This window comes from Amphiura filiformis, chromosome 4 (genome assembly GCF_039555335.1).
Source record: "Amphiura filiformis chromosome 4, Afil_fr2py, whole genome shotgun sequence".
Lineage (NCBI taxonomy): Eukaryota > Metazoa > Echinodermata > Ophiuroidea > Amphilepidida > Amphiuridae > Amphiura > Amphiura filiformis.
The window spans coordinates 4,374,684-4,503,644 of NC_092631.1; the positions used below are offsets into that span (position 1 = coordinate 4,374,684).

At 37.3% G+C, this 128,961-nt stretch overlaps 1 protein-coding gene and 1 pseudogene across 1 annotated transcript; one reads left to right on the forward strand and one right to left on the reverse strand.

Moving 5' to 3' along the window:
• Positions 1 to 4,087: 4,087 nt before the first annotated feature.
• Positions 4,088 to 4,732, reverse strand: LOC140149639 (uncharacterized). Its single transcript, XM_072171719.1, has one exon. The coding sequence runs from the start codon at positions 4,730 to 4,732 to the stop codon at positions 4,088 to 4,090; it is 645 nt and encodes a 214-aa protein (XP_072027820.1).
• Positions 4,733 to 14,659: 9,927 nt separating this feature from the next.
• On the forward strand, positions 14,660 to 103,000 carry LOC140150483 (dynein beta chain, ciliary-like; annotated as a pseudogene).
• Positions 103,001 to 128,961: the final 25,961 nt, after the last annotated feature.

The following is a 128,961-nucleotide window of genomic DNA, read 5'->3' on the forward strand; positions in this document are numbered from 1 at the left end:
AGACGCGTTGCTTTTAGCATGGGAATTATAACTAAATTAAAATTATTAGAAATATTTACAAATGTCGAATGAATCTTACTTTATATTTCAATTATTAAAAATCAGGCCGCATGATTTTGTAATTTTTAAATTAAAATTCCGTATGGATAGAACTCCCCAGGGGAGGGAGGGGGTCGGATCATCGGCGATATCGCCATTTTGACGTCGCCATTGGATCTGAGACGAAACGTAGGCTAATCATGAAATCTTTACAAACAATTCTAAATGTGTTATTCTAAAACCCTCCATGCATGGTTCGACTAAGCACTGAGTACCCCACTGTAAACTTGTATTATAGTTGTTTTTCAATTATGGATAACTGCTAACCGTCAGCTTTGGGCGGGCCTTGAATGTATCATGTAGTTTCGTCAGTCTAGTTTGTTCACCTGCCCGCGCGCGCCCGCTCTTTGGCCTGCCCCCGGGTGAGATAATTGATTACAAAAAAGGTTGCGAGAGAGATCGATACTTTTATTTGATCAAATTACCGGCGCACCATGTTAGGGAACAAACCAAAAGTCCGATGAAGTTCTCAAAAGTCCTTTCGGGGGTGTGCGGGTAAAATACATTAAGAATACCAGAAAGTTGATTTTTTTTTCGGCTTTCAATTTCAACATTGGACTATTCCAGAAAATAGGTGCACACCCCCTATAGAGGAGTAACTTTTCAGTAAAAGAAATGTCTGGATTTCCAAGTTTGCTCTCTCAAAATGACTGGAATTCCAGTTACCAATGTTACTTCAATCTTGGAAATGCAATTAAATGCATGAAAAAAAATCACGGAAATGTCCAAAATGAGCTATCAAATTGAGGATTTCTGATGTTGAACAATTATGCTGGATTTTTTTGACTTTGGACACTTTAAAAGTCTGGGTTTCCAACAATCACGACTGGACAAAAAGTCCGGAAATCTGAACTCCTCTATAGGGGTGTGCATCTATTTTCTGGAATAGCCCAATTTTCACACTTACGTTTCAGGTAGAGTGTCCTCCTCCAACAAAAAATTAAAGAGAAAAGTGCCATGTCCCTCAAGCCGGCGAAAAGTGAAAGAGAAAATCGGAAAAGAAACATATCAATTTGTAAGCGCTCTTTACCAAAATCATATACCGGTAGCTCATTAAATTTACAACCGTATGTCACAAGATTTGCAATTTAAAGAGAATTAGCTCAGTCTAATGAGACCGATGTACAATAAGTGTGCTCTTTCATTTAATGACATACAATTTGAAAAATATTGTAAGGAACACTTGAGGTTTTGACTTTTAAAACCTACATTTTGGTCAAATATTCAGTTGTGCTGTGATAGGTCGCGTTTTCAACAGATTTACCACATTCGCCTTGCTATAAACATTGAATTACGTTATCTGCATGTTGACCTAATGAGAAAAAGTGTTTTTAGGGGGGGGGGGGGTGTTAGCTTTCGTTCGATAACAAAAAAAATTCTTATTGGATGACGGGGAACACTTGAGGTTTTTCGTCTTTCATTGCCCCCGAATTTTTTATTTTGCCCCACCTGACCAAGAAAGCTGGCTATACGCCTCTCAGCCTGCTAACAAAAGCACTTAATTCATTGAACTTTTGGTTTATTTCCCATATTACTACAGCGCAATATAGGCCTACATAACCGACTTAGGCGCCTGTTCCCCCCCCCCCTCGGCCCGCCAAAATCGCCCCCCCCCCCCTCTCTCTCTCTCGGCCTGCCCAAAAATCTTTTCCCCCTCCCCTTGCACATTTTTGGATTCCCGATATGCAATGGTCTAGATATATTGACGAACGCAGCGAGCAGGAAAATTGCACATTAGCGTTTTCGTACTGTTTTCCTAAGCCCTTACAACGTTTTAAAGGCGCCCCGTGAATGTGTGCCAAAAATCGCTTGCCCCCACCCTCTCGGCTTGCCAAATATTTCTTGCCCTCCCCCTTTTTTGGATAGACTGGCCCCCAGTCTCGGTTCGGTTACATCTCTGGATAATGTAACAATAAATAATTTCATAATGCCCTATGAAAAAAATGCCAAAGTTCTGTAACCCCCCCTTATTTTCTTCAATGCCAAAAACCCATTCCTCTTCATCCACAAATTGACGCCACTAATTACACCCACCACAGTCAACCATGCAGCAATATAGAAATATACTCGTATTATAAGTGAACGCGAAAGTCCATTGAACGCTGATTCCGAGACTGGTCCAATCTGTTAGAGATCTCCCTTCCAAATATTCGTTCAAAGAAGCACGTTGTTTCCGATGTCAATTACGAAAGCCCCGCCCCAGTTTCAATTCAAATATGGTAGCACAAAGCTATGCCGCGGGATGTGACGCAAGATCGGATGGGACACTTGTCAACAACTGAGAGGTATTGAGCTCAAGTGGCACGCGTCTGATAGACCCATGGTACGCGCAATAATAAAAGGCAACCACTCGACTCGGACTTAGGCCTATTGTCCATATTGTGTATATTATCGCGTGCGGTTTGCAAATGTTTGCACATTATTTAGCTAGGGAAGCCTTTTCAAATATCCCCGCGCTGCCAAGCTGCGTTGATTGGTCGGATACAATATCGTTGTTTAGTCGCTTACACAAACGTTAATGTAGTGAAAACATGGACGTGGTATATAGAAAGATTGCGTGACTCCAAATCCGTAAAAGTGAACTCCCAGCATTTTGTGGGAGCTGGAAGGCAAATTGCTTACAGACTGGGAGGGTCCATGTATTGGGTTGATTTTTAATGCTATGTAATTACCAGTCGTTCTCCATGGACCCGAGGGAGGGTCTATTTTTTGGATTGCTTAAAATTTCCTGCCCTCCTCTCCATTTTATACTCCCACAAGGCTCATAATAATGCACAGCCCCTAATTTTATCAAACTCAGTCTGACTTTCTGTAATCTCAAAATAGTGCCCTCTATTGAGGTATGTGGGATTGCTTTTATGGCTAATAGCTGCTAATTGGACTAGCCTTGGTCCAAGGCCTGGGAGCTGAGTCACAAAAAACACACTAGGCATTCAACCATTGCGTATCACACAACCCTTTCATTGATCAAATCACCAATAAATGTCATGTCAAACTCGGGTGGTTTCTTGGATGGCCAGTCTATATAAGCTTATATAAATGGATCCCATGTTGCACTTAGCACCAGTTTGCTTTCCAAATTTGCCCACCATAGACGAGTTAATTTACGTACTATGAGACAAAAATGGAACACCCTCCTGAACAACATAATTTTTAATCCAAAAAAAAAAAAAAAAGGGCACAGGGGAGAAATGTTAATTAGCAATAGCATAATATCCAAAATTACCACTAATATGCAGGCCTCAAATGTCAAAATTGGGGGAATGGATAAAAAATTATCTTATCATGCTTATTACTCTCATTATTAAGATTCAGAAAAAGTATAGTTTGACATACTAAGTATCTCCGATGTAGGCTTAATAGCTCTTGAGTTATAACTTATAGACATAAAGATCAAATGTCAAATTTTGGTCTCCATCAATATGTACGGTGATAAAAAAAAATCAAAAATGCTCCGATTTTGCTCAAAGTGGTCTCAAATTGTTCCGCTTGGAACGACATTTTAAACAAAGAATATATATCTCAGGTATTTTGTTTACCTCTCCTAAATTTGCCAATTTCTCCTGTCTCTTGCAATTCATGTCCAAGCTCCTGTTCCCAGGTAGCTTTACCAGCTCATCTCTCCATCTAACTCAAGTTCTTCCCATTTTTCTTGCTCCATATAACGGTTGCCACTCTGTTGTGAGCTGACTCCATGCATCTTCAATCTGTTATCTCCCACCTCCATTTAATCATTTTACTGTTGTTAACACCCCAGCAAACACAAAACGTTTTTAAAAAGTTTTAAACAGGTTATATTTTGGGCTTTTGGTTATGTGGGGTTATACAATATGTATAAAGGTCATGAAAACGTTCTGTATGAAAACACACTACAAAAATATTTTTTAAATATTCTGTATGAAAACACACTACAAAAATATTTTTTAAATGTTTTCAAAATGGTGTTGTAAAACACACTACAAAAATATTTTTTGCCAAATATTTTGTATTAACGATAAAAGAATGTTTGCAGTGGATCCACTGGAAGATTATTCCAGTCCCGGATGGTACGTGGGAAGTAGGAGTTTGCAAACACTGAAGAGTTGGTGTGAGGCTGCATGAATCTAGATGAATGGCCTCTGGTGGATGAAGAGTGAAGGGTGAGGTAGTGATTCCATGGGATGTCAACCAGGTCGAAACGGATCTTGAACATCATGAGAAGGCGACTAACGAGGCGTCGATCCTGGAGAGAAGTCCAATTGAGATGACGGAGCACTGAGGTTACGCTGCTTCCCATAACGAAGCGGGCAGAGTTTTGATGCACCTGTTCAAGTTTCTTGTTGTTACGCTGTGTATCCCATGCCGATGCTGCGTACTCCACAGTTGGTCTTATGAAGGTACTGTAGGCTGCTTCCTTGACTTTCTGGCTGCAGTGGCTGATGTTACGAGACAGGAAGGCCTTGGTTGAGTTCGCCTTTTTGGTGATGGTGTCTATGTGACTGTTGAAGCTCAGTTTGGAATCAAGATGGACGCCGAGATACTTAGCCGTGTTTACGATCTCCAGAGTGTGGCCATGGATGGAGTAGCATGCAAGAGTGGGCTTACGTTTGTTGGTCACACGTAGCACTTGGCACTTCGAGGCGTTGAAACTCATCAGCCAGTCAGATTCCCACTTCTGGAGAGCGTCGAGGTTGTCGAGGCAGACACACAATCTGGAAGGTCGTTGATGTAAATGACGAAGAGTAGAAGGCACAAAACACTTCCTTGTGGAACCCCGGATGTCCCCTGCGCTTCAGAACTCTTGTTACCATCAACAGCGACTACTTGGGATCGGTTGGTAAAAAAGTCCCTGATCCAGTTAAGGGTACTGCCATGGACTCCGTAGTGTTCGACTTTCTTCAAGAGGTGACGATGAGAGACCTTGTCAAACGCTTTCTCGTAATCAAGCAGAATCACATCAGTCTGGGATTTGGTGTCTAATCCTTTGGCCAGGTCATTCAATGTGATGATCAGTTGAGTCTCACAGGATCTACGCTGTCGAAATCCATGTTGTGCATCGGACAAGACTTCACAGGCACTGAGATGGCGAATTACAGCGCAGTGTACGATGTGTTCACAAAGCTTGCACAAGACTGATGTGAGGGAGATCGGCCTATAGTTGGCTGCATCGGAACGACTACCCTTCTTGAAGATTGGGACGATCTGAGCTTTCTTCCACTGGGATGGAACCTTGCATTGATTGATGGATGCTTGAAAGAGAAGAGTCACAACGGGAGATATTTCTTCTGCTGTTTCTTTTAGAAGCTTTGTTGGAATGCCATCAGGTCCAGATTTGTTGGAATGCTATCAGGTCATATACCCTTATTAATTTGCGATGTTTACTTTTTAAGGGGGCACGTAAGATCACTCAAAGTGGGAAATTTTAGACATTGTTTTGTATTGTGTCTTTAAAAGTAATGATGATAAGTATATAAAAGTATACATTTTCAGAATGGAAATGATGCAAGGAATCCAACTAGCACGGCGGCAGTTTGTGAGAAAAGCGCCAAATTTGATTTTCAATGCCAATTTTTTTCGGTCCACCATAACAACTCAAGTTACCCTAAATTTCCAAATTGACGAAAATTGCATATTAGGCCCTAATGTGTTCTAAAGACACAAAACTAGATTCAATTTTCTCAAATTTTTGAATTAATTTTCTTCATTTAAAAAAATGTTGGTCAAAAAAGATCAAAATTTGACTTTTTTGACCAAAATGTCAAGGTATATTTTTTAAAACGAAGAATCTAGTTGTGTGTCTTTAGAACACAAATATGCAATTATCCAATATTTAGGGTAAGTTGTAATATGGTGGACCGAAAAAAAATTTGCGACGGGAAAATCAAATTTGGCGCTTTTCTCAAAAATTGCTCATTTTTGCATGAATCCGCCGTGCTAGTTGGATTCCTTGCATCATCCCAGCAAACACAAAACGTTTTAGACATCATTCGCAAAAGGTTATAAAAGGTTGTCAGAAAACGTTTAAATGTCGGGTTATATAAAGGGTATATTAAGAGTATAAAACGTTTTCATAACCTTAAAAACATTTTTGATAATCTACTGCTCAGCAAACAAAAATGTTTTACAGAAAACGTTTAAATGTCGGGTTATATAAAGGGTATAAAAACGTTTTAATAACATTCCAATAACATTCTTGAAAACTTGATATAAAACATTCTAAACAGAATGTTATTTTGGGGTTGAAAAAATATTTTGCGAAAAATGTTTGCCCAAAATATTTTCAATAACGCTTTAAAAACGTTTTCATAACCTTTATATAACCCGACATTTAAATGTTATTAAAAGGTTTTGAAAAAAACGTTTTAAGAAGATTTCTGTGTTTGCTGGGTTCAAATATTTTAACATAATGTTATTTAAGTATTGACACAATATTTGGCAAAAAAAAAAAAAAAAATAGTTTACAATAACATTTTTTGAAAACATTGTTGTAGTGTGTTTTCATACAAAACGTTTTAAAACGTTATCATGACCTTTATATAACCCGACATTTTAATGTTATTAAAACGTTTTTACCTAAACCAAAAGCAAAAATATAATTTATTTAAAACGTTTTTAAAACATTTTTGTGTTTGCTGGGATTTCCTTTCTGAAAAATAGTGAAAATGTATACTTTTATACACTTATCATCATTATTTTTGTCGAAAATTTCCCACTTTTAGTGAACCGGCATGTCACCTTAAGAAATAAATTATCTTTTCGGAAAACTTGGAGGGGAACTCCCACTTTAAAGTGCCAGATCCCTGAAAAGCAGTGTATAGTGAATATGTGTGTTTTTCAACCAGACAAGTAGAATTTACACCACACGTTTAGGGTTGAGAATTTTCAATAAAAACATTTTGTTTTTCTGATCATGCTAAACTTCTATTCTTCAAAGTATTGGTAAATTTAGTCAAAAATGTGATCAATTCTAGATAACTTGCTTTGGGTGTAATCTTTTTTCTTCATGTTCTTGCTGGTAGCCAAATAATAGCTCAGAAGTGATTTTATAACAATTTAGGACTGTACATGGAAAAATTGGTCACACTGACCTTGTGTGTATACCATCAGAATTACCAGAGGTGTATAGAACGGAAAGGGGTAGAGGTACCAGTAGGTTCTATAAAATAAATAAAACAAGATATTCCTGAAAAAAATTGGTGTCAGTTCAATTTACAATGTAATTATTATTTGAATGTAATGTTAAAGATGGAATTGCATGAGAAGTTTTGCACTGCAGCACTGACAGGAACATTTAGTGGTAGTTCATTTATCATTAAATAATTATACACTTACATACGTGTTTTGGCGCAGCGTCAGCCTTCTATTCTAGCTAAAAACGTTTTAATAAAAAAAAAATATGCAAATGAGGTAGCTAATTTGCAAATTTTGCGACAAAAATCACATGGGATCTTAAGACTGCCCTTACCACCATCCCACCAAGTTAAATCTCGATACGCCTCACCAGTTCCAAAAAATGGCAAAAAGCCTTTTAAAAATAAACAAAATATGCAAATGAGGTGGCTAATTTGAATATTTTGCGACAAAAATCACGTCCCCTTTACCACCACCATACCAAGTTACATCTATATACCCCCTACCAGTTCCGAAAAATGGCAAAAAGCGTTTTTAAAAATAGAAAAAAAGGGAAATGAGGTGGCTGATGTGCATATTTTGTGACAAAAATAGCATCTGATCTTAAGACTGCTCTTAACCATTACCCCACCAAATTACATTTCTATATGCCTCACCAGTTCTGAAAAATGGCCAAAAGCAATTTGACAAATAAAAAAATAGGCAAATGTGGTGACTAATTTGCATATCTTGCGACAAAAATTGTATCGGATCTTACGACTGCCGCTTACCACAACCTCACCAAGTTACATCCCTATACGCCTCACCAGTTCTTCGAAATGGCAAAAAAAACCACCCCAAAACAATTTTGAAGTTAAATATGTAAATTAGCTACCTAATTTGCGCCAAAAATTGCATCAAGTCTTAGGGCAGCCACTTACCACCACCCTACCAAGTTATACCCCAATACACCTCACCAGCTCCGAGAAACTGCCGCTTACCACCATGGAGCTATTATAAAGATGGAGATGAAATAGATTACGTAACGCATTGAAACCTTGTGCCGATTTGAAATCTGACAAGCTATTCATCGAAAGGTACCTTTTGTTTGGGACAAAGGGCTTCCGCCATTAAATCGGTAAGCTGACCCGACAGTGTATTAACACTCTACCTTGCAGGCTACTGTCAATAAGTGATCAAATGAAAGTCGCGTGAAAGCGCTTACTTTAACGAAAAGTACCTTTTGTTAGCATAACACACAAGGGTGTGATTGAGTAGCCGTAATCACAAAAGGCACACATTAGCCGCTGATGTATAGTTCGTTGTCACCCCACTGACATTAGGTGCTTCATTTAAATAAATTGAATGCGCTTGCTGATGATTACACATCAAGGCTGCCATGTCTGCATGTCTGTATATTGTATAATGGTAATAGCTACGTATATAGGCCTATACATGTAACATATAATAAGTATACCGGTATAGGCCTATATAAAAGTTGTTTTACAAATTGACATTTTTATTTTATTTTAAGAAGGACTGAGAATGTCATAAACAGTGGCGTACTGAAGGGGGCAGTTCCTCTGTGAGAGGTCTTGGTAGGGGATGAGGGTGGAGGAGGGGATATGAAGAATGAGAGGGGACTGGAGGAAGAGAGAAAGAGGAAGAAATAAAAGAGAAATAAATAAATAGACGTAAATAAATAGAAAGGTAAGGAAAATGATAGGAATGAGAGGGGACAAAACGTAAGAGGGGATGGAGAAGGGAAAGGAGATAAGAAGAGGGAGTGATACTTTATCAAGGAAAGAATAAGTACAGAGAAAGGAAAAGAAAGGAATGACAAATAAATGTAGGCCTTATAATAATTATTATAGAAACTAAACACAGCCCCCCCACACACACACATAGGCCTAACACTAACAGCACTATAGGCAGCCATTCGATGATGTCAATGCCTTTATGCGTTACGTATTTAAAACGCCCAGTCAGATGTATTTTACACCTGCCAAGCACAAGTCACCCAATTTCGAAAATTGGACATTGAATGTACACTCTCATGAATATTGATTGGCAACATTTTCCAATATGTCAGCGCTCAAATCGGACACAATAGAACAATAGACCATTCAGTGCGTTGCTTACCACAACCTCATCAAGTTGCCAAACCCGCGATTTGGTCGCCCAATTGGGCGATTTCCGACTTCCGTCCCGCGACAAAGAAAGTGCTCCCGCGATTTCGCGACATTTGGGCTACTTTGAAAATCTCACCCGCGAAATATATTAAATGTTGGGCGATTTGTGACAATGCCGACTTCAAAACTTATTTTTGACCATGATTGCCAATTCTTTCAATGGTCATTCAACAAAAGCACCAAACAACTAGTTCAATAAACAAAAGTTACAAAACACTTTGTGGTATTGTGTGCTTCCCATGACAATGGCACGCACAGGGAGGGGGGCTGGTTAATCGCATCACATGTTGTTGCTCAAGACCACTTGAGCTGGAGGATTATCCTTAAAATATTCCCATCTAAATACTCACAAGTGGTTTAAGATGACTTAAGTAGCTTCTTAGATCTTAGTGTCAGCGGGTGCCAAGTTTCTTCTTCAACATAAGTTTTTTTTTTTTCCGTTGGCGGTTCTTTTGAAATAAAATGTGCAAACACCTACCGCATATTTTCTTTTGAAATAGCATGATGATCAAAAGTACCACTGAGTCATTATCCACGGACCTGGCCATTATACATGCACATGTTGTTATCACTCAGCTGAAGGCAAATTTGTGTAGGCCTATTGTAATGAATGGCATGTCTATATAAATAAATGTGTTTGTTTTCCTGGCATTTTTTTAAAATAATTTTTGTTCGTTTGTTTATAATTGTTTCAGCATTTCCCAAAAATTAAAAAGGTAGTGCAGAACCCCGTCAAAAGTCAACATTTTATTTTCCTTGCAGTTTATTTTTTCTTAAATTTTTGAAAATGTTTGTTAGTTTTTCATTATTTCAGCATTTCCCCAAAATGTCACTTGTGTTTTCTTGCAGTTTAAACATTTTTTTTTCAGTTTTATTAGTTTATAATTTATTTCAATATTTCCACAAAAATTCACAAATAAATTTTTCTTACAGTAGGCCTAAGCCTATAACAAAAAATCAGTTTTTGTTAGTTTTTTATAATTTATTTCAGCATTTAAAAAAAAATAGAAAGAAAGGGGTGTAGAACCTCCTGAGCCGTCTTTTAATTTATTTTTTTAACTTTTTTTTTTCATTTTTTGTTAGTTTTTTATTTCAGCTGTTCCCAAAAATTCCAAAATAAAGCGGGATATGATGTACCCCCCCCCCTTCAAATCGACTTTTTCTTCCACTTTTTTGATTTTTTATTATTTTTTTTCATTTTTTTGAGTTTTTGCTGTTTTTTAGAATTTATTTCAGCATTTTCCAAAAATTTCAAAATAAAAGGGGGGTGTAGAACCCCCCTAAATCGACTTAAAAATTTTGGGCGATTTTTTGGCTATTTGGGCGACATTTCAAGGCTAATACCCGCGACTTGGGCTAAAAAGTTTTATGGCAAAAAAAAAAAAAAAAAACAATTTTTAAGTTAAATATGCAAATTAGCTACCTAATTTGCATATTTTGCGCCAAAAATGCATCAAGTCTTAGGGCAGCCACTTACCACCACCCTACCAAGTTACACCCAGATACACCTCACCAGCTCCGAGAAACTAACCTGGAAGCCAAAGGCATTTAAAAACAAAGTTCACACAATACAAATGTATAAGACCCCATTATAGCATTTATAAGTCATTTTAAATGATTTTAAATGTGACGTATAAAAGTTGTCTATAACATAGGGAGATATAAAATGTAGGGATTTGGGTACTTTTTGTTCAATTTTCACAGAAATTGAAGGATTTTGACCTATGTTTTTATTTGTTTGTTTACCCCTGGGTCGCCGAAACAAAGAATTATATTAAGGGATCCAAAATGAGCGTTTATTGCGTTTCGACAGTATTTTTGTGGGACATGAGAGCACCTCAGACCTATCGAATTGCATTCTGAATACGAAGCATGTCTTTCTGATATCAAATAATTTTCATTTTTCAAAAATCACAATATAATACAAATTTTATGACAAATTATAAAAATTTGATATTTTCAAATTTTGGTATATAACAGTCCTCGAAGTAAATTATATAAATCTAATGATATATTCTTAAAGTGTATGTAGCAGGGAGGAAAAGCCGACGATCAATTGAAAATTTTGACCTTTCATATTGAAGATATGGATTTTTTCCCAAAAAGACCTAATTTTTTTTGGTGTTTTGGGAAAAAAATCCATATCTTCAATACGAAAGGTCAAAATTTTCAATTGATCGTCGGCTTTTCATCCCACCTACATACACTTTAAGTATAAATCATCAGATTTATAAAGTTTACTTCAAGTACTGTTAAAAATCAAAAATATCGATTTTTAATGATTTGCCATAAAATGTGTTTTAAATTGCAAAAATCAAAATTATTTGATATCAGAATGACATTCTTCGTATTCAGAATGCAATTCGATATGTCTGATGTGCTCTAATGTCCCAAAATAAATACTGTCCAAACGTTCATACCCCAGCCCTTAATTAAATCACCTAATTTATAATTAATAAAGGACAAAGAAAGATAAAAGCAAAAGTATGCTTCATTTAGTTAAAACAATAGTAACATCAGAAAGATTCGAGCCAGGTATACCAACTTGGAGTGGGGAACAAAGACAAAGACAAGATAAAAACTAATGCAGTATGTAAACCAGAATGGTGTACATGCACTGTTACGTCTGCATTAGAAAAAATCCAAACTCACAGGGATGGTAGACAACAAAGTTAACAAAAATACAACCGACGTTTCGAGCAGATAAACTGCTCTTCTTCAGGGACAGACAACAAAATATAAAAGCAAACAACGAAAACTACATACTGTAAATGTAGTTAAAAAAATTTTTTATAAAAATAAAATTCAAGTCGAAAACTGAAGGCAAGTTCAAATAGAACTCAGTAGCAAACAAAGCTCAGAGCAAAATAAGCACGTCTTACCTCTATGAAAGACGGTTCACTACAATGAGAAACTGGAAAGCATTCAAAGCAATATAATTATGTAAATGAGCAACACCACAGGACAATAGGGTATTGTCCTAATTGACAGGATGTAAATGTCAAGAGGGGTCGCAGTCAATAGAAGAGGAAGAGAATGAATAGAGAGAGATAAGTGGACTAATGTCACTCAAACTAAAAGAGAGAAGAGTAATATGCAAATGACAACCCAAGTATTGTAAGCCTACAAAATACATGTGTTAAAAATAAAAATTAAAAATTAAAAAAAACAATTTTTAATTTTTTGTTTAAGTTAAAAAATGCTGAAAAAACCCCAATAAAGTAGAGGAAGTACTCAAATACTAAAATGTAGCATGCATACAGAAAAAAAGTGTGGGTAGAGAAACAGAGGGAAAGTAAAATATGCAAATGGTCCATACATGATTAAAATTCACTTCAGAGCATGTGGATAGGCCTACGGATTAAAGTGGTAAAGCCAAAAATCACTAAAACCAAAGCACAGTGAAATACCGTTACTAATTTTTTTTTTTTAACTACAGTTACAGTATGTAGTTTTCGTTGTTTGCTTTTATATTTTGTTGTCTGTCCCTGAAGAAGAGCAGTTTATCTGCTCGAAACGTCGGTTGTATTTTTGTTAACTTTGTTGTCTACCATCCCTGTGGGTTTGGATTTTTTCTAATGCAGACGTAACAGTGCATGTACACCATTCTGGTTTACATACTGCATTAGTTTTTATCTTGTCTTTGTCTTTGTTCCCCACTCCAAGTTGGTATACCTGGCTCGAATCTTTCTGTTTTTATATATTCTAGGTATCCTCTTGTATCATCCTTTGATCCTTGGTGTGTTTTGTACCTTGTCCGTTGGAGGCACCATTACCTACTTTGTAATAGTAACATCCCTGTTGTGTACAAAAATATAACTCTATACGACAATGCAAATCAGGATCAATTCATGGACTAAGTGCACAGGGAAATGTTGAGTATGTAAATTAAATGGAACAGCCAAAATGCCAATGAGTATGTAATTTAAGTAGAACAGCCTTAAATTGATATTAAATATTGACGTCACAGATTCGATTTGTCACGTGATCGTCAAACCTGTACTAGAAGGTGTCAGTTCTGTACTAGAAGGTGTCAGTTCTGCAGGAACTGACACAAAAAGTCCTATAGAAATTAAGGTTCTTCTCTGTTGTCTATTCAACCGCCAAAGCTGTTTATATAGATTCAATGTCAACACATCAAAATATAAAGCGAATCTTAACATTGCATGGTATGATGTACTTATGGGGACTTGTGTACTATGGTCTGGTTAATCGATCCACTCCAGTTTAATCGATTCCAATAATCGATTGATTAAGTTGTAGTATTATTATCTCAAACTACAAAAACCATTGATGGGGTCCAATAATAAACATTACGGTACTGCTAATCGATATAAGTTCTCATAACATTGCGAACTGTCAACATGACGTTTGGCCTTCATTTGGATATTACCTTTTATTTATAGTGCAGCCCACCGCCGCCCATATTATTGGAACATAATAGAAAATAGCGAGAAGAAAAGAAACAACTAATTAAAATATTAAAAGCAATTTAGTTTTACTTTTAAAAATGCATTCAACTATTTTCAATAAGCGAAAAACGGGAGAGATAAAAAGGCCCTATGTCACATGGTCGATAACACAAAATAACTAAACATCCTTAAAAAACCTAAGAAAACACAAGAATATTGTAACAAAACCCCCGGACAAAACCACAAAAATTCACAACATTCTCTAAAATAACGGAAAATATCAGTAGATATTCTAAGATAACACTGAATTTCAGGAGATATTCTAAAATAACTTTAAGGATACTTTGCGTTATCGATCAAGTGACATAGGGCCTGATGATAAAGATTCGCGGGCAAAATATTTTGTTTTGTTATATTTAATGAGATTTTGTATCGATGAATTAATTAAGATATAAAGGACAAAGAAATGGAAATAGGCTTGGAGCAAAAAAATTTACAAAATAATTAACTTTAACTTAAGTTTAATTTGAACATCAAAACTGGAATACGTTTCCATGATTTGTACGTGGATTTACAGATGCCTCATCTTCTTTGACGGTACGTCACAGCAAATTATTTTTTGATCATTAATACATTTAAAAGTGAAGAATTTTGTTTTATATTATCAGAGAAGATGTACATTATCCACAATGATCTGCAGTTGTTATCAAATTTTACGCCAATTATTTTTTATTTGCACGCTTGAAATCACCACCAGCAGCGCATCTTAAGGGTTGAAAGGTCCAGGTCGATAAGTCAACACTCTAAAGTTAATAAATGCCTGGAGCCATGGCAACGATACACAGAACACCGCACTCCACTCGGAACCATTAGCAGTAGGCCGATACCAGCTATCGATTGGACTTCTTTTGATCGAAAATTTCACCCGAAATAACGCTTCAAACATTGATTTATTGGAATCAAAGCCTACTAGGAATATCAATCGTAATTTAGTAAACATTACCAAAACGTCATGATCAAAGTTAAGGAGTGTTAAGGGCTGGGAGAGGAGTATCTGGATGAAACTTGGAACATATTTTTTTCAATTCACTCTAGTTGCTGGTTGTTTTAAGTTACGCTGCTAAGACGAAAATCTGTTCAACAAACACAAGCTACCCGATACCAATGCTGTGAATAGGTCTTGTTGTTTTACATAGCAAAGGAGTGTGAAACGGCCGCGTTTTATAAACAAATATGGGAGACGAAGACGGACCGCCGGCAACTCTCAACGAAAAAGATGAACGAATTCGTTTCATATCTGAATATATCTTGCAAACCTACAAATTAAAACAAGAAAAATGGAACAAGTGTGTTGGATTGGCAGAAAACAAGATCATTGTATTGGAATTTCTTGAAAAACCCGACATACCGCAGTTGATTTTTACTGTTTCGTCGGCAGGAGCGATAACACCATCTTACCAATTTCCAACTTCGTTGAAAAACGCAAAAGCGGTGTATTTTATAAAGAGGAAAGGGGAGGCCGTGAGCAAAGAAAATCTCAAGACTAATTTGGTTTATGGCGATTTGTCATATTTACCTCTGGAACAACTATCTGCTCTGGTTGATGAGGTAGGTCAACACACACTCTTACTTAGACGGTTCTAAGTATACTCACTCCCCAAACCTCACTCCCCAAAAGAGTGATCCACTTTAAAAACCACTAAAAAAAAGAGTGAAATGTGTTTTTTAATTACTCAAAAAAGAGTCCTAAAAGAGTGAATTTCAACTCGTTCAAGGACAACACTGCATTTTTAGAATTGTCCTTCATTTTAACTCCTTGAAAGAGTTAAAATGCACTATTTTAGAGTGGTTTTCACTCTTTTTTGAGTGGTTTTAAAGTTTAAAACACACATTTCACGCTTTATTGAGTGGTCTTATAAGTGAATCACTCTTTTTGAGAGTGAGTTTTTCACTCTTTTACATTTAGAGAGTAGGCCGACACGTAGAACCTAAAATGGTTCTTGAGTTGTCTGTTCTGTAAATGGACCCCCAAATGGGTCTGTAAAGAAAAAGATGGTTATGGCTTTAAAACTAACGATTTTAGATCTGCTGGCCTGGGGTGGCGGGAAAGGCCAGAAGGCAGAAAGAACCATTTTTGGGGGTTCTTTGAATTTTTCAAGAACCCTTTCCTCGGCTCCTCTTGAGGGTTAAGTTCTACATGTACAGGACAGCCAAGAACCAAATTTTATAAGAGCGTGTACATAATCACCTTATTTATTGAAATACAAGACTTAGAAATGTACAAAGACATAAATAAAGTATTTTTGTCTCGTTTTTCTTCATTTTACAAGAACATGGAAGTAGTAACTACTCCATGATCAGAAAAAATGTTGTTTTATAACTTATATTCGCTATAAATGCTTTAGGCTTTTAAAAGTATGTGTGAATAATGTGGATAACCCATGCCATGATGTCCTTCACGAACATTAATATTATTTTAGTAATTTTACCTTTAAGAATTCCTTTTATTTTGAGACTAGTGTTGGTTTACCATGTTTACTAGCCTCAGCTTTTATAGTTGTCCAGCTCCATATGAGCTCAGCTCTGGGTTATCATTACTTACTGGTATGGTATATCGGCACTTTGTTTGAAACCGGGGTTTGAAACGACCTAAGGATAATAATATGATCTAAAAAAAAACATGCACGATTTGAGTTTGTGATCCTAGCATCTTTTTATAACATTTTTTCAAAAGATATCCACGTAAAAACTTAGGCCTATAAATATACCCACAATTTCAGTTGATTCCGATTTTGCGTTTAACGTTTTGTGAATTAGGCATGATTATCATGATTATGATTTGTGTAGGCCCATTACACTGCTCGGTTTGCTCTTTTTATTCAATCTACCAAATAACTTTATAGGCCTACCAATATTATAATTTCATCATTTTTGGTAAAGTTAGAATAAATGTAGTAAAATAAAAATTTGACGGATATTATACAAAATATGGCAATCAAACAAACATCCCAGGGAATTTCAGTTGTTTCTCGGTCTTCTATAGGGCCTACTCGGCCTCCGTTACTTATTTGCTTTTCAAAAAATACAGTTGCTAAATAACGACAACTGCCCTGAAAACCCCCCTTTTTTAAAGGCGATTCGGAGCCTGCAGGCCATATTTTTCCAGTTTGTTTAATTTTCCTTAGTAGGTCTGACCTAGGGTGAAAATAAGAGGGCTTGAACTAGGGACCACTTGGCAAAAAAGTGGCTCCTGGTTTACCAAGATTTGGAGTGAACCCGTGACTTTAGATGAACCAGGGACCACTTATCAGGGATAATTCCGGTAAATATAAGGAGTGATGGACCAGGGGCTACTTTTACATAAATATGGTACCTGGTTCAACAAATTTAATTTGGAACCCATGAGGGTTCATTTCCAATCACCAAGGGGCCAATAAAAATAAAGATGTGCTGGAAGAGTTAAATAAGCACTATACTGAATTTGAAAACTTTTGGTTCACTACTCAGAGGCCAGTTTTGTGAGAAAAGTGTCTCCTGGTCAACAATTGAGTTGGAACCAGGGGCCATTTTAGAGTTTCTGGGGGCTAAACGGCTCCAGTCTCCGGAGGGGTAGGGCAATTTTCACATCTAGGCTACTTCCAATACCCACTACCACACCGTTACCCAAAACCAATACGGGCGCACACGACCAAATCACTCCGCGCGCGATGTAATATGGATGAGTTCCTGAAACAAAATATTTGTTGAGGTATTTTGGGCTTTTCTATGGACTTGTAATCCAGTGGCGTAACTACGGGGGGGGCAGAGGGGGGGCAACGTGCCCTGGCGCCACTCTTAGGGGCGTGCCAAATTGGCCAATTCAGCATCGATTCTGCGCCCCTGCGGCGACGAAAGTCACCATTTTCGCGCTCTTGGCACACATTTCAGCACAAAATCAATTGAAAGAACATTTTAAGACTGATATTCACCTTCTAGTTACCAAAATTAATTAGTGGTAGGCCTTATTTGTCCAAAATTTCGCGAATTTGGCGCGCAATTGTTTCATGGGGGGGGGGATCTAAAAGATTATCGGGTGGGGGTAGAGGTTGCCAATTTTGTTTCTTGCCCCGGGCGCTACCAACCCTAGTTACGCCACTGTTGTAATAAAAAAGAAAAGCATGTTAAATTCTATTTGTTGCCGAAAAGCTCTAAATCTCCCAAAGAAAAGACGCGTTTTGGCGTTTTCACGTATGTTTCAATGGGACACTCTATTGGTGGTGTGCGCCCATAACCAAGGTTGACGGGCTGTATATAACAAAGTCCGGCAAAATTGGAAATTTGAAGTTCTGTCACTTCTGAAGGGCTATTTATTATGATTTGTAAAATTGTAAGTAATTTCTCTGTTCCTAATTAGAAGTGTAACTTATGTAAGTGTATTGTAAAATAATGCTAGCGAAAAGTGTGTATATCCATGGTAAAAAACATTGCATTGACATTACATAGCCGGCCACCAAGCCGGGTTACAAATTAAATTTGCTGGTGGTGGTCTGGGGGGGGGGGGGCACTCAACACAAATGACCATACGGGTATGCTCCCCCGGAAAGACCCACCTTTTTAGGTTTCGCAGCTCCGAAAGACACCCTATATTTGACCAAAATAAAGCTCCGAAAGACCCTTGATTTTGATAATTTCAGCTCTAAAAGACCCAAAATTGCTCATTCTTCATATTTCTTGTTTCTTCAGGCGATTTTCAACCAAAAAGCCAAGAAAGACCCTTGATTTTGACTTTTCGCAGCTCCAAAAGACCCCATTTTACTTGTTCACAGCCCGGTTCGCAGCTCCGAAAGACCCCCTTTTTAATACGGGTACGCCATCAGCTCCCAAAGACCCACCACCTCAAAATTCCGGGGGAGCATACCCCCCAAAAATTTTTGATGTGCCCCCCCCCCCCCGGGTGGTGGTGGTGGTGGTGGTGGTGGTGCAAAATTCTGAAGACTGAACCGTGTCCTGAGTAATCATGGTGATTAATGCATTGCATTGATTGACTTATAGTAAATTGCTGTAAACTAGGGCTTTTGTCAAGTAGAATTTCCATTGTCGACAATTGTCAAATTTCAAGATCCGGCAAGTTGCGACAAACATGACAAAGCAATGCATCAATAAAGTCCAAATATTGAATAAGTTCAGAAACCACGCCTGGGAAACCACGTTATGCGTCATTATTTCCATCAAAATATTAATGTGACTTTTTACATGTAAATGGCATTTCCATTACAAAATGAAATCTATGAATCCACCCTATCATGGTTTATATCTTGTGCTCAATTATTCCTTTTTTATTCCATGGGAAACAATTGTGGTCAATATTAAAGGAGGATTTCGTGATCCTAGCATCCTCTTTTTATGACATTTCTCAGTAGATATCCACGAAAAAATCTTATTTCCAAAATTTCAGTTGATTCCGATTTTGCGCTTATGCGAGTTATGCATGATTATGTGTATTACACTGCTCCATAGACAATGTGTTGTAATTTCGTTCTGGTGCACCAGAACGAAATTCAAATTTAGCGATATTTTTGCTAAACTAATTAATCTGCAAGAAATATTTGGTACATAAACATTATGTAGCCAGAGGTATCCAGTGGTGTAAAAATCTCAACTTTTTTGGGAAAAGTGGGGGATGAGGCTGTGGATCACTTAAATGCCCCTTTAAATAAGCTTTTCTCTAATATTTTTAATGACTAAATTTTGATGTTGTACTTATAAAATATTCTATTAAATTTTAAAATATTATATGTTGTGGTATTTTGTTGTCTTTGCAGATCCTGCCTGCTTGATGTGTTACAGCCCATGTGTTACTGGGGGTGTGCTAATTTTTTTATATTTTTGATGACTAATAAAGAGTGATTGAATGATTTATATTATAATTTTCATCCAATTTTCAGGTTCTTGTTCCACTGTTGTCAAACCCAAGAAATCACGAGACGTGGCCCACTGTGGTGTCCCAAGATGTCCTTCGTCATGTTAACCAACTCAAAAGCAACGTGTATGTGGTTGCAGGACAGGTGCAAGGCAAGACGCTTCTCCCGCTACCTGTTGGCTCAGAACAGGTGGAAGAGAATGGAGCTGCGGCTGAAATGGGTCATAAATCTGGGTAATTGAAATTCCAGAAGTTATTTATTTAATTTAAATTCATTTCCAAAGAATTAAGGTACCAGTTATGTTCACACCCTGTATACGTATACCTAAACAAAGACAGATGTATGTCATAATTGGAACCAGCAGCCAATAGCTGCATCTTTTAGCTCAAAGTTAAGATATCATTCATTGAAATTGTTTAAGAAATAAAGACACAATGATCCAAAAACTCAAGGAAGATGCCAATTTAAAATTTGCAGTTTTCTCCATTGCATGCCGTATTGATTTGTACACAAAGCGTTTGCAAAGAAGGGAACTAGTGCCGCGATTCCATTTATTAGCATGTTAAAACTAGCGTCATGCTTTCATTGATTAGAACATAAAAGTGCAACTTTTGATTTCATCTCTTTAGGTTTTAAATCACCATTTCTTTAATTCTCAACCAATTTCAACAAATAAGGTCTTGAATCAGTAAAGAGTACAGGTATTGGTGTTTGTTTTAATTTTGACATATTTTTCTTTATTTAGGATATACAGGGGTGAACAAAACTGGTTCCTTAATCCTTTGGCTTACTGTATTTCTGTGACAATTAAATGCCAGATTGTATGATTTAACATTTGATATTTCTCATCCAATTAAACAGAGATCACTTCTGTGATCGGAGTCTTGTTCACGCCATAGAGTCTGTCATTATTGACTGGAGCCATCAGATCCGAGATGTCCTCAAAAGAGACTCAGCCCAACCCTTGTTACAAGGCTTGAACCCAGGACCTGAAGTGGAAATCCAATTCTGGAAGAACAAATATGAAAATCTGGACTGCATTTTCCAACAGGTATTTAAACAATACAATTAATTTGTGTGACTCATATATTTTATACTTGCAGGGCTTGGGGAGGGAGGGCTGTATACTATCAAATGTTGCCATCCTTAATCAGGTCCTCAGCCGGTGTCGGCACCATTTTTTGATGTCGACATATCGACATATTTTGTATCTTGACGTCGACAGTGTGTCGACATACATTTGGGTTCCGAGAAAATACCAGGACTTTTTTTCCCATGATTTTAGGAATATTTAAAAAATTTTAGCCTAAAAATATCTAGAAACACCGTCAGCAATTTCAGCAATTTCCAAGCTGGCTGTCTTCATAGCGAGCATGTAGCGATAAAATGTACAATTTACACCAGAATACAAGGCAAAATACTGCCAAAAGTATGACCCCTGAAGGCAAATAACATGAAAAATTGGCAAAATAGTAGGTAAAAGATAAGATTTGGCGTTGCATTTGGTTGAAAATACATCAGAAATGGCCAATATTTTGAGTGAAAATGAGCTGTAAGTTTAACAAAGTGCCTTTGCACTATGTCACCATGGACGGAGTTCTGTCGATATGTTGGTATAATTCACTTTGTTGACAGGATTCCGACAGAGGACCTGTCGACACCGGCCTTACTCACATTTCCAACCTAAAATGTACTTCATGTGAAAATACTATAAACCCTATTATAATTGCTGACCTTTAAACCTTCTTGAAGACATATTAAAATTATGACATTATTGTTACAAAAAAATGTGAATCTATGCATAGATAAACTATTCAAAATGCAGTGTACCTGAAGTTAGAATCATCATAATCCTAAACTAAAGGATTAGGTTATTCCGTCATGATGGATAAAAACAATAACATTATTAAGCACACTGGGTAATGGGTAGGCATACCTACACATATAAACACAGCCAAAATAAAAAGTCTCCACTAGTTCCATCCCCATTTAATCAGAGTCTGATGAGTTTATGGCAAAATAATTTATATAATAATTTTCTATACACTTTCCTTCGAAGGTTGATACCAAATTTGATATCAAAAGTTTAATCATCGTGAGCATAGGAGCCGTTGTTTGGAAATTCGTGCAATTTTAAAAATGACAAATTACAAATTGATCACGCAAAAATCAATGGTATCAGCTTATTATGTGGCCTGAAGCAACCCGTACAGGAATCATTGTACACTTGCCTGCGCACAATTAAAAGAGCGGGGTATTTGATTTGCATTTTGACATGCATGGGTAAACCTTTAACCTGCCGGCCTATTCAGGTGACGTAATTCTTGGCACTCACGCTAGTGTCGCTACGTGATACAATTCCCTATTTCATTTTAAAAATTGCACGAATTTCCAAACAACGGTCCTTATGGTCACGATGATTAAACTTTTGATATCAAAGTTGGTATCAACCTTCGTAAGAATGTGTATAGAAAATTATAGACTCTGATTAAATGGGGTTGGAACTAGTGGAGACTTTTTATTTTGGCTGTGTTTATATAATGACTCCTGTCCTGCATTGCCTTGCTGTGGGTCCTGTTTCTTTTTGGATACCTTGAGTTCTGATCTCTTTTATTGTTTATATTTATTTAATATGTGTTATATAAAATACTTTTATCATTGTTGTTTTTTGTTTATATTTTGTGTGCAATGTAATTCGGCCTGCGGGCCGCAATTTTGTGCTAATAAAATCATATCATACATATACAATATTGATATGTTTTATGCCTCTACAGCTTCGTTGTCCCAAGGTTTGTAAGATGAAAGCGATTCTTGAGAGGACAGAGAGCAGCTATTATCCATCCTTCAAGAATATTGAGAGAGATGTGGAAGCTGGTAAGTAGACTGTGGGCTTTATTTATCTCAATATTTTAGCACAAACACTGCTAGCTCAGGCACTGCTCCGTCTCACCTTAATGTACATATCATGTGTGGTTTTTGTATTTTATGTAGCTCTGACAGAGGCCCAAGACATCAACATCTACCTGTCCCCTCTTCAAGGATTCTTAGATGAGCTGGAACAAGCTGACTTTGGAGACCTACACAAATTCTTGCGTCCCATTATGCATGTCATCTGCCTGATCTGGAGTAACTCCGAGTACTACAACACTCCGCCAAGAATCATTGTGCTGCTGCAAGAAATCTGCAATCATCTCATTGAGTTGGTAAGTTCAAGTTGAAATATTAATTCTATATTTTTTTAGTAATTCTATTAAATTTAGATTTGCACTTATCTAGAATGTCATTGTCTAACATTTGAAAAAAGCGATTCCTTGTCTTTGTGGCTTTACAAACAGATATGGTGCATTGGGCTATTCCATTTAAAAACCACACTATCCATGTTTAAGATTTTGGAAATATCTACCACAGGGGGAGTATGAATTTCAAATGAAATGAGCACAGTGGCAACTCCATTTGAATTACATACACCCTCTGAGAAAGATTCAACCTGAATCTTCCCCTGAGGGAGAGTGAATTTCAAATGGAGCTGCTAATGTGTTAATTCCATTTGAAATTCATACTCCCCCTGTGCAAGATATTTCCAAAATCTTTCACAGGGGTAGTGTGGATTATAAATGGAATAGCCCAAATCTTCAGGCTTTTGTATAGATTTGGGCTACAATTGTCAGAACACTGATTCAGTGATGGGTTGTTGTTTTTTAATTTTCTCCAAATAAAAAAAGTGCAGAATTGTCATATTTACCATGATACTGAACAGAAATAGTAGAAAGCAAATTTTTGGTCTTTTTTTTTTTTGCTTTTTGGTCAAATTTGATACATTTTTGGGGTTTGTTTTTGGAATCGCAGCTGCACATCCATACACAATTCAAAATCAAGATCATCTTGGAATTACAACTTACTTCAAAATACTTAATTTAGTACAATTTTGTTTCCAATTTCAGTGTTCCAATTACCTCGAGCCAACTGAGATATTCAAGCAAGATCCTGAGGAAGCTTTGGAGAAATGCAGCACTGCCGTCTCCATAATGGAAGGCTTCAAGAAATTGCACCTTGAGCATAGAGATAAGCTTCAGGATTATTTCAAGGAGGGTGAGCCAAAGCTGTGGGAGTTTGCTACACCGATGGTGTTTGCAAGGACTGATGCCTATGTAGAAAGACTGAAAATACTGGTGGTAAGTAGTCACACAATTAAAATAGTAGCAAAACTTTAAAAGACGAAGCAGTATGACCCAGCGGTTTGAGCTTTTCGACTCTGGTACAAGATGTCCCCGGTTCAATTCTCAGTGGAGTCAAATATCAAAAAGTATCAGCCACTATTTCCATTACTGCATTTGAATTGTGGTGTAGATGTAGTGAACAACAAAGACCTTGCAGCCAGTTCCGATCAGGGTAATACCTGGCTGTCTATATACCCTGCCCTGGGGATCACGGGACAGTATTTAACATTTAATGATTCACCCAGTTAAAATAAGAAACAAGACTAGTGTTAGTCCCTACCCAAGAATGAAAAAGATAAGGGTTGGGTTTTGGGGGCGATGGTTTGGGTTAAAATAAAAAATAAATACAGGGATTTATTACGTGTGACTTATCATCCATCAAGTGGATATCAAGACACTGTTGTTTCAGTCAGCGAATATGGGGGGAAAGTTTGATTTGCGATTGCGAACGATAAAGGAGAGGGGACACGATAAAGGAGAGGGAAGGAATGGAATGGAACAAAAGGGAGTAAGGGAAGGAACAAAGGAAGGAAGAGACAAATATAAACTGAGCTCAAAAAGAAACTTATATTTTTTACAACTTGTGAATCACAAGGTCATATCTTAAAATAGTGTCAATCAAAATGAACCAAAATTACACACAGGATAACTTTAATACTCTACTCAAAACACATGCCAGTAACCAAGCAGTTGTCCAACTGACACAGCAGCAAAATGCACTGTCATGGGACAGCTTCCTGGACTTCCTCCACTTTCACAGCCCAACATTTGGCACCCAGCACAAAAAAAATCTGTGAGAATGCACACAAGATCCTTGCACAGATGATAAAACGGTGCTGCTTTCTGCTTTTCATACACTTTTTTCATGAAACAGGGCTGGGCTGTGAATGTGACCCAGGACGCTGTTCCAGTGTCAGTGCATTTTGCTGTTGTGTCAGTTGGATAACTGCTTGGTTACTGACATGTGTTAAGAGTAGAGTATTGAAGTAAACCTGTGTGTAATTTTGGTTCAATTTGATAGACAGGATTTCAAGATATGACCTTGTGAAAAATTATAAGTTTCTTTTTGAGCTCAGTTTAGTAATATAATGATATTATGTTCAAACTCATACCAAAGCTTCATATACTCTTGGTATCCTTCTGTAGAAATTCTTTGAGACCACTGTGGAATTCAGTAAGCTGGAGAAGACAGAAATGGGTGGCATCAAGGGCAAAATGTTGAGTGCACAAGTGGAGAAGATATTTGAAGACTTCACAGAGTGCGTCAAGGTCTTTAGTGAGAGATCGTATAATCCACTGGACTCACAGTGTCGGGTAAGAAAGAATGGGTAGCTATTTGATGTTTAAATCACACTAATCTTTCACAGTGGTAGAGTGGATTTGAAAACATTCCCTGTACCACTGTGAAAGATATTCAAAATATCTTCCACAGGGGAAGTATGAATTTCAAATGGAATGAACACATTAGTCTGTTATATATGAATTTTATACACCCTCTAAGAAAGATTAAACTTGAATCTTCCACAGAGAGAGGGTGGGTTTCACATTGAGCTGGCTAATGTTCTAATTCAATTTTAAATTCACACTCCCTGTGGAAGATATATCTTCCGCAATCTTTCGCAGGGGGAGTATTGACTTTAAATGGATTTGCTCAATTTGTATTTGTGCCTATTAGGCGACGAAAAAAGAAAAGCCTGTTCTACGGGCCCGACCGACCCAGATTTTGAACAAATTGGGAAAAAAAATTTCCTGTACAAATGAATGCCGACCCAAATTTCGGAAATTTCAGGAACAAAAAGTTTTTTTTTGTATTTTCTCAAATTGCTAATTATTTTCAGATTTTAGTGATTTTTTTGGGTCATTACTGACCCTACTTGAAAGGACTGTCCGCCCATAGAACAGGGTTTCTTTTTTCGTCACCTTATAGTTCCATTTGCTAGTACGTTCATGTGTATAGCATTGTTTCCAAAAATTAGACTTTCAGTATTTTTGCTAAAATCTTTGAAATTAGGTTTTTGTAGAATAACTTTATAACGATAGATATTAGATAGTGCAAACTACACAGTTTTGAAACACTTTTGGTCAGACAAATAATTTGGTGTATCTTTCAACAAGATTAGAGCATTTGCTAATTTTTAGCCCTGTATGACCTTTCCTGACCTAGTAGTCACCAGGGGTCAAATCCAAATTGGATCCATGTGTTTGGAAACTTTATAATGAAACACAAAGATAAAAAGACTAGTTTGCGCCTGACGTCATCTGTCAATCAAAATCGAGCACGGTTTGTTTACAAGTGTCGTGATGATATGAGTTGTTGAACACGGCGGTAAACCCGGGTGCCTTATTGTTAATTTTGCACCTTCAAACATACAAACCATCTCAAAAGTTAGGTCTTTATACTAGGAAACTTTCTTTTGCGAAGGCACCATGTCAACAATGCCTAGAAAAGTTGCTTTTTGCCTTGTAAAAGTACGTAATTTTTCGCCATTCACTGCTATTCCTTTTCTCCGATCAGCACCAGATAAATTGACCTTCCTTTTACGCACTAATTAATCAATCAATGATCGTAGAGAATTTGATTGACAGTGACGTCAGACGCAAACTAGTCTTTTTATCTTTGTCTTTAATTATAAGAAGGTTTTTATCACAAAGTGCTTGAACAGGTTAGGTATGGTGGATGGAGGAAAGTGTAGTTTGGCAGTGATGGATCTATGAGTGTGGCTTTAATCACCTGTGATAACTTCGTAAATTCTAAATGTCTTTTTAAAAATGAAAGTAATCCCCAGATGATTTTAACAGGTGGTTTAAAATAATATCGATCTGCCAGACGATGCTCGACATAGTTTTGTAATAATGGTTTACTTTGATTTTTTCCCATTCTTTACTGCAGGAGTTTTTAGATGACTATGAGGTGTTTGAGGGACAAGTCCTGGATCTTGATCGCAGGTTAGGGTCTATCATATGCCAGGGATTTGATGACTGCGGGGGACTAGAAAGTATTTTCCAGGTATGATTATGTATTTGTTTGTCTGTTTGTTGCAAAACATGTTAGACCAGGTCTAACTTTAGATCTGGAGTAGCTTTGGAAGTTAGACTTAGGAGGGATCATTTCTTTTCCTCCTTTACTCCTGGCAAAGTCCAAAAATTAAACTGCAGCCATCTAATATAAAGCTACATTTGTTTGTCCTTTTACAGGATTTCCAATAACATAGGATAAGGTATGTAAATACCAAAAAGTTCCTTCTCCTTAGGACTTATCTCCATAGTTAGACCAGGTCTAAAGACAGACCTGGTCCAACTTGTTTTGTGCATACGGACCCAAAGGCTTTTTCTCCAAATGATCATTTGCCCAAAAGGCATTTAGGATCGTTGTACAAACACTGCGGCCATTGCTCCACATGGTTATTGTTTGCTCTGAAAGATTATTTTTCTAAAAGTTTGTTTCTCCAAAAGATTTTTTTGACAGAGCATAAGTCCAAAAATGTATAAGGGTCTCTACTACGAAAAGTAATTATTCCGAAGGAGCATTAGTCCATGGCATATAAAAGCGTGTTCAGACAAACAACCGTTTGTAATAAAAAACATTTGGAACATAAACTCTTCATAAAATCACCCTGTTCCCCAGCAGTAAATTTATGGTTACTGCAGTGTAGATGAATAAAAAAAGATAAATTTAGAAAGTTTCTTGTCACTATGTTTGTCTATATCATAGCTCTTGGATTGCTACAGCCCTATGTTGGATCGTGAAGTCATCAAGGCAGATTTTGAATACAACTATCCTACAGTTATAAAACTCTTCAGTGTTGATATAGATGATGCGAAGATGATCTACGACAAACAGATGGAACTACGAAAAGAAACGGAAGGCAAACCGCCACTCAACAAGAACATGCCAGAGATAGCGGGCGCCCTCAAATGGTCACAACAACTCAGGGCACGTATTGAAAGGCCTATGTCACACTTTAAGTATATTGAACATCCGTAAGTATGACAGTGCTTTAGTACTCGGTTTTAAAGTCTTATTGGTAGAATAGATTGAACACACAATATATGATCTCCTTTTATATAACCAATATTTATTACCAACATGTCGTCATTGGGCAGGGAAAACCTCCTATGTGTCATTGGCCCCTGAACATGTTTAACACAAAACCTCCTATGTAACCGGTTGGCAATTTTGTTTTAAATATGTTCAGGGCCACAAGTACATAGGAGGTTTTTTTCTGCCCAACGACGATGTGTAATTCATACCCTACCCAGCAAACACAAAAATGTTTTTAAAACGTTATAAACTTGTTATTATCAGGTTTTGGTTATGGTCAAAATTTTTTAATAATATGTTGGGTTGTCTGGTTATATTAAGGTAGACATGATCACATTTTGAACATGTGAGGGCAGGCTTCATTAAGCTTACTTGTGCACCAAGATCCTGTCTTAACTGTGTAATCCAATAGGAAAATGAAGAAAATTTGGATTTTGACCCTCAAAACTCCAATGTAGCATGATTTTTAGCAAATATGCATTGGAATAATATTTGATACTATCAAGTAATGAACGCTACATTTCATGAAACATTTGAAAGTTTTGTAAAATGGCCCTTCGTGCTCAAAAATTTAGCCATAAAGTACATACACACATGTTATGACATAGGAAGCCATTGATAATGCTGGGACACACAATTTGGCCCATTTTGGGACATTCAGGCGAGCATACTTTTCCTCATAACATTGCCAATTATAGGCCTACATACATGATTGACCCTCATTTTTACGTTAAATGATTCTCTTTTTAATGAAAGCAATTTTAGATGAATTTATTAAATTTCAAAATTTTATGAACATGCCTAATTAAGGTCCTAAAAATGTTTTATATAAAAAAACACTACAACAACATTTTATAAATATTATCAAAATGTTATTGTAAAATATTTTTTGGCAAACATTTTGCAAAAATTTTTGTCAACACTTAAATGACATTATGTTATAGTATTTTGCAGTAAGTTTTTAAAAATGTTCTTGAGGCTTATTAAAACGTTTTATACCCTTTATATAACCAGACATTTAAACATTTTCTGTAAAACATTTAGTGTTTGCTGGGTATATAATCAATGGTCTTCTTGTGTATATATATTTTTCATATATATATATTAACAAAAAATTATATTTTTCATATATATATATTAACAAAAAATTATATTTTTCATTATAACATTTCACTTATTTTATCCTTATTCCTGATCTATTTTCTCAGCTGCATAGTAGTTTATTAAACTATATCCTTATATTAAAACTGCATATGATCAACATTACACATAAAGTAGTGAACTATGTTAGTATTAGTTGTCAGTAGTTTTAGTATTAATTTGTATTCAAGCAAATGAACCCTTTATCACTAAAAAGGAAAAAAATACCAAAAAACTAAAACAAAACAAAAGTTTCAGGACAGGGCCAAAACTAGAACTAGTTCTAGTTCCTTCGCGTGCATTGGCCACGAAGCGGCCAACGAGGCGCTTGCGCTGAGGACTGGTGGATTTTGTAATATCAGAGGGCCTGTCATTGTCCCCTATGCACTGAACAAACTGCTAGGCCAAAACATGTGTGCAGTATTATACAAATGTTCACATGCACTCCAGGGATTATACTTCTAATGTTGTCAACCTCTAGGAAAGTGCAGGGGTGTGATTTGTCTGGATTTTTTGTGGCCAAAATTTATGCAATTTATTTTTCCTGGATATTTCACAAGCTTTGAATCACATCCCTGAAAGTGTTTGTTGACTGCTTGTGAATTGGCTCATATTGCTTGGTCACTTTTGTTAAAGGTGCTTGACCAGATTTAAAGGTGAAAGCTCATATTTTTCTCATTTTAGGCCTGCAATATATTTCCTTATTGGTGATATGAACAAAAACATGGTACTTTGGGGTTTTTACTTCTAGAATAGATTCAATCCTTGGAATAAGAATTTTTTTTTTGTGATGGGCCTGAATCGGACCACAATCTGGTCACACCTGAGAGCCATTGTTGAGTGTATAATGTATGCCCCCTATCTTTGATTATTTTTTAACTTTGATTTCACATATGTGGTGTGATCAAGCAAAATCAGTTTGAAGCATATTCAATTTTCGAATATTTACATGATTGTATAAAGCATTTGCAAAGCTATAGTTTGCAGAAATCCCCATTGAAATTAAACATTTAGTTCCAAAGATATGAACAGTTGAAGTGTTTTAAAAGAATATGCAACAAAAGAAATGATTGTCTTTGTTTGGCTATATCTGAAAATCAGTATATCCGACTTTCGACTGATTGTGCTTGATCACATCACATATGTTATATTTTCCGCTTATATATTCCATTAAATATCATTCTAGATTGTCACCACATTGGGCCAGATGTAGTCGCATTTCATTTTTGCCATGAAAATATTGGGGCACTTTTGATGCATTCAATTTTAGTTGGGGCATGCGTCACACACAGAAAAGGTTCAAACAAGTGTGTTGATAAGTTTTAAAAAAACTTTGGCCCATGTTGTGTGTCTGTGTTATGTTAGCTAATTGTTCCTGAAAATACTCATTTCAAGAAACAATGGGCTATTCCATTTAAAATCCACACTACCTCTGTGGAAGGTTTTGGAATATCTTCCATAGGGGGAGTATGATTTTTAAATGGAATTGACACATTAACCATTCCTATTTAAAACTCACCCTCCCTCTGTGGAAGATTCAGGTTGAATCTTTCTCAGAGGATGTATGAGATTCAAATGGAGCTGCCTAATGCATTCATTCAATTTGAAATTCATACACCCCCTGTGGAAGATATTCCCAAGTTCTTCCACAGAGGTAGTGTGGATTTTAAATGGAATAGCCCAATCAGTATACTGAACCAGAACACCCTGAAATTAATCAAAATCAGAGGCATTTTTGGAATAGTTCATGAATGTGCTAACAAAGTATTCTAACGGCGAGCAAAAAAGCAGAATCTAATATTTGCACTAAAGTATGCACATATTGATAACTCTGGCATGAGCGAGGCTGCTGAATTTGGACACCATGGTTAACATTTGAAGGTGAGCAGTCAATGCTGGAGATGAGCCATTAACTTGCAGAAAAAGTTGTTTACAATGGGACTTCAGTAGAAAAAAACATTTTGATTGTTTTTTGATTTTTTGCTTGTTTGTGATTTCAATATGGGAAATTTTTTCAAGAAACAGTTAACTTAAATGTATTACTTTTTTGTCACTTTGATACCCAGTCCAGTAGCCACCCCCCTCCCACTTATCGGCATTTTCTTACAAGGAGAATTGCAAACTATCAGAGCCTTAGCTAGCTATCTGTCTGGCAGTCATTTTGGACAGGAAGTTTGCTCCTTGTAAGGGTAACATTAATGCCTTTTATAGCTGCCAAATTGTAAATAAAGCTTTTGAAATGTCTACTGGACTTTTTGGACCAGATTAAAAAAAACCCCAAAGACAAAACAACCAAACTTTTGATTCTTTATGCCCACAATAGGTGCAAGAAGTCTGTGATTATTTGTTTTGTTTGACAGGTTAAGTTAGGACAGGCATTTTTTTTTTAAATGACAGGCAAATCTAAATTTCTAGCTAAGATCCTGCTGCCCATAATCCAAAGGTAATCCATAAAAGACCCATGTTCGAACCCATATCTTGGAAGTATTTAGTCATATAGTTTCAAAAGAATGACTAACAAAAAGAATGACTAACAAAAAGAATGGCTAACATAATACAGCAATAAAACAGTTATTATGTACAAAAGGAGCTAAAAAATGTTGTCGAATTTTTTGAGGTTAGCCTTTTTTGGACACCAAGTATTTTACTTCACATTTTTGATACCATTAATATGAGTATCATACATTTACCTTTGAAAGTGCTGTGAATGCAGAATTGTTATATTATCACTATATTCTTTGCAGTGTGTTAGTGCTTTGAAGTTCATTGTCACAATAGTGTGATTTTCAAAGGATTACATTATGCACACATCATAATGATGTTACTACAACAGCAAATTGCTATCTAAAAGAAGGGTAATGCTGTATACTTTACACCCAAATAATGTGTCGGAGGCACTAAAAACTTAAGTAACGCATCAAACCCATTATTTAAACATTTTTACTGCCAAGGACACATTATTTGGTTGTAAAGGATTAGGCAGCAACTGTTATTTTAATTCTTTAGCTGCAAAAATAGTGTGATTTAAAAAAGAAAATATTTGTTTGCCCAAATATTTTAAGTTGTTTACATCAAGGTAAAGCATGAATGTGTTATCCACAGCACAAGTGACAGCACATATCACGGGAAATTGTACACATAACCTTGCATGATGTTCTGCATAGAATGTGCACACTTTGCTATACGTTCCATATGCATGTTATTTCAAATAGGCCTATAATATAATGTACATTATTTCAAATATATGTGACATGATCAAGGGAATGAGTCGGATGTCGCTAATATTGATTTTGAGATATTGGGAAAGAAAGTGTTCAAATTCTTTTGTTTTATATTGTTTTTAGCGATTGATAAATTGATGTAACCTTGCAAAGAAAAGTCGTATCAACATGAGGTTTTTAGTTTCTAAAAGCTCTAAATGTCTTCTTTAGAAACATATGTAAAACTCATTTTCGACCAAGGTCGACATGTGACTCATTCCCCTTGATCATGTCACATATATATACTCTCACATGATGCGTTTTGACAAATCAAAGTGCATGATTTTCAATAATGGGCTGGGAGGGTAAAAGAATAAATTGGCTATTACAGTTCAAATCCATACACCCCCTATATGGACGATATAACCTTATTCTTTCACAATGTGAGTGTAGATTTCAAATGGAGTTACCATTCAGGTAACCCCATTTGAAATTCACACGCCCTGTGTGGAAGATTAATGTCATGTCTTCCATAGGGGGTGTATGGATATCAAATAGACTAGACAAGCCCAATATTACTGCAATATCTGCTCCAGCCACTTGAATCTACCATTTTGTTTCCTCTCTAGATATCAGGATATTCAATAGGCTCCTTATTGGGCTGCATGTAGGCCTCCATTGGATAATGTAATCTCAGCAAAGACACAGATTAGTGCTTCCAGACAGAGAAAAATACAATTTATAGAGCTGCTAAGCTTTTACCGTAAAGGTTCACCTAATGGCGCACATGGGCTCCTTTGCCTTGGAATTAATTTCATGTACAAATAGAAAGGTCCCTCCTCTGAAAATCCCAACAAGAATTAAGGGACATGCAATTATTTGCTGGTGGGATTTTTATGGGAGGGCACTTTTAGTTTGTGCCTAAAATTCTAGTTATGTCAAGGAGCCTATAGTGCCATTAGGCAAATCTATACGGTATAGGCCTAATGTGCCCTGATAGAAAGCAGGCTTACCTACATGATGTATCATTGAACATTTGGAGTACTTGATCTGGGTCTTAATCTCCATTGTAGAACCCTTCTTTTGTAGAAAACTCTATAGAATATTACTTTAACCATATGCATGATTCATTATATTTAATGTTTTCTTTCCTTTCATAACATTCTTTCTTGTAATTGCATGCTTTCTCCTCACCATATTACCCATGATTCCCTGTGATACAGGACAGCGATCAAAAGGTAAAGTGTCTGTGTGATTTACATCATTTTTTTAAAATGTTTAACTTCTTTTCTAAACTTTTGAATTATCCATTCTGTCCTTTTAAAAGACCATTCTTGTTACATTGCATAAAATGTACAACTACACATTACATCTTCAGTATCTATGGTTTTAGATAATTTATAAAAAATAATTTAAATTGGTTGCTCAAAGTGTTTACCAACTATATAACAAACCCAACATGACTTACAAAATGTGATTGGACACCACGAATCAGCCGTAAAGTTGGCCCCGGTCAATTTTGTTTTATTTCGTGTTTAGAAAATATATATCATAAGCTTTAAAATGGTATATCATTTGACTTCAAATGATATCCAGAAGCTGGGTTATGGTTTGTTGAACTCTGTTCCCTCAACAAAATTGTAGCTTTTTTCGGTTCTACATGTGTCTCTTTTTCCACATTTCTGGTAATTAATATCAAACAGTCATAATTGGCGGTCATTTCAAATCATCCCCAAGTCAGTGAGGTTTAGGAATGTCCTCTCATTTGTTAATTGTTGGTTATACATACAATGCTTTGTTATCCACCACTTGAACAGGATTTAGCCAAAGCAAACAAAGACCAGAACTATTCTATAGAAATAGGTAGAAGCTTATTATCCTCTTCAGCAATAGGATTATTGATTGGTTTAATGGTGTTTGATGAGATACTTGTCGCACCTTATTGACATACCTATGAATACGACCTTCACATACATTTTTACACTGTAACTCAGAATGCAAATTGCAGAGTTTACGGCTCATTCATAGTGTCCACTCACAAATATGATCACATGACAAAAAAAAGTTTAGTAAAATACACAATGCTACTTTCAAAATACTATTGTACATGTATGGTAACAGCAAGCTTAGTGTTTTTAACCAGTCATGATGGGACTAAGCAATGGCTGCTTAAGGGGAACACCTGGTTAACATAATTATATATAATTTGACATTGATAACAAAAGATTGGCTTTTTGCATAGAAAATTAAGGAAGAAAGATGTTAAAAGTATGTTTTGATCCATATAACAGAGATCTGTATAAAAAGGTCTGTATTAAAGAGAGTGCACTGTATTTGAATGAAATGTACATGTAATGACATATGTGATGCGATCAAGCAAAATCAGTCGGAACTCGGCAATAATAAGTTTTCAGTTTCTTACAGGATAGTTAAAAGCATTTACATATACAAAGCTGGATTTTGCAGAATCCCCATTGAAATTGAACAACCAGTTCTAAAGATATGAGTAATTAAAGAGTTTCCAAAACAAGAAGAAACAAAAGGAAATATTTCCTTTGTTTGGCTATATCTCAAAATCAATAATTTCGAGTTCCGACTGATTTTGCTTGATCGCATCACATATGTGTATGTTAAATACAAACCATAGTTGAATTTCTATCATAAGATCTGTATGTGTAAAGCTGGCAACTCTAATAAGGAGAGAGTTCTTGCCGTAGCCTTGTGTGCAGCTTTTAAATGACTTCAACCTTATAATTCTATTTGCAGAGTGATGCAGACAGAAGCAGCAAAGAACATATTTGCCAAGTATGAGCAGATGATGGCACTGTTATCCAAGTAAGTTCAAATGAAATATATTACATTACATGTATATGAGACTTAATGCTCTAATATCCATTGGGCTATTCCATTTAAAATCCACACTACCCCTGTGGAAGATTTTGGAAATATCTTGCACAGGGGAGTATGAATTTCAAATGAAATTTACACATTAGCAGCTCCATTTGAAACTCACCCTCTCTTTGTGGAAGATTCAGGTTGAATCTTTCTCAGAGGGTGTATGAAATTGAAATGGAGCTGCCTAATGTGCTCATTGCATTTGAAATTCATACTCCCCTGTGGCAGATATTTCCAAAATCTTCCACAGGGGTAGTGTGGATTTTAAATGGAATAGCCCATTGGCACGGTTCATTAAGCTCCAATCAATAAATTTATAGCTTAGAATTTGACCACAAGTTGTAGAGTACTATGAAGTTTTATACCTAACTCATTGAAAGGTCTTTCTATGAATGTACAAACAGAGTATGTTAAGTGTTTCAGGAAAAAGTTTCTGAATTAAAACTTGATGTTGTGTGTGTTGATAATAGGTAATAAATTTTATGTGCAATTTATCATCTAAATTTGCTCAGGTAAGCAAATTTCCTCATTGAGTAATGGTGCAAGAATTGCTTTTGTTGCAAATATCTTCTAGTACGTACATGTATATAACTACTTCATTACTTATTCTTTATCAGATATGAAGAGAATGTGTACAAGGAATGGGTTGCTTCTGTAGACGAAACTTGCTCAACAACGCTCAATTTTCCACTGATCACTAGAAATGAGGAAACCAAACTTATCTCTGTCAACTTTGACCCCAAGGTATGTTGTCATGCTAATAAAGACACTCAAATCAAATAGTCAAAGGAATGTATAATGATAGAATAAACAAAGTTTGTTTGTTAAAAACCAATGTTGATTTGATTCCTTACTGTCTTATTTGTTTGACAAGTGCCTGTCATTTTCACCAAAACTGCCTGTCCAAAATTTGACCTCGAAAATATAAACCAGACCTCTTTCCCTTTGGAGATTCAGTCATTTCAAATATCTATTAATTTATTAGGCTGGTCTTGTTTGACACAGAACTTATTCAAGCATTATTTTTAGAATTTAGCACCTGTCAAAGGTCTTAATTTTGCCTGTCCCAGCAGCAATCTGCCTGTTCAAAATGTTGGATGACTTCATCAGAATGATCCACTGATCCACTTTCCCAGTTGCAATTATTATTCCTTTTAATTCTTTAAAAGTGGATCATATAGGTGGTTTGGCAGATAAGTGTTTTCCTTAACCCTAACCGCCTAAGGGCTTTTTGGCAACGGGAAGGGAAAGAAGGAAGGAATAAAGAGATAAAAGAAGGAAAGATGTTGTTTGCTCTGGGTGGGATTCGAACCCAAGACCCCTCGCATGCCAGGCATGCCAGCGAAACCGTGCCTATATATCACTTAGGGTGATTGCGTCATCACACCATGTGAGATGCATGCACGAACAGCGCATATATAAAGTAGTATTTTGTAGTATACCATCCTGTTAGGGTTAAGTTTCTGTTGGAAGGTATTTTTCCTTCTCCTGTTTTCCATTGCTTATACAGCCTCTCGAGTATTTTTACTGTGCTCTATGTCAAGGATCTTTGCATCCTTCCCATTAATTATGTTATTGCATGGTCTGATATAGGTGACTTAGGTTCCTCTTGTTCTTTAAAGTTTTTAACTTTGGCTTTATGTTCTTAAACTCACGCCAAGTGAGCATAACTTCAGTGATCCAAATGATTTGACCATAACCATAATGCAGACTAATTTACCAAATGATGTATTTTTACTTGTTCTCATTCCATAGTTGGTAGCTGTTCTTCGTGAGGTCAAATACCTTCTTATAAGGTCAGAGGAAGATATACCTGAAAGCGCCAACACAATCTACGCAAAACATGAAACACTACGCAAATACGTTGCCAACCTAGACCTGACAGTCGCTTGGTACAACAAAATACGCACAACTGTCTTAGAAGTAGAATTTCCCCTTATAGAGGGACAGTTAGAGGACATAGATAGAAACCTGGAAAGGGCAGAAAAGATCTCAACTGGAACGGCGACGGCGTGTGGGATTACATTCAACAGATACGGGATCAGGTGCGAGATTTGGAGAAGAGGGTCCAGCAGGCTAAAGATAATGTGGATATGATTAAGAAGATCATGGAGACGTGGGCTCAGAAGTCATTGTTTGAGAGGAAGGAGATGAAGGAGAATGCCTTACTGGGATTGGACGACAGGAAAGAACGATTGAACAAACGATATGGGGAGATAACTTCTTCTGGCGTGAAGATACATGGACTTGCCGAGGTAGGTAGCCATGTGAAATCAAATTTGAGTAATTTTCAACTCATTAGGCACAGGATTGGCGTAACCCGACCGACCTTAAAAGTAGGCCCAACCCTAAAAAAAGAATTAAATTAACTTTAAAAAAAAGAAGAAAAAATTTCCAAGGCCTTTATCAAATACAATTTACAGCTTTAAAAGTAAAAAAAAAAAAAACCCTACCTACCTACCCTCATTTTTTATTATGTTGCGCCAATCAAACAATTTTCTTAGGCCTTATACATGCAGACTGTGTATAGGAATATCAGCGTATAAAAATCAAAATTGGACTTAACTGTCAGTGTTTTTATTGTGAACAACATGTCAAATTTGTCCAAGTCTTGCAGACTCTTTATTTGGGCAAATTTGTTCCTCAATTTTCTGAAATCAAGAGTATTTTGATGTATTTGTGGTTATTGCAATATCATGCATAGTGTGCAAGTAAATTTCAAATGATATATAGGGTTTTTCTGTGTATGATTTGCAAATTAAATATTTTATTTAAACCAATATCATGACCTTTGACACATGGTTTCTTTTTTCTTTTACAATCACATCAACAGGAAAACATGGGACTGTTTAAAACGGATGAATCTACTGACACATGGAAAGCCTATGTGGATTACCTGGATGATATGGTGGTCGATGGCTTCTTCAACTGTATCTATTGTAGTCTGCACTACTTGCTGGAAAACACAGATCCCAAAGTTTGTAGGATTCCATTGTTTGAAGCAAGGATGGAATTGCAGGTATGATGCAAGAATGTCAAATTAATATAAAAACAAATAATTCTGCTATGGACAACTTGTCAATTGTCAAAGGAACTTTTCAATTTGTTTTTCCCTGATCCTTTAATGTCTACCACCAGGTGCATGTGAGAAACATGAAGTTTACCAAAAGAGAATTGAGTTGATCATTTGAGAAAAATTCCCAAAATGTTTCCTATTTGTTCTGTTTGTTTTTTATGAATCTTGTATTGGATCTTGTGACCTCTCAAGATCATAGAATCCATAGACAACAGGCAAAGTCCATGTGCTTTGTATGCTGAGAATTATCGCATAGTCACAAGGGCCTATCTTTCGATCTTGTGTGTCTACAAATCATTGCCAGCATTGTGTACCTTCCCATGATGCAATAGAAATGGAAAAATATGTGGTATTTGTGTTGTCCTTCACACTGCTTTGAACAATAGAGGCTGTCAGCCTTTCGCCATCTTGTGGGTACAAATGATCTGTGTGTTCATGCGTTGGACACTACGCGCAGGGCGTAGCTTGTCACGCCGCTGTTATTGCGCATCAATGCGGTGATTTTGCTGTTCACGCATGGAGATCGAACGACCATCACAGCGTGTACCCACAAGATGGCGGCATATGATGTCACGCTGACGGCCTCTATTGGCCCTCAGTAACAGATGATGCCAGGACTTGGCCAGTTATTAGTCAACGTCTGTATATCATCAGTTATAATACACTCATATAAACTTGATCACATTCTTCACACCAATTATTATTTTATTTTATTGTCAGGTACCAGATATGACGTTTGTACCATCATTGGATTATGGAGTCTCTGATGGTTTGTATGATTTAGTTGAGATGCTTATTAGCGACATCTACAAGATGGCGTCGTTGGTGAAGAGACTGGCAGAACACAATGGCACACAACATTATCAGGTGAGAGGGAAGAGAATATATTTTTTGACAATTTGAACAATTTGAAGTGAAGTAACATATTTCTTTCAGGGTTGGGGAAACAAATCAACTCACGATTAAGCAATATTTCTTAACTTAAAGTTAGTTGTCTTTGATTGTTGGCCCTGAAAGACAGTGCGTGTAATTTAGCTCATACATACTACTGGATCCTGTTTGGAAAAATGAAGACCCTGTTTATAACTTGATGTATTGCATGACTCAATGTGACAAATTCAGCAGCTTTTTTTCAGGCGACAAAACATCAAGACAAAGAACAAAGGCACAAGAAAGAAAACCATTTGATCAGAAAATCTCGGGAGAACTGAGAATAGCAGTGGAAAATGGAAAACTTGTTGTTTGTTGTAATGAGAAAATGCACACAAAAATGGCACGCTATATACTTGCTCCTATGGCTTTTGGCCTATTGGATCATTCCCGTTGAAATCCATACAACCCCTTTGACAGAAATGACCATAATCTCCTACACAGGGGGTGTAGATTTTAAATGAAGTCACCCATTCAGATAATCCGGTTTGAAATTCACACTCCCTGTATGGGAGATTAGTAAGGGCATGTGTTCCATAGGTTTATGGATTTCAACTGCAATAGCCCATTGTATTTACTGAGTTGCATCCAGAATGGGGTAAATTCCCAGGGGAGTACTCAGTACAAAATATGTACTACATATATAGGGGACATATCAATGGCCCTTTTTCTAGGCCAATTTTGGTATAGGGATGGGTCTTTTTTTCAAGATTTTCTTTTTTTAATTTTTTGGAAAATATCCTAATTTTACCTCATTGTGCCAAAATTGTTGACATTTCTCCAAGATTTTGGGAAAATGTTGTAAAAACTAGTAAGAAAATTTGTGTTAAATCACCCATTCAGATAATCCGATTTGAAATTCACACTCCCTGTATGGGAGATTAGTAAGGGCATGTGTTCCATAGGTTTATGGATTTCAACTGTGATAGCCCATTGTACTTACTGAGTTGCATCCAGAATGGGGTAAATTCCCAGGGGGTACTCGTACAAATTACCATATATAGGGGACATGTTGCAAACATGGGTAGCACTCTCAGCCTTTTGGTATATCAATGGCCCCTTTTCTAGGCCAATTTTGGTATATGGATGGGTCTTTTTTTCCAAATTTTCTTGTGAATTTTTTTTGGAAAATATCCTAATTTTACCTCATTGTGCCAAAATTTTTGACATTTCTCGCAAGATTTTGGGAAAATGTTGTAAAAACTATAAGAAAATTTGTGTTAAATTTGGCTGAAAATTTTGACTTTTGGTATATCGATGGGTCCAAATTTTTTGAAAATTGGTATATTGATGAGTCCACTCTCAAATTCTCAGCAGCACACCCCTATCCTAACTTGAATACCCCAGGGGGTAAATTAGACCACCATGGGCAGTAAATTTATGAAACATGCTCTAAAATTTTCCCCCATTCATCACCATATTTTGACAGACTGACCTTGAGGAAATGATGGAACTCTCTGAGATGCGTCAAGAACTGATGGACCGTGTGCAGACCATCATGAGCAAAGCCCAAGAATACCGTAATTCCTTTGACAACTACGCCTATCTGTGGGTGGATGACAGGAAGGAATTTATGCGTCAATTCTTGCTCTATAATCATGTGTTGACGACAGAGGAGATTGAAGCCCACGCTGAGGAAGGAGTTCCTGAGTGTCCGCCTACACTGGATCAGTTCAAGGAACAGGTGAGTGGAAAGAATGTGTGATTTAATGCTCTGCATGCTAGGCGTAGGCTTCAACATCCAAGATTTGAGATATTTTCATTTTAATGCATTTTTTCATGCTGTGGATTCCAAATATGATCATGAAAATGTACAATTCTTAATTTAATTTTTAAAAGAAATTTTGAAACATATCGTCTGCAGTGGAATGTGACAATTTTGACCTTTCGTATTGAAAATAATAATTTGCATTTTTTTTTCCAAAGGACATACAAATTTGAGGTCTTTTGGGGGAAAACAATGTATATCTTCAATACTTCAATGATGTTAATTTTACTTTGAGGACTGTTAAATGTCCAAAAATATCAATTTTTAATAATTTGCCATAAAATTTGTATTATAGCAAAAATTTCAAAAAATCAAAATTATTTGATATCAGAAGGACAGGTATTTAGAATGCAATTTTGTGTGACTTGTGTGTGCTCTCAGATCCCACAAAAAATACTGTGCAAATGTTGCTATTTCATTTCTAAGGGCATATCATACTATCAGTCACAGCGAGCGATAATCGCCAGTAATTAAACGCTTAACATTTAGCGTTTTCACAGTAGCTACCAGTGTCCAGTTGCAGCTAGTAACATAGCCAAAAAGTTGCCATCAAATCAATCGGTTGTGATTTGATGCTAGGGCATGCTAGTGACTTATTGATCAGATATCGGCAATCACTTTTCCGATAAGCGGTAGAAGTTGTGTTATAAAACAGTGATTGCTTAGTATAATATGGCCTTTAACTTCAAGAAAACTGAAAATAATGTGGCTCATGGTATTTTATGAGTAAGCTTAAACCAAAATTATTAATTTGTTTTATTTATTCAGGTTGACTCCTATGAGACAATCTACACAGAAGTAGACGCTGTACAACCAGTTGCAACATTTGATAACTGGTTCCGAGTCGATGGTAAACCATTCAAGCAAGCCTTACTTAACATCATCAAGAAATGGAGCTTCATGTTCAAACAGCATCTCATAGACCATGTTACTAACAGGTATGATTAGTGATGTTCCACAAGGATCAATTTTAGGTCCCTTGTGTCATGAACACTATATATCTGAGTCTGACCTAATGGTTAGGATGGTCAAAATCAAAAACAAAATCAAGTGCAGCACTCAAATGGTCAATATGAGAGGCTGTTGTGGGGGTGCTTGATTTTATTTTGGGTGGGGATCTACTTCTGGGAGCGGAATTCTAAAAACTTACCCCCCAAATTATACTAAATATAATTAAAACTAGACTAAGCTGTGGTCTAACCCACGAACACAGCCGTGTTGTTACCCCTAATGACCTTTGACCCCAAAATATATGAAAACGGCCATAGACATTGGCTAAAGTCAATGCATGGGTGCATGGCACCACTTTGCTATGTTACTTGTGGCAGAAGGGCATTTTGAAGTTTTTTCGTCTCAGACCGGAAGTGACCCCTTAATGACATTTGACCCCAAATAAAAAAATACCACATATGAATTGGGTACCCACAATTCATGTGTGAACATACCGTTACTGTCCTATGTTTTTCTTAGCAAATAAAAAATTTTGACGGTTTTTCGTTTTATACCGGAAGTGACCCCTTAATGACCTTTGACCCCAAATAAAAAAATACCACGTATGAACTGGGTAACCACAATTCATGTGTGAACATACCGTTACTGTCCTATGTTTTTCTTAGCAAATAAAAAATGTTGAAGGTTTTTCGTTTTATACGGAAGTGACCCCTTAATGACCTTTGACCCCAAATCTGTGAGGACCCCATAGACACTGGGTAATAGCAATGCATGTGTGCAAGTGGTGTCACTGTCATACGTAATTTGTGGGAGAAGAAGCATTTTAAAGGTATTTCGTTTTATACCGAAGTGGCCCTTAATGACCTTTGACCCTAAATAAAAAAAAAAAATACCACATATACACAGGGTAAATACAATTTATGTGTGAACATACCGTTACTGTCCTATGTTTTTCTTAGCAAATAAAAAAAATTGAAGGTTTTTCGTTTTATACCGGAAGTGACCCCTTAATGACCTTTGACCCTAAATCTGTGAGGACCCTATAGACACTGGATAATGGCAATGCATGTGTGCAAGTGGTGTCACTGTCCTACGTAATTTGTGAGAGAAGAAGCATTTTGAGTTGAAATCACGTTTTTGACCCCTATGACCCCTCGTGACCTTTGACCCCATGAGTTTCATGTGACATGTAGGGGCATGGTCAATGATGGTTGTGACTAAGTTAGGTCAAAATCAGTGTAAGTATGTAAGTGCTAGAGCAAATGTAGTGGTCGGCAGAAAGAAGAAAGAAGAAGAATTAGCTGTGGTCTAAGACCACGAACACAGCCGTGTTGTGACCCCTTATTGACCTTTGACCCCAAAATATATGAAAGTCCCATAGACATTGGCTAGTGTCAATGTACATTTGCATGTGGCATCACTATGCCATGTTACTTGTGGCAGAAGGGGCATTTTGAAGATTTTTCGTCTCAGGCCGGAAGTGACCCCTTGATGACCTTTGACCCAAAATAAAAAAATACCACATATACACTAGGTAACCACAATTCATATATGAACATACTGTTACTGTCCTTTGTTTTTCTTAGCTAATAAAAAAATTTTGAAGGTATTTCGTTTTATACGGAAGTGACCCCTTAATGACCTTTGACCCCAAATCTGTGAGGACCCCATAGACACTGGGTAATAACTATTCATGTGTGCAAGTGGTGTCACTGTCCTCGTAATTTGTGGGAGAAGAAGCATTTTAAATTTATTTCGTTTTATACCGTAAGTGGCCACTTAATGACCTTTGACACTAAATAAAAAAATACCACATATACACAGGGTAACAACAATTTATGTGTGAACATATCTTTACTGTCCTATGTTTTTCTTAGCAAATAAAAATTTTTGAAGTTTTTTCGTTTTATACCGGAAGTGACCCCTTAATGACCTTTGACCCCAAATCTGTGAGGACCCCATAGACACTGGATAATAACAATGCATGTGTGCAAGTGGTGTAACTCTCCTACGTAATCTGTTAGAGAAGAAGCATTTTGAGTTGAAATCACGTTTTTGACCCCTATGACCCCTGCGTGACCTTTGACCCCACGAGTTTCATATGACATGTAGGGGCATGGTCAATGATGGTTGTGACCAAGTTAGGTCAAAATCGGTGTAAGCATGTAAGTGCTAGAGCAAATGTAGTGGTCGGCAGAAAGAAGAAGAAGAAAGAAAGAAGAAAGAACCTGTAAGAAAAAAGACACAGCCGTGACTAACGTCACGGCTGTGTAAAGAGGCCCAAAAATATGCTGATTATTATCTAGATTTTAAAATGATTTCTAAAATTACGCTTCTTTTGCCGAAAAATTATGAAATTTCTATGATAAATTTTGTTACACGATAATGAAAAAGCACATTTCCAAATTTAGCACAAAACTTTGAAAATGTACGCTTCTCTAAACCAATTTTTGTAATATTGCAACCAATCAAACATAAAAGCCTGGTAATTCAACCCTTTTCAGCCATACATTCCCGTACCCTCCTATTCACAAAAATCCTCCAGAGGGTGCCGGGCATCATTTTTAGCTAAATATCAACCAAACAATTACTAGTAACTATTCCTTTCTTACAGTTTGAGTGAGCTGAAGGAGTTCATCAAAGTGACTGATGAAGGTTTGAGACAGGATGTTGAGGATGGCGATTACGATGGTCTGGTGGACTGCATGGGTCATCTGCTGGCGGTCAAGGACAGACAGGATTCCACTGATGAGATGTTTGAGCCACTTAAGCAGACTATTGAATTGCTGAAGACTTATGAACAAGAAATGTCAGAGGAGGTCCACACTCAGTTACAGGTGAGTTGGCAATTATTAGGCCACAAAAATAAAGACTTTAAAAGAGTTTTTGATTTGTCAAAACCAATTGAAGAAACTTGTTTTTGCCAAATAACATTTGAAAATAAATCAAAATAAATTTGTCAACATATTACCACTTCATTTTAGGTACTTTATGTTGGAATATTCATACAACTCAATTAAAAGGGTGTCAAAACCCCATAAGTTGCTGCTTTCAAGGAGTTTTGGCATCATTTTAGGCTAATTGGAATGTGTTTAGGTCATAAGAAAATGGCAAATTTGGTTACTTTTACATTTCCCATTGAGTATGCAGGAGAGGCAGAGAGTATAATAAGCCCAATCGCCATTCTAACTTCCGATTTTTGAGAGCAGTTTTGGGACACTTTGACCTCTGACATATCGAGAAAATTGACGTAATTATTATTAATTTTCTTATTATTGACGTAATGTTGATCATTAAAAATACTAAATAATTAATGTATAAAATACTAATATTTTTTATATTTGTTTTAATTATTGTAAAACATTTTAGATTATATTTTGTACGCATACAAAAACCCAATATTTCTGAATTTTCTGAAAGGTCAAAGGACAAAGTGTCCCAAAACTGCAAAAACTGTCCTACAATGCATTGCAAACTTCCAATGCCGATTTGGCTTATTCACAGCAAATACACAAAGGGTTTGTCTCAATTGATGCCAACATTTGTGATACCCTTAACATTCTATCAACCACCTCTATGGTTTGAAATGCAAAAATAAGTGTAAATTTCGATATTTTATCGCACATCCCTATTCTTATTATAGGGATTGCAGTATTGTTTGATTTCGATCAAAAGTTGTTCCAGCCAGTATTTTAAACATTTAGACTGCTATTCAACAGTATGTCGTATAATTTGCAGGAATTACCAGAACAGTGGAACAATACCAAGAAAGCTTCAGTAACAGTCAAACAACAAGTAGCGCCCTTACAAGCCAACGAGGTCGCCATCATTCGTCGCAAGAGCACATCATTTGATGTCAAGCAGCATGAATTCAGGAGCAATTCCGCAAGAAAGCACCATTCATCTTTGATTCCACCAATCCGTATCCATGTCTCGATAAGCAGCATGCTTTTATTACAAAGATGGAAGAAGAGATGGTGTCGCTGAAGGAATCAGCTGCACTCTTTGAGGTCAGCTTGCCCGACTATAAACAACTCAAAGCTTGCAGAAAAGAGGTAAGTTTGTTTAACCCCATGAGAACTACCTGCCTATTGGTCAAAAGAAGTTTTCATTATCAATTGGACCAATCAGCAACATTGATAGAATAACTTCACCACACAAAAAAATTGGGGTGAATTATTTGCAAAGCTCCATTCTGATTGGTGATTAAAATGAAGATATCATGTAATTGACCAATCAGAGGCAATGATAGATCGGCAGGTAGTGCTCAGGGGGTTAAGGCAGATAACATTTTGAGGACTTTTCTTAAAATTAATGCTTATTGTCATTTTTGTAAATAGAAAATTTCCAAAGATGCCTCTATAGTTGGATGATGTAAATCCACTTGTGGCCACTCCCTTTATACTCTGAATGTACATGTATTGTCCTGTTTGATCTATTGTAATTTGACCTATGACCTTTGTCTATATAAACCTGTTAAAGTTGGTCACATTTAATACAAACCATCTTCAACATTCCTTAATCTTTAAGGTTCGTCAGCTGAAGATCCTGTGGGATATGATCACCATTGTCAAATCCAGTATAGAAGACTGGGAGAAGACGCTTTGGCAAGCGATCGATGTGGAACAGATGGACATGGACTGCAAGAAGTTCGCCAAGGACATCAGGAGCCTGGACAAAGAGATGAGAGCATGGGATGCGTACGGTGGGCTGGAGTCCACCGTCAAGAACATGTTGACGTCACTGAGAGCTGTGAGCGAATTGCAGAACCCTGCCATTAGGGAAAGACATTGGCAGCAGCTTATGAATGCTACAAAGGTATGATTTGCCATCATTCATTTCATTCATTTCATTCGGCTGTGGAGCAGGTGACTACAAAGTTTCTCTAAGCACCATGTTCCATCAGTTCATAAGCTAGTGAGGCAATACGGGCTGATTCATAATGAAGTATACTCTCGTTTGTGGCGCTTTTGTACGAAATCTATAAAAAATCCACTGTAAAATAATAATATCATTGAAAAGAGGAGAACCTGAACCTGTAAATTAAAAAAAGAATGGTTGTATTTACTTTTACCAAACTTGAGTTATATTCATTTGAAGATAACCACACATGGAATATCATTTGGTGCTGTGCCCTACAGGATATTCCTCGGTTCCAAAACAAAACATTTAGATTTTTCATAATAGTCCGGTATCTACCAGGTTTTAATGTGCATCCCCCCAGGACTCTACCAAACCAACTTTTTGGCTTCCTTTTATGGTCCTATAACACATTCAAGATGTTATCAAAAAATATTTCCCGGCACTCCGGCCATATTCAAGGTTAAAGGTCAACACAGTGGTCAAATTTCAAAGTTGCTCAAATCTGGTTATTCCTCTCATTGCAAGGATTCAGAAAAAGTATAGTTTGACCTACCTGCGACTTACCGTTCTTGAGTTATAAGCAAAAAGGTCAAATTTTGAGCGGTGGTCAGTTTTTTTGGCCACACAGGGGCCAAAAATTAAAAATGCTCCGATTTCACTACGTGGTCAGGGATGGAATTTGAATACGTGTACACGTTATTATGATAAGAAAAGAGGTACCGTTAGAATGTACCTCATTTTTAACATATATAATGAACCACTTGTCTTGAATCACTGAAATTTCAGTGAAGTAATTGGATTCTTTGCCCCTATAATATACATAAATTTTGGTACCAGTGTGTAGTTATTTTTTGAGAAAAATGCAAAATTAGTCACAAAATTTATCAGGGGGTATAGTACCACCTTAACCTCTAACCATTGATTCCTATTACAGGTGAGGTTTGATATGAATGAATCCACGACTCTTGCTGATTTACTCGCACTCAACCTGCACAACTTTGAGGATGAGGTGCGAGGCATCGTTGACAAGGCTGTGAAAGAGATGGGCATGGAGAAAGTCTTGAAGGAGTTAAACACTACGTGGTCAGGGATGGAATTTGAATATGAGAAACATCCAAGGACTGGGGTGCCACTCCTCAAATCAGATGAGGAGTTAATAGAGACACTCGAGGATAACCAGGTAAAGTTCTTTTGCAGGTGGAGCAATTTTAGAATATTGAATAGTGCACACTTAGTTACCAGGTCAAAGGTCTCTTTAACATCACATTACTATGCAAGCAGCCATATTGCTTTTACCATAATAAACACATGACATGAACACAATGTATGATTACGTGTCCACAGTTGTTATCGTTTCTATCGATATTTCTACAGTTACCACCTGGTAACCATATCCTAAACCTAATCCTAACACCTAATTTTTAAATGTAACCCTAACCCTAAATCCAAACTCTAATCCTAATATTTTGGGTGGCAGCAGTTATTATAAAGTCTTGCCTGAGTAAAGCAGTGAGTTTTGTAAGTTCCCTGTGGAAAATATGTTGAACTCATTTGTAGAAATATTTCAGAATTTAAGATATTGAAAAATTAAAGAAATATTGTGATTTTTTTTTCTCAACTGCAAGCAGTTAAAAATCCATACACATCCTATTGAAGACATGTTCTTAATCTCTCACACAGGGAGTGTGAATTTTAAATGGGTTACCTGTTTGTCTGACTCCATTTGAAATTCACACTCCCTGTGTGGGAGATTAAGGGTAATGTCTTCTATAGGGGGTATGTGGATTTCAACTGGAATTGCCCAATATCTCAATCTGAGTAAGATGACCAACAACACACTCATTTATTTTTTATTTTCTTTATAACAAAACGCATCCAGGTTCAACTGCAGAATTTGATGACCTCCAAATACATTGCCCATTTCCTGGAAGAAGTATCTGGTTGGCAGAAAAAGCTGTCTACAGCTGATTCTGTCATCTCCATATGGTTTGAAGTCCAAAGAACATGGTCACATCTTGAGAGCATCTTCATCGGGTCGGAGGATATTCGAAGTCAGCTGCCGGAAGATTCCAAGAGATTTGATAACATCGATACGGATTTCAAGGAGTTGTTGTATGACATTGAGAAGACACCTAATGTTGTTGAGGCAACCAACAAGAGTGGTTACATGACAAGCTAGAGGCACTACAACAAAGGTAATATTTGGCTTCTAATTTAGCTCATTTAGATCATTTTTAAAATCTTAAACCTTTTTTTTTTACAGTTATGATTCATGAATGTCTATTCTGGTCATTTTTATGGAGTTACTATGGCAACTAAATAAATATAAGTTTACCTATAGAAAGTGTCTTCAGCTCAGTCTAGTCAGTAACATCTACAGATTTGATGAATCTTTTGCAAAGATGTAAAAATAAACTGTCTTTGGATGTGGATGTGTGTTTTTGTCAACACATAGAATTTCCTGGAGGAGACATAAGCCACTGATTTCACAAAAAATTCTATATACATTTGTTGAGATGACTCTTGTAGAAATGTCTTATTTTCTTAAATTTAGTTTGTGTAATGTAACTTTATGTTCTGCACAAACTTTTAAGCTCATTTAATACTGAGATATATGCATTTTATGAAACAAAGAAGTGTTAAATGATTTTAAACCAATTTCATTATCAAAGCAAAATTTGTTGCTTAACTGCTTGGATTGGTTAATGAGATGATTTTTGTATCAGATGTCATTAGAAAATAGGTGATGTACCAGTCCACTAACTACCAACTGTTTAAAAGCATCCTGTTCATCTTAGGTTTGTTACTTTTCATCTGCAGTTTGACAATATGTGAGAAAGCTTTGGCAGAGTATCTGGAAACCAAGCGCTTGGCTTTCCCAAGATTCTATTTTGTATCTTCGTCTGATCTACTGGACATACTCTCCAATGGAACCAACCCATCAAAGGTAAGACAAATGAATATTAAAGCCAAATCGGATTGGAAGTTTACAATGCATTGTGAGACCGTTTTTGCAGTTTTGGGACACTTTGCCCTCTGACCTACTGAGAAAATTAAGAAAAATTGGTTTTTGTGCAAAATATAATCTAAAATGTTTTACAAGAATAAAAACAAACCCAAAAAAAACCCCATTATTATTCAATAAATTAATTATTTAAATATTTTTAGAGATAATATTATGACAATAATAAATAAATTAATAATAATTACAGCAATTTCCCCGATATGTCAGAGGTCAAAGTGTCCCAAAAAAGCAGGAAGTTACAATAGCGATTAGGCTTATTGCATACATATTTATTGCAAAAGATGTAATTTATATTATACAGCAAGTGTATTATTTTTAACTGGTGAGAAACTTATCACCACCATGTCAATCTTGTAGCCTGCTATCATGTATCCCATATAATAGTCAACATTTTTGTTCATAGCAGGTGTGTGCTGGAGGTAGGGGTTGAAGTTATCTTTGCATATCCCTGCATAATATACAAATTGTGTTGTTCTAGCACCTGGCCTGTCTAAGTTAACATAGGTCTCATAAATCTGTAGATTTACTATTGGTCAACCAAACTACCCTTCCCTCTCTTTTAAATGACACCCCATATTTAGTTGAGTTACTCCATCCATATATCCGCTTACTTTTTTTTTAGGTTCAACGTCACTTGGGCAAATTGTTTGATAATATGGCTAAGTTGAAGTTTGAACAAGATTCAGAAGAAAATGACACCAAGGTTGCTCTTGGCATGTATAGCAGTGAGGGCGAGTATGTTGACTTCAAGGAACCCTGCGAGTGTGTGGGCCAGGTAATATATTATGTGTATCTATGTATTTAAAAGTTTTTTATGAGGAACCAATAATATGTACAAAAGTTGATTACTGTGAAAGTGATAATGAACCAAAGTTTGCGAATGTCCTACTAAAACAAAATTCCATTTGTTAGGGTGAGGCATTAAAAAGTCTGATTACGTTTGTTAAAAAAGTAGTTAAAATATCTGCAGTGAAGAATTATCAACATAAAAAGAAAGCACTTTCGTTTATAGGACGTCATCAAAATTTTGGTTTATTCCCTAACTTTTGCTATTTGTATAACTATTTTTCGCCCAAATGAGACCTGTCAATATATATTAGAATTTGTGACAAGTTACTTATAGTCTGTATACCTTTCTCGAATCAGTAATTTAGATATTGCTTTAGAAGTATAGAAATGTATACATTTTCATAAAGGAAATGATGCAAGGAATCCAGCTAGCGTAGCAGATTCTTGCAAAAATTAACAGTATCTCACGATTTTATTTTACTTTACCAACTCGAGAAAGGTATACAGACTATACCATAATTTCTTGTAATACCTCCTGACACCTTGGCACATCCTCGTATGTCATGAAACAGGGAAAGACCAGCCATATACCTGATGTGCATCAGTTGGTGGAGAATAAAACGAGATCTGATTGCGTTCGCCTGCGACCGCGAGCATGCACAGCCAGCAGTGACAAATGAATCGGAAGTGATCCCTTAATTACCATTGACCCCTCAAAAATATTACATAGTGCTTAGGATGTCATAAGGAATATTCCTGGTGCATTTCAGCTTAATCGAACTTATACATGGATTTTGATTTTTTAAATTTATGATTGACCTTTTGACCCCTTTAATGACCTTTGACCTCAATGAAAATAAAACCTTATGTACACCGACAAAATGCATTGTTCCAATTTTAATTAAAAAATTCTACTATGTTTAGTTGTCGAGATAAAAATTCTTGAAGTTATTTAGCTAAAAACAGGAAGTGACCCCTTAATGACCTTTGACCCCCCAAATAAAAATACCATGCATACAACAGGTAACACTGATTCATGTATGATGATTATATTACTCTGGTCTGTTTACATTTTGAGATAAAAATGTTTTAAACATTTTTGATAATTTTGGTTTTTGACTGGAAGTAACCCCTTAATGACCTTTGACCCCAAAACTGTAGGCATCCTAAAGACCCTGGCTAGTAGCGATGCATGTGTGCTAATGGCTACTCTCTGCTATGTAATTTGTAAAGACAGTGATTTTTTGAATATTTTTACAAATTTTTCAGACTTTTACCGAAATGACCCCTTAATGACCTTTGATTCCAATTTTGTGGTATAACTTTTAGACAATGAATATAGATCATGCAAGTGACGTCACGATGCTATGTAATATGTGGGAGGAGTAGCATTTTTAGTGAAAATCCAAGTTTTGGCCACTGACCGGAAGTGGATGACATTTGACCGGAAGTTGATCATGTGACATCTGTGGCACCACCAAACGGTTCTACTGACCAAGTATGGTCAACATGCCTGAAAGCATGTGGCTGCGATGGCTGATTATGATGTTGACAGAAGAAGAAAGAAGAAAGAACGCGGTAAAAACAATGCACAGCGCCGATGGCGGCTGTGCAATGAAGAAGAAATATTACTTTAATAGTTTTCTAAATACTTCCTATATCCTTAATGGCCATCAGGTGGAAGCATGGCTCAACAAACTCATGGACACCATGCGAGACACAGTCCGTGCCACGTTTGCAGAATCCGTTGTAGCCTATGAAGAGAAACCAAGGGAACAGTGGCTGACTGATTACCCTGCTCAGGTTGCTTTGGCAACGACACAGATCTGGTGGACTACAGAGGTCAACATAGCATTCGCAAGGTTAGAAGAAGGTCATGAGAATGCAGTCAAGGACTACAATAAGAAACAAGTAAGTTGTGGCTACAAACCATATAGGCTATATTTAAGATTTTATTCTTATGAAGCAATGTTACCAGAATAGTTCAATATTTTCAATGCTTTTTAATGAGCTATCATATTACTGTGAGAATGTCATTTGCATGAACACAACAGTACACAAACACAGTCGTATTTCAAATGACAAAATGTGGGTTGAGCAGAAATATTGATCTAACCAAAAGTCATCGGAAATACCAACCAATCAGGTGTGAGTTGAAGTGTTCGCAGACGTTCGTCATGTTGTGTTCAATCAAGTGAAATCCTTACTGAAGTAAGACCTGTTTACATTTCACAGCATTTGCAGTATGTTGCATTAAAATTGGCTATCAAATCTTTCACATGTACTGCAATTCCAACATTTTCTACAGGTAATTCAGGCCGTAACAGATCACTGCATCATCTGCATGGAATAAGTTACATCCCAGGTGTAATTAATCTGAAATGGGATAAAGTAAACATTTCAAATGGTGCCCTGTTTAATATAAGAGCAAAATGAATAAAAAAAAATACATTTCAAATGATACCTAAGCAGCTGAGATTAGTCGAGAATGTTATTGAACAATTTTGATATGGACACTGTGCCTTCTTAGTTGATATAACAGTGGCAATGTGTTTATTAGTCAAAATCATATTCTATGTGTATTTGATACCCAAATTGACTTCTAAATCTTTGGTCAAATGCAACTTTAAACAATTCTTTCAAAAAGATAGTGACTTACTTTTATATCGGGCTATTCAAGTTGAAATCCATACACCCCCTATGGAAGACATTATTTTAATATCCACAGGGAGGGTGGATGTTAAATGAGGTTACCTGAATGGGTGATTCCATCTGAAACCTACACCCCTTGTGTGGGAGATTAAGGTCATGTCTTCCATAGGGGTGTATGGATTTCAACTGGAATAGCCCATTTACAAAATGCTTCTAAATCTTGTTTCATCCGGTCCATATAGGTTCAACAACTCAACACACTCATCAACATGTTGATTGGCAAACTCAGCAAAGGTGACCGTCAGAAGATCATGACCATCTGCACCATCGACGTACACGCCCGTGATGTCGTAGCCAGCATGGTGATAAAGAAGGTCGAGAATGCCCAAGCCTTCCATTGGCTGAGTCAGCTTAGGCATAGATGGGACGAGGAGAAGAAGGATTGCTTTGCTAATATCTGTGATGCACAGTTCAAGTACTCGTATGAGTATCTTGGGAATACGGCAAGACTTGTGATTACACCACTTACAGATAGGTAAGCTTAAAGGGACATACAACAATTTCAGTACAAAATTGTTTTTGCCAAAGAGCTCCAATTATATGTTAATAAATGCGTATCACTTGTTGAGAGAGAAATTGGATTCAATAATGTATATTTGTGTATATTTTCAGTCATCCAGGTATATAAAATATCAAGTTGATTTAATTAAAATCTAGTCAACTGGACTTACTATTTTATGACTGGCGATGTTTCACATCCTATCCTGGATGCTTCCTCAAGCCGTCTGATTTTTCGGCGGCGATTGGTCAGTGACCCGTGACGGGGTCATAGACAATGTACAGACAATGGATGTAAGGACTTGTATAAGGGAAACTAAGCAACCGCTGGCTAAGCGCATGTATCAGCATAGAAGAGCAAGCGCATCCGGTTGTGGAGACTCTGCTGTATACTCGCATCTCAACAGTACCAACCACACATTCGATAACAAGGAAGTTGTCATATTAGACAGAGAATCACAGTGGTTTGAGAGAGGTGTGAAAGAGGCTGTTTATGTGAAGCGGGAGGAGCCATCTCTGAGCAGAGGAGGAGGCCTGCGCCACAACTTGGCAGGGGCCTACAGTTCTGCTATCTAAAAGACCCCTCGACGTCTCAGTTCTGTGACCCCGTCATGGGTCACTGACCAATCGCCGCCGAAAAATTAAACGGCTTGAGGAAGCATCCAGGATAGGATGTGAAACATCGCCAGTCATAAAATAGTAAGTCCAGTTGACTAGATTTTAATTAAATCAACTTGATATAATGTAGGTGAGCTGTAATGTTGATGCAATCCAATGCACAAGTCCTGCAGATGGCAAGTGCATTAGACACTCAACATCAGCGCATGTGCATTATTGTGTCCAATCTCTCGAGCAAATGGATGGATCCACATTTATTAACCTATATCATACACATCAAAGAATTTCTGCAAATGTACAAGGATAATCAATTTAGACGGTGCTATGGTAGTGATGTCATCATCAGATGTTAATAACAAAATGTACAACCGTCTGGATTGTGAATTTATTTTTCACCAAATGGAAATGATTGATCAGTAGTCATGCAAAGTCGATTTAGGTATATTTTTATAATTCATGGTTTCTAAATCGCTTACTTCAACTTAAAGCAAAATACAATCTTCCTATTTCAGATGTTACATCACCCTGACACAGTCACTTCACTTGGTGATGAGTGGCGCCCCCGCTGGGCCAGCCGGGACAGGCAAGACAGAAACCACCAAAGATTTAGGACGTGCACTAGGAATCATGGTGTATGTCTTTAACTGCTCGGAACAGATGGACTACAAGGTAAAGCAAAGATTAGGAGTTGGCGCATATCCACTAAATATTTTGATAGCATCAACATTTGTGCAATTTTGTATCCTCTGTGGCCAGCACACAGATATGTTGAAAACAAATCAAACCCAACATGTATACTCAGTCAGAATCAAACCAGCTAACTTTGATCTTTAGACCAACCCGTTAAGCACTAAGCCAAAAATACTGAGTGAACATAGAAGCATGTGATTAAATCTAAGTCTCTGGTTTGATTGGTGCTCATCTCATTCCTAGTGGTTTACTTTAGAATGGTATTTTGATTTAATACAGGTCACCCATCCCAATTCTGTGCTCGCATGTTGACCTGATTTTGGGGATGATTTGATGAGGTCATTCAGATAAATTAAGGATACGATACATGATTTACCGACAAGTGACTCATTTCGGAATGCAATCATGAATTTTGAAGAAAAAAAAGTTTCCACAGGGTTCGTTGGGATTCGAACCAGCGATCCGGAACTTCCTTTGATTACGGGTCTAGTGCTTTACCGCTCGGCTACGGTGACAGTTGAGCGGAGGAGTGTAATGATAAAAGATAAATCTCATAATGCCATCTTTTTTTTTTTAATGACAAAAGACGCGTTTTGTAAAGATAGATTAGCCGTTTTATGCATAAATAACACAAACGTTTGGGAAAGGTTTCAAACAAATAATAAAGACACTGATGTGATGATGAAATTTGTAAGTCAGGAAATATCTGCGCCGTAATGTTTTGTTTTGGTTTTAGAAATTTGACCTTAAAATTTACGACTTCTTGACATTATCATTTGAAATCAACAAAAGATATTTCAACAGTATATGGCCTCATTCTTGCTCTAGAATGTTTTGCACATGTATATGAAATAGCTTCAACAATGGTTCGTTGCATAATGGTAAAAACAGCCTTGACCTAAAAAAGGGCGAGAGGTACCATATTTACGGATTCAGGCTAAATTAAAAATTGATATAAAACGTTTGTTCTTTGATCGATTACAAAAATTAATTTTTGTCATATAAAGAAGTTGTGTCTGGCATGAATTACACTACAGTTTTTATTCTTAGGGCTCTTTGACTTCTTCAAATAATTTTTTAAATGATAGAGTGAATCCCCTGGCCCTCTATAATTACGCACAAAAGATCGAGTCCCCTTAACTGATTGGTGTATTGTTCTTTTCCACAGTCTTGTGGTAACATCTATAAGGGTCTGTCTCAGACTGGAGCATGGGGATGTTTTGATGAGTTCAACCGTATCTCAGTAGAAGTGCTCTCAGTGGTAGCAGTCCAGGTGAGCTTCATAAAGTACAGTATTTTCTTGTCACATTTTATACATTGACATGTAAATGAAAATGCTTAGGTATTTATGAACTTGGGCAAGTTGTTTTCCTTTATAATATGAATTTAGCAGCAAATTCTCCTTTTTATGCATAAACTATTACCTTCTATTAGTCTATTCACTGAATCTTGAATACTGCAAATGTTTCAGGTGAAATGCGTGCAAGATGCCATCCGTGACAAGAAAGAGCGGTTCAACTTCCTTGGTGAGGAGATCAAGATGGTACCTACGGTGGGGATATTCATCACCATGAACCCAGGATATGCTGGTAGGACTGAACTACCAGAGAATCTTAAAGCACTCTTTAGGTAAGGAAGGACAACTACTGTAATGTTGGTATTTAAACACAGAAAGAAACATATTTTAGGCAATCTACTAGCTCCTGTGGCCACAGTGTGCAATTATTCACTAGTATATCATTTGTATTGCAGACCTTGTGCCATGGTTGTCCCTGACTTTGAGTTGATTTGTGAGATTATGTTGGTTGCTGAAGGCTTCTTGGATGCAAGACTTCTGGCTAGGAAGTTCATCACACTGTACACACTCTGCAAGGAACTGCTTTCAAAACAGGTAAAATCTTGCCGTTTGAATGATGTTTTTCACTCTCACTACTCCATGTAAACTGTTGATTTAACCAGTGCTAATATATAAGAGGTTCACTGATATAAAATTGGACGGATTGAGTGTGATACCTGAATTTATCGGTCGAGCTAGAGTTTTCAAATATCATGCGAGACTAAGTCGAGCGTGATATTTGAAAACTCTAGCGTAGACTGATAAATTCAGGTATCATGCTAAATTATCCGTCAATTTTATCATTATTATATCTTCAGAATCTTTTTGGTCAAAAACATGATTTTTGGTCCAAAAATTTGCCTATTGGTCAAAAATGATTTTTGACGTGATTTTTGGTTAAAAATGTGATTTTTTGGTCAAAATGTGATTTTTTGTCAAAAATGTGATTTTTGGTAAAAAATATGTGATTTTTGGTCAAAATGTGATTTTTGGTCAAAAATGATTTTTAGTCAAAAATGTGATTTTTGGTCAAAAATGTGATTTTTAGTCATGGCTTGTCACATAAACAACAAAAAAATCACACCAACAGAGACTTTTACATATAAAGTATATGAACTATGCACTCTATGAAGAGGCTACAGATATGAAAAAACCCTGTAGCTCCCGGTGACCGATACACAAATTTATCGGACAGCTGGGTTATGTACAAAGGTATAGGATGCAAGATTCTGAAGACGTAATAATGCATAATGCTGCCACTGACTTGGTGGTGGCTACTAGGCTTGTCCAGTAACTGACTGGTAACTGCGTTTACATTGTATTATCATGAAGGGTCTGAGCAAAAGTTAATTGCCCTTGCAGGTAGGTGCGACAAATTTATCATGTTATGTATTGGGCTATTCCAGTTGAAATCCACACTACCCCTGTGAAAGATTTTGGAAATATCTTCCACAGGGGGAGGATGTTTTTAAATGTAATTGGTCAGGGTTAATCATTTTGAAACCCATACTCCCCCTGTATTTTAATAAGTCTACCTATATCTTCCTCAACTGGAGTATGTATGTCAAATGGAAGTTACTCAATTGACTATTGCGTTCAAAACTCATACTCCCTCTGTGGAAGACTTTAGCTAAATCTTCCACAGGGGTAGTGTGGATTTTAAATGGAATTTTTTTTTAATGTTGGTAAAAATATGTTATAAAGCATTTGTTGGAAGAATTGTGTAATTAACACTATTATTAAGTTTTGAAAGTTCCGAGCATCAAATTTTCTCAAGCTTAATTTGATTTTGAGTTTGAGTCAGGTGGAGGGAAGGGGTAAAAACGGCATCCCGTATTGGATTGTAAATTCTTTGCAAGCTTTTCGATATACTATTTTTTTTTTGCTAAAGAAGTTGCACTGCAAAGTTAACGAGTGAGCTTCACTTTTTCTTTCAGGACCATTATGATTGGGGTCTACGCGCCATCAAGTCTGTACTTGTTGTAGCTGGTGCACTCAAGCGTGGTGATCCCGACCGTCCAGAAGACCAGGTGCTCATGCGTGCCCTGCGTGATTTCAACACACCCAAGATTGTCTTTGATGACATGCCAATCTTCATGGGTCTCATCGGTGATCTGTTCCCTGCGCTTGACGTACCACGTCGTCGTGATATGGATTTCGAGAAGGTTGTGAAGCAGTCAACGCTAGATCTGAAGCTTCAAGCGGAAGACAATTTCATTCTGAAAGTTGTGCAGTTGGAGGAGTTACTAGCAGTCAGACATTCTGTATTTGTTATTGGCAATGCAGGAACTGGCAAAAGCCAGGTAGGTTGGCAAGAAATAATACTGTAAAAACTTGATAGTTAGCATATGTGCTTACTATCGAGCGCTTTTAAAACATGCCAACATGAAGTGCCCCATCCACAAAAGTGTGAAGGGTTTTGAGCAAATCATTGATACACATAGTTATGTACGAACAAGTAAACCTGCAAATTTGTGTCCCAACCCCATCAGCTCACTTGGTAAAGCGCCAGACTTTGGTACAATTTCATGTTTTCAAAAGTGCTTGATAGTAACCACATATGCTAACTATGGAGTTTTTATGGTAATTTGTAAGAAAGTTGAATGGGCAATACCTGCCTTTTATCATATAAGATTTGTAGCACTTTTAAGGTGTCAAGTCTGAGAGAAGTGGGACTTGAGATGCTTCCAGGAGCAACTTGAATCACCTCATGAACAATCTCAAAACCCAGTGCCTTGTAAGTTAAGGGGAGGGGTAAACCATAAAAATTTTTTTTTTTGCATTTTGCATCCTATTTTGGTCCCCTTATGGATACTTATGTGAAGACGACACAAAATATAAAATTTCAAGGTCAAAGGTCATCTCATTTGCATAATAATGGGCGGCCATCTTGGATTTGGGGTACATGTAAATCCCAGAGTTTCTTGGGAAAACGATAAGCTATTTGAATGATTTTTTTCTTCAATACATACAATAAAGTATGTTACACTGCGTAACAGAGCCCTTTTTTGAGATTTTAACACTTCAAGTGTAATTTTGAGGTGTGAAAAACGCATTTAAAACCTAGAAACACCTAATTTGCATATTATGCAAATTATTTCATGCATCAATACAATTTTGCATACTGATTCCTAAGGTACTTGAATTTATTTAAATGTTGACACTGTTTCTAGGCCTGTAATGTGTTCCTTTGAAGAGTTTAAAGGAGAAAATGTAAAATATAGCCGGTTAAAAAACAATAAAAAACAAAAGAAATTACAAGATCTTATTTTCTTTGTTTTTTATTGTTTTTAGACTTGCATTTGCGTAAATTGGTGAACTATAATTGACGATAACTTAGGAACCCAATGTCCGATTTGAGTGGAATAAAAAGCATATGATAGAGAAACATTTGCTTGTTCACCTCAATGTAAATGCCAAAAGACACCATTTTCTGGAATATATGGTTTCCTCCCCACTTAAACAGTTGTGGTTTCATCAGCAAATCATCACCCTGCTACAACTATTGCCTAAGTCATTTTTTGGAATTTTGAGAACAAGTACGAAAAATGGTTCAATCATGCATTTTAAACATTTATTCACCAATTTTTGCATAAGAACAAATGATGAGACAAGTTAAAGGAATAATCAGAAATGAATAGGGTAATTATGTAACTGATGCATTCTTGAACCATATTTTATATGTGCTCTCAAAATTTCAAAAAATGACTGAGACAATAATATCGTAGCAGGGTGACAAAATGCACTTTCAAATTAAATATGAGGCAGCCATTGGTGCAGGCATGCCTTTTTTGTACTCGCTAAATCATAATGCTATGAGGTTCGTCTAGAGAGTCCAGGCACTGCCATGTTTGCATGTTGTGCTCCTTGATGGCTTAAGAGTTATATCAACCTTCATTCAGCAAATGCAAAATACAAAAAGCACACCAGCAAAAGCAAGAATTCAAGGGGAACAAATAAGCACAGGACAAAATGCGTTCTTGTAATGTGTTGTGTTGCTAACAACAGCTAAGCGCTACATGCGCAAACCTTTGTAACTTTGAAGCTTAAAGATGCCAAGTTTGGGCCTTTGTTGCTAGTCCTTTGTTGATTATTGCCATTGATACATAATTTCAGTCACCATGCATGACAATCCAATAATGGTGGATTTAACGTAATACTTAATAGAATTACTTATTGGGAACTAAGACTCTCCAGTCTTATCTCTTTGCTTAAAACAGTAGAAATGTACCTGGAACAAAATACAGTGAATAAGTTTAGTCTTTTGGCAAGTCTCTCTTGATTCTAAAAAATGTAATGCAAACCTTTAAAATGCTTAAAAGTTTTGATTTTGTAATTTTTCTCCCAGGTATTGAAGACATTGAACAAGACATATGCTAATCTGAAACGCAAACCTGTCCTCGTGGATCTCAATCCAAAGGCTGTTACCAACAATGAGTTGTTTGGTATCATTAACCCAGCTACCAGAGAATGGAAAGATGGTGAGTCATCCTTACTCTAAAGCTGAATTTATACTTGATCACCAAGCGATTGCGATGCACCGCTTTTGAAAAGCGATGGGCATTTGCCGAATTTTGCGATGCATCGCTCGTCGCTTTTGCATTTATACTTATCACGGCAATAGCGATTGCAGACAACAATTAGAATATGCTAAATGCCACAAAATACATTTTTAGAACATCCATTGCTGTCAATAATTATTGCTTTGAATTAATTCATCACCGAAAGTTAATAATCAAGAAAGCTAAATTAATTAGCAAAATAATAGATCCAGTTGGATGCAAATGATTGGTTGATGCATTCACGTGTCAAGCGATATCGCTTGAAAGTTGAGATTTCTTCAACTCGCAAAAGCAAGGTCATTTTTGCCCCAGCGATTGGTATCGATTGATCGGATTGACGCTCTGAAAACTGAAGTAAATAATGAGCATGTGTGAGAATCGCTTTCCTTCAAAAGCGATCAAGTATGAATTCAGCTTAACCCTAACAGAGATGTAACTTTGCAAGAAATTTCTGGAATTACGGAAATTGGGGCCATTAAAAAGAAAAATTTCGGAAATGTTAAATTTGATTTTTGATTTTGTAACATTTCTGGAATTGGATGATGATATTTCAGCATAAAAAGAGCAAAAACCTGAACTTGAAACTGAAGAAGAATATCTTTGTGGATCTAAATCCCAAAGCTGTCATTTCAATTCCAAAATACAATCAGACCTACATTTTAAACACTGTTATATAGATTTAGGGTTTCAACAGGTTTTCTGTCAGATGTGTATGACACTCTCAGGGTTTTGTCAGGATTAGGTCTGACTTCATCGGAAATAAGACTATTAACACTAATGCATGTCGACAATACCTTGCCTACAGAATATCATAGTGGGTCCAATGATACACATTTGACCCACTACATATGATACACATATCTGCTTAAGAAATGGAGGCTCAGAATAGAGTTGTTCTTAGTTTTAATTTAAAGACTCATTTCTTTGCTTCACTTGCAGGTTTGTTCTCTGTGATCATGCGAGACATGAGCAACATATCTCATGATGGACCCAAGTGGATTGTCTTGGATGGAGATATTGATCCTATGTGGATTGAATCACTCAACACTGTTATGGATGACAATAAGGTAAGGTGTTAAGGGATGTAGGGGAGAGGGATTGGAGGGAAGGGAAAGAGGACCATGGGATGGTTATGTAGATCCTATGTGGATTGAATCACTCAACACTGTCATGGATGATAACAAGGTAAGGTGTTAAGGGTTGTAGCGGAGAGGTATTGAAAAAGGGAAAAAGGAACATGGGATGGTTATGTAGATCCTATGTGGATTGCTACACTCATCGCTGTCATGGATGATAATAAGGTAAGGTGTTAAGAGATGTAGCGGAGAGGGATTGAAGGGAGGGAAAGAGGAACATGGGATGGTTATGTAGATCCTATGTGGATTGAATCAATCAATACTTATGGTTGACAAATAATGGAAGGACGTATTTCCTTGGGAGGTATAAAGGGAGGGGTAGGAAGGGGGATATGGATGTAGATGCTATGTGAATGGAATCACTTAAACGATGTTATGGATGACAACAAGGTCAGGACATATTTCCTTGGGAGGTAGGGGGAAGTGAGGGAAGAGGAAAGAAAGGGGAGGGAGAAGGGGTCAGAGTAAGAGATGAATATGAAGGAGATTAAAAAGCAAAAATGACATACGCAGTCATCAGGATGTTCGAAATTGCTACGCTCATTCTTCAGCTGTATGTCATGACATATTTTCAATTTGCAGTCATGAAATCATGTTATGCTAATACTTATGTACATTTTCATCAAGGCAAATGTTGTCAAAATCAAGTGGGGTTTTAATTGATGTGTTTCCTGATTTGCAGGTGCTGACATTGGCTAGCAACGAGCGCATTCCGCTGACACCAACTATGCGTCTCTTATTTGAGATCAGCCATCTGAAGACTGCCACTCCTGCCACCGTGTCTAGGGCTGGGATTTTGTATGTAAACCCTACTGATTTAGGATGGAATCCGTAAGTGCACATTCTTAAATCACCATCTTTTTTCTTTTTCTAATCCTGACCCTAGGATTGTAACCCTAACCTGTTCTGCATGTCAACCAAACAGATCTAATTAAGGGACCTTTCATTAATTTAGCTTTCGTGAAAAAGTGCTTGTTTTTGCCCAACGAGGTGTTAGTCCTGAAAAAAAATAAAAATATATACTTGATTTGTTTTCTGTGACATTTACTTATCAAACTGACAGCCAAAAAGGCTGTTAAAACATTTTTTTAAACTTTTTTCCTATGACTGTCATTCTGACAAGTAGGCTGTGCATTGCTATAGTCTTCCACATAGGGAGTATGAGTTTCAAATAGAATAGATAATTGAAATACTCACTCCAATTGTGGAAGATATAGGTAAAGCCATAATACAGGGGGAGCATGGGTTTCAAAATGATTAACCCTGACCAATTACATTTGACAAACATACTCCCCCTGTGGAAGGTCTTCCACAGAGGTATTGTGGCTTTCAACTGGAATAGCCCATTATCATTACTTTGGACTAGCTGGCTCTTGACCAATCACAAATGTTGAGACCAGCATGGTCCAGTGGTTAAGGTCTGTGACTCTGGTGAAGGGGTCCCCGGTTCAATTGCTGCTGGAGGCAAATAGTAAACTTTATTATCTGCTCCCTCCATTACTGCATTTGAATTGTGGGGAAGGTGCAGTGAATGACAAAGACCTTGCAGCCAGTTCCGGTCATTGTCGAGAACATTGTCTGACATTTAATGATTCACCCAGGTTAAATAAAAGATCATAATTACATATCATAGTATGTATTAAATTCATTCTAATCCAACTGTTAATATGCATCCTATAAAACCAACCCCATTAATCTGTGTGTGTAATTTTGTTTGAATCTGTAGAGTTGTGACCAGTTGGATAGACACTCGTGAGGTTCAATCTGAAAGAGCCAATCTTACCATTCTATTTGACAAGTATCTGCCTCCTGTTTTGGATACAGTCAGAATTAGATTCAAGAAGATCATTCCCATTCCAGGTGAGAAAAGCAAGGAAGATACCGTAAAGATTCACCTAATGGCGCTATGGGCTCCCTTGACATAACTGTAATTTCAGGCACAAACTAAAAGTGCCCTCTCATAAAAATCCCGCCAGCAAATACGGACATATACCCTTAAAGTCATAATGTACGATCTTATAATATGAATTTGGTTAATTTTTTTCAAACCTGATTTTTTGGCATATTTGTAATGTTTACACATGTCACAACTTGCACCTAAATGGAATCAGCCAAATTTGTTGTGTTTGTAGGTAAACAGAGCAAAGTTTGACATAAAGTCATAGTTCAAGAAATTATGACTTTATGTCCGCCCATAGAACTGCGTGTTAAACGGCCAAAATAACAAGCAGTGTTTCTTTCACGTTACCTCATTATTTCAGCTCAAAATGGACAGAAACCATTCCCGATCATTATTACTAGTATTATTTCAGCATTTTGAGTATATAATGACAAATTTAAAATTTGAAGGAAATCGTACATTAAGCCTTTAATTCTTGTTGGGATTTTCAGAGGAAGGAGCTCTCTATTTGTACCTGAAATTTACCCCCAGGCAAATGAGCCCATGTGCGCTATTAGGCGAACCTTTACAGTATTGCATTAGTTGCTTGATTCAAGTCCCAAAAGTGTGTCACATCATGCCTTAAAGTGACAATCTCTCCAATTAGGTGTAAAAATGGGTACCGGCATAATATAATGCTAGGAATGTAAAACAGACTTGTCATACAGGAGGAGTGGCAAACTCCCCAACAATAAGTTAATGCAAAGGAAAAGGAGTTGGGCACTTTGACAGGTGAGCGTTGCGCCGGCATGACTTCACCTTACCTTACCTTCTTATCTTATTTTCATCGTAAATATCAGATTTTGTCGTTATTATCTTCATCCATTGACACATTAAAGGTGTGTGACCAGATCAACAGCCGCATCCCCCCACTTTATTCTATAAAAATAGAGATTTTGACATCAGAAGAAAGTTTATCATTTTTCTCATAATCTCTGTGAACTTTTAGATTTGAAATATACACCATTTAGATATTAGATAAGTTATAGCCTCATCATTACCACCTGTACCTTTATGAAACATGTTATTGCCTCTAATATCAACACCGAGAGTGTATTTAACTTAAAACTTGGAAATCAGATTATTTTGGTACACATATGTGCCCATCCACCACAAACTGGTCAGTAAAGTCAGCATTTTCCATTTTGAGATACAATCAAAAACAGTATATGGATTTATATGCAAAATATATAAGAAATTTGACCTTTGATGAACCATAACTTCACTTCCAGATGTTCGATGAAGCTGGTTGAGGTGTCATTTTAAAGCTGAAAGTGCATTCTCTCAAAATCTGCAATAAACAGAAAATGATCTAGAGCCGACTTTACTACCACTTCATGGTGGATGGTCACATATAATATGAAACAAATCTGACCACCCACCTTTAATGCTTGTTCCCTAAATGCCAAAATCTGATGTATAATGAACCCTAGAATGTTCTTGTTTTAGCAAATGTTTGTCACTTTCATGTTGACCTTCTTAAAAAGTGACCATTCACTTTGTCTATAATATTTTGCAGAACAAAGTCAAGTTCAGATGTTGTGCTATCTACTAGAATGTCTTCTAACTCCAGAGAATACTCCACCAGACTGCTCCAAGGAGCTCTATGAGCTCTACTTTGTGTTTGCCTGTGTCTGGGCTTTTGGAGGTGCCACATTTCAAGATCAGGTATTTTGACTGTTTTCTTTTACGCCTTTATTGAAAATCCATTATGGACGACAGGGTCGTCTATGTAAACAGTTAATCCATTTGATGGAAACCATTCCAGCCATTTTGTATGTCTAATACAAAGTGATGTAGCCAGGACCAGGGGGGGGGGGGGCAAGACAAATTTCCAGGGGTGCAAACTTGGACAAAAATGGTCAAAAATAGCATAAAAATTACAAAAAAGGCTTCCCATAGGGGGGAGGGCAATGAATGGATCAGATTGTGTCACATATGTTCTTTGTCAGGAATATAGGAAATCTAGGGGACTATAAAATGAGCTCTGGTGTATGTGTGGCTGTATGTGCAGAAAATGTTAGCCTGTGCAAAAAATGTTAATCCTTGGCTTCTGTTGTTGATTTATGGATTGGGACATGGACTCAATGACATTGACATATGTGATGTCAACAGGTTTAAGGTCAAAGGTCATGTAATGGCCACATGAGGTCATTTTGCAAATATATTATTTATATATTTTTTGTACGAACCACAAAAGCCCAAGCAATAACGTGGACACATTATACGCACAGTGTAATTTACTAATCTACCTGTTTTCACACAGTGTAATTTATATTTTCATTTCAGCTGGTGGACTATCGTGTTGAGTTCAGCAAGTGGTGGGTGGCAGAGTTCAAGACGGTCAAGTTTCCAAGTCAAGGCACTATCTTTGACTACTATCTTGATCCTGAATCCAAGAAGTTCCTATCGTGGACAGAGAAAGTGCCTACATTTGAGCTGGATCCAGAAATGCCATTACAGGTGAAAAATTGGATAATATTGTTGCTGCTGTAAAAAACTTTCCAGTTAGTCCCTATTTAGTATTTAGAGAATAAAGGTATTGTTTTTGCAGCGAACAGAATCTCAATCAGCTATCCAGTTACTACCACGCAGAATAAAGCAATTCTATCATGGTTACTGTGCTACTCAGTCAGGATTCGGCTTGTGTCTGTCAGGATGTGTCTATTGTCTCATATAACACAGGCGGTACCAAGTTGTCCTACACCAAAAATAATGGTATTGTGTGTTATATGAAATGATAGGCAGCAGCCTAAAATAATACCTTTATTCTCATTCATTTACACTTCAATTCCAATAACAAGTGAACAGTATTAATGAAAGTAAAGTCTGATTTTATCCAAGTAATTACTTGAGGTTTGAATTGATCGCTCCAGTTGTTACTATGTGTCTTCCATTGGTTGTAGCAGTGTGTATACCTATCATGCCGACACGTACGCGCTGCAGCTGCCCAGGGGGGCCACTCATATATAAAAGTTGTAAGCATGCGTGTGAATGCACTTCAGAAAAGCACCCTTAACAAGGACAACCATTGTGTCTTCAAAATGACCCTTAACAAGGATAATGGTTTGTTAACCATACCCTTAACAAGGACAAAGTTACAAGTGGATTAAATCCAACCCTTAGCAAGGATGCATAATCAATTTTGAAGAAAAAAGTAAAAGACATCAACTTTCAAGGTTTCTTGTTTCCTTTATTATTATACTCTAATTGGATACTTTCTAACTGGATTTGGTAGGCTTAGGCCTACTCAGTTATCATTATTCAACATAATTATCGCCTGCATTATTATTAATAGGGCAGTATATTTTATTATGACGATTGTAGGGGTATAGGAATGTGATATAGATTTAACAACCCTTAGCATGGACACATGGTGTCAAAATGACACCCTTATTTGCTATAATCAATGATTTTGAGATTTTAACACGGCCCGTGCAAGGGCCCGTGTTGCAGTAAAAAAACCACCCATATTCCGCGCTTTTTGTTCACACGCATGCTTACAACTTTTTATACGAGTGGCCCCCTGGGTGCAGCTGTGTAGCCTGTGGTATATTGTCTCATATAACATGGCTAGAAACCAATGAAATTGCAGGGATTTTCTCAAGTATTTAAGAATGTTAAATAATTCAACAACAGCCTTTTCTTTTCCATGTGTATGACTATTGTCTAGTTCAGAGTGATCACTGCATGGTAGTGTTTTACACACAGCAACATGGAGGTCAGAAACTAAAAAAATTGCAAAAAATGGGCAGCGCATGTTTTGAGAATTGAAAAAACAACAGAAGTTAGTGAAAATGTAATTATATTAGCCAAGAATTAAGGATATTGGAAGCAAACAAACATGCAAGCAAAGAAGGACAAGACTGCACAAAACAGAAGCGAATGTGAATATTTTCGGAAAGTTCAATGACCTGAATGTGGCGTAGGAGCTGAACAAGATTGTGCTTCATTTATTTTTATAAGACATACTTGCAAAACATTTGGGAGTTATGTACTTAATGGTCTAATTTCTCGAAGCTTGGATAGTGCTCAGGCTTCCTAAGCCAGAAGGCTAGCCCTACCAGTGTGGATCCATTTTATTGATTTATCTATCTAGGTGATGTATGATGTGAAATTGTAAGCACTAGTATATTGGACTAATTGGGCTTAAGCCTAATGGCTTAGGAAGCCTGACCTCTAGCCTTGATTCAAGAAACCGGCCCATAATATCTTACCACATTTTATGAAATTAAATCCTATTTGTTTGCATTATTTTTCTCTTTTCTTAGGCTGTGCTTGTCCACACTGCCGAGACAACTCGTGTGCGATTCTTCATGGATTTGTTGATGGAAAGAGGGCGTCCCGTCATGTTAGTCGGTAACGCTGGTTTGGGCAAAAGCGTACTTGTTGGTAACAAGCTAGCGGAATTATCGGATGAGTTCATGGTGACCAATGTACCCTTCAATTACTACACCACATCTGAAATGTTACAAGGTGAGTGTGAAGCTACATGTATATATATGTCTGGAAAAAATGTCCCCCAATTATATCATAATTTTAACATTGCACTATATGGGAAAACATTTCACTACAGTAAAGACAGGTCCCAAACTTGAACATCTTGGCCCAGATTCGTGGCTGAGCAAGGACCTCATTGTACAGACTGAACCACTGACAGAATGCTCAAAAAACTAGTATTTAGATATTCCTCAAAGAATTGATGAACAATGACAAAAGATATGTAATGGTTGTAAAACTAGTAGGAATGTCCTTTTTTTCTACTTGAGTGTACGTATTTTGCATTTGGCTTAAAGTCATTGATATAGTATAAATTGGACTGTTCCATTTAAAATCCACACTACCCCTGTGGAAGATTTCACTACAGGCTTCCAGTTTTCCACAGAGGGAGTATGAGTTTCAATGTAATAGACAGTTGGGTAAATTCCATTTGAAATCCTCACTCCAGTTGTGGAAGATATAGGTAAAGGCATAATACAGGAGGAGTATGTGTTTAAAAATTATGAACATTTACCAATTACATTTGAAAAACATACTCCCCTTGTGGAAGATTTTGAAACCAGTGTAGATTTCAACTGGAATAGGCCATTGTACATATTGTCTGTTTGTATGATTTTACAGGGGTGCTAGAGAAGCCACTAGAGAAGAAAGCAGGTCGCAACTTTGGTCCACCCGGCACCAAGAGGTTGATCTACTTTGTGGATGATATGAACATGCCCATGGTGAGTATCATATTCATGGGAGTCAATTTTATTTGTTTTTATGTTCTGATGAAGTGATATGTGAAAGTCAGACAATTAACTTTTCCAGCTATGTGTAAATTCTACCACTTCTTAGTCGGAATATGAATTCCCTGTAATTCAAGTCTGATCCTAGTTTTCAGCCACCAAAAGTTACGGCCTCTAAAAGCAAGGGGTATATTTATGATGAATTTGTGTTGAAAGAATGGTATTTAGTTTGGATGTAAAAAGGAGACATTAAGTATGGCCTTTTTCAGCAACTTCTTCCTGTAACCCTAATAATAACCCTAATCCTAAAACTCAAATCTTTATCCTAATTTAAATTTCATGCAAGCTTGCAAGCTATGTAAAAGCATGGAAACCTAAAGGGCATGGACACAGACATGCTCTGACCTTTTCTTAATACCTTTCTTGTATTATTTAATGTGTACAGGTCGACACATACGGCACAGTACAGCCGCACACACTGATCAGGCAACACATGGATTACAGCCATTGGTATGACCGTCATAAACTCACCATGAAGGAGATCCACAAGTGTCAATATGTGTCCTGTATGAACCCTACATCTGGTAGTTTCACCATTACACCAAGGTTGCAGGTAAGGGGTACATGATGAATCGTCATCTGCATCACATACTGTCGTATCTCAAAAGGCTGCCTTATGTGATTTTTATTATCATTGTTGTATTATATCATTATTTTATGTTTCAGCATGCTTCTTTCTTTTATGAATGGACATGCGATTCTAATAATCTTGTGATAATTATTACCTCAAAATTAATGTATAAAGTAAATGTATCTCCACACAATTAGATGATAATAATAAAAAAAAATCACACAAGGCAGCCTTTTGAGATATGACAGTATGTGATAGAGACAAAAGAATGAATTGAATACACACACACAAGTTAACAGTGTACTTTCCCCCCATTCACAAGAAATAAATATGGTTAAGAGCTCACTCTCACATTGCTTACTTATTTGCTTATTTCGGGTGGTTTTCCCAAGCTATGATAGCTTTCCATATCGTCCTGTCCTGTGTCACAGTTCCCAGGTCAGAAGTTTGAGCACATATGTGTACATCCATATCAAAACGATGCACTTGTCAGTCAACGTTAATAGGTAAATTTTCACGGGAAAATTTTCTGGACACGTGACCAATGCGTATCAATGTGAGTGTAACCTCGAGCCTGATCTCTGACCCCGGCGGTGACCTCGCTATTCAAGTCTTAGTAATTTTGAATTGGAATAGTATTTTTGACCGCAATTTTGATAGAAATTTGTGCATTGCAAATTTATTGAATATTATGTTATCTTAATTTTTTCACAATATCATCAAAACGTAATTTCAAAAATATCTATCTACGGAAAAATATATTTATCTATGGAAACTCTTACCATAACATTATAAACTTGCGACAAGTAACTTATTTTGCCTCAAAGGAAGAATTCTTCCTATTCAAATACATTGGAAGAACACCCGCTGTGCTCGGGGTCACATTCCATAATGCTAATATGTCTGCGCCCATGGGTGTCACGTGTCCAGAAAATTTTCCCGTGAAAATTTACCTATTAATTCTGACTGCTTGTCGGCTGCTATATGTGTCTCATTTCACATAATAGCTAGGAATGAATACCAGACTCATCTCAAGTGTTGGTCACTTCAAATCATCCCAAGTCACATGGTTTAAGAATTACAGAGAACATTACTAAACCATGTTATTTTGAGATGATTTGAAGTGACCTACACTTGTGGTGAGTCTGGTATTCATTCCTAGCTATTATGTGAAATGAGATACATGTAGCAGCCGACAAGTGCATCGTTTTGATATGGATGTACACATATGCATATGTAAGGGATTGTTTACCAGGATTCATTGCACCATGCTTGGATGTCCAGTCGATCAGATTGGTGACATGTTCACTGTTATTTCTGAAGCAGTGTCCAGCTAAGTGTGTCTTTCTTTCTGTGAGAGTCTTGGAAGGTCGCCATACAGCTCTTTCGTACTTTAATGGTCATGCAGTGTATGCAGGCATTCATCGTGCTATGCTCATTCAAATAAAATTTTTAATATCATCGTTGGGCAGGAAAAACCTCCTATGTGTCATTGGCCTCTGAACAGGTTTAAAGCAAAATCTTCTATGTAACCTGTTGGAAGTTTTGTTTTAAACATGTTCAGGGGCCATAAGTTGCAGAATCTTACCAATGATAACACTGAGTTTCAATTTGCTATTTGATCTCTCCCCTACAGCGCCATTTCTGTGTGTTTGCCCTGAGTTTCCCAGGAGCCGACGCCCTGTCCACCATCTACCACAGTATCATCTCTCAGCATCTGAAGCAGATAGAAGCACCAACGTCTATAAAGAAACTCTCATCAAATCTCGTCAGCGCGGCGCTGGATCTCCACAAGAAAGTTGCACATACGTTCTTACCGACGGCTATCAAGTTTCACTATGTGTTCAACTTGAGGGATTTGTCCAACATATTCCAGGTATGTTACTCATTGCATACATGTTGGTAGGCTTTACATCAAGTCAATATGTGGTACACATCCATATAAAAATGATGCACTTGTCAGCTGCTACATGTGCTCTTTTTACATAATAGCTAGGAATAAATACCAGACTCATCTCAAGTGGAGGTCACTTCAAATCACCCTCAAGTGACATGGTTTAGGAATGTTCTCTGTATCATAACCATGTGACTATGGAAGATGATTTAGAGTGAACTCCACTTGAGATGAGTCTGGTATTTATTCCTAGCTATTATGTAAAAAGATACGCATGTAACGCCAAGTGCATCATTTTGATATGGATGTACACATATACAAGAATAGTGAGATTGAAGTTTATTTATTGGAACATAGGTTTTGAATGTGTAAAGTAGCCAGTAACTGTAAAGTGTAACAGTTTAAAAGCAAGTAAAATGACTGAACATTTTTTGCTTTCCATTTTGCTAAAAAAATGTTTTTGCTTTAAAAAGCCCCAGGTTTGATTAATTTGTAACTGTTGCTAAGTATTATTTTTATGGATGTCATTTGGCCATTATTGTTGTGACACATCCTTAATATTTATATAAATTGTTTCAAAAGAAGCAGACGACCAAAGTATTGGGCTGTTCTATTTGGGCTAGTTTTAGATTTTGTACTCCAACGTGTCTAAAGTAGCTTATCATTCCAACAGACTAAAGGGCCTTCATTTTTTTTGCTCTTTTATCAAAAATGAATTAAAATGCCAGCATGAAACTTCATAATTATGCAACCAGTCGAGCTCAAGGTCATTGAACCAAGGGGGCGGAAACAGCATGTGATAAAATTGGACCGTCCTTTAAACTGCAGCTAAATTGAATACCTTTATCTGATCACATACTTATAGATACGGATGCAATGGGAAGAATGATATTGTCATTACCCTTTTTGCCTATTTGTTTTTCAGGGATTACTATTCTCCACCCCAGAGTGCCTGAAGGCTCCAGTAGACTTGGTGCGTTTGTGGATGCATGAAGCAGAGCGTGTGTACGGAGATAAACTGATTGAAGACAAGGACATGGAGAACTTTGATAAGCATCTCGCTGACTATGCCAAGAAATACTTTGAAGTAAGTATACCAAGTGAAGGTCAGGTTGCCAAAAAATTGCACCCTGAATCGTGTGTCACATAATCAAAAAGTTGCCCAATTTGGTTTCTATGGGGCAGGAAGCTACCAAAAGTCACAGGAGCCAATGTTGAAAAGTTACCCATTTTTTTTCAACCATTAGTTTTTGTGTTACAGGAAATTATCAAAAGTCACAGGGAAAATCTTCAAAAGTTGCCCAATTGGGCTACTAAATTGTAAGTTTGGCAACAACACTGGTGAAGATCTTGCTAGACACTGCTTTCAAGCTTAGAGGCCGGTGGACTGCATATCCGTCAGTACACGCTTTTCAATATGGAATAAATGCTAACCTCATCGTGACATCATCCAAGCAGCAAAGTTCATTTCCCATTGAAAAAGCGTGTATTGACGGATATGCAGTTTACCGTTCTGTTAAGAACTTATTTTCCTTTTGTGTGTTTGTGACAGACTCCTGAACAGGTCATCAGGGTTCAAGTGATAGTAAATAGGGTGTTTCTTTTTCATTGCAAAATAGTTTAATACTTATTGGTGCAAAAATAGAAGATGGTTCTCAGGTGAAGGTTGCATTATTATTGAAATGGTCCTAGCATGGTATGAAAATGAATTGTGTTACCCTTGTTAACTACCAAAGCTGCACATTAGACACATTACAAGTCAAAGATTGTTAGAATCTTATCCCCCATTTTTCTCAAAAAAAAGTTGAGATTTATAACCACCAAAAATCTCTGGCTACATAATATTTATGTTTATTTCTTGCAGATTCATTCGCTTACCAAAAAATCATTAAATTTGTATTTATGTTCTACAGCACAGTGGCCTATGGAGCAATGAAATATACGTAATCATGCATAACCTGCAAACGCAAAATTACAATCAACTGAAAATTTGAGAATAAACTTTTATCATGGATATCTACTCAAACATACCATAAAAAGAGGATGCTAGAATCACAAAATACTCCTTTAACCCTAACCGTACTAAACAACATAAAACCACAGTTCACAAAACATAGGCACAGATAGGTATCCCACGTGATGCGGTTGCATCATCATGCGAACAGTCATATGGTCGCAGAAAGCTTGGCCAGCTACACCCCCGTGGCAAGGTAGGCCCGTGCACGTGTTTGGCACCCGACGGGTCGGTGGTTCAAAACCGGACTTCTTTCTTCCTTCATTCCTTTTTTCCTTCCCCCTCACCAAAAAGCAGCGAGGGCATTAGGGTTAATAAAAGAATTAAATATTTTTAATATTAAATATTTTGTATATATATTTATATATCAAATATATGGATTGTCTGTTTTGTGAAAATATTTTGTCTTTGTTTTCAGAAGTAATTGCATGAGGTAAGGTAAGGCTAGTATTATTGATAATAATTGTGATATTTTTTAAACTTATAGGATGTGGATGAAGAAGCTCTGTTAGCCAAACCCAACATTTACTGTCACTTTTCTAATGGCATTGGTGAGCCAAAATACATGCCTTGTAAAGGAGGATGGCCTGAGCTGACCAAGATACTCACAGAGGCCTTGGATAGCTACAATGAAATCAACGCTGTCATGAATCTGGTACTGTTTGAAGATGCCATCAAGCACATGTAAGTTTATCAGTCAGTCAGTCAATCAGTCTGTCAGTTAATCATTTGATCATTCATTCATTTGATCAGTCACTATATTAATCAATCAACCAAGTCAGCCAGTTGCCCAACCAATCAGTCACATAGTCGATTGGTCAGGTGATCAATCAATCAATCAACCAATCAATCAATCAATCAATCAATCAATCAATCAACCAACCAACCAACCAACCAATCAATCAATCAATCAATCAATCAAGTCAACCAGTTGATCAATCAAGTAAGCCAGTTATTGAACTTGTCAAATTTACTTGTCAAGTTAATGAGTCAATTTGTTAGTCAAAATCAATTGTGGCTTCATATTATGAGTAAGCTTGTTAACTTTTGGAGCAAATGTTGAAATTTTGCAGTTGGATAACTTGTTGTCTTGGAAGAGTAGTCACAATACCATTTTTCAGACCTTTCTATTATATAGATTATTTCAAATCATTATGGAGACTATTTTAGTAGCACTATGTACTCTAGAGTGCATGTAGCATATTGCAGTCAGGGGTGTTTTGCACACCCATCTGTGTGATGTCTTGAAATGCTTGCTTGAGTTAAAAGCTGATGATTTGTAGCTGCACCCAGTGAAATGCACACTTGACTTCACTAAGAGTAAAAGCACTACACCATCAGGCGGCGGATGACATGATCGAGCCGGCAACTTGTGAAACGGCCCGGCCGTATGGCATTTTCCAATATAGTCGGTTAGTTTTGTGGGGTTCATTATCGAACCCCAACGGTTTTAGCTTGTATTTATATTATTTATCAACATAGGCCTATTTGTTTGTGATATTTCAAGCGTTTTAAAATTTCAAAATAATCCCATTCAATTACACGGTTGACGATGAAAATTTACTGAATTTAGAGAATGCAATGCGCCACCACCTGGCACCATGAAAGAATTTGAGTACCAAGTTTTGATTTTCCTTTTCAGATGTCGAATCAATCGTATCCTGGAGCTTCCCCGTGGTAACGCATTGCTGGTAGGTGTTGGTGGTAGCGGTAAACAGAGTCTATCCAGATTAGCTGCCTATATCAGCAGTTTAGAAGTCTTCCAAGTCACACTCAGGAAGGGATATGGTATACCAGATCTGAAGGTATGTTAGTCTATTTTTCAGATGTATGAGACTTAATTCAACTTAAAAGGAGTTAAACTTTTGTAACATATCGCATAATAAATGAGTAGAAATAAATTTGTCAAATTATGATATATTATATATTAAAAAAAATGTTTTTATAACCTTATTAATCAGATGTGCAAAGAGTATATTTGTTTGCACGTAATGAAGCATGCATTCCGCCGTGTTATTTATTTGTAAGTTAATCAATACTACTTGGCACAAGTTCAAAGCAAACAAACAAAAATGCAGACAAATGAATCAACAAGACTCTCTCCCTCTTCTTCCTTGCAGCTGGACCTTGCATCAGTGTGCATCAAGGCTGGTCAGAAAAATATCGGCACTGTATTCTTGATGACTGACGCCCAAGTATCAGATGAAAAATTCCTTGTTCTCATCAACGATTTACTCGCATCGGGAGAGATTCCTGATCTGTACCCTGACGATGAGGTGGAGAATATCATCGGTGCTGTGCGGAATGAGGTCAAAGGTCTCGGGATACAAGATACTAGAGAGAACTGCTGGAGTTTCTTCATTGAAAGGTTGAGACGGCAACTGAAGGTGGGTGTTGAACAATGGGCTATTCCATTTAAAATCCACACTACCCCTGTGGAAGATTTTTGAGATATCTTCCACAGGGGGGATATGTTTTTCAAATGTAATTGGTCAGGGTTAATCAGTTTGAAGCTCATACTCCCCCTGTATTATGACTTCACCTATATCTTCCACAACTGGAGTGAGTATTTCAAATGGAAGCTACCCAATTGTCTCATACTCCCACTGTGGGAGACTTTAGCTAAATCTCCCACAGGGGTAGTGTGGATTTTAAATGGAATAGCCCAATTATGCAGATATGTTTTCCGTGTATCAGACAATCAGACAATGCACTATTCCAGGGGTACTCTGATAATTTCATTGTCTGCATTTCACTGTTGGGATTAGTATATCGCCTTGAAAAAAGTTCACACTCCAAATGTGGAAGATTTTGAAAATATCTTCCACAGGGGGAGTATGAATTTTAAATGAAATTCATACACTCCTAGATAGTGAGAACCAATCAGAGCCTCCGTTAGTAAATTACTAGCCGTGCATAAATGTTGTACAATTGCACGGGCGCGCACACCGCGTAGTACGTACGGTGCTTTCAGACACGTTCATTTTACTTACGGGTTGTTGCATTTATATTTTTAGTGACAATTTTATCATAAAAATGCAAAAATTACGGGATTTTTTTCTTGTGTATGAAATAGGTTAATAAATGCGTATCACTGGTTGCTCGAGAAATTGTACAAAATAATGCACTTGTACTGAGATGTTGATGCGTCTAATGCACTCCCCCTTCGGGGCTTGTGCATTAGACGCATCAACATCTCAGTATGCGTGCATTATTTTGTACAATTTCAGTCCCAACAAGTGATACGCATTTATTAACCTATAATTAGCACATTAGCCAACTCTATTTGAAACTCACCCTCCCTCTGGAATTTTTCTCAGAGGGTGTATGGAATTCAAACTATCTGCCTAATGTGTTCATTCCATTCGAAATTCATACTCCCCTGTGGCAAATATTTCCAAAATCTTCGACAGGGGTAGCGTGGATTTTAAATGGAACAGCCCATTTCATGGTCTGACGCATAAGAAGGACATGTCTGTGTTGCCTACAGCACTATAATTTGGTTCATCTCAAGTTCGGTAGTGACATAGGTGCGTATTTCGCTCGCCGCAGTATCGAATCGTTAAACGCCCTGAGTGTACACGCACGCGCACAGGGGCGGTTTGTCAGCATGCTTGCGGCGCAACCGCGAAAGAGCATTGACGTCACTACCAAACTTGAGGTGAACCAAATTATAACAGTAACATACCACTTTTCACTGTTATTACCCCATATTGAGTGATATTTTGTTGTCCCAATTATAGTACCTATTGACAGTCAATGATTACACATAATTCACTTACCCAGGTTTTTCACTCATGTGACCAATGCTTGGTGTCATTATTTATGGCCGGATAAAAGAGCTTTGACTATGCAATTCTCTGGAATAGCACATGATCGGAATTTTAGACAATTTCTAAAGTTTGCCTGTTTACCCTCAAACACAGAATTAAAACCAAAGAACCCGGACTCCCTACCACCACATACAATATAGCGCCATCATTTTTTTTTGAAATTTTTTTTTGAAATTTTTTCTTCAAAATTGTATTCATATATGCTAATTAGCCACCCCATCTCATGAATATTCATATATGCTAATTAGCCACGCCCATCTCAGCAAAGGGGGGGGGGTAAAATGGGGTATTCTGGTTCTTGCAGACAGTCTGCGGAAATTAAATAATTCTGCGTTTCATGTGAAGCAATTAGTTAAGTCGTGTGCAGTTCGCATCAAGTCTATGCGGTGTTGCGCTCACATGACAACAATTTCCTCAAATGCATTTCAAGCAAAACCGAATACCCCCAATTTTTGCTCCAGTTCATGCGTGTGTCAATATGGCAGTCGAGTTCAGGCTCTCTGGTTTTAATTCTTTGTAGACAAAGACACACAGATTAGATAGATGCCTATGAATCTGGCAACAGCTGTCAACTTTTGTATTTTCATTTCCAGGTTGTTTTGTGTTTCTCCCCGGTGGGCACGACTCTTCGTGTACGTAGCCGTAAATTCCCAGCTGTGGTCAACTGTACCAGTATTGATTGGTTCCATGAGTGGCCACAGGAAGCTCTGATGTCTGTCAGCAGGAGATTCTTGGATGATAATGAACTTTTAAAAGTGAGTAGCTATCTTTAGTTCTAACAATAAATGAAGAGCTTGTTTCCATGTCCACAACCACATGTTTCTCATTTACTTGTGTGATACAATCACAATTACTTTGACAAGTTTGACATTAGCAACAATGAGTTGTACCATCAACAAGCCATTGTTTACCACAAGAATGCTGCTTAACAATATGCAGACTATTGTTCTCATTTGGGAACCAAAGGCCTCACACAGTATTGTTACTGTGCATCCATCTACTGTTTGCTTTGTAATGGTGCATCCAATTGAAATTAATATACCTATAGCATCACAACCCATTGCAATATCGCACAGGTAAATCAGAAACATGTGTTTGTGATCTTAACATGGTTTGGAAACAAGCTCTTCAAATGTGTGACAAAGAAGTTATTTTAGTTGCTCTGTCAAATATTCTGAAGTCAGTTTGAGTAGATCAGAACTATATCCAGCTCAGCGATGGCTATTGATTTAACACTGTAGAACTGATCTATTGCCCATTTGGCTTCCCTGAGGATGTGACGTCAGTGGGTGCTCCAATGGATGCAGTATAACTTGTGTGCATCGACTCAAAGAACTGCCGTATTTACACACACAATCAAGGGCAGTGCATCTGTACACAAGTAACTGCAACAAAGTACATGCTGATTTCACTCTCTCAGGGAAGCCAAATGGTTCATATCTAAGAATGATATCTTGCTCTTTTTAATGATGTCAAGCAGAGTGATTTCATCTACCGTATTTCGTCAAATAGTCGCCCCCCCCTCAAATAAACGCCCCCACCACTTTTTCAACCAAGATGTTTCAAAAATGCCGATATTTCCATGCTATCTTGTGTAGTAAGCTTACCAAGTTGCGCACATGGTCGATAATAGCGTCAATAATTGGCAAAAATCTGGATCAGAAACCCGGAAGTGAGCCAGAAGTCAGTGTTTCTAGTTCATAGTTCGTCATTTTAGCGTGTGTTTTTAGATTACCTAATGATTTTAACGGGAATTATCGTTCTAAAATTGACCTTGAATAAACACCCCCCTTGGGAAAATGTTCGCCCCGGGCGTTTATTTGACTTAAATACGGTATATCCTTTAATTAGAATTTTTCAGACAGTTTGTAGTACCATAATATTTTGTTTCAATTTTTAAAATCCAGGCTGAACTGAAAGGCTCCATTGCGGAATTCATGTCTTACGTGCACACCAGTGTAAATGAAACCAGCAAAGTTTATCTGACCAATGAGAGGAGATATAACTACACCACACCCAAGAGTTTCCTGGAACAGATTGTTCTTTATCAGAATCTACTGAAAGTCAAGAGTGGCGAACTGACCGCTAAAATGCAACGTCTGGAGAATGGTCTGACCAAATTGCAGAGCACTGCTCAACAGGTAATACGAGTTGTACTACAGACTGTTGTAAATCAGACAACATAATCCTATTTTGTCAACCAGACAGCTATTGATTGTAGATTAAAGTATTTTCTTGCACTCTACTAATCTATCAATATTTGATATGGGCAAAACCTTAGAATTACCTGCCACCATCCTATGAGATAAGAATAGGGCAGAGAAGATATCTGACCCTTCCCAGAATCCTTTGCAACATGATGCATCACTTCATTATAGCAAAGGACATTCTTTGCAAAGGTTCCCTTTGTTTTCCTGGGTCGATAGGCATGAAATAAACATATTTGGCAAGATCTGTATGTGCTTAGTTGATTGAAGTACTTTTTGTCACTATCAAACAATGTTGCACCAGATAACAAATCAGTATAGAAAATTGGAATGGGAGAAATGCATTATGGGAAGTGTAAGATATCAGTAAGTTATATTCATTTACAATTTACTTCTCCTAGGTGGATGATTTAAAAGCCAAACTGGCTTCCCAAGAAGCTGAGCTGAAAATCAAGAATGAAGATGCAGATAAACTCATCCAGAAGGTTGGCGTGGAAACGGAGAAAGTCAGCAAGGAGAAAGAGTATGCCGATGGAGAGGAGAAGAAAGTGGAGGCCATTAATGAGGAGGTGTCCAAGAAGCAACGGGATTGTGAGAGAGATTTGGCTAAAGCTGAACCGGCTCTTATTGCTGCACAGGAAGCCTTGGATACACTGAACAAGGTAAATATGGAAGTTTATTTTTAACCCCATGGGTATTATTTTACTGTCTGTCTTACAGAGCCAGATTGGTTAATTAAATGATATAATCATCTGAGTAACCAATCAAAATAGAGGTAAATACACAGGAATAACTGCCCCCCAAATAGATTTGGGTGAAGCCGGAATGGAAAGATATTAAATTGGAAACAATTTTCTTCATTAATTTGATGCATCTGCATGGTTTTGGGGTGCGCAAGGGTTTTTGATTTAATTATAATGCGTGCATGTGTGAAAACAATTTTCAGTGTGCACCAGTGTTTTTGAGCCTTGCTAGAGTTTTCTGAATAATGTTTAATTCTCATAGATATTCATAATTTTCTAAATACAGCTGTGATATCTGGTTCCCTTATTCATGCAAAAGTATTTACAAATCATTAAATATTTGTCAAAAATATGTGTTAAAGGCTGCGTATACACCATTCTATATCAATGCATGACACATTTCGAGCTGATTATAGTTAATCACCTCAAACATGTAAAAGAAACGGCAGGATCAAAAATAAGTTTCACTTTCCCATGAAAGGCAATTTGGTAATCAATTCTTTATTTATAATTTATTGTGCTAATATGCTACATTACATGCTGATAATTTAAAAATCTATCATCATTTTTGGTATGTTTTTCATGCAATCAGTTGAATATGTGCTTCAATTACAGAACAATCTGACTGAGTTGAAAGCTTTTGGTTCACCCCCTGCTGCCGTTGTCAAGGTTACGGCTGCTGTCATGTGCCTGATGGCTCCGGGAGGCAAAGTTCCCAAAGATAAGAGTTGGAAGGCTGCCAAGGTTATGATGGCAAAGGTAGGTTCATCTTTTCACCAGGGCTCAAAATAGATGGGGGTGAGGTCAATTAACCCCAAATTTTACAAAATAGTCTGATTAGAAATGGCAAAAGGTATACACACAGGCTACTTTTGTAGAATATGCTCAAAATGACACAGTCATCAAAAAAATATCAAATTGTATTAATACAAAAAGTGAAACATTATTCTGAAATGCACATTTTGGATTTTAGTCCTACACTATTTTATCCTTCACATCGGAAGAGTTTGTCAGATATGACTGGTATGGTTTTCCTCATACCATAGACCATCGATGAATATTTTTAATGTTCTGTGCTTATACGTACCATAAGATATTGTCTTTATTTTTCAATCATTTTTATAGTCTGAATGGTGTACAATATTTTTTATCTTCTGTATACCAATGTTAATGTTAATTTGTACTCATACAAGTGTTAGGTTTAAAAACAAGGGATGCCACCCACAAGCTGCACTTTATTCCACAAGTACACACTGTTCTCAGAATAATCATCAGGTGTATGGCAAGAGTGGTATTTTAAAGTTGCACCATATTGAAGTATTCAATAAGCATAGCTATTTCCCTTATTGCAGTATTAATGTACATAATATTCAACAGGATTATTTTTAAGCATAGTCTTAGAGTAAAAAGTGATTTTTTCCCATTCCAGGTGGATTCGTTCTTGGATGCTTTGATCCATTACGACAAAGAAAACATCCCGGACAGCTGCCTGAAAGCCATCCGCCCATTCCTAGATGATCCTGAATTTGAACCGGAGAACATCCGTTCCAAGTCTTTGGCTGCTGCTGGTCTGTGTGCTTGGGCTGTCAACATTGTCAAATTTTACGAGGTCTACTGCGATGTGGAGCCAAAGCGTATTGCTTTACAAAAGGCCAATGATGAGTTGAAGGCTGCTCAAGATAAACTGGCTATCATCAAAGCTAAAATTGCTGTGAGTATGAAATTTGTTTAAATGAAATATACCCTAAACCAGTATATACCCTAAACCTTGCTTGTGACTACCAAAGTGATGATGTTAAGATAATATTTAACTGACGACTAAGAATGAGAATAAATGATATAAATTGTTATTTTACTATCCTCTACTGTGTGATGGACACATTTGACTTTGAGTATTTTTTTTTAATTTCTTTTTCAGGAATTGGATGCTAACTTAGCGGAGTTGACAGCGGAATTTGAAACAGCTACAGCAGCTAAGCTGAAATGTCAACAAGAAGCTGAATCCACTCAGAAAACCATCACCCTTGCCAATAGGCTTGTGGGTGGACTGGCTTCTGAGAATGTACGTTGGGGAGAAGCAGTGGCAGCATTCAAGGAACAAGAGAAAATGTTGCGTAAGTTTTGTCATGTTTTACTATAGAGGGTATTCAATACGACGTCACTCACGGCAGAATCATCTTTATCTAAATAAAATATTGTCTCCTCCATGAGGTAACATGGGGCAATTCACATGATAATATAATAAAATAGGTGATAGGTATGAATGGTTGTGGAATCGATCTAGAGACCTGTCCCTCTGTCATCTTTAGATATCTTAGAACTGTGCTGCAACTTGGTTGCCATTTCAATTGTTATACTGTTCCGGTTGGTTTATTGCATACACTTTATTGTGTAAAGGTCTGTTGAGTCCCAATGGGAAGGGAGACATTCAATTAACATGTTGGTAACCATGTCGACTGCTTGGAGCACAAACAGTTTCAGTTCAGTTCAGTTCAGTTCAGTTTATTTCATCCATTCAAAATACATGTTAACATAATACAGAATAATATTTTCTTGTATAAAATAGTGTGGAACATTTTAAATTATATGACAAAAGTATGAGAAACAGAGGATGAGGATGCCACCAAACGCACAGCGTGATGTTGTGGCACCCTATACATAATGTTTCAATTTTACAATAAGCAAAACAAAATTTAATACATTAGGAAAAAAAACGAACAAAGACAAACAAGCCTTGTAAGTAGAGAAGATACAAGATTTACCAATGCAAAATTCAAAGTATACAATGCATATTAAATATGAAATCATTTTATAACCAGTAGGCATATCTAGAATATTAAGTCATTTTAGGCAATTTCCAAAATATTACATGAAAAAGATGTATTGTAAATGTAACAAGTATTGGATATAGGCCTACAACCTTGAAAACAAAACATGCATGCATGAGCAAATCAGAGGCCTAAATCCAACATTTACATGTGAAATTGTAAAAGGGCTAGTACCTACTAAGTAAATGATAAATATAGCAAATGATAATGATATTCAATATTTAACTCTGATGGCTGCTTGAAACATAAAAGGTTAATGGATACAGGTACACAAAGGTGGTTGCCCTTTTTGGTCTCCAAGCAAACAAAGGCAGCTAGTCTTTTTTGTGCTCAAGGGAGCCTTAGCAGATAACCTTTATATGCTTCAAGTAGTCAATATCTGACAGCAATTTTCAAAGGTATGGTCCAAACCAAGTGGGCCACTTATGTGTAATACCTTCAGTAAATGACCCAAAAAATTTGCTAAGTGCATACTGTTTGTGTAGAAGGTTTTATGTGCACACAATTTTAGTAACTTTCTATCACTTTGCCCATAATTACTAGAGATACACTGTTTGTCATGGTTGACAAGGCCATCCTGCATAACTCTTTGCATGTATTAAAGGTGCTCTGGAGGAACTGTGCGAGATTATCTCAAAAACATGTAAAAAGTATCACAGGTAGATTTTAAAACTGGTCAACAACATTGACTTTTTGAACCGAATGCTTTTTTGTTAATTTGTAATCTTTCATGTGTTGAATCATCATAGATTTTTAAAATGCTTCTACTTTTCCCCCTCAGCTGGTGATGTGCTTTTGATCACTGCATTTGTTTCATATGTGGGCTCCTTTACCAAGGTGTATCGCCAAGACCTGATGGATAAAATGTGGCTACCATTCTTGAAACAGCAGAAGGTATGGTTAAATGTGGATGTTGGGATATTCCTGTTAAAGTCCTCAACCCCTGTAGAAGATTTTAGAAATATCTTCCACAGGGGGAAGTATGAATATCAAATGGAATTATCACTTTAACCAACTCTATTTGAATCTTACCCTCCCTCTGTGGAAGATTCAGGTTGAATCTTTCTCAGGGGGTGTATGAAATTCAAATGGTACTGCCTAATGTGTTCTTTAAATTTTAAATTCATACTCCCCTTGTAGAAGATATTTCCAAAATCTTGCACAGGGGTAGTGTGGATTTTAAATGGAATAGCTCATTTTTGCAAAAGATATGTGTAATTTTGCTACTATAAACTTTCTTCCTTATAAATCTGCAGAGATGTATATTATGAATCTATATAAACTGTTGACTTTATTAAAAGTCAAAATCACTGAAAGAAATCAGTAAAAGTGCTCCTATGTGCGAAATATTGTATTTATGAATATAGTTTTTTATTTATTTTGTGGGTCAAGTGACCAAAAGGTCACCAATTCTTAAGTTGGGTTGCCAGTCTCCTGTTGTTGTGTTGAAATAAAATGTTGACCTTATTAAAAGTCAAAATCACTAAAAGAAGTCTGTAAAAGTGCTCCTATGTGTGTAATATTTTATTATGAAAAGTCTGAATTTGTAATATATTTTTGGTTTGAAGTGTCCAAAAGCTTACAGATTCCTAACTTGGGTTGTCAGTCCACTGTTGTTATGTTGAGATCAAAGATTTTTAGACATCATAATTTAGTATTTAAAAAAAAAGTACTAAAATGTGATGTTTACCATCAAGGATGAACTTTCATTGTAGTAACTTAGAATAATGTTATTTTATTATTATTTTATCTTTTGTTTTAGAATCCGATTCCCACAACAGAGAACCTTGATCCACTGACTATGCTGACAGATGATGCCAGCATAGCAGGATGGAATAACGAAGGTTTGCCGAGTGATCGCATGTCAACGGAAAACGCCACCATCCTCAGCAACTGCGAGCGTTGGCCTCTCATGATTGATCCACAGCTCCAGGGTGTCAAGTGGATCAAGTCTAAATACGGCGACGATTTGCATGTTGTGCGTCTTGGCCAGAGAGGCTATTTGGATACCATTGAAAGAGCTATCTCCAATGGTGATACTGTGTTGATTGAGAATATGGAGGAATCTGTTGATCCTGTGCTAGACCCAGTGCTTGGAAGAAATACCATTAAAAAGGGCAGGTGAGTAATATTAGCACGAGACCCTATGGTCTGTATGCACAAAAGAGTTAGACCAGGTCTAAAGTTAGACCGGATCTAAAGTTAGACCTGGAAGTGGAATTTAGTCCCAGGAGGAGGGACATTTTCCTTCACATTTGCTTAATATATTTTGTATTCTTTTTTGAACGTTGCATTTAAATCTTTCAAATTTGTTAGCTAATCTAGGAAGGAAATAAGAGTAAAGGACCATTCCTGCATGGAGCTTAATTCCACTTAGACCAGGTCTAACTTTAGACCTGGTCTAACTCTTTTGTGCATACGGACCTTAAGAGTAAAAAAAAAAGCAAAGCAAAATGAATCTGATGCATACAAACATTATTGTATCTTGAGAGTAAAACAAATGCATAATTGCCAGTGCTATTTTTAGAAAATCATAAATAAATATACAGATATGCAGAAAATGTCTGACCACATTGGCCTATGACTTATAAACCATTAGGCATCAGACAGAGATGCAGCTCTGTACACATGCTGTACCCTAACCAGCCTATATCCAGATTAACCATCACATCCAGTCTCAGATCTGTACTAGTAAACACAGACAAAATATTAGCAATAAGTTCTTTGTCCAGTAGAATTTCAAACCTCCTCAAGTTTCAGGAGAACAGGATAAGGATACTACATGGCTCAAACTTGTACTGTCACACACCAGAGCCAGCTTTATTAATTTAACTCCAATACTTTGAATTTTATAACTTATATAAATCCAGGTGCGTATCCAGGAATTCGTAGACTGGGGGGCGGCAAGTAGATTTTTGTGAAATACAATATGGCGCCAAGCGACATCCCGGAGCGCTTTTGCGCGACGCAGGGGTGTCTGAGGGGGATGTGCCCACGTGCGAAGATGAGAAACTTTTACAAAATGAAGACCTAATTGAAGCCATTTGGTGGACCATTTCGGCACTATTATTATGTAAGATTTTAGTTTGAAAAAGTCAAAAATTTGTGAAATGAGGGCCCAATTCATGGTCAAGTTTGCACTGTTAATGTTATTGTATAAATTATTGCTTTATAAATTTTGCTCGAAATTTTGCAAAATGAAGGCCCAATTGAAGCCATTTGGTGGGCGATTTTTGACACTATTATTTTGTATAATTTTATTATTTACTCTTACTGTAGGCCTAATTATCAAGTTATTGCCTAAAACATATACACGCGTCCAATACAGTAGCGAAAACGACCACTGAGTTGTTTATCCATAGCGGGGTTACCCCCTCAGAAGTTTGGAAATTTTGCTAAATGAAGGTCGAATTGAAGCCATTTTGGTGCATAATTTTACACTATTTTTACAATATTATACAAAAGGGCCCTAACTCAATTTGCAAAGTTTTATAGGCCTATAAGACGCGAGACTCGCAATTACTAAAGCATGCATGGATAGATCATGCCCGGAGATCATGTGAGTCCGTCTTAATTACTGACTTTGGTGAAAAATGTGACGGGTGATCGGTGGGCCCGCAGTACTCATTTTCACATACTTTTGGGCCGAGGACTCGCCTTCAAGCAATGTCTAAATCATTACAGGCCATATAGGCCTATTATATACTTCCGATCGACCCGACTTTGTTTTTTTAGACATGGACCTACACATGCAATTTAACCTTTCCTCTTCTCTCCTCTTCTCAGGCTCCTCTCCTCTCCTCCTCATCTCTTCTGGGCATGCATGGATCGATGTTGAATTGAAGTCAGCATGGAGTCCGTCTTAGGCCTACTGACTTTGGTGATAAAATGTGACGGGCCCTATCTGCTTTTGGGCAGAGGACCCACCTTCAAGAAATGCCGAAAATAATCACAGACCTTATCGACTGCGGTTTAGGCATGGACCTACTTATACGTGCAATTTAACCTTTTCTCTGCTCCTTTTCTCCCTTTTCTCTTCTTTATTCTCCTTTTTCCTCTTCCTAGCTTCTCTTCTCTCCTTCCCTCCTTTTTTGGGAGGAACTTGGCTGGGCCCGCCGCCCCCTCCTGAATCCGCGCCTGAACGGTATACATGTAGTAGGCCTACTGCTCAAAAATGCTCAAAACATCATATTTGCCCACCCCCCGGCCCAGCAATTTATATGCCATAGGCCTACAAGTGTGCGGGCAAGTGTGCTCTCAAATTTCCAGCGTGCTCGGAAAGTGCGGCCCCCTATCACAGAATATAGGCTAGCATAGGGCTATCTATAGTCGCATGAGGCCTAAATTGAAGCCTGCAAATTAATGTCCCGTTCCCTAGTTCGATCTCTCTTTCTCTTTCTCCCCTCCCTCCCTCCTTCCTCTCTCTCTCTCTCTCTCTCTCTCTTTTCTTTTTTTTTTTTTTTTTTTTTGGACCCCGGGGGGCGCGCGCCCGTTCAAAAAGGGCTAAATACGCTAATCTAACACTGCAATTTCAATGTTTTCATTTTTAACAGATACATCAAGATTGGTGACAAGGAAGTGGAATACAACCCTGAATTCCGTCTCATCCTTCACACCAAGTTAGCCAATCCTCATTACAAACCTGAGATGCAGGCACAGACCACTCTCATCAATTTCACTGTCACAAGAGATGGTCTGGAAGATCAGTTGCTAGCAAGTGTGGTAGCTCAGGAAAGACCTGATCTGGAGAAACTTAAGGTATGTTGTGATCTGAAGTTAAAGGGACGATCCGATGTTTTCTTTATAATATTTACATTACTGGTACCCAACAACAGGCTTAAATAGGTTAAACTGATCATAATAACTGCTGCATATGTCATAAAACATTGAATATAACTCATTCTGTAAGTGTGAATAACTATCCTGAGCATCAACTGCTCACAGATTGTGTGTGAAATGACTGGTTTTGTGGAGAACTACCACATGCTGTTATCCAACCATCATGTTAAATGTCTGATTTTGTGTTTACGATATTGTTATTCTTTGGTTCACCTCACGTGTGGTAGTGAAGTCAGTGCTTTTATATGGTTGCACTGCAAACGTGTCAACAAACTGCCCTTGTACATGTACGCTCTGCACAATTCACTTTACGCACATGATTTGACACTGCAACCAGCGAAATAAGCATCTACGTCACTACTAAACTTAATGCAAACCAATACTGTGGGCTATTTGCCTTGTTTATCAGCACACTGTTATGCTTGTTCAAAAAATCATTTTGATAATATTTTGGGGTACTATTCTAGCAAATCACTGATTGTCCCTTGAATGGGGCCCATCAGCAGTATGCTTTGACTATATTTTTAAATATGTATTCATAAATACGCACATGACCACCTCTGCGCTGCCATAACAGCTTGTAGACAGGACATCTGGAAGTCACCTTTGACACAGTGGGTGGTCTTCCTGTACATTTGAATGCAAAGGTGGTAAACGACAGCAGATTGTGCAGCAAAATTGTCTATTTTGTTCCACTTTCTGATATTATTGTAAACGTTTATGTCAATAAATATTTTATTCCGTCGGAAAATACTTTAAAAATGTTGTTTTTGATAACATATTTTCATTCCAAATCCCCATGTGTAATAAATTTGCCATTCAGTTAATACTTAAATTTGATGATATTTATCTAAAGAGTTCCTATCCTTTTCTGTGGCATGAGGATTTGGTCACTTGCTGGTTTTGGTATGTCATGCCCATGGGTCACATGTGTATTTATAAATATGTATTTACAAATATAGTCAAAGGTAGCTGATCAGAAGCATTTCATGCTTTTGTAACAATATTTAGATATAATTTTTTTGAGTTAAAATAAAAATAAATGTTCTAATTCCTTACATTCATATGTTCATAGTCTGATTTGACTAAACAACAAAACGACTTCAAGATCATCCTCAAAGAACTGGAGGACAACCTCCTGTCCCGTCTGTCTTCAGCAGAAGGCAACTTCCTGGGAGACACTGCACTGGTTGAAAACCTGGAGACTACCAAGCGTACTGCTGCAGAGATTGAGGTCAAAGTTGAAGAGGCAAAGATCACAGAGGTCAAGATCAATGAAGCTCGTGAACTTTATAGGCCAGCTGCAGAAAGGGCTTCTTTACTATACTTCATTCTCAATGACTTGAACAAAATCAATCCGATCTACCAGTTCTCTCTCAAGGTGAATTTTTTTAACATATCTATTTAAATTACATAAAACAGATTTGCACTAGAGTAAAACATAATTCAGAACCAAGTTGAAGTTTATTTATGCCTTGAAGTTTTGCCACCGCACATTCTGAACTTAATTTACTGGAGAACTAAACCACGTGTTGGCATATTTAAGGCTTACACTCACAAATTTCCCTTTTTTTCATAGAGGTGACAGAGTTTAGGGATGAAATCAAAACTTGACTGGTGGTTCCATCCGGTTCCATCCGGCTTCTGTTGTTCTAAATAATGGACACTGGACAGAACCGGATGGAACCGGCAGTCAAGTTTTTGATTTCATCCCTTATATTCAATAATTGTTTTTTACCCAGTTTGGATTATACATAAAATTTTTCAGGCATATTAAGATCATGTCACATATTATTTACCATAATAATTTCTTATTATTTTGTACAAAACCAGGCTTTTGACATAGTGTTTGCCAAAGCCATAGAGAGAGCTGAGCCTGCAGAAGATGTCAAGGAGCGTGTAGTCAATCTAATCGACTTTATCACATACTCTGTCTTTATCTATACCACAAGGGGCCTCTTTGAGGTGGACAAACTCATCTTTACTACACAAGTGGCAATACAGGTAACTCCATTTTTCTTGCATACATCAAACATTTGAATTTCTTTTCATAGAATTTTAGGGACAATCAAAGATTTTTAGTACAAAATATTTTGCCCAACAGCTAAACTACTTGATCAACAAACGTATTACATAAACTTTGCAAATAATTTGTTCCGTAAATGTTAATGGTTATTCCCAGTGTTGACTGCTCGAATTGGTATGTTAATGTAGGTGACCTCGTTTGCATGAGAATAAGACTATGTACATATATCGTTCCAAAAATAACAAAATCTGAATTTGTTTAGTGGTGTTCTTGTTTAGCAAGTCACCGATTGTAATAATAATTTTTAATAAAATCATGAGTATATATTTTAGATCAGCTTTTCAAAATCAGTATTAGTGAGGACCATAAAAGCGAAGTACATATTTTCTGAGACAGCTTAGATGTAATCACACTTTTTGACACCTCCCTATAGTGAAACTAAATGTACAATGGTAGTCAATAGATTTCAATAGGGTAATGTAAATAAGCCCCCATTCCTCCCAAACAACGTCGAATCATGTCATGTTGCTCATGTGCATCTAGCGATACCGAACATTGACTGGTGGGGAAGGGGGAGTTTTGGGAGGTTTGGAAAGGGTTTTGGCTTGACACCAAAAAAGTGGCATTTCAGCAAAAAATGAAAATAATGGAAATTTTGCCATAACAAAATAGGATTTTTCCATAGGTGTCCCAACTCATTTTGACGATGGTTTTAGTTCCATATGTAGGATGTCATCAATATCTTAATGCGGAAATTAGCCCTGTTTCTCGCCTCATGATTGGCATCTCCAAATGATATGCATAGTACACATAGTAATCCCATGTTATTGTGATGTTCCAGGTACTGTTAATGAGGAGTGAAATCGATCCTGTAGAATTGGATTTCTTGCTGCGTTTCCCATCGCAACAGAATGTGACCAGCCCTGTGGATTTTATACCCAATCAATCATGGGGCGCTATCAAGGTTAGTATTGGAATAGGCTATTCCAGTTAAAACCCATACACCCCCTATGGAAGATATGACCTTAAACTTCCACACAGGGAGTGTGAATTTCAAATGGGGTTGCCTGAATGGGGGAGACTCCATTTGAAATCTACACTCACTGTGTGGAAGATTAGGTCATGTCTTCAATAGGGGGTGTATGGATTACAACTGGAATAGTCCAATGGGTATTGGGTAGCCGCAGTCTGTGGCCCTCACGGACTTGCGCGCGCGTGGCGCGAGACGTTCAATCGAGCGTGTGAGCAACCTCTCTGGATAGTATACTAATAGCAACAGAGCCCGAAAGTAGCCCGAAAGTAGTGCTAGGTATTGGGAAGATTTAGCCACATGTTTTGTGTGTATTTATGTAGCAGCTTCTTCATCTTTAACTTTAAACGGCCCATTTAGCAATTTTCTGCTCGCATTATTTTGTCTAACTGCACCACCAAACAACCAACAATTAATTACCTGAGTTAGATCGATGTCTTATACTGTCTTTAAACACTGCTTTTGCCTTAACCACTAGCAGACTTTTAGCACATCTGTGATACTAACAAAGGTGCGAAAATCTTGACTTTTTATGATATTTACAATCCTCCAAATGAACAAATCGCTGAATGGGCCTGTAATATGTTTTTACTTGAAAAACATAAGCTCTAGTGACATGTGTTGCATATAGGGAACTCAGAACTCGGGTGAAATTAGTTTTCCAATAGTAGTTTGTCCTGACCAAGAAAAGATGCCTTATTTTGCCTGTTGTACATATACACATCATCAGAAATGTGTAGCGTTTTCTAATCTTGCTATTATCTTGTAGGGACATATTTTTAAGTTTTGTTTACTATCATTATGGAGATATTGTTAACATCACATTATGGAGATATTCAAATGGCTTAGAAATTGGGCCAAATAGTGGACCAATATGACATAGAATTTGTTATAGTGAACTAAAATGACATAAAATTTGGCCCATATAGTGAACTAAAATGACATAGAATTTGGCCTAAATAGAAACCAAAATGACATGGAATTTGGCCCAAATAGTAAACCAAAATGACATATAATTTGGCCCAAATAGTGAACCAAAATAACATAGAATTTGGCCTAAATAGAAACCAAAATGACATAGAATTTAGCCCAAATAGTAAACCAAAAAGACATAAAATTTGGCCCAAATAGTGAACCAAAAAGACATAAAATTTGGCCCAAATAGTGAACCAAAATGACATAGAATTTAGCCCAAATAGTAAAGGTCGTGTGTCTTGAACTCGCCACCCAAAAAAGGTGGCGATGTTACATTTTGCCAAAGTCGACTCAAATGATGATATTTCTGTCAAGCAAGAAGTTATTGTCATGCTTGTGGTCTCATTTTATTGCTAAATAAAATGCAATTTCAACCCTGTAAAAAGAAATACTTTTTTTCCCCAAATAATAAACCAAAATGACATAGAATTTGGCCTAAGTAGTAAACTAAAATGACATAGAATTTGGCCCAAATAGTAAACCAAAATGACATAGAATTTGACCCAAATTGTGAACCAAAATGACATAGAATTTGGCCCAAATAGTGAACCAAAATGACATTAGAATTTGGCCCAAATAGTGAACCAAAATGACATAGAATTTGGCCCAAATAGTGAACCAAAATGACATAGAATTTAGCCCAAATAGTAAACCAAAATGACATAAAATTTGGCCTAAATAGTAAAATAAAATGACATAGAATTTGGCCCAAATAGTAAACCAAAATGACATAGAATTTGGCCTAAATAGTAAGCCAAAATGACATAGAATTTGGCCCAAATAGTAAACTAAAATGACATAGAATTTGGCCCAAATAGTAAACCAAAATGACATAGAATTTGGCCCAAATAGTAAACCAAAATGACATAGAATTTGGCCTAAATAGTAAACCAAAATGACATAGAATTTGGCCCAAATAGTAAACCAAAATGACATAGAATTTGGCCCAAATAGTAAACCAAAATGACATAGAATTTGGCCCAAATAGTAAACCAAAGTGACATAGAATTTGACCCAAATTGTGATCCAAAATGACATAGAATCTGGCCCAAATAGTGAACCAAAATGACATTAGAATTTGGCCCAAATAGTGAACCAAAATGACATAGAATTTGGCCCAAATAGTGAGTGCAAAAGCTTGACAAATGTTTATTTCATGAGGCATTGGGTTTGTGGTTGCTCCTGAAAGTATCCAAAGTCCCACTACCCACAGACTTGACACCTTAATAACAGTGCTTCAAATCACAAAAGGCAGCTATTGCACATACGGCTTTCTTGCATGCATTTAGGGCTATGTATTCTCTAAACTGATTATCACATTTACATTTCATAACAAGGGATTAGAACCAGAAAACCCTATCGTCTGCAATAGCTGCCATGAGCCATACTTTTAAGATGTGTACAATATAGAATGCAGCAATTGTCCAATTGTCCAGGGCAACTATTACAGATTTTTAAATCTGCAATAACAGTCAACATTAATAGGTAAATTTTCACGGGAAAATTTTCTGGACATGTGACCAATGCGTATCAATGTGAGTGTAACCTCGAGCCTGATCTCTGACCCCGGCGGTGACCTCGCTATTCAAGTCTTAGTAATTTTGAATTGGAATAGTATTTTTGACCGCAATTTTGATAGAAATTTGTGCATTGCAAATTTATTGAATATTACGTTATCTTAATTTTTCACAATATCATCAAAACGTAATTTCAAAAATATCTATCTACGGAAAAAAATATTTATCTACGGAAACTCTTACCATAACATTATTAACTTGCGACAAGTAACTTATTTTGCCTCAAAGGAAGAATTCTTCCTATTCAAATACATTGGAAGAACACCCGCTGTGCACGGGGTCACATTCCATAATGCTAATATGTCTGCGCCCATGGGTGTCACGTGTCCAGAAAATTTTCCCGTGAAAATTTACCTATTAATTCTGACTGAATAAGGCTTTCTGACACTAATATTTGAATCCTCTAATCAAGCCTTGACCAATTGAACTATATGTTACATTACGTTTTCAAACCATGTTTTGAATGCACACACATACAGTCCTTGGCAGCCATGGATGAGTTCCGAAACCTGGACCGTGACATAGAAGGCTCATCCAAACGTTGGAAGAAGTTTGTTGAGAGTGAATGTCCAGAAAAAGAGAAATTCCCTCAGGAATGGAAGAATAAATCATCTCTTCAAAAGCTGTGTATGATGAGAGCATTGAGACCCGACAGAATGACGTATGCTCTGACGTAAGTTTCAAGTTGGACTAGTTCACTTTATGATGTAGACTGTTCAGTCCCAGAAGTTGGTAAGTACAATAGCTGCCATGTGAACATTTGGGTAATTTACACACAGTATATTGTATCATCTACACATGGCAGCTATTGCACTTACCTACTTCTGACACTGAGCAGTCAATATATTGGGCTATACCTTTTGAAATCTATCATACCCCTGTGGAAGATTTAAGGAAATTATTTCACAGAGGGTGTATGTATTTAAAATGGAATTGGCTTGGGTTAATTATTTTGAAACCCATACTCCCTCTGTATATAGCTTAACCTTTATGGTGCACAACTGTAGTGTGTATTTCAAATCGAAGCAGGAACGATAGCACCATCCCTTCAAAAAACAGTTGTATGTAAACCATAATTTTCAAAATACTCTGTAATAAATTTTGTTTAAGCACATTTATCTGTCGAGTTCATGGAAATTAGTTGGCAGATTACCTCTTTTGTTACAACAACTGAAGAGCTCCAGCACTGAGATATTGAGATGAGTGCCTTTATAATAAACATTCAAACTCAAGCTGTTTAGAATTATCATAAAGGTTTCAAAAGTTGTAAGTTCCCTCTAAGACTTTTGAAAATAAATAAAAGTTGTGATGACAGTAAAAAGTTATAAAGGTTATGGGTAGCCTATTTTGTTTCACACACCATGCCCAATTTACAATGCCACACATTGTTGCGTTCTATCACACTGGTTCATTATGTAAAAAAAGATGTAGATTTGAAAGGTGCACTTTTGAACATTTGCCTGTAGATTACATTCTGCATGCTTTGTGAGAGTTGAATGGACCAAAGTGCAACATTCAAAACGGCATCTTTTCTTACATGAGCAGTTATGACCAAATACAATGACGTCTGACAGTGTAAACTGGACAGGTGTGCAATACAAACTAGGCTACCAATATTTTTATAGTTTTTTTAATTTCATAAAAAAAACTTTTCGATTTATTGAAAAAACAAGAATTGTGAACCCTTTTATATCATGATACTTTTCTAATGTGCAGGAATTTCATTGAAGAAAAACTGGGTGCCAAGTATGTGGAAGGCCGTACCATTGAATTTGCCAAATCATTTGAGGAAACCGGTCCTGCAACTCCTGTCTTCTTCATCCTGTCTCCTGGTGTGGATCCACTCAAGGATGTAGAGGCTCTAGGAAAGAAATTAGGCTTCACTTTTGATGACAAGAATTTCCACAATGTGTCTCTGGGACAAGGTCAAGAGATTGTGGCTGAGCAGAGTATGGATTTAGCTGCTAAGGAAGGACACTGGGTTATTCTACAGGTAATTAAATTGGTGGATAATTTTGAAATCCTGGTGATTTTATATATACATGCACATACACCAAACACACACCCTTGTATCACCAGTGGCATAGCTAGGTTTTTTTTTGTCAGTGGGTGCAAGTCCTTGGGGCATGGAGTAGGGGCACAACTTAGTTCCCAAAATTGACAGGCAAAAAAATTAAAAAAGTTTTTTCTTTTGCATGGTCCTATCATGACCCAAGTGTGTCTCTGCACAGAGTGACCATTTAAACAAGCAAACAATCTCACACCCACCACATAATACCCACGCTTGAATATATATACATAATTTTATACACACATTTATAAAATTATCGTCGGTTTTGTGATATCAATAAAGCTTTTTAACCTACTGATGGTTTCTTAAAAATTGTGTACATATAACTTACTATGATCTTTGAATTTACATTGTGCATCACTGCATAACTTTGGAAGGAAAAATAATCAAAGGTAAACTAAACAGTGTAGTCTGGATTACCATCTTGTTACAGAATATCCACTTGGTTGCCAAATGGTTGAGTACACTGGAGAAGAAGCTGGAAGCAACCAGTGAGGGTAGCCATCCTGACTACCGTGTGTACATGAGTGCTGAGCCTGCTGGTACACGGGAGTCTCACATGATTCCACAAGGAATCCTGGAATCTTCCATTAAGATAACCAATGAACCGCCAACAGGTGAGCGTTGTAAGACAGTTGCTACATGATGTCAGGATTAAAATATTTGTCAAAATTCTGTAATCGTCTGTGGTTACTACCTGTGGATAATATTTAAATATGTTTTTCGTGATTATTTGATTTAAGAATATTGTTTAAAATGTTGTACTACAATTGAAAAAAATATTGTCATGTCACAAATTAATTAAGATATTGTAATGATTACAGTAATAAATGAATGAGTAATTATCAAAGACATTTCCCCAATAGGTCAGAGTTCAGCCTGTCCTGAAACTGTCCCACAATGCTTTGCAAATTTAATGCCGAATTGGCTTATTGTGCATCCATATTTCATGAGTTTTCTACCCCTGTGTTTTTTTCCTTATGTAGGCATGTTTGCCAACCTCCACAAAGCCTTTGACAACTTCAGCCAAGACACGATGGAGATGTGCGCCCGTGAATATGAATTCAAGTCAATCCTGTTCTCTCTGTGCTACTTCCATGCCGTGGTGGCCGAGAGACGCAAGTTTGGTCCTCAAGGATGGAACCGTGTGTATCCATTCAATACCGGTGATTTGACCATTTCTTGCAATGTGTTGTATAACTATCTGGAAGCTAATACCAAGGTAAGTTTACAGGTTTATAATTAAGCATGGGGATTATGGACTTTTATTCTTACATTGTCCGAGTTGGTTGTGGGAAAAATGGAGGTATTTGACTCCTTGGAGAAAAGAATAAATATGATGATTAACTTTTGAAGACTACAGTGGAAAAAGTGCAAATTGAAAGAAATATTTCTCATGAAAAAATGTGGGTGAATTTTAAAATAAACGCTGTGGATCAGAAACTTCGCTCTTTTTTGTTTTAAAGTTGTGATGTTAACTTGTGTCATTTTCATCTATGCCTACAAGCATTTTTAAAGATTGGACCGTTTTATCTGTAGAATTATTCCTAAACACTTTTGTACTTCTTCCACAAACTGAGAAATTGAGCTTGGTTAACTGTTGAACCCTGTGTTGCTAATTCTGGCAAGCGATGCTGAAAATGCAGGTCAAAGCACATGAACCAAATAATAATATGAGCAGCTTGAATTTTATTCTGTATTTCCATACAAACTTAGTTACCTCAGTTGTATTTGAGCAGTAATCCATTACAGTAAGGTCTTCAAATTCAACTATAATTAAAGCCATAATGTGTGATTTGCTTCACAGCGACGCCTTCAATTTTACTCGGATTTCTACTTTTTGCATAATTATAATGCCCAGTGGTGTGCTAATATACCACGTAAAAGACTAAGCCTGAAGTGCATTAATAACAGTAAAATTTAACTTTTTATATTAAAACCGGGTCAACCCGGTTTTATTCAGAGTTCACTGATCAAATGCTTGCTGACATGTCCGCGGATGTCAGCTTATGTGTACAGTGCACACATCGAGCGCGGTGCTCCGTGCAGTATTACATGTAATACGATCGGCGAGCGTAGTACACGCATTGTAGGCGCTGGAATGAAATCGCAATTTTCTTTGTTATACCTCATTTGTTTGGCTCGAAATTAAAAGGGGATACTGTGATCAGTGAAAACAAACATTTAAATAAGAATCTATTCTTTATGCAAATCACACATTATTGCTTTAAAGTTGTTGTGTGAGATGCCCATGAGCTGTAGATATTGTAACATTGGGCTATTCCAGTTGAAATCCATATACCCCCTATGGAAGACATCCATCTTCTACACAGGGGTGGAAATTTCAAATGAGATTACATGAATTGGTGACTCCATATGAAAGGTGCACCACCTGTGTGGGAGATTAAGGGGTTGTATGGTTCTCAACTTTTCTTTTCTCAAAGCTTGTTTTCATTGATGAATTTCTACACCGCATAATGTTTAATTGGGGTATTTTTGCAGGTGCCATGGGAAGATCTCCGTTACCTGTTTGGTGAGATTATGTACGGGGGTCATATCACTGATGACTGGGATAGACGTCTATGCAGGACTTACTTGGAAGAATACATGCAACCTGATATGGTGAGTGTACTAAATCTGTTTGTTAAGAATTGGATAAAGATCTGATGGACGGGGTTGCACGACATCAGCTTTATTAGCTTTTTCATTACTAGACTAGTCACAGTAGTTGACTAGTCAGCACAAATAGTTGTGACTAGTCGACTATTTGGAGGTCAAAATTTGATAAAAACTAAGTAACTTTCATGCCCAAATCAACAAGCTATGTTTAACATGTTTAAGACAAAAGGTATTGATGCAGACACTTTAAAACATGTTTTAACTTTAAAAAATGTTTCAACTTTTCTGGTACTTAAAATATTTACTCAATATGATCAATGTTTGCTTGAATTGAGTAAATAGGTTTGGCTAAATTCAGGGCTCAGGCTTTAAAATGTCTGAACCCTAACACAAATTAGCCAAACTTTATGTATGAGCTTGTATTATATTTGTCTTATTTCTATATCTTGAGGACACAAAGATAGTCGTCATTAGTCAACTTTTTAGTCAAGTTTTAGTCGAAAGTCATTACTATCACTAATAGTCGCGACTATGACTAATGTCGACTAACAGTAGAAATTTAAAAATGAACACAGCTGCCAACCTCGATCGTATGTGCGTACTTCAAAATATAAGGCGAATGCATGACCTTGATACTTAATGAAAATACTAACCAGTCGCAAGAAAGTTGGCATAGTTGGATTCATTTCCGCATCACGTACAATGCGGGAATTGATCACACAGTGTACACAAGCGATCGTCACATTGTTGGCAGCAGTGTTCATTCAAATGAAATTTCCACTGTAGTTGTGCAACCCTGCTGATGGAGCTCTGCTGTCAGACCAAAGGTCTACTTTGCTCTGTCGGGTGTTTTGGACTTGCTGCTCATATGTTTTCTGTATTTATTATCACCAATTTTGTGCTTGATTTTGTGGAACATTCAGGCAAATTATTTTGTAAGGAAAACCAATGACTTTCCCTGTAAACGATTTAGTTTCATAGGAATCCCCAGCTCAATATTATTATTTTGCGGACCTGTTTTGTTGCCTGAAAAAGACCACTGGGCATGTGGTGTGTAACATTATTTAATACAGCACTTTTTGTATCATTTTTTCTCATGACAACACATTTTTTTCATTATTTTTCAGCTTGAAGGAGAAGTGTACCTAGCCCCAGGATTCCCAATACCACCCAACTCTGACTACAAAGGCTATCATACCTTCATAGATGAGATGCTGCCTCCAGAAAGCCCCTACTTGTATGGTTTGCATCCTAATGCTGAAATCGGGTTCCTCACAACCACTTCTGATAATCTCTTCCGGACAGTGTTGGAGATGCAGCCCAGGGATACCGGTGGCGCAGGTGGCGGAGCATCAAGTAGGGAAGAAAAGGTAAATAATTCTACTGGTTGGAATATGTATCAAATAAGTTAGACGGGGAGGGGGAGCTTAATTGATTTGTGTGTTCGTCATGGAGTGAAAAATAACGTACTTCTGGATTATTTGGCATTGCACTCACATCTTAAACATCTAGTGCGTATACTATATGAGTCACTGGAAACTCAATGTTCATGTTCCATATACCACTTTCCCCACCAATCAATGTTGGGAGATGATATGGTGAAGATAAGCACATTGTGCATTACAACATTGTGCGAGCGTAGAAGAGGGGGACTATTTCCAGTTGGACTTTGAAGTGTTTGAAAAATCTTTTTCTAAGATTGTTGTTGATTTAAATGCATGCTTATTTGCATTCTTCATATAATCAGGGCCGGATTTACCATTGGGCCAGATGGGCCCGGGCCCAGGGCCCCCCAAATTTGGGGGCCCCCAATCTGGCCATGTGCATGTTTCTTTTTAGCCGCAATACACCATATTTTGGACCAAAATATGCTAACATTGCAACATTTTGCACGCTTTTCAACTTCACTGACCATTTACATAGCAAAATTCACCTTCATTTTGGGCTAAAATTTTTTCCTGTGCTTTGCGCGCAAATGTCTTAGTAAAACCCCTATTTGTAAACCAAAACTTGGCCGGTTAAGTGCAAATGTCTTCCTCTCAGTGAGTTTGGGGCCTCCAAATTTTGGCCTGGCTCAGGGCCTCCAAAAACGTAAATCCGGCCCTGCATATAATCTGTACACCCTCTATGAAAGACATGACCACAACCAATTTCTCATGGCATTATGAACAGGAATATTATGGAGTCCATGCTTTCTGGACTAACGGTTTTGGAATTTGAATATGACTAATAGCACAGGCACATAGTTATAATTTTAACATAACTCAACATGACCGTCCTTCAATAATTCCGCATCAGCAGCTTACTTCAAGATATTTGTATTAACTTTTTTTTAAATTTGTTGCGTTCTATCTTTATTTTTCGATAGATCAAATCAATCTTGGATGAAATTGTTGAGAAGCTACCCGAGGAATTCAACATGATGGAAATAATGGCTAAGGTAGAACCACAAGACAGGACACCTTATGTAGTGGTAGCATTCCAGGAATGCGAACGTATGAATATGTTGACGTCAGAAATCAGAAGATCATTGAAGGAGTTGGATCTTGGCCTAAAGGTAAGGTTATATCTGAGAGTACTAAATTAAGAGAGGTGCTACTTCAATCGCTAAAGTGAGGACAGCATGAGCTCGGTACCTGCGTAAGAGTCTGTTCGACAAAAGTGATTGTGAATATGTAATGATATGAATGAGCTATAATGTGACGTAGCTACGAAAAGGATGATTGACAGCGGCGTATATGGTTCATTGGGCGGAGCCATTATGTCCATATTAGGCTGTTGTTGTGCAGATGTCGCCCTCTGCGAACTGTACAAAAAGGTGACTGATAGATCTATTACGGATTGGCAGCAGACAGATTGCGCTGTCCTCTGACCCTGACTGTTTGTCACGTAGACAGACTGTGACCTGGGTAAACACATACAAAGCAGGGGATGCGACTGTTACACAGGTCTTGTCCTCGGAATTGGTATAGGCAATTTGTACAGAGTGCCGCTAGCCTGGTTATATCTATAAATTATTTATGTTAGCCAAAATACTGAGGATCGATCTGACCATCCAGATTTGAACCAGATACCTTCGTTTTATACATATAATACATATCAGCTGCTCTGCCTTTTGTCAATGAACCTATGACCCAAGTAAATGATGCATTTTTTAATATGCTCATGAAAATTTACAATTCTGATATTTTAGAATTTAAAAAAAAAATTGAAACTTGTCATCTGCTGTCGACACCCACGTGGAGAGAGTTAAAGGATATGGTAATTAAAGTAGGTAATGGGGATACGCATCCTGCACAAGAACAAATAAACACAATGGGGAACGATTGCTCGCTACAAGAGGAAACTGAATATATTTAATAAGAAAGAATGAACAGTTTACCAACCCAAAGTGTTACAATTAAACATGACAACGAATAAACACAAATCCTGATGGGCACACAAGCCAACTTGAAAAAAAGCAAGGGAATGTGCCGGCATGGGAATCAAACCCATGACCTTCCGATCTCTAGACGGATAATATGGTAATTATTGATGAGATTCATCAGCATCGTTAATATTAATTGATATTATATTTTGTTCTTCCAGGGGGAGCTGACCATATCTTCTGACATGGAGGATCTCAGCAGTTCATTGTTCCTCGATCAAGTACCGGAAACTTGGAGCAAGCGAGCCTACCCCAGTCTGTTTGGTCTCGGTGCATGGTACGCGGACTTGCTTCTACGTATCAAAGAACTCGAAAGCTGGACGGCTGACTTTGCCATGCCCGTTGCAATTTGGCTGGGCGGTTTCTTCAATCCTCAGAGTTTCCTTACCGCCATTATGCAGTCCATGGCCCGTAAGAATGAATGGCCATTGGATAAAATGTGTCTGCAATGTGACGTCACCAAAAAGAACAAAGAGGACTTCAGCAGTCCACCTCGTGAAGGTGCGTACATTCACAGCTTGTTCATGGAGGGCGCACGTTGGGATACGCAAACAGGTATGATTGGAGAAGCGAGACTGAAAGAGCTCACACCAACAGTGCCTGTGATTTTTATTCGCGCAATTCCCGTAGACAAAGCCGACATGCGGAATGTGTATCAGTGTCCGGTTTATAAGACAAAATTCAGGGGACCAACGTTTGTGTGGACATTCAATCTGAAGACGAGAGAGAAACCGGCTAAATGGACTCTTGCTGGTGTGGCTCTCTTATTACAAGTGTAAAGTTGCAATGCATCTCAAAGTTTTTTAAGTTTCTTAAAAATGTGATAAATGGCGATGTACAATATTTTTTATTACGTCCTTTTCTAATTTTTGCTTTTACGCAAGTGTAAATTTGTTACACATCTCAAGAACTTTTATTATGATATAGTAGAACAACGATGCACAGTATTTGATTCCTCTTTTTCAGTTTTTAGGATATTAGTTTTTATGAAGTAATTTTAAGGAAGAAAGTACATGTATATGTCCCCAAATGTGACATGATCTGGTCCATGGGGGCCAGAGGAGGCATTTTATAAAATTGAGTTACTGATTACATTATACATACAATAGGATATGATTTACTGAAAACACCAAAGGTCTAGCATACTTGGTTCTAAAGTTATGAAGTTTTTAGATGTCTATTTTCTTATGTATTTTATTGTTTTTTACTCCATATTTTTACCTTTATCTTAGTTTCAAATTTGCCGCCTTTGGCCCCCATGGACCAGATTGTGTCACAAATTAATTGAGCAGGCGAACGATGTGCAGTGACTGTTAATCTTTTTAAATGATTTTAGTTGCTATAAACAATGAAGTTGTTAAGCCTATGACAGTATTTCTAGATCAATACGGCAATTGGTGAGAGTATGTGCTCCATTAATATGGTAATTTCAAACAGATTAAGATTCAAATTTTTGGTTTTAATCACATCTTACACAGAGTAATTTTTGGCATTTTGTAGACGGCTCACTGAAAAAAGACTCCTCCCATCAGTAAGCACAAAACATTTTAAAAAACATTCCCAAAAGGTTAGAAAAAGTTGCCAGAAAAGGGTTTTTGAAAACTTGCTGCAAGACATTCTAACATAATGTAACACTTAGTAAACTGATGTATTGACAAAATATTTAGCAAAAATGTTTCCAAAAAATATTTTACAATAGCATTTTGGCAACGCTTTTAAAATATTGTTGTAGTGTTTTTTCATAACTCAACATTTTAATGTTCTTAAAATATTTTGAACAAAACTAAAAACAAAAGTTTTAAAACGTTTTAAGAACGTTTTTATATTTGATAGGATTAGTAGTGCATGTGTAAAGCTAAATTTGGCTTTGTTGTGATGGTTGTGTGTCATTTTTAAAGCAGCTGATCTACTTCTCATTCACATTTTATACTAATTTCCAGCGATCAAACTTCAGGCTGTTGCACTGCTTAGGACATTTTTATGCAAAATTTATCAAAACTTTCACTACAAGGTACATTTGAATGACATCCACTGTAATTGATGTCTTGTTTGAAATTAACTCAGTGATCAAGATTATAATCAATTTGCAAAATAATATTATATAATTATGTTGTAGGCATTAATTGGCCTATGTAGTCTTAAGAATTTTTAAACTAATCTTTGGGTGTTACATGTGATATTTTCAAGATAACCTTTATAAATACTCCCCCATACACATGGTCTGTATTTTTTTTAAACTCCAAAATGAATTTTATATAAATAGCTATTTTTATATATACACGACAGTATTTTGTACGGTAGCATCTTTGTATATAGTATAGTATATTGTATTTTGATAATGTTAATAATGTAACATTAACTGTAACATTCCATCTTTGAGATAATTGCAATAAGCAATGTTGTGTGTTAACATGTAGCAAGTAAAATATGTAAAATTATTAGGTACTTTTATGTTTTGAGATGCATGTCATGATGTCAAATAATCTAAATTATTGAAGCAGGTCGGTTAACATGGTTACAAGGGCTAAAAAAGGTTAGATTGGTAAAACAATTCTTTTACTTGTAATATTTGCTCCATCCCATTGGAGAATTTTTTTAATGAATCCAATTTGTAATTTCCTGGAAAAGAAGATCAGCGGATCACTGCTGATGACACCCTTAAGGCAAATTAGAAACAAATAAAGCTGACACACAAGATGAATGGAATGAGTTGTTTATAAAGGAGATCCCAAGGCTTAAAGCCATATTATAACATTTTCAAACAAAATAGATTAGCATTTCTTTGCCATAAAATGTTAGCTTTAACTGTCAGATATATCCCCTTTTATTTTTGAGCCGAACAACTATGGCAAAGCAAAGAAAATGGGAATTTACTACCAGCGCACACATGTCGCCAATACGTACCACTCCTTCGGTCATGTTGTGGTAAGACCCTTTGTTGTGTAGGCCTATATCACCGTCCCGCACGCCGTGTACGTACTGTGTGTTATGAACATCGTGTATGCGTTCGATTTAATTGTGTACAATTAATCGTGTAAAAAAGGAATTTTAAAAATTCAGTGAGGGCGTCTTCCTCAGCAAATGTTATAATATGGCTTTAATCTAAGAGTGTCATTTCTGTGCCATGTTCATGATTTTTCATTGGAGGGGAAAAATGCACACAATTTTCATTTTGGTATATTATTGGCCTTAATTCAAGAACCGCATGACATATGGAAATATAAATACGATTATTGGCTTCCTTGACTAATTCCCTTAAAAAGTTAATGCATGGCTATCAAGAAGTGCACAGCAGGTTTTTAGTTACGGGGGCTGTCATTTTCTTCAGAAGGGGTGGGTCATGAATATACTGGGGGCCATAGAATTTTGAGACCAAAAATAGGGGGGTTATGATTTTTTAACACCCAAAATAGAGGGGGTTAAAGAATTATTAAGGGCTGGTGACTCAAAATGTTTGTGCACATTCTTAATTGTATAATGCAACATTTTTGCGCGCTCCGCGTGCCTTCTTTCCACCTATGATCAAAATTTTAACATGCTCCACACACTTTCTTCGCTCAAAACTTATATCAAGTTTTGGCGCGGCTCCACACCTTAGTGCCAGCAATGAATAATTTGTCTAGTAAGCAGAAGGGGGGGTCATAAAATTTTCGATCCAAGATGGGGGGTCGTAAAAATATTTAGCCCGCATAGGAGGGGGCATAAAAAATTGACTCCGGTCACCGACATATTCATGACCCCCTGCCGAAGAAAATGTCATCCCCCTAAATGGATAAAACTGAACAAATATGGGTAGCGGCATACCAGTCGCCTCCATGAGTAAATTCTCTTGTATTGTAAAGTAATTTTATTAGCAAACCTGAATCTATTAGGGAAAGTATCAAGTTACCACTTTACCATTGAATCTTTTCATTTCAAGTTTAAAGCAACTTGTATTTTGAACAAAATTATATTTAATAAACTTTTATGCTAATTAAATAGTAGTGGTTTTCTGTGTATTTAATTAAAAAATATATTTTGCAATATGTATCATACTTGTTGTCCCCCAAATAAGTGACATGTAGAAAATGAACTGTATTTTGCAGTGGTACAACAAATTGATGTCAATTTTTCAAATGTTATTTATTAATCCTTGTTTGCTAAGTGTCTGCTAAATTTCAACTACTTATCCACAGTCACTGTGGATACTCAAATTGGGCTTTTAAGCAAAGGAAAGAAAAAATGGTGAAGAATCAGACAAAGAAACCCAAAAGAAAAAGGGATGATGACATCCAAACCAATGGACTTGTAGTTATTCCATACGTGGTAGTGCTTGCTAAAAAGGCCAATAGGATATTACCAACAGCCATGAAGCCATCTTGACCCCATTAGCAGCACCAATTGTAACCATTCTTATATTGATGAGACTGGAAGAAAGTTTGCAAATCATCTTAAAAAAATATCACAAAGACACAGACACTACAAGGGTGGAAAAGACAAAACAAAACCACATTGACGCATTTTACTTCCATGGTTAAACATTTAGGCTTATATAATTATGATGTCTATGCCTAAGACACCCTCTGCGCCGCGATGGCCGCTTCATGCTATTTATTATATTTTAAAAACATGTCTCAAATTGCTGATATAAACTCTTGCTAGCCGGGGAACCAGGTTACATGTAGGCCAAGGTGTAAAAAGGCTACCAATAGGCATATCACCTCAAAAATAAGTGCAGCAGAAACACGTTATTTAATGTTTCTACATGAATGAGCTTTATTAAAGCATGAAAAATCAAAAAACGGAATTGAAATCGGTCAATGCATTGTGATGTAGTGTCAAATTTAAGATGCTCGTAAATGGAATTAAAACCTGCCACAAATGGCTATAATGACAAAATTGGCACATTTCGAGATTTTGAATGATTATTTGGACGCTTGCTTAAAAAAGCAGCGGTAATTTAAGTATCACAGGTTAAATGCCTATCTTTCCTAATTTAAAAATCTATCACTGAATAATTATAGTAAATTAACCAAATATACTATTTTACCAAATTCAGCCAATCTGCAGAGAAATTAAAGGTGATTAATTAATATGCAAAATTAATGCCAATAGAAAACCATACATAATATCAGGGTGCGTTTTTGTTTGCACACATATGTATGCAAAGTTATTTCAATTGATAACAAAAAATATACAAAAAGTAATTAATTATGCAAATTAGGTAATTGCAGGTAATTATGTATTCATGATATTGTTATGTAAATTAGGCATGAGTAATTTTGGTTTTTTTCAATATTTAATGAAAGTCTATTCATTCACCATAAATTTGTCAAGTATGAACCTGTTATGATGTTGAATAAAGAAACTGCAGTTAATTACTTAAATATAATACAAAATAGAATTTTCATTTTTTTCTGTAAACATGGTAGGGGCCCTATGTGTCACCATTGCTCAAAGCCAAATCCGAAAAGTAAAAATAAAAATTCATTTGCAATGAGACTTTAAATTAACATTTTGTTATCTGGATTAACATGGGAAGACAGATGGTAAAAGGAACAGCCATTCCACTGTACCGCGTAAACAAAAATAGTATGGCCTTGGACACACACAATGGCTTAGAGCTATTGTGGTTTGGAAAAAATAATCCCTAAAAAATATGTTTGATAATGTTTTGTTTCAACTAGTTTTCCTCAAGTGTTTCATTCGTTGTCGACGGAAATAATTTACATCTTTTAAGAAAGATTAGTATTTCAGCTAAATGGTGGTAGGTCCCTTTACTTCAATAGGCCTATATTTACTGATTTATGAGTGATCTTCAAAAATCCATAAAAACAGGCAGTAGCTCTTAAACAAAACAATTTTTAATTTTTGAGGACCCGATGGTAGCCTCGGAAAGGCTTCACACACCATATATTAAAATTCAAACAATTTGGATAAATGAAGCAAATGAGGAAATTCATTTATCGACATGGATGGTTTCTAAAATTGGCCAACTTTGAAGCGCGCGCTTTTAAATTCACTGTTATGCTTGCATGCACAGTGTAGCAGAATTATTGTGCAGCCACTGTGACATACCTACTACCAAGTATCATGAACCCATTATTTTCAATGGATCATAGGCCTATGTCACAACAGGCATCTATAACTCCAGTTGGGGCTGTGCAATATTTATGTGTACACCCGGGGTGGTGAATTCTCCAAATGGTCTGCCCAAATCGCTTGTCACCCCCCCCCCCTCTTTGGCCATGCAAAAAAAAAAAAATTTCCCCCACCCTTTTGACGTGCCAAAACCACATTATTGTGTCCCCTCTTTGGATCCAGCTTTCATACGGCATACAGACTGTAACAATAAAAATGATATAATTGCAATTTCGCTATTCAAAATAAAATAAAACAAAACAAAACGAAAGGAAACGAAAGGAAATGAAATAAACAGGGATGCAAATTGTGCGGGAGCGGGGAGCACCGCTCCTAGGAAATGAGAGTCAAAATTGAGGAAATAATGCCATGAGTAGAAAAAGGAAAGAGAGGAAAAATGAGGGAGAGAGAGAAGAAAAGAAAAGAGAGGAAAGGAGGAAAGAAACAGAAGTGGAGAGTGAGGTACAAGATAATAGGGGAGGGCTGTGAGGCAGTGAAGCTACTGATCACATTATTGTTCAAGAAATAGGAGCAAAAAAGAGGAAGATGTTGTTAGAATATGGAAATGGGATATGAGGAAATTTACAATTCATCACCATATGAGGTATTCAATGTAATTTAACAAGAAAAAAAGAAGTTGAATGAAGGCAGGTGGAAACGGCACATATCTGAGGAAATTTACAGAGAGGCGGCAATCATATCTGATGAAATTTATAGAGAGGCAGCAATGAGGATTTTATGGGAACAAAAGACATGAAGGAATTCAGTGTATCAATACTAATGCTGCTGAGAAGAGGACAAACTGGAAAATATTGAGGAAATTTAAAAAGAAGAACCATAAAGCACCGAACAAGTTGTGCTCCCTTTGACAAAAAATGAAAGAGGAAATGGGGGGCAAAGGAAAGTAAAAGGGGAAAGGAGCCTCTGTCCCACCAAAATTGACCCAAAACTAGTGTAAAATACCAATTTTTGCGCGCTAGCGCGCACATTGTCCGTGTAAAGCCTTTTTTTGAAGCTCGAAGACTTAATATAGAGTCGCTCGAAAAATACACGCTATGTTAACATTTTCATCTTTTGAAGTGCAGAATAAAGCTATTTTATGCATGGGATGATTGAGGAAATCTTGAGCCTAAAAACTTTGCTCCTGAGGAAGAAATCACAATTTACACCCCTGGTCAAATAAAATAAAATAGGGCCTAGATCCTGGTAACAATGTTATATGTTATATGCAGTGGAATCAGTATAACATTAACATCCCAGCAAATGCAAACGTTTAAATGTCGGAAAGGCTATAAAAACGTTTTAATAACAAAAACATTTTTGAAAACTTGATGCAAAACATTCTAAACAGAATGCGTGTTGACAAAATGCCCAAAATAGTTTAAAATAAATATTAAAGCTTATTAAAAACGTTTTCATGACTTTTATATAACCCGACGTTTAAATGTTATTAAAACGTTTTAGAATAAACGTATTAAGAACATTTTTGTGTTTGCCGGGATCTTAGCTAATACTAGTTCGGCTCAAACGCTTTGCTACATTAACTAAAATCGTCCAGTTCAAGTTAGTTCAATAGGATATATTGCTTTCAAACCAGGTCTCACAAGTGCACGGGTGTATCAGGGGCGTAGCCAGCTTTCTTAATATGTTCAGTGAATAGATTCATCAGGTTTGTAAGACATATGGAGGGTCAAAACTTGTTGACCCCATGGAATTTTCCAGCCCCCACCAAAGTATTTACGAACGTTCCCTAATGCAAGCGCAGCGAGTAGGATTTTTTTAACGTGTTCCCAACGTTTTCCTAGGGCGTAAATCGGGCCGGGAAATCGGGAAGTGCCCACTATCCCCCCCCCCCCCCCTCTATAATTCACCACCACACATAATTATTGCACCGCCGTCTGGCTCTGGCCTAAACGCTTTTTTCGCATGTGTGCTTCTTTGATGTACAGGGTGTCCCCCCCCCCAAAAAAAAGAGGCCCCTCATTGCGCCCTCTTTTTCTCCTATTTTGGAAACGTTGATCAAATATATTTTGGTGTGTGAAGAAACTTTGACTCGTTAGCTTCAATAAACTAAAACAATTATATGAATCGGCTGACAACTTTTGAAGATATGCTCTTTTAAAGAAATGTACCCGTTTTTCACTCTGTCCACGGAGAAGGGTTGGCTATTTCAAAGATTGAAAAGAAACACACATACCATGCATGAATATCAAACATTCCTCAATGATAACTTTATAAAATAACTTTATTTATGGAATGGGCTTTACCGGTGGGTTTATGGGCAATGGATTTTGTTAATAGTGTCATTTAATTTGTGGGTAAAATGGATGCCGAATGGGACTTCTTTTGCTTTACTTGCAATTACTTATTTTTCTTGGTTATTTAATGTGCCTTTTTGTTTTATATTATGTTTCTAACTTTCTTACTTTGTTGTTTCTTGCTTTTAAAAAAAAATAATTTACAACATAAGTCATTTCTCTTTTTAGGATAAAAGGCAGCCCTAAAAGGGTGTTTGGTTTGTCTTTGGTTCTTTTGAAGTGAGTTTACTGTGCTGCTCTGCCCTCTAGCTGGTTGCCTCCTTGGCGAATACAGGTTTCAGCCCTGGTCCTCATTAGCTCTCATTGCATCAATTGCGTTGCGTTCCATCCTTGTGCGCCGGATACTTGCGAATGCATTCAGTAATACGTTTACGAAGATCTTTGAATTTGGAAAAAGGAAAAAATATCAAGTGGTGTGAGGTCTGGTGATCGTGCAGGCCCCTCCACAGCATGAGCCATCCCAACCACTCTGTTTGCTATCCGTGGACAGAGTGAAAAACTGGAACTTTTATTCAAAAGGGCATCTTCAAAAGTTGTGAGCCGATTGAAATAATTGTTTTTGTTTATCAAAGCTAACGATTACAGGTTTCTTTATATACCAGAATATATATAATCAACCTTTTAAAAATAGGAGAAAAGGAGGCTGCAATGAGGGGCCTCTCTTTTTTGGGACACCCTGTATAGTCCAGGCCCTAGCTAGAACCCGGCCTACACCGGATAGGGTAGAGATTTTGACACTTGATTTGGGTTATTGGACCTTTGAGGTTAAAGAATCACGGAGGTGCTTTTGCGAAAGCGGCTGCGAATTCGAGAGTTCCAAGATGGCCGCCGGCGGCCATTTTGAAAATTTTAAATTTTAGTTTTCACTCAATATTCATGTGTAATACATCATTCTATAGGTTTTTGCATACAAGGAATCAATTTCTGACATTATTTTTATGATTGAAGGTCAGTATAACATGTTTACATTCAAAATGGCCGCCGAATGGTTGCCAAAAGATGGGGTTTTCATTAAAATGCATTTAGAATTCAATATTTTAACTTATTTGATGTTAAAAATAACCATGGGATGCTGATATTATGGTGACAACAAAGCATAAGTCATCTATGTCATTTCTATCATCTCCTGGATATGTTTAAAAATCAAAATGGCTGCCAAAATGGCCGCCAAAATAGTCTTTTTTTTTTATTATTTTTTACAGGAGTATTATAAAGTACCAGATTTACAATGAAATGGTGCCAAACATTGTGTTCTTTTGTATTCAAAGTATCCCTCTGGTAAAGGGGTAACAATATGACATCGGCATCAATTAATATTATCTCATATGGGCATGTAAACATTCAAAATGGCCGCCAAAATGGCTGCAAAACATGATTTTTTCATTAAAATGGTATTTAAAACAGCATTTTAATAGATGTTGTGTTAAATATTTCCATGGAACGCTGATATAATGTTAAAGGGATATTTCTATCCCAATTTCTTCCTGCTCATGTGTTTTTACATTCATAAAAGAATCTTAAATCCTAAATTTCATGCAAATCGGACATTCCGTTGGCGAATTATGGACTATAACATACCGTATATTTCAATGGTCCATAGGATTGTGTGTTATACTTTCGTTGGCGACAGAATAAAATTCAAAATCGAACATGTTGGCCGGTTTCTCTGGAAAGGGAATATATTTGCAAGATTCCTCTTGCACATGATCATTATGCACCTAGTATATAAGGGGTCCCGTTGGTATGAGCATGCCGGCAGAATCATTTTACGACAGAATGTTAACCATATGCAATGAAGCTAAAAAAATGGTATCTTGAAAGTTGGTGTAACAGTCATTTAAAAGAATATAATATACTCTTTTAAATGACTGTTACACCAACATCAAAATATTATTTTGGTGGCCAAGTTGAATTTTAAACATGCCCAATTACCCATAAGTCCATGCTGTTTTCCTATTACTGCTATGCTATAATGATTATGTGGGAAAATACTCTCCTTTTATGGCACCATCCCTTGAAAACCAGATACCTAGTGTCGCTGTAACAGATTTTGATGAAAAAATAATATTTTGGTGGCCATTTTGGGAGTCACTTTTATTTCTTTGAACTTACCCATGGGATAATTTTGAATGACATATTTTACGTTACCCTTCTGCCACAAAGATATTTTTGGATCTCGAAGAAAGCACTCATGTGGCACCATTTCCTTAAAAATCAGATAAATTACATGTTGTTGAGACATAATATTATCAATTTAAAAACTACTTGCATGGTCATTTTGGAGAAAAAAAAGAAAGGAAAAAAGCACTATTGTTGCACATAATACATTATGTAAATTGTAAGTTGCTGGAAGGTATGGGTCTTGCTTAAAATGCCATATAGTTGAAAGCTTTCCATCCTGTTTCTGTTTTGCGGAATTTGATGGAAAACAACAAAATAGACTATGGGGCAGGTTGGCCCACTTGTGCTGGGGCAGGTTGCCCCCATTGTGTTTATGGGCAAGAGTTATGCATACTTTCTCCATTTTCACCCATTTTGTGTCAAATGAAGCAAAATACAATTTACACACCAACACTAGTCAGTTCCATGGATAAAATTGTTCAAAGGCGGAGTATAGTACAAAAAATCTATATTGTTGTCCTATTTGAGCACTTTTTGACTGGAAATAGCAATATTTCAATATCATATTTCTTTATAATTGGGAATTTGTACATAAAAAGTAATTCATCACTCAGAATAGTTAATAATGAACAAAAAGTCAATTACAATTGTTATCCACAGCCTTTCAGTTTTTCGTTATGGGTTTTATAAGATGATTGGTTAACGTTATTTCCTTGATTTTAGCTATTTCCTCAAGAATGACCCATGATGGCGCAAAATGAATTTTATTTTTTGATTATCTTGGAACTATGATAGGTGATATCTTACCGCAGTTGTAACTTTAGAATGTTTTATTGGAAAGAAATATGGCAATAACACACGGTTGTGCATAGAGGGCCAACCTGCCCCGTTTGGTGGGCCAACCTGCCCCGGCCTGGTTAATTTTCTTTTCGCTCTCTCCTACAACTACTATAACTTTTGTATAAGTCACAGAGCCATATAAATTTGTTAGCATTTACCTAGAGTAAACAGCTCTCAAGTATCAAATTGAGAGCCTCCTAACCCACAAACTGAGCTCTCCAGATAAGTGGGGAAAAAGGGGCCAACCTGCCCCGGTCTCCCTTACTAGGTGCATAATGATCATGTGCAAAAGGAATCTTGCAAATTTATCTTATAAATTTATAATTTATATCTAGAGAAACGGGCCGAAATGTTCGATTTTGAATTTCATTCTGTCGACAACGAAAGTATCACACACAATCCTATGGACCATTGAAATATATGTTATAGCCCATAATTCGCCAACTGAATGTCCGATTTGCATGAAAATTTGGGTTTAGGTTTCTTTCATGAATGTAAAAACACATGAGCAGGAAGAGAAATTTGGATAGAAATACTCCTTTAACATTATATCAGCGTTCAATGAAAATATTTAACACAACATCTATTAAAATGCTGTTTAAATATCATTTTAATGAAAAAATCATGTTTTTGCAGCCATTTTGGCGGCCATTTTGAATGTTTACATGCCCATGAGATCATATTAATTGATGCTGATGTCATATTGTTACCCCTTTACCAGAGAGATACTTTGAATACAAAAAGAACACAATGTTTGGCACCATTTCATTGTAAATCTGGTACTTCATAATACTCCTGTAACACATTTTAAAAAAAAAAGACGATTTTGGCGGCCATTTTGGCAGCCATTTTGATTTTTAAACATATCCAGGAGATGATAGAAATGACATAGACAACTGACCATAATATCAGCAACCCATGGTTATTTTTAACATCAAATAAGTTAAAATATTGAATTCTAAATACATTTTAATGAAAACCCCATCTTTTGGCAACCATTTGGCGGCCATTTTGAATGTAAACATGTTATACTGACCTTCAATCATAAAAATAATGTCAGAAATTGATTCCTTGTATGCAAAAACCTATAGAATGATGTATTACACATGAATATTGAGTGAAAACTAAAATTTAAAATTTTCAAAATGGCCGCCGGCGGCCATCTTGGATTTCTCGAATTCGCAGCCGCTTTCGCAAAAGCACCTCTGTGATTCGTTAACCTCAAAGGTCCAATAACCCAAATCAAGTGTCAAAATCTCTACCCTATCCGGTGTAGGCCGGGTTCTAGCTAGGGCCAGGACTAGTATTATAATGACAAATTTATACTTCACCATTCACAACAAACAGCGCGACCCCGGGGCCGGGGGTCAACTATTATTAAGCTATAAAAAATTGAAGGTCTAGCCAGGTCTAGCTGGTAGAGTGGTATAGTGGTAGGTATAGTAGGTAGTGTGGTAAAGGATTGCATGTGTGGGCAGTGCATGTACTTCAATCTACTGACCACTGATTTCCGCGCTGATTTCCGACGTGTTCGAATTGCATACCTGTTCATTGGCATCAGTTTGGTGAAGGTGAGTATTTTTCCCGGTATTTTTATTATCACCAAAAGTGAAAATACTATTAAGCCTGTTAAATTAGGTACCATCTTCACATTGCATTGTCTAGGCCTACTGAAAACTAATCACTTCCTTTACTAAATATCGTATATTTTATGCCAAGTTTTGTTTGTTCTAGAGTATTTCAGCCTCGATCATGATTGTATGCTATTGTATAATAGGCCTACCCTTTTTGAAGGCGATTGTATATTATTTTCCGATTCATACTGCAGTTACTGTCCGTTTTCCTATACACAATACACAGTGCTCTCACCTTTGACGTGTGACCTCAACAAATGATGTATGTTGGGAGAATGGACACTTGCCTAGTTAACATCACTGTGTGAAAAATAACCAGCCAATATTTAATTTATTCTCCAAAACTTCTAGCAAATATATTTCTCTAACATGACCTAAAATTACAGCTAGGTTAGATGTTCAGAAATGGTCGTACTTTTGTAAAATATGAGTGAGGGCAAGGCATAGCTAGCCAACTCCCCGTGTTAATTGAATGGAGATTTGACCGAAAATATTGGTATCGGACCGCTCACTTCTGAAGGATGCCACAAAAAAACCGGTAAAAGCTACATTTAAATTATTCTAAATAGGTTCTAGAAAATAAAGTTTTGTAACATGTCCTAAATTTTTAGCTAATTTAGATGTTTGGAGAGGGTCGTACTTTTGTGTTTTAGGAAGGATATGTAAACGACAGATAACACCAAAAATATGAAGAAATTATTTCCAAACTGTGTTAAGTCAACAATCATTATGTTGCTCATTTTGAAGAATGCTGGTTAACAAAAGCAGTTCTTTGTGTCATTTCGTGAACAATGGTACACATACCATTGCTTCCTTTCGTTTCCTTTATAATCGGTTACCCAACTGAAGCTGTAATACCAGCTTTATTGCGATGTCGCACATTGAAAACAGACACTTGTACACAACCAGAGAAGATCTGATTTAATCAGTTGAGCTGCTTCAATGAGTGTTATCTTGGTTTAATAGCTTTTAATGGGGTTTAAGTCCTGCAAAGGTCGAGATGAATTCTACTGTAGACATGACTGCATCATGTATTTTTAGACTAGTCATCCGCAAGGCATTATGATAAATGCTCATTCGAGCCTTTCATGGTCTGGTCTTATTTGTTTTTTTACTGAAAAAGCTAAAACTGCAACAGTTTTGGTTATTTTCACCCCCCGGTTTTTCACCTCAGTCATGTTAGTTTTATTAAGGCTATTCGTCCACGTCCGCCGCCCTTCCTGGTTCCTTCCTCCGGGATCAATTCACTTTCAATTTTCATATTAAATTTTAGTTTGTAATACTTTGTATTAAAATGTTAATGCTGATATTAAAATCTATGAAAACAAGTTTATTTGTCCGTATAAATCAGAAGTGTTTTTGTGGCAGTAATCTTCAATTCGTTTTCCTTCACTTTTCCTCAAAGACTGATGCTGAAAACTGAGAGCTGGCAATGTAATGTTACATGAAAACCGCGATGTATCAATGTCAATTCCCCCCAAATCAAGAACCCCCCCCCCAAAAAAAAAAAAACACCCAACAACAACAAACAAGAAAAAACCTAAAACACCTTCCTCCCTCCTCACTTTTTTTTCCAAAAATGTGGGGAAGTGAAACAATTTTGAATTTTATATGGCGTTTCCACGGGCGTTTCCATCATGATTGATAAGGAGTGTTCAGAAATACTTTGGTGGGGGGTAGGCTGGTAAAAAGGAGGGGGCAAAAAGTTTTGAACCCTAAAAAGAGGGGGACCAAAAAGTTTTAGGTGGTAGGAAAAGGGGGGTCAAAAAGTTTTTTCCGCTTTAAAACCAAACATTTTCGCGCGCTTCGCGCGCATTGACACCCTCTATATCACTTTTAACATGGGCAAGTTTGGGTTTTCAGTGCTTTTGTTTGAAAAAATTATGGCACTTAGTCAGTGTAGGGGCCTACACATATTAATTTAACATTAAAGATGATCAGCAACATCTGGGTTGGTCTAAGAAATACTGGCACTTTTTATCATAGAATCTCTTCATAGTACGCTACAAACATGATTCTGTACCAATCTGATCAAAATACAACTAATTCCAAGAAAATTGGATTTCTTTGCACGTAAATTAATTTTACATTGAAAAGGTGTAACTCAAAATTTCGCTCATTTTAACACCAAATTGGATCGTTTGTATTGCCTCATTAAATGACCGAGTGATCCTTGTACAAAAATAGCCATCGGTTGACTAGAGTTCTGAGTGTGCACATGGAATCATAGACCACTCTTCTATGCATGGAATGTATATATTATTCTTCTGCTGTACTCTTTGGGCGAATTTCTACCTCTTCAGCCTATACAACACTGAAGTCTATTTAATTGTATTTAATATCGATGCTATACAATTAAGTCGCTGGTAGAAAGGGACGAGGTTGTCAAGCGTTAAGCCTGCAAGGCCACTAAGACTAGGTTGAATTTGCGTTGAAGAAATCCGGCTAGAGTTAAGACTATGGCTTCGAGAACGGGCCAGGCTTAGTAGCCTCAAGGCCACCTTAAGCCTAAGGCTTACTAAGACTCCTGTCGGGAAACTCGACCTTTGTGTACTCTTTATGAATAGGGGTGGGTTATACAACCATGATGTTTCAGATTCCTTAAGGGGTACTACACCCCTGCCCAATTTTGTGCCTATTTTTGCATTTTTCTCAAAAATTATAGCGCATTGGTGACAAGTAAGATATTAAAAGTATATTATAGGGGCAAGGACTACAACTACTGCACTGGAAATTTTATTTCAGCACAGACAACAGTTGTGGAGTTACAGTCAAAAATGAGGGAAACCAATATTTGATCAATAAATCAATAACTACTTGCCTTGAGTTGCTGAATTTTCAGTGCAGTAGTTGTAGTCCTTGCCCTATAATATACATATCTTACTTGTCACCTATACGCTATAATTTTTGAGAAAAAATGCAAAAATAGGCACAAAATTGGTCAGGGTTGTAGTACGTACCCCTTAAGCTTATTTGATGCAGGACATTCCCTTGAGCAGTTTGACACCATTGTCATTTTGCATCAAAAATATCATTCTATGCATTATTCTTTGATATTGTTTTTATATGTTATTGGTGCCAAAGAATCCATTTCGTATGGCATCCGTATTCTTGGAAACTGCCGTTTTATGTCAAAATTAGGGGATGAGGGCGATTTGCTCTAGTACGTAGTCTACACTTTCTTTCAACTGTAAAATTTGTAAAACTGTCGTAACTATGAAGATAATCATAGATGGCATTTGTATGATCTGATTTGAAAAACATGGGTATACACACCAAATTAGGTCTCTATCAATCCCAGATCCTGAGATATAAGTAAAATTAGCAAAATTAGTTTCAATGGCGGCCATTTTGAATTTATGCAAATTAGGCACTGTTCCACTACTCCAATTTTGGTAAACTTTTGATTTGTTGTTTGGGGAGCTTTTCCAAGTAAAATGCAGGTAAAATGGGGTTCTGTTGCAATTTGTTTTGGGTTGACCCCTATTTTTTATATATATTTTTACTGGCCTAATATTTCTCCTTAAGGGATCGGATAACAACGTTTGCACAGCTATGTAGGCTCATACGTTCCGGTAGTTAAAATAACCAAGAAAATTTTAAAACTTTCAACGGAAACTGAAGGCAAATAAATAAATATTTACCTGCTAATATTTTCGGTAACTAACTGTTACCATCCTCAGGCAGTAATGACTGGCTGACTGTCTTCTTCACACTTGGATGATTTTGGTGTTTCTAGAAGACAGTCGTAAATTCTCGGAAGATCCCGGCCCCCGTCTCTGTTGAGCTTGACTTGTTTTTCCTGTCTGATGGCTATGGACTCCTTTATCTTGCGATTTAGGAACTTGCTTTCCTTCTTAACAATCTTGATATTGGGGGAGTCCAATTTGTGACCTGTGTTCTTGAGATGTTCTGCGACAGCAGAACTCTTGACTGTACTTTTGCTTTGTGACGTGTGTTCTTTCAGACGATCACCCAAAGCCCGTGCAGTCTCACCGATGTACACACTCTCACAGTCTGAACACGGAATACGGTACACCACACCCGATTGATCTACAATCTTGGACTTGTCCTTTGGAGCAACAAGCTGTTGACGGAGAGTACTGAGCGGTTTAAAAGCCGTCTGAACGTTGTAGGTGCCAAAAATGCGCTTGAGTTTCTCTGAAACTCCTTTCACATACGGGACATGATGCAGTCATGTCTACAGTAGAATTCATCTCGACCTTTGCAGGACTTAACCCCATTAAAAGCTATTAAACCAAGATAACACTCATTGAAACGGCTCAACTGATTAAATCGGATCTTCTCTGGTTGTGCACAAGTGACTGTTTTCATGTGCGATATCGCAATAAAGCTGGTATTCATAGCTTCAGTTGGGTAACCGATTATAAAGGAAACGAAAGGAAACAATGTTATGTGTGGCTTTGTTCACGAAATCAGACAATGTCGTGCTTTTTGTAAACCAGCATTCTTGAAAATGAGCAACATAATGATTTTTGACTTAACACGGTTTAGAAATAATTTCTTCATATTTTTGGTGTTATCTGTCGTTTACATATCCTTCCTAAAACACCAAAGTACGAGTATTTCCAAACATCTAAATTTGCTAAAAATTTAGGACATGTTACAAAACTATATTGTCTAGAATTTTAGAAGAGTACTTTTAATATTGGCCGGTTATTTTTCACACAGCGACGTTAACTAGGCAATGTACTATTACCTATAACATTAACTAAAACACCAAAGTACGAATATTTCCAAACATCTAAATTAGCTAAAAATTTAGGACATGTTAAAAAACTATATTTTCTAGAACTTTAGAAGAGTACTTTTAATATTGGCCGGTTATTTTTCACACAGCGACGTTAACTAGTCATATCCCCATACTGTTAACGTAGGGCTATTTGTAAAGGTCACGCGTCAATGGGAAAGAGCACTGTGTATTGTGTATAGGAAAACGGACAGTAACTGCAGTATGAGAAGCGTGAGGGGCGGCTTTCTTTTGAAGCCAGAGCCAGATGTGGCTGCAGTGCTGTTGGTTTTGGTTTCTTTTTCTGAGTAGCTTTAGAAAAGTCCAGTTCTCGTATCCACATCTGGAAAGCGCACCCTTTATATGCGAAAGTTCCTGATCGCGATCCTCCTTCTCGGTGACGATATTATCCGCTCTATGGAACAGTGTTTTGACCACGCTAAGTTTGTGTTGAAGTGGATGGTGACTTTCAAAGTGCAAATACGTTTGCACAGTATTTTTGTGGGACACGCGAGCACATGAGACATATCGAATTGCATTCTGTATACGAGGAATGTCTCTCTGATATGAAATAATTTTGAAATTGGCGAGAGTGCCACATCAGTGGAAAGAAGCCACTATGATTATTCTGCACAAGAGGGGTGACAAGCAAGACCTAAAGAGTTATAGACCCATCAGTCTCCTCTCAAACCTGTACAAGCTGTACACAAGGATACTAACAAACCGACTAGAAAACATCATAAACGGCAATCAACCAAGGGAACAGACAGACTTCAGGAAAGGCTTTCAACAATGGACCACATCCACACCATCAACCAACTAAAGGCGGAATGCAAGATACAACATACCACTAGATTACGAAAAGGCATTTGATTCTGTCGAAACCAGCTCAGTTCTGAACGCACTTAAAGACCAAGTAATCAACAATGCATACCTGAAGATCTTCAAAGACATCTACTCAGATTGTTAAAACACAGTCAAAATGCACAAAGACAGTGACAGAATCATGATAAAGAAGGAAGTGCGCCAGGGAGACACTATTTCACCCAAACTCTTTACAGCCACCCTAGAAGGAAATTTCAAAATACTTGACTGGAGCAAAAAAAAAAAAGAGAATCAACATAGACGAAGAGCACATATTACGCTTTGCAGATGACATTGTCACTATATTGAACAACCTCAATGAACTTGAGACAATGCTGCAAGAGTTGACAAAGGCAATCAGGGTAACCGGACTAAAACGAATATGAAGAAAACGAAGGTTATTACAGGAACAGAAACAGTCCCAAAGACAGTGCAAGTAAAAGGGGTTGACATCGAGCAGGTCGAGGGATATGTAGTATTCCTTGGACAACGCTTCGCTCTTCTCAAGGTAGCAAGATTTTGGAAGATACAGCATCATCATGAAAAGCAATCTCCCAATATGCCTTAAAAGATAGGTCTACAACTAATGCATCCTCCCAGCTATTTCATATGGAGCAGAATCATGGACACTATAACCTCAAAAATGGAACGAAAACTGGCAGCAGCTCAGCACAACATGGAAAGAAGTATATTAAACGTCACAAGGACAGAAAAACCAAAAATGGATCGGGGAGTAGTCCCAAGCATCTTGGAAACCATTGAAAGCAGGAAATGGACCTTGGCCGGCCATATCAGCCGCAGACAAGACAATCGTTGGAGATCAACACTCACACATTGGACACCTTATGGGAGGAAGAGAAATAGAGAACCAACGGAAGTGATGGAGGGATGAGCTGCAACATTACTTGTGGGGAGAAGTGAACAACAAGCACAAAACAGAGACACATGGAGACATCATGCTGAGGCCTTCATCCTGCAGTGGATGACTGAACAATTCACTGTGATAATAGGCTACTTATCAAAGTACCCATCATTTTAGAGGACAATATCTCAGTTGGTAGAGTATTGGAGCGGTAGACTAAAGGTTCCAGGTTAAAACCCTGGATAGTGAAGTGAGTTGGTTTTTTTTCGCTGGCTATCATTTTTAGTATCATTATTGTTGTGTGGTGAGAAGTTTAAATCAATTGATATTATTAAGCACGTTTGAGCCACTTTTCTCTAGTTGACATGCTGTGGCATAATTTTTATTATATAATTTGTGTGAATCTTGTCAGTTTTACAGTAAATATCAAAATGGCTGCCGCGTTGACATGCAGTGATACTGATAGCGGGGTTACTCGGGTTAGCAGCAATTATACTTTGGATAAAGGAAATAAGACCGAAGATGGTGGGCGCTATTTTGGTAAGTTGATTGTCATTATCACTCTACATTACAAGGACTTCAAAAATGAATCCTTAAGGATGTAATTAGGGACCAATCAATTTTAAATTTTTAATGAATTTCAAAGATTTGAATTTTAAAGTTGTAAGATTTAATTTTAAATGTAATACTTGATTGGTCCCTAATCACAATCCCTAAGGATTTATTTGAAATATAGTGTATGGAAGATGATGCAAGGTAGCCTACAGGGTGTAACAATAAAATTTATACAATTGCATTTTGACTTCTCAGAAAAAAACTAAAATAGTTATGGTGCCTTCCGGCAGCTCCTGCATCCAAGTTGATGCCAAACGTATTGCTTCGCTCTCCTTTGGACTACATCAACGAGGCCAAGAGGGGGACTCTGATTACTGGGCAGCTCAGAGTCTCCAAAAAAATTTTGCCCAGGCACGTGCCCTGGAGAGGTCACTTCAGTGCCACTGCGTGCTGTGGCAGAAACAACACGGGATGCAGCAGTTACGAGTGATAAGCCCACACCAATTGGCGTAGGTTACGGGTGCTACGGGCTGCATTCGACGGTGGGAGGGATCATCGTGTCCCACCGGTCAGCTACCGCCCACCTAAAGCTGGGCAGTCCCCAGTTAGTAAGGTGCTGACCCGTCACGGTCTGCCTGCTTCACAGGGTGCTTGGAGCTTAGAGTATCAACTTAACAAGCAGACCGAAAACAGTGCACCTGGAAAGCAACAAAGAAACAAGAAATGTCCAGTCTTGCGTTTAGCTAGCTGGAACGTTAGGACCATGTGTCCTGGCATCACAGATGATCTCCGTCTGATCTACGATGCAAGGAAGACAGCCATCATTAATCGCGAGCTCAAAAGACTGAATATTGACATTGCTGGTTTGCAGGAGACAAGGCTCCTCTCTGATGGAAGTCTAAGAGAACAAGATTACACCTTCTTCTGGCAAGGAAAAGAACAAGACCAACCACGCCAGCATGGAGTCGGGTTTGCAGTGAGGAATACCTTACTCTCTTCAATTGAACCACCTACTGGAGGTACAGAACGTTTCCTCTCACTTCGCCTTTCGACATCTTCAGGCCCGGTGAACATAATGAACGTTTACGCTCCTACCCTTTGCTCCTCTACTGAGACCAAGGATCACTTTTATGAGGAACTGGACTCAGCCATCAGATGTATAGCCACTAATGAGGACTTATTCCTACTTGGAGACTTCAATGCACGGGTAGGTGCAGATCACAGTGCATGGCCCAGCTGTCTCGGACACTTCGGTGTAGGTAAAATGAATGAAAATGGACAAAGACTGCTTGAGCTATGCTCGTATTACAACCTTTGCATCACCAACACTTTCTTCAGCACAAAACCATGCCACAGAGTGTCTTGGAGACATCCCAGATCCCATCATTGGCATCAGCTGGACCTCATCATCACCAGAAGATCATCTTTGAACTGTGTGAACATCACCCGTAGCTACCATAGTGCTGACTGCAATGCAGACCCCTCATTAGTCAGCAGCAAAGTGCGTATGCAGCCAAAACGTATCCATCACTCTAAGCAGAAGAGGCGTCCACGTATCAACACCACAGGAACAACAATCCCTGCCTTGTGTGAGCACTTTGCTAAATCTATAGAGCGATCCCTGCAGGACTGTCCTGAAACACCCACTGTGGAGAGATGGAATTTCCTTAGAGACACTATATATAACACAGCCATGGAGACTTTTGGCAAGAGAAGTAAACAAAATCCTGATTGGTTCGAAGCTAAAATATTGGAGATGGAACCAGTTGTTGAAGCTAAACGATCTGCTCTCATCAACTACAAGAGTGCACCCTCGAAGAAGACACTTGCAACACTTCAAAAGGCAAAGAGAAATGCCCAGAGAACTGCAAGGCGCTGTGCCAACGACTATTGGCTGACCCTCTGTCAGAACATCCAACTGCATGTCAACAGTGGCAATGTCCGTGGTATGTACATGTATGAAGGCATCAGAAAAGCTTTTGGGCCCACCACCACCAAGACTGCGCCAATAAAGTCATCTGAAGGTGCTGTCATTAAAGACCGAAGCAAACAGATGGAAAGATGGGTTGAGCACTACCAGGAGCTCTATTCCCAGGAAAATGTGGTTACCGAAGCTGCATTGAACAGCATTAAGAGGCAGCCTGAAATAGAAGAGCTTGATAACCCACCCTCCCTAGAAGAACTGTGTAAGGCCATCGACTCTCTCTCTAGTGGCAAAGCTCCAGGAAAAGATGCAATCCCTCCCGAGGTCATCAAAGCAGGCAAGAATACACCCCTTCTTCATCACCTACATGAGCTTCTCTGTCTTTGTTGGCAAGAAGGGATGGTACCCCAGGATATGCGAGACTCTGTTATAGTTACACTCTACAAAAACAAAGGTGACCGCAGCGATTGTAACAACTACCGGGGTATCTCTCTCCTAAGTATAGTTGGGAAGGTCTTTGCCCGGGTAGTCCTCAACAGGTTGCAGACGCTAGCTGAGCGTGTTTATCCTGAATCACAATGTGGCTTCAGGTCTGGGAGGTCAACCATTGATATGATATTTTCCGTACGGCAACTTCAAGAAAAATGTCGGGAGCAGAGACAACCACTCTTCATTGCATTCATCGACCCTGACAAAGGCATTCGATCTAGTCAGCAGGAAAGGTCTTTTCACACTACTCGAGAAAATTGGATGCCCACCAAAGCTGCTCAAGATGATCATATCCTTCCATGAAGGAATGCATGGCACTGTCCAGTACGATGGCTCCTCCTCTGATGCCTTTCAAATCAGGAGTGGAGTGAAGCAGGGATGTGTGCTTGCTCCTACACTCTTCGGTATCTTTTTCTCTCTGCTACTGACGCATGCTTTCAGCTCATCAGAGGATGGTGTGTATCTCCACACAAGAAGCGAAGGTCTGTTTAACCTATCACGTCTCCGAGCAAAGACCAAGGTGCAGAGAGTCCTGATCAGAGATATGCTATTTGCTGATGATGCAGCTTTGACGGCAAAGTCTGAAGCAGATCTACAGAGACTCATCAGCAGTTTTGCAGATGCATGTAGAGAGTTTGGCCTGACAATTAGTCTGAAGAAGACAAACATTATGGCTCAGGATGCCAGTATTACACCCTGCATCAGTATCAACGACTATATGCTTGAAGTGGTGGAAGTCTTCACTTACCTTGGTTCCAAAATCTCCAACAATCTATCACTTGACGCAGACTTGAATACACGCATTGGCAAGGCATCTACTGCAATGGCACGTCTCTCAAAGAGAGTATGGGAAAACTCCATGCTAACCATCAACACAAAGATGAGGGTGTATCAGGCCTGTGTACTCAGCACTCTTCTCTATGGAAGCGAGGCATGGGCACTATATGCACATCAGGAACAGAGACTGAATGCTTTCCACATGCGCTGCCTCAGACGTATCCTAGGCTTCACATGGCAGGACCATGTCACTAACAAAGCCGTCTTGGAAAAAGCTGGCATCTTAAGCATGTTTGCACTCCTGTCACAAAGACGCTTGAGATGGCTTGGACATGTCAGCCGAATGGATGATGGTAGAATCCCAAAAGACCTGCTGTATGGCCAGCTAGAAATCGGCTCCAGACCTGTTGGAAGACCAGCCCTGCGCTTCAAGGACGTCTGCAAGCGAGACATGAAAAATTGTGACATCAACCCATCAAACTGGGAAAGCATGGCTGCAGATCGCAATAGCTGGAAAGATGCCGTCAAGACTGGAGCATGTGTTGGAAACCAGAAGAAGGTCCAGCAGTGGGAAGAGAGAAGAGAACGAAGACGGCAGGGCTCAGTGTCAGCTCCGCCATCGCAAGAAGTTGTTTTCACTTGCAGCAAATGTAAGAGGATTTGTCGCTCAAGAATTGGACTGCATAGCCACAGCAGGCGATGCAGCCAAACATCAGAGTGACTTAGGGCACAAAACTCCATTGTCTCCCGAGACAGACGGATGCCATGATCTGGATCTATGGAACAAATGTTACATGCAATACAATCAGTAATATCTTGGCTACAAGAAGACGATTAGTTGGCTTCTTTACTAGCTTGGGTTCAAAAGTTATGTCCGATTAATTAAATCGTCCCGAAAACGTGTTGGGCCACTTTTGCCATGTTTGCACATATCAAGTTAGAACCGCGTAGACATGGTAGATATGCTTATCGTACATTAAACATCAAAGAACTGACAATAAAGAATGATAAGTGGTGTTTCTTCATATAATTAACATGAACTTAATAATAATATGATATTTCTTTAAAATCTATAAATGAAGTCGTGAAATTTCTCTCAAATTATCTTAATAAAGTAATTTCTCATATCCCTAAGATATCATTGGTAAAACTGAGAACAGTTTTTGCATCCATAAGTACAAAACAATAAGATTTTGAAATTAAGTTCAGCTGGGCTTCTAGCTGTTCTGGGGCGACCACTATTGCCAGCATTTCTGTTAACAAATTCTACATACTTCTCATATGTAATTGTATGCCTTGATGGAAGAAGTGAGTTTGGAAAATGAGCTGTAACCAATCTTATGGTTTCTGCTTGACTTCATGTGCTACCGAATGTCACAACCATAAAAATACGCTCTTCCAACGTGAATTGGGGTTGAAGTTGTTGAGCTGCAGCCACCATCATGCAGTTATTGTTAACTACATGTATGCACACAACACAGGGGCACTCACAATTGAACCCTACTGGTAGCGCTGTGTTGTAGCTATAGGGGATGAACTAGTTAGCATCATATATCAAAAAGTATAAAAGCTATGATTTTAGTACTTGCTCTATGTTTCAGTTACTTATTCTTTTCCACATATCTGAATCTTCAACCCGTTACAAGCTTTAATAACGGGGGAACATACATTTTTATTAAAAAGAAATCCTACCATCTATCCAAACTCGCCGTGTTATTCCAAAGCACATTTTGCTACACCGGGCAGCCATAGCTTGGTCGTATTTGGAAGATTGGTGTCATAAAACCGTCATAGGTACAAATTTAGTACTTTCTGTCAATCAAGTATGGCTTATTCTCTACATGTCAATCTTTAAATAATTGGCAAAGTCCTTATAATAACGGTGGTCCGCCTTGATGAGTAAATGACAGCAAACAGCTGCAAACCAGTGAAAAATACCCCAAAATTCGGTCAGTGGAGCTCCGCTCGTACATGTCAATAGCATCATTATCGATTGGATTAGTCGTCCGTAGCGGACAATTCGGTCGCTCATTGGATTAATATTATCAGGTGGTAATAAATTTGCATTGGACAATAGATTACTATATAATGGTTTAGTACTGCATATATCGGTTTAATCTTCAATAAGCGTGTTTATGGCTGGAAAGGTCACGGTGAATTTGCCGTGGACATAACTGCACTATGCGATTTCTAATAAATGAGGTTGTTATGTCAGTTCTTAGTTGTGACTTTCAAAACCTCAAAGAGATATTTTATTATGTAATCATTTCTACCACTTCGAATACCCCATTGTTTAAAACTACCTTTCATAAGAGTATCGTCCAACTGGTCCATGGTTCAACTCTATTCTCTCACTTTTGTAACACTTACATAAAAGTGGCCCAAGCGGTTTTAAGACTAGGTTACATAATTGGCCATATCTTCACTTATATACCGTCGATTTTATTGGAACAAAGCTTAGCTGTTGGCTAAAGAAATTATCGTGATAGGCATATAAATATCAAACTCAAAAATAAGCGGCATACTTGTGTCATTCTATTTTCAAGATTGTACAAATTTTATTGTTACACCCTGTATAGTAGACAAGTGCAGTGCATATGGTTGAGCTATGTTATTTGTGAGAGAAGAAGTATAGACCGGAATTTAATAACCATTTGATGATATTTGACAAGCTATACAAAACATGGGTCTACCAATGTTGACAACTACGGCGAGTTGTAGAATTTTTCATGAATCAAGGTCCCTTTCACAGTCCTGGATCCGCCCTTTATAGTCCCCTTGCGCAATTGTCAAAGACCCAAAATCACCAGTCAGTGCTTTTGAAAAGCTGAAATCTTTATTGTTTCTCTCTAGATCTGGAAATCAAAATGCGGATTTCTGATACAGAGAAAGGAACTAGGAAGACGAAAGAGATGCAGCAACTTGTGCAAAGACTTCAAGAGGAAGTAGCGACATTAAATGCTCCAAGATTTGAATTTAAGGTAATGATATTAAAGCACCATAGCAGGGGTGGCATGGGCATTTATCTCATAGAGAGGCAAATATACTTGTTACTGGCGAGATTTAAACAATCTTCCATTGCAAGTGGCCATGCCCTCTTCTCTTCCATATGCCTCATTTTAATATAGATGGAACTTTGCAACCTGCTCCTACCTCCCCACCCTCTCTGTCTTAACTTCCTGTCTCCTCTTTCTCTTTATTGTCTTCTTCCCGCTCTCGTTTTTCATTTTTTTTATTTCCTCCCTTTTTCGTCGTCTGTCTTTTCCCTTTCCCCTATTTTGCAAATCATAGGAGCGGTTTCTCACAGCTATACTGTTATTAAAAGAGAAGTTGACCTTCCTATAAAATGACACACAATGCGATAATTTGCACATTCAAGGTCATAAAGTTTGGTAGTTTCTTGGAGGTTCTCGGCTGTCGCGATTACCTATTATAGCTATACCCATACCACAGTTTATACTAATTTGACCTCAGATGACCCCAAAATGACCTTCTAAAACTTTGGCTCTAAATAGTGACTGTACATACCAAGTTTCATGCCCATACGACAATTTATACTAATTTGACCTCAGATGACCCCGCAATGACCTTCTAAAATACGACAATGTATACTAATTTGACCTCAGTCGTTGACCCCGAAACGACCGTCCAAAAATGTGGCTCTAAATGGTGACTGTACCCACCAA

Excerpts from the sequence above, each read along its gene's own strand:
- LOC140149639 (XM_072171719.1), bottom strand. The coding sequence starts at position 4,732 with ATGAGTTTCAACGCCTCGAAGTGCCAAGTGCTACGTGTGACCAACAAA.